This window comes from Panthera onca, chromosome X (assembly GCF_046562875.1).
Source record: "Panthera onca isolate mPanOnc1 chromosome X, mPanOnc1 haplotype 2, whole genome shotgun sequence".
Classification (NCBI taxonomy): Eukaryota; Metazoa; Chordata; class Mammalia; order Carnivora; family Felidae; genus Panthera; species Panthera onca.
Window position 1 is genome coordinate 69618015 of NC_138357.1, and position 144179 is coordinate 69762193.

Genomic DNA, 144179 nt, shown 5'->3' on the forward strand with positions numbered 1-144179 from the left:
GATCTTTATTAATTCTCTCCTTCTGCTGGGTTTGGGGTGTCTTTGCTGTTCTGCTTCTGTTTCCTTTAGGTGTGCTGTTAGATTTTGTATTTGGGATTTTTCTTGTTTCTTGAGATAGACCTGGATTGCAATACATTTTCCTCTCAGGACTGCCTTTGCTGCATCCCAAAGCATTTGGATTGTTGTATTTTCATTTTCATTTGTTTCCATATATTTCTTAATTTCTTCTCTAATTGCTGGGTTGACCCATTCATTCTTTAGTAGGGTGTTCTTTAACCTCCATGTTTTTGGAGGCTTTCCAGACTTTTTCCTGCGGTTGATTTCAAGCTTCATAGCATTGTGGTCTGAAAGTGCGCATGGTATGATCTCAACTCTCGTATACTTATGAAGGGCTGTCTTGTGACCCAGTATGTGATCTATCTTGGAGAATGTTCCATGTGCACTCGAGAAGAAAGCATATTCTGTTGCTGGGATGCAGAGTTCTAAATATATCTGTCAATTCCATCTGATCCAATGTATCATTCAGGTCCCTTGTTTCTTTATTGATCCTGTGTCTAGATGATCTATCCACTGTTGTAAGTGGAGTATTAAAGTCCCCTGCAATTACCACATTCTTACCAATAAGGTTGCTTCTGTTTGTGATTAATTATTTTATATATTTGAGGGTTCCCGTATTTGGCACATAGACATTTATAATTGTTAGCTCTTCCTGATGTATAGACCGTGTAATTATTATATAATGCCCTTCTTCATCTATTGTTACAACCTTTCATTCAACGTCTAGTTTGTCTGATATAAGCATGGCTACTCCAGCTTTCTTTTGACTTCCAGTAGCATGATAAATAGTTCTCCATCCCCTCACTTTCAATCTGAAGGTGTCCTCAGGTCTAAAATGAGTCTCTTGTAGACAGCAAATAGATGGGTCTTGTTTTTTTGGTCCATTCTGATAGCCTATGTCTTTTGGTTGGAGCATTTAGTCCATTTACATTCAGTGTTATTATAGAAGGATATGGGCTTAGAGTCCTTGTGATGTCTGTAGGTTTCATGCTCTAGTGTTGTCTCTGGTACTGTGTCTCACAGGATCCCCCTTGGATCTCTTGTAGGCTGGTTTAGTGGTGATGAATTCCTTCAATTTTTGTTTGTTTGGGAAGACCTTTATCTCTCCTTCTATTCTAAATGACAGACTTGCTGGGTAAAGGATTCTCAGCTGCATATTTCTTCTGTTCATCACATTGAAGATTTCCTGCCATTCCTTTCTGGCCTGGCAAATTTCGGTAGATAGATCCGTCACGAGTCTTATTGGTCTCCCTGTATATGTTAGAGCATGTTTATCCCTAGCTGCTTTCAGAGTTTTCTCTTTATCCTTGTATTTTGCCAGTTTGACTATGATATGTCGTGCAGAAGATCGATTCAAGTTACGTCTGAAGGGAGTTCTCTGTGCCTCTTGGATCTCAATGCCTTTTTCCTTTCCCAGATCAGGGAAGTTCTCAGGTATGATTTCTTCAAGTACACCTTCAGCACCTTTCCCTCTCTCTTCCTCCTCTGGAATCCCAATTATGCATATATTACTGCGTTTAATTGTGTCACTTAGTTCTCTAATTCTCCTCTCATACTCCTGGATTTTTTTATCTCTCTTTTTCTCAGCTTCCTCTTTTTCTGTAATTTTATCTTCTAATTCACCTATTCTCTCCTCTGTCTCTTCAATCCGAGCTGTGGTTGTCTCCATTTTATCTTGCAGCTCATTTATAGCATTTTTTAGCTCCTCCTGACTGTTTCTTAGTCCCTTGATCTCTGTAGTAATAGATTCTCTGCTGTCCTGTATACTTTTTTCAAGCCCAGCGATTGATTTTGACTATTATTTTAAATTCATTTTCTGTTACATTGCTTAAATCGTTTTTGATCAGCTCATTAGCTGTCGCTACTCCTGGAGTTTCTTTTGAGGAGAATTCTTCCATTTCATCATTTTGTATAGTCCCTGGAGTGGTGCGGAACTGCAGGGCTCTTCCTCTGTGCTGTCTGGAGTAACTTGCAGTGGTGGGCGGGGCCGCAGTCAGACCTTATGTCTGCCCCCAGCCCACCCCTGGGGCCACAGTCAGCCTGGTCTGCACCTTATCTTCCCCTCTCCCAGGGGCAGGACTCACTGTGGAGTGGTGTGGCCCCTGTTTGGGCTACTTGCACACTGCCAGGCTTGTGGTGTTGCTTCGATGGGATCTGGGGTGTTACCCAGGGTGGATCTGCAAGGTGCACTAGGGCGGGAGGGGCAGTCTCAGCTTGCTTTTCCTTTGGTGGTCTGCTTCGGGAGGGGACCTGTGGCACCGGGAGGGAGGCAGACCCATCAGAGGATGGATCCACAGAGGCACAGCGTTGGGTGTTTGCGCAGTGCAAGTAAGTTCTGTGACGGGAACTGGTTCCCTTTGGTATTTTTGCGGGGGGATGGGCGAGGGAGATGGCGCTGGCTAGTGCCTTTGTTCCACGCCAAGCTGAGATCTGTCCTCTGGGGCTCAACAACTGTCCCTCCCATTGTCCTCTAGCCCTCCCGCTCTCGGAGCAGAGCTTTTGACTTATAACATTCTAGATGTTAAGTCCCGCTGCTTGTTAGAACACACTCCGTCCGACCCCTCCACTTTGCAAGCCAGACCCAGGGGCTCTGCCTTGCTGGGCAGGCTGCCCCTCCATTGCCCCACCTCCCTCCCGCCAGTCCATGTAGTGGGCACCGCCTCTCCACCCTTCCTACCCTCTTCCGTGGGCCTCTCATTTATGCTTGGCTCTGGAGAATCTGTTCTCCTAGGCTTCTGGAGGTTTTCTGGGTTCTTTAGGGAGATGTGGGTGGAATCTAAGTGGTCAGCAGGATGCGGTGAGCCCAGTGTCCTCCTACGCTGACATCTTCCCAGGTCCTAATTCTGTTATCTGAAGAGACTCCATTTTAGAAAGACTCTAGTTATACTCATTCTCTGCTAAGTCCCATTTACTCATGTTGTATATTTTTCATTCAAGTAAACCAAGAATCTATGTTCCCACTGCAAGAAGAGACAAGAAAATTAATCATTCTCCAATTTTGTCCTAGTGCTTCAAACACCTGATAATATCTAAAAGAACCAGATCCCAAACATGTTTCAGGACATTAGCTTTGAACAAACCATAGTCAAAACTGCATCAGTACTCACTACTTTTGGTGATTCATGGAATAACACACTTATCATTTACCAAACACTCACCTTTGATCAGATTCTCCCCTCTATTCCTGAAGGAACATGTACCCTGGACCTCTTTTCAATATAACCCCTAACCCCAAGTTATGAGGAGACTCACTTTTCCTTTCCCAAACTCCAAGCCTCTCCATCTCCTATACTCAATCACCTATGCTAGTCAATAAACTCTTCTTTCACTTCCTCCTAGCTTGTGTTTGACTTCTATCCTGTATGAAGCCAAAGATCTTCTTGGTTGGGCCTGTGAGAACCCCTCTGGGTCCTCAGACCTTGCCTACCTATGTCAATGCAGGTAAAATCAAGGTGTTAATTTCACCCTCTTCAATGCATCCCATCTATGTTTTTCTTTTTTTCTCCAACAATGTGCTAGAACTTCTCTGCTGGATTCCTGGTCTTCCACAAAGGCTCTCTCATGTGTAGATGATTATATAACTCTGTTCTCCAGAGGTTCACATACCATGGCCTGGAACACCTGAGCTGGTTCACGGTGCATTTCAGGGTCCACAGCTGGGACTGAAGTCTGTATGCTTATTACCTGACATAAAGTTGGGCAAGACTCCTCTTGAGCCCCTTGACATCTGGTGCTGGATCCCACAGGTCCTACAAAGGCATTTTTCTTCATGAACAGACACCAAATTGCTGTGTTGAGGGAGATATACAAGTGAGAGACATCTTATTTAGCCATCTTCCTGATGTCACTCCAAGATCCTTCCCTTTAAATTACCTTGATGGACTTTCTTTTTTTTTTTTATACCTTTTTTTCTTTTTTAACGTTTTATTTATTTTTGAGACAGAGAGAGACAGAGCATGAACAGGGGAGGGTCAGAGAGAGGGAGACACAGAATCTGAAACAGGCTCCAGGCTCTGAGCTGTCAGCACAGAGCCCGACGCGGGGCTCGAACTCACGGACCGCGAGATCATGACCTGAGCCGAAGTCGGCTGCCCAACCGACTGAGCCACCCAGGCGCCCCTTGATGGACTTTCTTTAATCCTATGTGATTTCTTTGTGTTTCTCTTTATTTTTAATGTTTATTTATTTTGAGAGAGAGAAAGAGAGCACAAACAGAAGGAGCAGAGAGGGAGGAGAGGGAGAGAGAGAAACCCAAGCAGGCTCTGCTTTGTCAGTGCAGAGCCCAACACAGGGCAGACTTGATCTCATGAACTGTAGATCATGACCTGAGCCAAAATCAAGAGTCATATACTTGACTGACTGAGCTACCCAGGAGCCTCTGTGTCTCTCTTTAAAGTTTGGCTGCTCCAACTGCTTTGGTTCTTACTTGGCCAAAAGGTTCTTGGATGTTTTTCAACACTACTAGCCACAGTCATAAGGGAGAGGAATAAAAGCATTAGCTTATGTCATCTGTACTAGGCATCAAAGTAATTGAATGATCCATTGTAAGAATCAAAGATTTAGAACTAGTTAAGATCTTTGATACCATTTTATTTAATTTTCACTTTTGACTTATGAGAAAAATAAGGGAAAGTATTCTGCCTCAGGCCACAAAACCTGGGCTACTAATAGAACTCTGGTCTTCTGTCTCCCAACCCAGTTCTGTTTTCATTATATTGCTTATATTTATCAAATATACACATGAAAAGTATCTAGCTTCCATTTTGAAAAAGGAGAGCCTGATTTTGGCACTGTTCGAGGCTCTTACTGGGAGCTTACCCTATATTCTGGGGTTTCCCTTTCCTCCCATCATTCATTAATATGTCTTTACTCTGGGATCAGCTTTTTAGAGTTCTGTTTGCTGTTTTTCCAGGTGACAGATGTTTAGTTAACAGCACTCCAACCCTCTATCTCTGTATTTATAATTAGTCTTCTGGCAGAAGTGACCTAAACTAGAAGAATTGTTACTAGTATAAGCTTCAGGCACTGTGAAAGGTCAGCAAGAGGGATATTTAGGGATAATGCTACCTTGTAATGTTCTCAAGTCATACTGTGTGAGTGGTCTCTTAAGGTATTACATTCAGTTCCAGAACTATGAGGTAAAGGAAAAAGATCTTTACAGTTGATAGAGTCACATAATTCTCCAACTTTACCAGCCCTTCTCTCTTCAAATCTGGAGGTACATGAAGAATAAAGAATGATATAGACTCTTTATCATATTTTGGGACACCTCATGGGCTTAGAGTTATGTCACTTGATCTCATATACCTTGCTTCCTTTAGCATGGTCTAATGGAAAGACCACTAGACTAGATGTCAGGAAATCTCGAGTATGTTACTACTTCATTCATTAACTAATGTTATCACCTTGGGCTTGACACCTGACCCTCTCTGGGCCTGTTTTCTTACCTGAAAAAGGAGGAGATTGGACAAGATCAATGGTTATCAACCTTCTATAAATCAGAATCCCCTGACTTTATTTTTATCTATCATCTATGTATCTATGTATCTATGTATCTATGTATCTATGTATCTATGTATGTATCTATGTATCTATGTATCTATCTATTATCTATCTATATATCTATCTATCAATCATCTATTTTAGAGAGAAAGTGCATGAGCAGGGGTGGGAGAGGGGCAGAGGGATAAAAGAGGGAGAATCTTAAACAGGCTATACACTCAGTGTGAAGCCAACATGGGGCTCAATCTCATGACCCTGGGATCATGACCTGAGCCAAACTCAAGAGTTGGATGCTCAATCAACTGAGCCACCCAACCGTCTCCAGAATCACCTGACTTTAAAATACAAGTGAAAAAAATATAAATGCTAGATGACTACTTTCAAGAAATTCTGACTTTTGGGAGGTGGGCTAAAGCATTGGTGTTTATTATATTTCCCATGTAAATCTAAAAAGCTGTGGTTGAGAGCCACTGCACTAAATGTGTTTCTATGAATTGACTCTTCCAAAAAAAGTTATAAAGACAAACAAAATATGTTCAAAAGTGTTTCTGAAAGAAACACTAGGAACAGATTGTAGGGCAGAGAATAGAATGAAAATAACGTGTGTATTATATCAGTGGTTCTCCATTTTTCCTTCTTGTTATCCAGTGTGTGACATACCTCGTTCCTCCTTCAACTCGCCTTGAATGTAATACTTCATTTTCTAAACTCTGTAGCTCTACTTTCCATGTTTGTAAGATGCTAGATCTCTAAAACTTGAAAGTTATCAGCAGAGCAGACTCTAGAGATAAAGAGCGGACCAGACACTAGAGATAAAGTGGGGGATGGTTAGCTCACCTTTTAACAGTCTACAGAATATTGCCACTTATGGCTCAGCATTTCCAGTCTCAATCAGCCCTTCTGAAAATTCATTACAATCTCTCTCAGGTTCTAGATTCTATGCCAGACTGTGAAAGAGATCTGAGATATGTGTGTAATATAAAGTAATAGGAACTAATTGGCACATCATTTTATGAATATGTACACATTGTGAAAAGTGTGCAGAAATTTACCAGTTTCCTTTTTCTCCCCTTCAGGCTCTCTTGCTTCTGATATTTATTAGCCCAGGATAAACAATGGTATATCAACACTGACATGACCTTTACCCTTATCTGATCTGAATTTATGTTGTGTCAATTTTAGAGCCTGAGAAGGCTGAAACAAATCTGAGATTGCTTACAAAGATTTTAGGTGAATAGAGATGGGTAAGGAAGAGGAAAGCAGCTGACTGGCCAGTTCAAAGCCCTTTTGCAGGTTAAAGGTTGCCTAAATTTTTTACCCTGCGAATGTGGCTTCACCATCTTAATCTTTAGGTGTTTTTGCTTGTAGAATGAGACAGCAGGACTACAGAACCTCTAAATTTCCTCCTAGCTCTGATACTCTAATTCCCATTGTAAAGATAAACCAGGATATTTCTGCCTTATAAAAATCAGAGCTTCAAAATAGGGACGATAGAAAACACTGAGAATGGGCAATTCAGAACAAGTACACCAAAGTGAGGTCAACATTAGTAGGAAGATCATGATTGTGGTGTGTCACCTTGGGTGAATCACTTTTCCTTTCAGGGATGATTTCTTCATCTTGATTTTTATTTTTCGTAAGTTTTCGTTAAAATCCAGTTAGGTAAAATACAGTGTAATATTAGATTCAGATGTACAATATAACGATTCAATACTTCCATACAATGCTTAGTGTACATCACAAATGCACTCCTTAATCCCCATCACCTATTGAACCCATCCCCCCACCCACTTCCCTTCTGGTAACCAAGATTATATTCTCTATAGTTAAGAGTCTGTTTCTGTGTTTGCCTCTCTGTCTCCTTTTTTTCCCTTTACGCATTTCTTTTTTTTTCTATTAAATTTCACACATGGGTGAAATGACATGATATTTGTCTTTCCCCGACTGACTGCACTTAGCAAGCAAAACATTCTCTGGCCCCATCCATCTCATTGCAAATGGCAAGATTTCATTCTTTTTCATGACTGAGTAATATTCCATTATATATATAATATATATTAATATTCCATTATATATAATATATTACATTGCATATAATATATATTATGTATTAATATATATTATTTATATTATATTATATATAATATTTCATTGTGTGTGTGTATATATATATATATATATATAGTGTGTATATATAATATTCCTGTACACACACACGCACACACACACACACACACACACACACACACATACCGCATCTTCTTTATCCATTCATCAGTCAATGAACACATGGGCTGGGCTGTTGGCATGATTTGGTTATTGTAGAAATGCTGCTATAAACATTGGGGTGCATGTATCCCTTTAATTAGTATTTTTATATTCTTTGGATAAATAATTAGTAGCACAATTGCTAGATCCTAGGACAGTACTATTTTTAACTTTTATTTTTTTTAACTTAAAAATTTTTTTAAATTTATTTTTGAGAGAGAGAGAGAGAGAGAGAGAGACAGAGTGAGAGCAGGAGAGGGGCAAAGAAAGAAAGAGACACAGAATCCAAAGCAGGCTTCAGGCTCTGAGTTGTCAGCACAGAGCCCAGTGTGGGGCTTGAACTCATGAATGGTAAGATCATGACCTGAGCCAAAGTCGGAAGCCCAACTGACTGAGCCATCCAGCCATTCTTATTTTTAACTTTTTGAGGAGCCTGTATACTGTTTTTCAGAGTGGTCACACCAGTTTGCATTCTCACCAATAGTGCAGAGAGTTCCCCTTTCTCCACATCCTTGCAAACACCTGTTGTTTCATGTGTTGTTGATTTTAGCTATTCTGACAGGTATGAGGTGCTATCTCATTATAGTTTTGATTTGTATTTAACTGATGATGAGTGATGTTGAGCATCTTTTCCTGTGTCTGTTGGCCATGTTTATGTCTTCTTTGGTAATATGTCTCTTCATATCTTCTGCCCATTTTAATTGGATTATTTATTTTTTGGGTGTTGAGTTGTAGAAGTTCTTTATATATTTTGGATACTAATCCTTTATCAGACATGTTATTTGTTTTTTTTTTTAAATTTTTTAAAGTTTATTTATTTTTGAAGGAGAGAGAGACAGAGAGCATGAGTGGGGGAGAGGTAGAGAGAGAGGGAGACACAGAATCCAAAGCAGGCTCCAGACTCTGAGCTGCCAGCACAGAGCCTGACATGGGGCTTGAACTCAGGAGTTGTGAGACCGTGACCTGAGTTGAAGTCAGATGCCTAATTGACTGAGCCACCCAGGTGCCCCTCAGATATGTTATTTGTAGTTATTTTCTCCCATTCTGTAGGTTGCCCTTTAGTTTTGTTGATTATTTCCTTTACTGTGCAGAAGCGTTTTACCTTGATGAAGTCTCAATAGTTTATTTTTCCTTTTGTTTCCCTTGCTTAGGGTACATATCTAGAAAGAAGTGGGTATGGCTGACATCAAAGATGTTACTGCCTTTTTCTCCTCTTGGATTTTTATAGTTCCAGGTCTCCCATTTCATCAATTTTTAATTTATTTTTTGTGTATGGTGTAAGAAAGTGGTCCAGTTTCATTCTTCCGCATGTTGCTGTCCAGTTTTCCTGACACCGTTTGTTGAAGAGACCATCTTTTTCCACTGGATATCTTTTCTTTTTTTGTAAAAGATTAACTGACCATATCACTGTGAGTTCATTTCTGGGTTTTCATTCTATTCCATTGATCTATGTGTCTATTTTTGTGCCAGTACCATACTATTTTGATCACTACAGTTTTGTAATATAATTTGAAGTCCAGAATTGTGATTCTTCCAGTTTTGCTTTTCTTTTAAAAGGTTGATTTGGAGGGGTACCTGGGTAGCTCAGTCAGTTGACTGTCTGGCTTCAGCTCAGGTCATGATCTCGCGGTTCGTGAGTTCAAGCCCCACATTGGGATCACTGCTGTCAGCCTGGCAGCACAGAGCTTGTTTAGGATCCTCTGTCCCCCTCCCTTTGCCCCTCCCCCACTGTCACTCTCCACAAAATATAAATAAATAAATAAATAAATAAATAAATAAATAAATAAATAAAAATTTGCTTTGGATATTCGAGGTCTTTTGTGGTTCCATACCTATTTTAGGATTGTTTGTTCTAGCTCCATGGAAAATGCTGTTGGTGTTTTGATAGGGATTTCATTAAATGTGCAGATGGCTTTGGGTGGTATAGACATTTTAACAATATTTGCTCTTCCTTTTAAAAATTTTTTAATGTTTATTTATTTATGAGAGAGAGACAGAGTATGAGTTGGGGGCAGACAGAGAGAGAGAGAGGGAGACACAGAATCTGAAGCAGGCTCCAGGCTCTGAGCTGTCAGCACAGAGCCTGATGCAGGGCTTGAACTCATGAACTGTGAGATCATGACATGAACTGAAGTTAGACACTTAACTGACTGATATACCCAGGTGCTCCAGGTTTATTCCTATGTATGTTATTGTTTTTGGTCAAATAGTAAATAGCATTGATTCCTTAATTTCTCTTTCTGTCGCTTCATTATTAGTGTATAGAATGAAACTGATTTCTGTACATTCATTTTGTATTCTGTAACTTTACTGAATTTGTTTATCAGTTTTAGCAGGTCTTAGTCATTTATTTATATTTTTAATTTTTATTCAAATACAAGTTAGTTAACATATAGTGTAATAATGGTTTCAGGAGTAGAATTCAGTGAGTGATTCATCATTTACATATGATGCCCAGGGTTCATCCCAACAAGTGCCCTCCTTAATGGCCATCACCCATTTAGCCCATCCTCCCTCCCAACACCCCTCCAACATCCCTCAGTTCTCTGTTGTTAAGAGTCTCTTATGGCTTGCTTAATTCTAAGTTTTTATCTTATTTTTCCTTCTATTCCTCTATGTTTATCTGTTTTGTTTCTTAAATTACACATATAGGTGAAATCATATGATATTTATCTTTCTCTGACTGACTTATTTTGCTTAGCATAATACACTCTAGTTCCATCCACATTGTTGCAAATGGCAAGATTTCATTCTTTTTGATCACTGAGTAATATTCCATTGTATATATATACCACACCTTCTTTATCCATTCGTCATTTGATGGACGTTTGGGCTCTTTCCATAATTTGGCTATTATTTATAGTGCTACTATAAACATTGGGGTGCATGTTCCCCTTCAAATAAGCATTTTTGTATCCTTTGGATAAATACCTAGTAGTGCAATTGCTGGGTCATAGGGACACTCTATTTTTAATTTTTTGAAGAACCTCCATACTATATTCCAGAGTGGATGCACCAGTTTGCATTCCCACCAGCAGTGCAAAAGTGTTCCCCTTCTCCACATGCTTGCTAACATCTGTTGTTTCCTGAGTTGTTAATTTTAGCCATTCTGACAGATGTGAGCTGATATCTTATTGTGTTTTGATTTGTATTTCCCTGATGATAAGTGATGTTGAGCATCTTTTCATGCGTCTGTTAGCCATCTGGATGTCTTCTTTGGAAAAGTGTTCATTCTTGTCTTCTACCCATTTCTTCACTGGATTAGTTGATTTTTAGTTGTAGAGTTTGGTAACTTCTTTATAGATTTTGGATACTAATCATTTATCCATTATTTCATTTGAATACATCTTTCCCAATTCTGACAGTTGCCTTTTAGATTTGTTGATTGTTTCCTTTGCTGTGCAGAAGATTTTTATCTTCATGAGGTCCCAATAGTTCATTTTTTACTTTTGTTTCCCTTGCCTGGGGAGACATGTCTAGTAAGAAGTTTCTGTGGCCGAGGTCGAAGAGGTTGTTCTCTGTTTTCTCCTTCAGATTTTGTTGGTTTCCTGTCTTACATTTAGGTCTTTCACCTATTTTGAGTTTATTTTTGTGTATAGTGTAAAAAAATGGCCCAGGCTCATTCTTCTACATGTCACTGTCCAGTTTTCCCAACACCATTTGCTGAAGAGACTGTCTTTTTTCCATTGGATACTCTTTCCTGCTTTGTTGAAGATTAGTTGACCATATAATTGTGGATCCATCTAGGGATTTTCTATTTTGTTCCATTGATTTATGTGTCTGTTTTTGTGCCAGGTACATACTGTCTTGATAATTACAACTTTGGAATACAGCTTGGAGTCCAGAATTGTGATGCTTCCAGCTTTATTCTTCTTTTTCAAAATTACTTTGGTTATATGGAGTCTTTTTCTGGTTCCATACAAATTTTAGAATTGTTTGTTCTAGATCTGTGAAGAATTCTAGTAATGCTGGTATTGTTTTTGATAGGTATTGCATGGGATATGAGATTGTTTTGGGTAGTATCAACATTTTAAAAATATTTGTTCTTGTACTCCATGAGCATGGAATGTTTTTCCATTTTTTGTGTCATCTTCAATTTCTCTCATAAGTTTTCATTTCTTTAATTTTTTAAAAAATTTTATTTTTATTATTTTTTAAAAAATTTACATCCAAATTAGTTAACATATAGTGCAACAGTGATTTCAGGAGTAGATTCCTTATGCCCCTTACTCATTTAGCCCATCCCCCCTCCCACAACCCCTCCAACAACCCTCAGTTTTTTCTCCATATTTATGAGTCTCTTTTGTTTTGTCCCCCTCACTGTTTTCATATTATTTTTGTTTCCCTTCCCTTTTGTTCATCTGTTTTGTCTCTTAAATTCCTCATATGAGTGAAGTCATATGATTTTTGTCTTTCTCTGACTGACTAATTTCACTTAGCATAATACCCTCCAGTTCCACCCACGTAGTTGCAAATGGCAAGATTTCATTCTTTTTGATTGCCGAGTAATACTCCATTGTATATATATACCACATCTTTATCCATTCATCCACCGATGGACATTTGGGCTTTTTCCATACTTTGGCTACTGTTGATAGTGCGGTTATAAACATCAGGATTCATGTGTCCCTTCAAAACAGCATACCTGTATCCCTTGGATAAATAGCTAGTAGTGCAATTGCTCAGTAGTAGGGTAGTACTATTTTTAGTTTTTTGAGGAACCTCCATACTGTTTTCCACAGTGGCTGTGCCAGCTTGCATTTCCACCAACAATGCACAAGAGATCCTCTTTCTCCGCATCCTCACCAACATCTCTTGTTGCCTGAGTTGTTAATGTTAGCCATTCTGACAGGTGTAAGGTGGTATCTCATTTTGGGTTTGATTTGTGTTTCCCTGATGATGAGTGAAGTTGAGCATTTTTTCATGTATCGGTTGGCCATCTGGATATCTTCTTTGGAGAAGTGTTTATTCATGTCTTTTGCCCATTTCTTCAGTGGATTATTTGTTTTTTGGGTGTTGAGTTTGCTAAGTTCTTTATAGATTTTGGATACTAACCCTTTATCTGATATGTCATTTACAAATATCTTCTCCTATTCTATTGGTTGCCTTTTAGTTTTTCTGATTGTTTCTTTTGCTGTGCAGAAGCTTTTATCTTGATGAGGTCCCAGTAGTTCATTTTTGCTTTTGTTTCCCTTGCCTCCAGAAACGTGTTGAGTAAGAAGTTGCTGTGGCCAAGATCAAAGAGGTTTTTGCCTGCTTTCTCCTCTAGGATTTTGATGGCTTCTTGTCTTACATTTAGGTCTTTCATCCATTTTGAGTTTATTTTTGTGTATGGTGTAAGAAAGTGGGCCAGGTTCATTCTTCTGCATGTTGCTGTCCGGTTTTTCCAGCACCACTTGCTGAAGAGACTGTCTTTATTCTGTTGGATATTCTTTCCTGCTTTGTGAAAGATTAGTTGGCCATAGGTTTGTGGGCCCATTTCTGGGTTCTCTATTCTATTCCATTGATCTGAGTGTCTGTTCTTATGCCAGTACCATACTGTCTTGATGATTACAGCTTTGTAGTATAGCTTGAAGACAGGGTTGTGATGTCCTGCTTTGGTTTCCTTTTTTAAGATTGCTTTGGCTATTCGGGGTCTTTTCTGGTTCCATACAAATTTTAAGATTATTTGTTCTAGCTCTGTGAAGAAAGCAGATGCTATTTTGATAGAGATTGCATTGAATGTGTAGATTGTTTTGGGTAGTATTGACATTTTAACAATATTTGTTCTTCCTATCCCAGAGCATGGAATCTTTTTCCATTTTTTTGTGTCTTCTTCAATTTCATTCATGAGCTTTCTATAGTTTTCAGTGTATAGATTTTTCACCTCTTTGATTAAATTTATTCCTAGGTATTTTATGGTTTTTGGTGCAATTGTAAATGGTATCGATTCCTTGATTTCTCTGTCACTTCATTGTTGGTGTATAGGAATGGAACCATTTTTTGTGCATTTATTTTATATCCTGCAACTTTGCTGAATTCATGAATCAGTTCTAGCAGGTTTTTTTGGTGGAATCATTAGGGTTTTCCATATAGAGTATCATGTCATCTGTGAAGAGTGAAAGTTTGACCTCCTGCTGGCTGATTTTTTCTTTTGCCTTTTATTTCTTTGTGTTGTCTGATTGCAGGGGCTAAGACTTCCAATACTATTTTGAATAACAGTGGCAACAGTGAATATCCCTCTCTTGTTCCTGACCTTAGGGGGAAAGCTGTCAGTTTTTCCCCATTGAGGATGATATTAGCATGGGATCGTTCATATATGGCTTTAATGATCTTGAGGTATGCTCCTTCTATCCCTACTTTATTGAGGGTTTTTAACAAGAAAGGATGCTGTATTTTTTCAAATGCTTTCTGTGCATCTACTGAGAGGATCATATGGTTCTTGTCCTTTCTTTTATTGATGTAATGAATCACTTTAATTGTTTTGTGGATATTGAACCAGCCCTTCATCCCAGGTGTAATTCCCACTTGGTCATGGTAAATAATTTTTTAATGTATTGTTGGAGCTGGTTGGCTAACATCTTGTTGAGGATTTTTGCATCCATGTTCATCAGGGAAATTGGTCTGTAGTTCTCCTTTGTAGTGGGTCTCTGTCTGGTTTTGGAATCAAGGTAATGCTGGCTTCATAGAATGAGTTTGAAAGTTTTCCTTCAATTTCTATATTTTGGAACAGCTTCAAGAGAATAGGTGTTAACTCTTCCTTAAATGTTTCTTAGAATTCCCCTGGAAAGCCATCTGGCCCTGGACTCTTGTGTTTTGGGAGATTACTGATTACTAATTTGATTTCTTTACTGTTTATGGGTCTGTTCACATTTTCTATTTATTCCTGTTTCAGTTTTGGTAGTGTATATGTTTCTAGGAATTTGTCCATTTCTTCCAGATTGCCCATTTTATTGGCATATAATCGCTCATAATATTCTCTTATTATTTTTTTTTTTCTGCTGTGTTGGTTGTGATCTCTCCTCTTTCATTCTTGATTTTATTTATTTGGGTCCTTTCCTTTTTCTTTTTGATAATACTGGCTAATGGTTTATTAATTTTGTTAATTCTTTCAAAGAACCAGCTTGTGGTTTCATTGATCTGTTCTACTGTTTTTTTGGTTTCAATAGCATTAATTTCTACTCTAATCTTTATTATTTCCTGTATTCTGCTGTTTTTCAGTTTTATTTCCTGTTATTTTTCCAGCTCTTTAAGGCATAAGGTTAGGTTTTGTATCTAAGATCTTTCTTCCTTCTTTAGGAAGGCCTGGATTGCTATATGCTTTCCTCTGATGACTGCCTTTGCTGCGTCCCAGAGGTTTTGGGTTGTTGTGTTATCATTTTCATTGGCTTCCATATACTTTTTAATTTCCTCTTTAACTGTTTGGTTAGCTCATTCATTTTTTAGTAGGATGTTCTTCAGTCTCCAAGTATTTGTTACCTTTCCAAATTTTTTCTTGTGGTTGATTTCGAGTTTCATAGCATGGTGGTCTGAAAATATGCACAGTATGATCTCGATCTTTTTGTACTTGCTGAGGGCTGATTTGTGTCCCAATATGTGGTCTATTCTGGAGAACGTTCCATGTGCACTGGAGAAGAATGTATATTCTGCTTCTTTAGGATGAAATGTTCTGAATATATCTGTTAAGTCCATCTGATCCAGGGTGTCATTCAAAGCCCTTGTTTCCTTGTTGATTATTTGATTAGATGATCTGTCCATTGCTGTGAGTGGGATGTTGAAGTATCCTACTATTATGGTTTTACTATCAATGATTTTATGTTTGTGATTAATTGATATATATATATATATATATATGTATATATATATATATATATATTTGGGTGCTGCCACATTTGGCACATAAATGTTTACAATTGTTAGGTCTTCTTGGTGGATAGACCCCTTGATTATGATTTAATGCCCTTCTGCATCTCTTGATACAGTTTTTATTTTAAAGTCTAGATAGTCTAAGTATAGCTACTCTGGCTTTCTTTTGTTGACCATTAGCATGATAAATGGTTCTCCATCCCCTTACTTTCAATCTGAAGGTGTCTTTAGGTCTAAGGTGGGTCTCTTGTAAACAGCATATAGATGGATCTTGTTTTCTTATCCATTCTGTTATCCTATGTCTTTTGATTGGAGCATTGAGTCCATTGACGTTTAGAGTAAGTAGTGAAAGATATGAATTTATTGCCATTATGTTGCTTGTAGAGTTGGAGTTTCTAGTGGTGTTCTGTGGCCCTTTCTAATCTTTGTTGGTTTTGGTATTTATTTATTTATTTATTTATTTATTTAAATTTTCATATTTTCTCTCCTCAGAATGTCCCCCTTAAAATTTCTTGCAGGACTGGTTTAGTGGTCACAAACTATTTTATTTTTGTTTGGGAAAATTTTTATCTCTCCTTCTATTTTGAATGACAGATTTGCTGGATAAAGAATTTGTGGCTGCATATTTTTCTGATTCAGCACATTGAATATATCCTGCCAATCCTTTCTGGCCTGCCAAGTTTCTGTGGATAGGTCTTCTGCAAACCTGATCTGTCTTCCCTTGTAGGTTAAGAACTTTTTTTCCCTTGCTGCTTTCATGATTCTCTCCTTGCCTGAATAGTTTGTGAATTTGACTATGATATGCCTTGTTGATGGTTGGTTTTTGTTGAATGTAATGGGAGTCCTCTGTGCTTCCTGGATTTGGATGTCTTTGTCTTTCCCCAGGTTAAGAAAGTTTTCTGCTATGATTTGCTCACATAACTCTTCTACCCTTATCTCTCTCTCTTCCTTTTCTCGGACCCCTATGTTCTGATGTTGTTTCTTTTTAATGAGTCACTGATTTCTCTAATTCTTAAATCATGCTCTTTTGCCTTAATCTCCCTCTTTTCTGCTTCATTATTCTACATAAGTTTGTCCCCTATATCACTGATTCTCTGTTCTGCCTCATCCATCCTTGCTGTTGCAGCATCCATCTGTGATTGCAGCTCAGTTATAGAATTTTTAATTTCATTCTGACTAGTTTTTACTTCTTTTATCTCTGCAGAAAGGGATTCTAATTTTTTTTCGACTCCAGCTATTTTTATTATCGTGACTCTAAATTTTGGTTCAGACATCTTGCTTGTGTCTGTGTTGGTTAAATCCCTGGCTGTCGTTTCTTTGTGCTCTTTCTTTTGGGGTGAATTCCTTCATTTCATCATTTTGAATGGAGAAAAGGAATTAAAGCGGTAGAAAAAAATTAAAATTAAAAATATATTAAAATTAAAAATTAAAAACTCATGCACAAAAATTGAATAAATGATGCTAGATCCTAAGTGTGTTTTGGTTGGGTGTTGAAAGTGGTTTAGATTAGAGAAAAAAGGGGGAAAGAAAAAAAAGAAAATCATTTGAAAATTTGAAAAAAAAGGAATACACTGAAGTAGACTAAAATGCAATTATGGAAGTAAAATAGAATTTGAAAAAAATTACACAGAAGTAAAGAATATAGTAGAAAAAATTGAAGAAAAATATTTTTAATAAAAATTAAAAATGAAAATGGATTTTTCTCTTTTTGTATTCAAGATAAAGAAAAGAAATGAAAAAGAAAAAAAAGAAAAAAAAGGAAATTTTTTGAAAATTTGAAACAGTGAATACACTGAAGTAGACTAAAATAAAATGATGGAAGTAAAATAGAATGTAAAATTTACACAAAAGTAATAAATATAGAAAAAAATTAAAGAAAAATATTTTTAATAAAAATTGAAAATAAAAATGAATTTTTTCTCTTTCTGTAGTCAAGAAAAAGAAAAGAAGTGAAAAAGAGGGGAAAAGGAGGAGTGGTGAAAATGGCGTCCCCCAGCTACCCAGTGTCTAGTATCAGAACTCTGCTCTCACTGGTCAGCAATTGTACACCCATCCTCTGTCTTCAGCTTTTGTCCACTCCCTGGTTTTTTACTGTCCATGACCAAGCCCCAGGCAGTACCTCTCTCCCTAGTTTTGTCTCAGATGTGGCTGTTTTCCCTGGCCCCTTACTTCTGAGGGACTGCGACTTTGACCCGTTTTGCCCCTCTGTGGAGGGTCTCACTGAGTAATGGCCGAATGGTGGCTGCACCCAGGAAAGTTTGCGAGACCGTGCTGCTGCTGGTGCCCAGAGACTGTGGCCAGTTGCAGGCCTGCCCCAGAAAATGTTTGTGAGATAGTGTAGCAACAGCGTTTCAGGGATTATGGAAAAAAGCACAACACACATCTGGCACCAGGCTTCACCCTTAACCACCTTGTTCCAGCACCAGAGATCTCTGGGGTCTGCTGGGACCAGGTGGCCTCAACAGTCTCTAACAAATATCCTTCCAGCAGTGGAACTGTTTTCCCCATGTGGCCCAAGAACCTCCCGGACCCCACTCTGCTCCTGGGGATTCTCCCTTCCCACCAGAGCACTGCCAGTTATCAAGCTGCGGAGTTGCAGACTCTGTGGCTTCTCTCTCCCCAAGTTTACCTCTCCACACCACATACCTGTTGAATTCTGTGATTCAGGCTGTGCAGATTGTTGTGTTAATCCTCAGATCAGTTTTCTAGGTGTGCAGGATGGTTTAGTGTTGGTCTGGATGTATTTCATGGATACGAGACACACAAAAAACTTCCATGCTGTTCCACCATCCTCTTTCGTTAGTTTTCTATAGTTTTAAGCATACAAATCTTTTACCCCTTTGATTAGGCTTATTCCTAAGCATTTTATGGTATTCAGTACAATTGTAAATGGCATCAATTCCTTGATTTCTCTTTCTGCTGCTTCATGATAGAAATGCAACCAACTTCTATAGAGGTGTATAGAAATGCAACTGATTTCTGTATGTTGATTTTATCAGTTCTAGCGGGTTTTTTTTGGTGGAGTCTTTTAGGTTTTCCACATAGAGTATCATGTCATTTGCAAAGAGTGAAAGTTTGACTTCTTCTTTGCTGATTTGGATGCCTTTTATTTCTTTTTGTTGTCTGATTGCTGAGGCTAGGACTTCCAACACTATGTTGAACAACAGTGGTGAGAGTGGACATCCCTGTCATGTTCCAGATGTTAGGGGGAAAGCTTTCAGCTTTTCCTTATTGAGGATGATATTAGCTGTGGGTCTTTCATATATGGCCTTTATGATATTGAAGTATATTCCTTCTTTCCTCACTATTTTGAGGGTTTTGTTAAGAAGGATGGTGTATTTTTTCAAATGCTTTTTCTGCATCCATTAAGAGGATAGTGTGTTTCTTATCCTTTCTTTTATTAATGTGATGTATCACCTTGATTGATTTGTGGGTATTGAACCAGCCCTGCATCCCAGGTATAAATCCCACATGATCATGGTGAACTATTCTTTTAATGTGTTGTTGGATATGGTTTGATAGTATCTTGTTGAGGATTTTTGCATCCATGTTCATCAGGATTATTGGTCTTTAATTCTCCTTTTTAGTGGGGTCGTTGCCTGGTTTTGGAATCAAGGTAATGCTGGCCTCGTAGAATGAGTTTGGAAGTTTTCCTTCCATTTCTATTTTTTGGAACAGCTTCAAAAGAAGAGGTGTTAACTCTTCTTTAAATGTTTGTTAGAATTCCCCCAGAAAGTCATCTGGCCCTGCATTTTTGTTTTTTGGGAGATTTTTGATGACTGATGAGATTTCTTTACTGGCTATGGGTTTGTTCAAATTTTCTATTTCTTCCTATTTCAGTTTTGGTAGTTTATATGTTTCTTGGAATTTGTCCATTTCTTCCAGATTGCCCAATTTGTTGGCATGTAATTGCTCATAATATTCTCTTATTATTGTTTGTATTTCTGTGGTGTTGATTGTGATGTCTTGTCTTACATTTGTGACTGTATTTATTTGGGTCCTTTTTCATTTTGATCAAAATGGCCAGGGGTTTATCCATTTTGTTAATTTCTTTAAGGAACTAGCTCCTGGTTTCATTGATCTGTTTTACTGTGTTTTTTAAAATGTTTATTTTTGAGAGCAAGAGAGACAGAGTGTGAGTTGGAGGAGGGGAAGAGAGAGAGACACACACACAGAATCTGAAGTAGGCTCTAGGCTCTGAGATGTCGGCACAGAGCCAGACGTGGGGCTTGAACTCATGAACTGTGAGATCATGACCTGAGCCAAAGTCAGAGGTTTACCCACTGAGCCACCCAAGTGCCCCTGTTTTTTTTTTCTTAATCCATCATTGATTTCTGCTCTAATATTTATTATTTCCTTCTCCTGCTGGTTTTGGGCTTTATTTGCTGTTCTTTTACAGCTCCTTTAATGTCATGTTAGGTTGTGTATTTGATAACTTTCTTCCTTCTTAAGGAAGGCCTGGATTGCTATCCACTTCCCTCTTATGACCACCTTTGCTGCATCCCAGAGGTTTTGGGCTGTCATGTTTCTATTTTCCTTGACTTTCATGTACTTTAAAATTTTCTCTTTAATTTCTTGGTTAGCCCATTCATTCATTAGGAGGATGCTCTTTAATTTCCATGTATTTGAGGATTTCCAAACTTTTTCTTGTGATTGGCTTCAAGTTTCACAGTGTTGTGATATGAAGATATGTATGGTATGAACTTGATCTTTTTGTCCTTGTTGTGGGCTGTTTTGTGACCCACTATGTGATCTATTCTGGAGAATGTTCCATGTGCACTTGACTAAAATGAGTAGTCTGTTTTAGGGTGAAATGTCTAAATACATCTGTTAAGTTCTTCTGGTCCAGTATGCCATTCAAACCCCCTTTTCCTTGTTTATTTTCTCCTTACATGATCTGTTCATTGTTGTAAGTGGGTGTTGAAGTCCCTTACTATCACGGTATTATTATCATTGAGTTTCTTTATGTTTGTGATTAATTGATTTATATATTTGGGTGCTGTATGTTGGGAGTGTAAATATTTACAATTGTTAGATCTTCTTCGTGAATAGACCCCTTGATTATGATATCATGCCCTTCTTCCTCTCTTGCTACAGTCTTTATTTTAAAATCTAGTTTGTCCGATGTAAGTATGGCTACTCAAACTTTCTTTTGATGATCATTAGCATGATAGATAGTTCTCCATCCCCTTACTTTCAAACTGCAGGGATCTTTAGGTCTAAAATGAGTCTCTTACAAGCAGAATATAGATGGGTCTTGTTTTCTTATCAGTTCTGATACCCTATGTCTTTTTATTGGAGCATTTAGTCCATTAACATTTAGAGTGAGTACTGAAAGATATGAATTTACTGCCTTTGTGTTGACTATAGTATTGGTGGTTTTGGTGATGTTGTCTGGTCCTTTCTAGTCTTTGTTGGTTTTTTTTTTTTTTTTGTCTTTTCTCCACTCAAAAAGTCCCCCTTAAGATTTCTTACAGGGCTGGTTTAGTGGTTACAAACTCCTTTAGTTTTTGTTTGTCTGGGAAACTATCTCTCCTGTTTTGAATGACAGCTTTGATAAAGAATTCCTGGCTGCATATTTTTCTGATTCAGCATGTTGAATATATCCTGCCACTCCTTTTTGGTCTGCCAAGTTTATGTGGATAAGTCTGTTGTGAACCTGATCTGTCTTCCCTTGTAGGTTAAGGACTTTTATTCCCTTGTTGCTTTCATAATTCTTTCCTTGTCTGTGTATTTTGTGAATTTGACTATTATATGCCTTGGTGATGGTTGGTTTTTGTTGAATCTGATGGGAATTCTCTGGGTTTCTTGGATTTTGATGTCTGTGTCTTTCCCCAGATTAGGAATGTTTTCTGCTCTAATTTGCTCACATAAACCTTCTACCCCCTTTTCTCTCTCTTTATCTTCTGGGACTCCTATGGTTCAGATGTTATTCTTTTTTTATGTCACTGAGTTCTCTAAGTCTTGTATGCATTTGTTTGCCTTTATTTCCATCTTTTTTTTCCTGCTTCATCATTCTCCATAGTTTTATCTTCTTTATTGCTGATTTGCTGCTGTGCTTTGTCCATCCTTGCCATTGTGGCATCTATTCAAGATTGCATCTCATGTATAGAATTTTTAATTTTGGCCTGACTAGATTTTACTTCTTATCTCCACAGAAAGGGATTCTTTGGTGTCCTCTATGCTTTTTTCAACCTCAGCTAATATTCTTATTATTGTGGTTCTAAATTGTAGCTCAGACATCTTACTTGTATCTGTGTTAAGTCTCTGGCTGTCATGTCTACCTGTTTTTCCTTTTGGGGTCAGTTCCTTCATTTTTTCATTTTGGAAGAAGAAAAATAATAATAAAACAAAAATAAAAATTAAAAAATTAAAAACAACACAAAAAATCAAATAAAGTAAGCTAGATCCTAGGTGTGTTCCCATTTGTTTGTTGAAAGAAGCTTGATACAATGGAGAATAAAAGGGGAAGGAATAAAAAAAAAACAGTAAAAATTTTTAAAAACTTAAGTAAGTTATAACATAGAATAAAATGAAATAAATAAAATGAAATAGAATAACATTTTAAAAATAAAAATAATGTAAAAAAATAAAAATTTCTCTTTCTGTATTCAAAGAGAAAGAAAAAGAAAAAAGAAAACAATTTAAGCAAAAACAGAAGCAAAGAAAATGAACAGATAAATGAACCAGCAAACAGAATGAAACCCATATGCAGTTATATTCAGTTTACACCACAACTGAAACTATGAAGTACTCTATAGTCCCTACACTATGCAGGTGGACTGACTTGTGCTGGTCTTCTGGAATATGTGCTTGTAGGATGCAGTTGGGTGGGTCTGGGTATAAAGCCTCCATTCTCCATTAAGTGGCAGTGATTAGCTTATCGGGGTGGATCAGCATGTGTGCGCCTATGTGAGTGTGTGGGAGAGGTGTAAAAGGCTTCACCCATCTCCCTAGTCTCTGGCACAGGAACTTTGTGCTTTCACCAACCAGTGATCAAGCACCCCTACTTTGCCCCCCTCAGGCCTCTGTCCATTCCCAGCCTCTACCCTGTCTGTGTCCAAGCTGTCCACCTGCCAGGCGGCACCTCCCTCCAGAGGTTTATCTCATATGGGGCTCTGTTTCAAAATCCCACACTTCAGAGCCGCCTTGGCTTAGGCCTGTGCTGACTCTCTGGGGGAGGGTCTCACTGAGCAACGGCTGGATACCAGCTTGCTCCAGAGAACCTTCGTGTGATCATGCAGTGGTAGAGGTTCAGAGATTATGGCAAATTATAACACACAGCCAGCAACAAGTTTTACCACACTCTGGCATTTTTTCCCAATACCAGCAAACATGGCCACTCTCCAAGGTCCACTGGGACTTTTGTCTGTGGGAAGGCTGTATGGCTTCTGCCAAATGCCCTCCAAGCATGGGAACCACTTCTCCCTGTATGGCCCTTGGACCCCTAAGACCACACTGCCTGCTTCTGGGGATTTGCCCTATTTTCTCACCAGAACACTACCAGGCACTAAGCTCTGAACCTTCAGACTCTGCCCTCCACTGTTTATAGAATTCTGATAGTATTGAAACCCTGTCCTTTCTCCCCATCAATGATTTTTAGGAACAGATTTCTTGTCTAGTCCCCTGTGAGTGTTTTTACTCTTTCTCTCTCTCTTTCTTTCCAAGTACTTTTGGGGAGTGTGCTTTCTTGTGCAGTCCTGAAGTGTTGCACTCTCCCCCTTTCTCTTTCTCTCTCTGTCCTCTCTCTGCATAAATAGCTCCCTACCCTTCGTGGCTCCACAGCTTTTCTCTCCCCCAATTCACCTCTCCACACCACATACCTGCCAAGTCTGTGGCTCAAATTATGCAGGTTGTTGCATTAATCCTCAGATTGGTTTCCTAGGTGTTCAAAGTGGTTTGATGCCGATCTAGCTGCCTTTCAGGGATGAGACAAGCTCAGGGTCCCCATACTACTCCATCATCTTAACACCTTCCGAGCATGTCCTCTATCTTCTCATTTTCAATCTGCAGGTGTCTTTAGGTCTAACATCAGTCTATTGTAGACTGTATGAGTCTTGTTTCTTTATCCATTCTGACACCCTCTGTGGTTTGGTTGGACCGTTAGTGCATTTACTTTCAAAGTAATTACTGATAGCTATGTATTTAGTGCCATGTTATTACTTGCCATTGTTTCTGGATATTTTCACAATTGCTTTCCTTTCTTTGTCCCTTTTGGTCTCTTCTTTGCACTCAAAGGGTCCCTTTTCATATTTCTTGCAGGGCCGGTTTAGTAGTCACAATCTCCTTTAGTTTCTGTTTGTCTGGGAAACTATCTCTTTTCCTATTCTGAATGATAGCCTTGCTGTATAGAGTATTCTTGGTTGCAGACTTGTCTATTCAGCATATTGTATATATCACGCTAGTACCTTCTGGCTTGCCATGTTTCTGTTGAGAAATCCCTAGCTAGCCTTATGGGTCTTCTCTTGTATATTAAGAACTTCTTTTTTTCTTTCTGACCTTAAGACTTGTTCTTTACCAGTATAGTTTGCAAATTTGATTATGATATGTCTTGGTATCGGCCTGTTTTTGTTCTTTTTAAAATTGTTTTTAATGTTTATTTATTTTTGAGAGAGACAGAGTGTGAGCGGGGGTGGGGGGCAGAGAGAGAGGGAAACACAGAATCCGAAGCAGACTCCAGGCTCCGGGCTGTTAGCACAGAGCCCAACGTGAGGCTTGAACTCACAAGCTGTGAGATCATGACGTGAGCCGAAGTCAGACACTTAACAGAGTGGGCCACCCAGGTGCCCCTGTTTTTGTTCATTTTGATAGGAATTCTTTGTACTTCCTGGATCTGGATCTATTTTTTCCCCCAGATTAGGAAGTTTTCAGCTATGTTCCTCAAATATATTCTCTGCCCCGTTTTCTCTCTTCTTCTTCTGGGACTCCTATAATATGAATGTTATTACGTTTTTTGGACTCACTGAGTTTCCTAAATCTATTCTTATGTTGCATAATTATTCTTTTTCTCTTTTGTTCAACTTCATTGTTTTCCAGTATTTTGTCTTCTATGTCACTAATACATTCATTTACTTCTTCCAGACTGCTATTCATTGCATCAAGCCTGTTTCCAATCTCTTTTTTTTGCATTCTTTATCTCTGATTCTTTTTTAGCTCTTTTATCTCTGTAAGGGTCTCACTGATGTCTTCTATTCTTTTTTGATGTCTTCTATTTTTTTCTGAAGTCCAGTGAGTATCCTTATGATTGTTGCTTTAAATACTCCATCAGGCATGTTAGTTATATCTTTTTCCCTTAGATCTCTGGCCATGGCCTTATCTTGTTCTTTCATTTGGGATTAATTCCTCCATCTTGGCATTTTGTTCAAGTCTTTGATTTTTTTTCTGGATGTCAGAAATGCCAGTTATGTCTACTACTTCTGAAAATAATGGCGTTATGAAGAAGTGATTATGTAGTGCCCATTGCCTGGCACTTCAGGGAGTGTCTCCATTGTGTGCTGCATGTGCTCTGGTGTTGTGTTTTAGCTGCCCTATCCTTCATCCCACTTGTCTGCAGAGGCTCCTTTTGCCTGCAGTGAGCAGTGTTTGGTCCCTGGCCTGAATGTGACAAGTTGTAACTGGTTGTGTTCTGGTCTGCTTGTGAAATTAGACCTGACAGCACTTTCCTGCAGAACTCTGGTTGGTAAACATGGTGTCAGCTAGTGTGCTTGTCTCTTGGGGAAGGGGACTGCCATGGTGGGACTGAGGCAAACTTGATTGAGATGGGCAGGTTTGCCAGAGGGCAGAGGGGTGAGTCCTCGTGTAAGCATGTTAGGCAGCCAGTTTCAGCAGTCTGCTGCTTCCTGCAGGTTCCTCTGTGCTTATGTTGAGGGGTAGAGGAGGAAAATGACACCAACCACCTTCTTTGTTCCCGGAGAAGTGTCTTTGGAAATACTGCCTCTCAAGGATACACTCTGAGAAGAGCAAATAATCTCTTCTCTGTGTGTCTGAGGCATTCTTCGGAAGGCTATTTCCATGTTGTCTGCCCCTAGGCTGTTTCCTCCCCTTCTGTCCAGGAACAGAGCAGTGTCCTCCAGGCTCTATCCCAGCTAAGTCTGCTGACCTTTAAAACTCCAGGCTTTAAGTTTTGTTGGTTGCAAGAAGTCACAAAAAACAGCCCCTATTTTCCAAGCCAATGGCTTTGTGGAAACCTTCTTGTGTCCTCCTTTCTCTTTTGCTCCTCTCTGCAACCAGGGATTCCTCCCTTCCACAGCACCTGTGATCTGTTTCTCCCTTGTACCACATCTTTTCACTTCTGCACTTCCTACCTTCCTCAATGTGGCCTCTTCTCTCCCTTTAGTTGTGGACTTTATTCTGTCAGTCTTCAGGTAGATTTCTGGGGTATTTAAGATTATTTAATATTATCTAGTTGTGTTCATGGAATGAGATGGGCCTAGGATCCTCCTACTCAGCTGCCATCCTCCCTCTCCTGATTTTCTTATCTTTAAACTGGAGACAATAATGTCTGATTGACTTATCTAGCATATTTTTTGTGTGAGAATTGACAGAAGTGAAAAATCTTTCAAAGTGTTAAAAGTCCTGTATATATGAAAGTGGTGGTTAGATATATAAAAACTGGTTAGATCAGTTTAGTGAAGGGAAAGGAATGAAAGGAAAAGGGATTACAAAGCATTTTTGCAGTGAATTATGTATGTACTGTTTACACACTATATACAAGTCATCTGTTGAGGAGCATTCTTGGATTCATGGAACTTTAGCATACTCCACATCTGGAAGTCTGCTTACTTGTAGGAATTGTATATGTTCAATTGGCTCATACTGACCCAACTCTTGATCAACCTCTCTTACTTAATGACTACTTTGTTTCTAATTCTGTACTAGGGACCTTCAGCAAGATAGAAGAATTTAAAATTCTGAAATGTATCTTCTTCCCTTGATGACACCATATCTTAACTTTTGGGGCAAGATACTCTATTCCTATGTTCCATATCAAAAATTTAGATTTATGGTGTAAGTACACATGTTCTTATGGAGATATTGGAACAACTTTTTAAAATCTGTACTGCACTAAAGGGATCAGGATGTTTGGTTATAATAGGAAATACACATACATGCAGAAATAACATATACTATATACAATTGCTAGTTAAGTGTTAAAGGAGTGACAGAGACAGTATGCCAAAAGGAAGATTTCTTTGATATGAGGTGGTCAAGAAAACCTTCACTGAAGAGGCAAGATGTATAAGCTTATGAAAAGGAGGGAAAAGGCATTCTAAACATGAACATGATGATTGTCAGAATAGCAAAACTTTTCATATTGGAGAGAATTCAGTACTGGGCAGCTGTTGTTATCACAACTAAAAAAAAAAATTTCTGGTGTGACCTAAGTAACAAACCAAAGTCCACTTAACTCAAAGTTGTAATCTGACTCCATTTTACCCTGAGCAGCAAATTACCCTTTGGGTCTTCATCAGAGGTAGGTATCAAATGGAATGAAAGCAAACCTCCAACTAATGAAGGGGATATGGAAATGCCAGAAATATCTCAACTTGTATGGAAATACATTAACTTAACAATATCTACAAAGTGTATAGATGAATCAAAATGCCAGATCCTGACAGATAGTAGCTTACTAAGGTCAGATAAACTTCATTTCTCAGTTTTGTTCCTGATTGTTTCTCCAAGGAATTCTCTGTGTTTACAGAGATCAGTTTTTTTTTCTATGCAACTGACAACTGCACAATAAGTGGTTCAAGATGCTAAGTTCAATCAAGAGAAAGCCAAGAGATTTTTCTATCTCATAGAATAGTGAATTTATTTGATAAATAACAAATGAAAGTTTCACATAAAGAACTTACAAAGATGTATGGGGTGGTCCTACAATGTATGCATGATAAAACAATATTGGGATAAGATTTTAGAACTGGAATAACCATGATAGATCCTTGAAGTCTCTTATTTGACAGCAGAGACATTGAAGCCCAGATTGCCTAAGATCTCATAGTTAGTGAATGGCAAAGGCAAGACTAGAATCTTGGCTTTAAAAAAACAAAACAAAACAAAAAAAAGTGGTCCAGTGTTCTCTCCATCATACTATGTTGTCACCCACAAATCATATAAGAATGTCTTACATTTATTGAATTTTTGCTTTATGCCAGACTCTGGGTTAAGTACTTTATATGCACTGTCTTACTGAATCTGCACAAGAACACTAAGAATCTGGTACTATTAATATGGTGATATTAATGAGGAAACTGAGGCTTTGAGAGGTTAATTTGTTCTAAGTCAAAGAGCTACAAGGTAGTTTGAGTTCTTTCTAGCACTGAAGCTCATTGTCTTTATAATTATGCTCCTCTGTATAAAAATAGTAAGCCATACTTTGAAGAATACTCAGCCTCACTAGAAATAGGTGCAAACTGAATTATTAGATACATTTTACTCCCCTTAAGTTAATAATAATAATAAAGGATCTCAATGATAAAGAGGCTGCATTTACACATTGCTGATAGTGATATACTTTGTCAGTTTAAATCTTTATAGCGAGCAATCTGGCATTATGCATCAAAAGTTGCAAAGTTAGCCTGCCCTTTAAACTAGCAATTCCACTTCTGGGATGTATCCTAGGGAAATACTTAAGAATAAGTTAAAAGAAATTTGTGTAATACCATTGATATTTCTATTAGTGGAAAATTGAGGAATTGTTCAAAAGTCCCCAGTGGGGAAATGTTTAAATTTCATAATCGTAGAATGCTAAAACTAGAATATTTGAGGTCATTTTATTCAAATGCCATTTCTTTGTCACCCCACCTTAATTTTCATATAAAGCAATTGAACTCAAGTAAACTCTGGTATCAACTGGAATGATATTTTACCACCATCAAGCATGATAAAGACCATAAAATATAGGAAAATATATAAATAAAATATTGTAGTCATAGCTTCGCATGAAAATGTAACGAATAGTTTAAGAAAAAAGCCAGTGAAAAGTCAAATTTTTAGACCCAATCCTTGACAGCCATCTGATATCTCTAAATTATTGAAGTTTGCATCATGCTGCTTGCATCATGCATTTGCCTAATTCAGAGATCATTTATCTAGAGATGGGAGGAGAGAAAGCAAGTGCTCCTGTTGTTAGCAATGTAAAGAGAATCCAAAGAAAACAGAATAAATAATACTGCAAAGGGAATCAAGCAACCTTAGCTTCAGTTCCAGCACTGTCACTAAAAACAATTCTCTGTCCCCAATTTAAAACTTTGATTTCTCATTTTTATTGGAGTAGATCCCCTCAGAGATCTTTTTCACATCTAACACTTTATCATTCTGTGTTTCCTGGAAGCTTAAAATTTAAATGCAAATCTGGGTTGAAAACATCATGCTCTTGAGGCTAAGCCAATAAATTTAGATCCCCTTGTTCTATTGTCACAGATTACCTCCTCAACCCTAGCCAGTAGTCTCACAAATATGTGCTACTGATTATGGAGAGGCCTGAACAAGAGTATGTGTGCTACATTCTCAAAACTAGTATAAAAAGTACTAAGGTAATGTTAACCTGAACTTGGAGAAAACAGTGCATGATCTGCTTAAAACCATTATGTTAGTGTGTTGGAAGTCAGTTGAAAAGATAAAAAGAAAGCAAAGCATCTTTAAGAGACTATGTTTGAAGAGAAAAGCAAATAGATTAGTAATCTTTAGTACTATATGCCACTAAGTTTTCACACAAACTTTGAATATCTGAAGGGAATACAGCTGACAGCTGTAGGAGTTCACTGGCCACATCTCCCCTAAGGGGGAGTTCCTTTCTTTTTCATCTGTGCTCTGGTAGCCAGTATGTGTGGAGATGTCCTGGACAACAGCAATTCTCTCCTTCACTTGCAGTTTAGAAAGCTCTTCCACATCCATGATCTCTTTTGATCCTCACAATAGCCCTATGAGGCAAGGATTGTTATATTCTCCCCATTTCATAAGTATACCAAAGACTTTAAGTGATCTCAAAGCTAGAAAAAAGGAGAGCCAGCATTTGAATCCAAATAATCTGATTCCAAGTTCAGTGCTCTTTCCACAAAATCGCTTTTCCTCTACTTCAGGTGTGAGGCCTCACAGCAGTCTCCAAAAGCCACCTAATCTTTCTTTTTCTACCCATTGGTCCATGGTCTCTTTTAATCTTTGTCTTTAGTTTTGCTTTCCATTCTGTTGTGGCTCAACAGACTAGAAAGTGGAAAAGACCCATTGCATACCTAGAAAACAGAAATTTTAAAGTAGACTGTGAGTGTGTTATAGACTTAGTTGCTCACATGTCTTGAGGAACTATTCATTTTCACAAGTTATAAATCATTTTTTTCCAAGAGAGAACATCTCAAAACCTCTTTACAAGCCATGTCCCATTACCTATCTTTTCTTTTAAACATCTTGACAATATAAGCATAAATTGTCTCTGTCAGCTGATTATTACTGAGTTGAGGAGAAAGTGGAACATAGTCTTTGGATGACAGTGTCAGACTTATTTGGATCCAACAGCACACATCCCTCCCATTGCTCTGTTCTTTATGGTAGGTCTTGACCCCATTTCTCTCTTCATTCAACTTCTGGAGCCAGTATAGTCCTGTTCTGAGTGATCAAACCATTTTTCTTAATCTTATGGTATGGCATTCTGGTATCTTTTAACCAGGTACTCATTCTTCCCAACTGAGACTTAACTCTGACTTGGTGCCTGAAATATGCCTAGAGGCCAAGCCAACACTAACATGACTCAGATGAACTCAGTGGGGTGGCCAGTAGAGTTCCCATTGTCATTTTCAAGCACAGATTTATTTGTTGACTGCTTCCATCACTTTGAACAAACAAAAGTTTGAGACAGAGATGAATAAAAGCCAAGGCTGAGATAGAGATAAAAGCCAAACAGAAAGACAAATAAAATTAAGGATTGTATAACACAATACTATAATTGATTACTCATTAAGCTCTTATAGAGTAGAAGACTGACATTACAGATATCATGGAAAACAGGGTTCAGAGGGCAGATGTGTTTCCCTTCAATATGGATGTTAAGAGCATCCAGTTGAAAAGTTTGTTTATTTGAATTTTCCCCTTCTTTAGTCACCTGAAATAATCAGATGGAGGAAAAAGTGTCCCAGAATTTTTCTTCAACATCCAAAAGTATCAAGTCCTTGTTTGTGATTCATCATGCTTGCTCTTTGGCCCCTTTATGTATATCCTATCTGAGCTCATTGAAAAATCACTAATCATGGGAAATTTCTCTCTTGAAAGCATTTGGAGGTCTCCTTTGATCTTCCTCTACCTTTCATTCTGATCATCTATGCCAGTCTGAATATCTGCATTGTTGCCTACTTTTCATCTGTGAAACCCCTCATCAAACTCTAAGTACAGTTGATCCTTGAACAACATGGGTTTGAACTGCATGGGTCTATTTATACATAGATTTTTAAAATATTTTTTAACGTTTATTTATTTTTGAGGAGATACAGAGCATGAACAGGGGAGGAGAGAGAAAGAGGGAGACACAGAATCTGAAACAGGCTCCAGGCTCTGTGCTGTCAGCACAGAACCCGACACGGAGCTCGATCTCATGGACCGTGAAATCATGACCTGAGCCAAAGTCGGACGCTTAACTGACTGAGCCACCCAGGTGTCCCTACATAGATTTTTTTAAGTACAGTACTATAAATGTATTTTCCTTATGATTTTTATAACATCTCTAGTTTACCTTATTGTAAGAATACGGAATATAATACATGTAACCTACAAAATAAGTGCAATAACTGACTATGCTATCAGTAGGGCTTTCAGTCAACAGTAGGTTACTAGTAAAGCTTTTAGGGAGTCAAATTTATACATGGATTTTTGACTGCATGGGGGATTGGTGCCCCTAACCCCTGTGTTGTTCAAGGGTCAACTGTATTCCAGAATGTTTTCTCAGATAAGAGAAATGAGAAGTGGCAGGGGCCACACACAATGGGTGTACAAAGATTGCCAAAAGAACTTGAGGCGTGACCCTAAGTAAAAAGAACTGAGAAAGGACCCACTATTTCTACCTTGGCAGAGTTTTGAATGATCAATATTTTTAACATAAGCAGTAGTAGACAATCCTGGTGAAAGAATGTGATTAATTTATTTCCCTCCCAGAAGGCATAGATTATGAAATTATTCTTCCCTAGAACAAAAATACTGTGATTTGATAGCTTCCCAGCCCTTTCACATTACCTTACTTAATCGTAACAATTCTGTTAGGTGTAATTATTTGTTTTACCAAAGAAACAAAGGCTAAAAGAGTTAAGCTACTTTCTCAAGATTGTCTACAGAAAAATAGAAGGCAGGAAAGTATAAAGCCAGGTTTACAATAAATGTAATATAAATCCAGTGCTTCTTTCCCTGAATTATGACTGCCTTTACAGAATTGGTAAATCAGGTAAGAGGCAGCCATTTTAGGAGAGTGAAAAATAACCATGTAGGAACACAGAATATGGCAAATAATATGTGAGGAAGGGTCTCTTTCATAAAGTCAAATTTAAAAAGCCATCAAGGGAAGTAGTAAATCTGATTGCTGAAATATAGGAAGATGGGTATAATTACAGACAGCCACAAATCGTATTTGCTGGTGTTTTTTTACTGAGCTATCAGAGCTCTATAAATTATAGAATATGAGAGCCAGGGGTTTTCAAGGGATCAGGCCTTTAGCACTGACTTGTAGGGACAGATCTGCAGGGCTGAGGATGGTGTCCCACATGCCGTTAAGTGGAAGAGCAAGGACCCTCTGTTCTACTCTTAGCTGCTGGGGATGCCAGTTTGATCCTTCCAATTTTCGCAGTACTGCACCTCAGCACCTCTAAGTATTGTGTCTATATTAATTCTTGCTCTTAATTTCCCCCATCTATTCAGAGGAAGACAGAAATACTGTTTATGGGTGTCACATCTCCCATGCTTCTCTTAAAGCAATTTTGCAATATACATCAAGAGCTATAAAGACTTCATATGCTTTCACCTAATTATTTATAGGAATCTTTCTGAAGGAAATTACCAGATTCAAGTGAAGATTTATGTATAAAAATGCTCATGAAGTCATTATTTATAATAGCAAAACACTGAAAACAAACTAAATACAAACAATGGGAAGTTATGGCATATGCAACCATCGTACGTTTATATAAACATGATTTAGTTTCAAAGATTATGTATTGATATGGGAAAATATGAAACTGTAAAAGCAGCACACAGCATACAATGTAATTAAAATTTTTCTTTTTAAAAATCCACTACACATACACATAAAAATGTTATGTAGTAATATTTAAAACATGTTAAAAAGTTGTGGATGATGGGGTTATGGGAAACTTTTATTCTCTTCTTCATGCTTCTTTTACTTTCTAGTGGAAGACAATATTTTTATAATAAAGAAAAAATATCTTAATGGCCATATTTTTCATCCATCAGACCATAATACAGGTCCCATTAAAGCAAAACCTGAGTTAGTTCTGGTTGCAGAATCTAAACATATTGAGTCTCTAACCTATTTTTCTAAAATGTTTTATTTTAGTATAGTTAGCACAAAATGTTACATTAGTTTCAGGTGTACAACATACCGATTCAACTTTTTTATATGTTATACTGTGCTTAGCATAAGTGTACCTACCATCTGTCATCATACAATACTATTACAATATTGACTATCTTCCCCATGTTGTGCCTTTTATTCTAGTAACTTGTTCATTCCATTACTGGAAGCCTATATCTCACATTCCCCTTCACCCATTTTTCCCAATTCCCTAAACCCCTTCCCTCTGGCAACCATCAGTTTGTTCTCTGTATTTATAGTTCTGATTCTTTTTGTTTATTCATTTGTTTTTAGATTCCACATAGGAGTGAAATAATATTAATCTATTTTTTGAGTATTTTTTTACAGAAGGGAAAAAACAATAGCCTAATTTTTAAATAAGTCTAAATTTTCTTTTAGATTAATATCATCTTGGTTCAACATAGCATAAAAAAGAGAAACAATCAGTAGTCCTATCTAAATAACAAAACATAGGATAGGTTTTATGGATTCCTACCTAGAGGTTTTATCATGGTAGTGTCACCTTGGGCAGTATCACCTTTGGGAAATAAGGTAGGCACTGCTTTGGGTGTTTGACCAAACCTTCATTGAAAAGCTTTTGAGCAAAAATTAGTTCTGAAATAATGTGTGTTGAGGGCACTTGTTGGGATGAGTACTGGGTGCTGTATGGAAACCAATCTGACAATCAATTATATTAAAAAAAAACTTATTCAAAAAAATAAAATAAAATAATGTGTGTGTCCTCCCTGCTTGTGGCTGTGTTTCACTAGGGGGTCTTTGATGCCCCTATTCCATTTGGAAGCCTGACTAGATTTATAACCACTATCCATTTATCATACACTGATCTTCAAAGGCATAATAATTTGAAATACATCATTGTTATAAAATCATCTCATGGAAACTTGCAATGTCAGAATTAAATGAGGCTTTAGAGATTGTCTAGCTCAGGAATCATGAAATCAGCCGGTCATTTGTAAGAAAACAACTCCCCTCCACCAAAAAAACACAAAACAAAACAAAACAAAAATAACCCTACTCTCCATCCCCTCCCTACCAATTTTTAGAAAGAATATATGTAGCTATCATGGTCAGTATTTTTTCCTCAATTTTGAAAGAGACATGGAATATTTTGCTTTCTTTTTAACTATACCATAAGAAGAACACAACCTGAGTTTCAGGGAGACAAGAGAAAACAGTAATGACCATGGTAAAACAAAAAGTAAATGCTCCTTCCAAAAAGGGCAGGTTGCTGCTACTCAGTGCTAGCTAATTGTTCACACATGAAATTTCTCAAAGAAGTCAGAAATCTGGATTTCTATGTGAAGTCTCTTAATTTTAAGTGCTGGCAACTAATTCAAAATGTGTGAAAAAATTCTGCAAGTCAAAAAAACATATCTGTCAGAGGACTGACTACATTTTAGTTTGCAACCTTGATCTAACAACCGACCTTGGGGATGATGGATAAAATCAAACTCACTGAGTGTCCTGATTTCTGCTAGAGGTCACTCAGATGACAGAAAAGGGATCACAACTCCGATTTATGGTAATTGCAACTGGAGAATTCTAGTATCCCCCAGAGAATTTCCTACATTTAGGTAGGTAAATATCCTACGTGTTAAATATTATTTAATGACATGTGTGGCTTCTGTCTTCAATAATAGAAAATGTAATGTGAAAGTATTTCCCATAGAGTGCATCCTACACCACACCCAAGAAGTTATGAATAAGTATAGATTTTTGCTCCATTCATAAAGTTTGAGAAAAGAATTTTAAGTATATTTATTTATTTAGAGAGTGAGCGAGTGAGCAGGGGAAGAGCACAGAGAGGGAAAGACAGAATCCCAAGCAGGCTCCACGTTGCCAGCATAAAGCCCGATGCGGGGCTCCAACCTGAGCCATCCAGGCGCCCCCCCCCCCCAAAAAAGAACTTTAAAACAAAACATGAAACTTCCCTGTAGGTTTAAGTGTGTCATCTCTACTTTAACATATTAAAATTTAAAGTCTTTTAAAAAATATTCAGTCTAATTATCAAAGATGATGGGAAACATTAAGTTTTTCTTGTTATGTTACATTTTGGTGCTTTGCTGAATTTGCAAAAGTTTGGGATAGTTTAAAAAAATCTAATGTTGCATGATAGCTTGAGTAGTAACTCAAGTAGAAGATGTTAACACTTGAATTTTGTATAACAATCTGATGACAAAAGGAGTCAAAATTTTTGCCAAGTACCGACACATGTCAACATTTCTTACACTAAAAATTATGCTAAGGTGGAATACCACTTCACTTTACTTTTAATTTTGTAGTTCACAGCTAGGCATGCAAAGTAGTTTAGAAATGAATTCCTACTTACCTAAATACCAAGCACTGGGCACAATAAAGGCCCCCAAAGCCAATAGATAGCATGAAGTACTTACAGGGTCAGACATAATACTAGCAAATGCAGGAAGAGGCAATATGCAAAATACAATTTTTAAAAGGAAGCCTTAAGTAAGGCTTTGAAAAAGAAGCCTTAGAATGGTGAAAACAGGGAAGAGTAGGAAGAAAGGAAGGATGCACCAAAGAACACACAATTCATTAACATAGATTTGCACTTTATTGTAATTTTGCATCCTGAGATAATAAAATTTTATATCTGACAAATGAACAACAGAAGCAGCAGTGAAAGTTTCAGAGAGGCAGGTGTCCTTCATTTTGGCACAGCTGTATGTATACAGGTTGAGTTCTTTCAGGGGAGTCACTCTCAAACTTGGAAGAAAAATAAATTCATTCCACAGGCTATGTAACAATACAAGATGCACAAATGTTCTTGGTTTGAATGGACATATCCACTTGTATTCTTTTCTGATAAAGCTGTCTCCATAGGAATCCTCTGCCAAAAAGAAATCTTAGGCTTTTCAAATAGATGTTTTGGATCGATGCCCACCTTCCAGCTATCAGAATTTCCTGTTTTTGTAGCTGAGATTCATATTTGTATGTGGTTAATCCAAGGAGGGTGAACTAGCTTGTAGATTATATAATTTCAAACATCTGTAATTTGTTCGAAGTTCAGGCATTAAAACAATTTTACACTATTTGCTTACTAGAAAAATGGAAAATTAAGAAAATTAAGCCAAGATAAAAGCAAACAAATAAGCAGGAATAAAAGGGACATTTGAGAAATTATTGCCTAGACTCATAATGTTGAGTTTATATACAGAACTACTTTGAGACTCAGAAGTTGATATTTACTCCAATGCTAGAACATATTATAACACTTTCCACATTTGCAATCCAAATAAATTAGCTCAGTTATCATCCTGAAACAGAAGAAAACAGAAGGCAGATTCTAACTTGAAATTATGTAGCTCAATCTAGCCAACACACACACACACACACACACACACACACACACACACACATGTCTAGCATTTCATTATTTAGGGACTGGGTAGTAACCTGGTGGAGAGGGCCAAATAATCTTAGTTCCTTTATAAAAGTGGCTTCCAATATTTTTACCATAGGGATCCCTTTATTATTCCTTCCCCATGCTTTCAAGTATTTTATTTACTAAACTGCATGTAATAATAGACTTTTTCATTCTTTTACTAATCAAAAGAATTGTCATTCACAACTTCTGATTAGTGTGGGATAACCAGTAGTATGTTAGGCAGGACTGAAAAAATATAAACAAAATGCATGGAAATTCAATGACTCAGTTGGCTTGTGCAGCAGAAATATTATGGATAAATGTATGATTCCTGGTATACTTTTTGAAATATAAAAAAGGTTCAAGGATGTCCTCACTGCTATCTTTATCTTTGCCAAGTTGGGAACCATTGGTTTACATCCACCTGCTTTTCCTCCCTAAGTCAAGTGTTAATTAACATAACACAATTACTCGTGTTAACATATAGGGGATTAATAACAAAATTTACTACTGATAAAATAGATTAACTGCAACACTCGTTCTGTAGGGTTTGACTGAGAAAGAAAACATAACAACATAGATTTAAAGGAATGTGTTTAGAAATTACAAAATTATGATATTCAGTATATCTTTCAGTCAACTTCAAAAGCACATTAATATATGAGAAAAATCCTCAATTCCCCTGTGAGGTAGGTCCAGATTATTGTCCCCACTTCCACAATGAGGACATGAGGTACAGAGGAATTAAGCAGCAGAGCTAAGAATTAAACCAGAAGTGATTTGGGTTTGAATTCCATACTACTTTTCTTTCCATCTAACATCAATTTGTTCCAATAAATCTTTTTGAGGATGTGGAAATTGGTTAAGACACTGAAGCAAATATTGGATATGATATGAAACTTTTCACATCATTGTCAAAATAGGTCCTCCCATATCTCCATTATTGTCACAGTTATAATTCTTGCCTGGATACCAAATGCATAATCAGATTCCACATATGCAAAGCTCACAGACCTTAGTCCTCGGTTCCTAGGGAAACTACACTTATTTTTATCACCATAGAGGGGCTGAGGTCTAGCAGGCATCAGTTCTTTGAGTCTGTGTGACATGAACACATATGAGCTGGGAGCCAGTTGGCAAATCAAACATTTATTGTGTGCAAGGCACTGTGAGAATTTCCACCAAGGGTAGTAGTTTTGAGAAAAATCATTCTGAGATTCTGTAGAATAAAATTTTCCTAAGGATTCCTAGAATCACAGAATGTTAGGTCATCTCTAATTTTCTGTCCAGCTCTAAGTTCAACCCCATGACTTTATAGATAAAGAGACTGACACGTAATTTAAGTGACTTGTCCAAAGCCCATAATAGATAATTTCCTCATATAGTATGAATCTGATGAAGTCCACATATAATGGAATATATTCTCATGTTGCCATCATCAAAATGAAAAGCCTGGCTCAGAATCACAAAAGAGAAATTTGGGGCAAGATAAGGATATACATATCCCTTTTTTCAGTCTCCATATTACATGAACAAGTATTATTAACAAAATATATTCCTTTTCTGTGGAAAATTTCCCAATAGTTCATCATTTAAAGGGGCCTGAACAATTTGACAATTGTTGCAAAATGAATTTTTTTAAAGCAGAATTTTATAGGCATAAGAGGACTTAGCTTCAATGAATTTGGGCATCTTATAATCCAATTAGCAAAAAGTATTTCCATATGTGAAACTACTCCAGTTAAATGAGTGTATATAATTTCTACATCCCCCTAGGTCAACATAGTTCATTTTAATGAAATATTGTTTGGGGCATTATGTTCAAGTAGTGAGGTTTGATTTTTTTAAGTGGTAGTTTATTTGTAAACAAAATTAAAATGCTAATAATTTTTAAAAGCTCTCATACACTTGGAAAAACCTTATTTGTTCTATGCCTTACAAATGTTATGTAATGTCAGTCAAATTATGAAAAAATAAGAATTTCATTAAAAATGACAGAGTGCCAAATGCTAACACAGATTAACTGATCAGACATTAGTGTTTATAGATCATAATATAAATAGCATGTATATTGAATACTTAAGGGGGTTTTTGTAGGGCTTCAAAGACCATTGTTTTTTCAGAACCATGTTGAATTACATATTTACTAACATTAGAATTATACCAGTTTTGTAAGTGATTGATAGTCCTGTAATATTTTAACACTAACATAATATGATTAGGGGAAAACAAAGAAACATGCTTTAAATAATAAATAGAAGAAATATAATATGCTAGTGAAATATTCTAATACTTGAAAAGGATGGTTTTAAATCTAATGATCTACCAATTCATTCATTCTGGTTCCTTCAACATAAAATGTTATCTTTGTTCAAAAAAGACAAGGCACTTCTCCATCTACTTCTAATGTTCAACTACAATGGTGTCTTTCCTAAATTAATAGAGTGGGTAGGAGGGAACAGAGAGTAGCTGAAGAAGGTTAGGGCTTAATTTCATTTTCTACATAATTTAGTTGTTTAAAGGGGCATTGGGATGGAGATGCATAACAGAAGTCAAAGAAGCAATGGTTTTAGCTTACAACTTCAAAGCTTTGCGAGATTTATATACTTTGGCAACTAGATGTTATTTTCTCTGGAAACTACCACAGCAGGTTTCATAAAAGAATATCATGTAACAAGGAAATTCCCAATTACTTTATTCAACCTAAAAAAAGCTTTCACAAAAATATTCTGCTAACTTGACAGAAATATCCAAGTATGCTCTATCCTGAGGATAAAAGAAAAAAAAAGGTCAATGGGGGAGTAATTAATGACCACATGTTGTGCTTTGCCATTTCATCATTCACTGCTGCCAATTTCATTGAAAAGAAAACACCCTCCACCAAAGCACTCCAAAATCCCCAACTGCTAATCAGCCTGCTTCATAGGAAAATAGTTTGAAAAAGCAGTCATATAAGAAAGAAGAAAGAAAATTGTGTATTTTCTGAGTAGTTCAAGAAAATAAGATGAGTCAACCAGCATAATGAACAATAAAATAATACATTTAAAAGCAACTAGAGGAGGTATTAAAAAAAAGTTTACAAATGCTGGGAAATGATTTTTTATGACAAATGTTACTGTAACTCAAGTTATATTCTGTCACCTCCAGATGCACTCAATTTCTGTCTCAATATTTGTTTCATGGAAACAGTTCACCACTTTGTGCTGTTCTTTGAGCAAAACCAAGTGTGATTTATACATGGCAGAAAAGTCACTATGACCATCACATGGCCAGATTCTAAGTATACAGAAAAAAATAAATTTTTAAGGATTGACACTTAAAATTATTCTATCATTGGTAATTAGAAATGTTGTATTCTGGAAATCAATTTGGTATTACACAATCACAGTTTGAAGCATAAACCTGATAATATTAGCTGGAGCATAAACCACAGATACAATTTTTCCCTGACCTTAGCTATAAAACAAGACATTTGGTATGCATTTTTAGAGGTTTCCACCTTGTCTATAAAAATACATATTTAATTTTGCAGCAGACAGACAAATGATATTTACAGGCACACATATTAAAAGTTAAAGATTCTGGATGGCTTGGTGGCATGGGGGTAATGGGGTTCTACAGAGGGAGGTGGAAAAGTGTGCAAACAATTACAGTCATAGATCAAACAGTGTTGCTTTTTCCCCTCTTCTTTTATTGGTCCAGGACCGTGGATTTCAAATTAGGCATAAATTTTAAAAATGGCTTTAAAGACTTGACCTTTTATGAAGAAATGACTGTTCTCTTCACTGGGATAAACGTTTGTCTAAAAAGTTTTACTAAAACTAGTAAGATGACAAATAGGATATTATTCAGTCTCAGATACTTTTAATTTCTTTTTAGCAATAGGAATTACAAATAATGCCTATATACAGGCATACATTTGCAGTTGAATTAACACAATATAAAGCTTTAATTGTGTTAAAAATTCAAATTAAGTGTGGTGTTCTCACTCATCTTACTTGGGAGGAGAAAGAGAAATATGTACATGTCAGTGAAAAGGCTACATGTGTGGTGAATTTATAAACTAAAATACTTTTTGTATAAGTACTTGTCTTTCCTCATTAATAATATCTAAATGTTTAAAAAAGATCATCAAAAATATAAAGAATATTTTATCAATTATGAATCAGCCACTATGTATTCTTTAGGTACAGCTTCTCAATTACCTCTCCCTCTTTCCCAAAGCAGAATATCAGAACTCCAAAAAGGGATTAGCAGTGGCTTTCATGAAGATCTAGACACCTCCCAAGATATCTGAAATCTTGAAATACTCCTTAAAGATAACTGTGTGTATTTTCAAAAGGGGGAAAGGATACATAACAGGAAATAAGTACAGTGAGGCTGTGAAATGTGTTGGATATCAAATGAATTTTTTGGGGGGTAGGAGTGGAGGACAAAATGGATATTATTAAATTAAATGGAAAAAGTAAGGTTCTTGGTTTCAGGTGCAATGCAGAATATCTCAGACAACAACTTCAATTTTAATCTACTCATTAGAAAGGGCAATCCTGCCCTACACCTGAAATTTTAACAAACTCATGGCTCTGCCATAAAACATGTTAACAGTCTATACATTCAAAAGGATGCTTGCAAACTTCATTCATATTAAAATCTATGCAGATTTGTTGGCAATACAGTAAGAGTAATATTACATTCTGTAAACCATGGCATATTACATTTTGTTATGCAAAGAGACAATATTTACAAGTCTTTTAAGAGTTTAAATATTTTATCCACTAACATAAGTGATAATTTAGCAAAGTGCAGGACAAAACCAGTGCTATTAATCGCATGTCCTTTAAAAGCAAGTAAGAGTAAAACCATTTCTAAAAGCTACCAAAAGCTTATTTACTTATGTCCAGTAAGGGATTACAGAGCATTAAATAGCCTAGAAAAATGATGCATATTTAAGAAACAGTGAGTATGAAAATTATAAGGCAGCATGCTCAGAACAAATTTTTGTTTTTTTGAAACACCGGCACTGATGTCTTTTATCTTTAGTGGCAACTATATATATACATATAAGTCTCTGTGTATTTATTTAAAAATTGAAAGTGCAAAACACAAGCCTCATTTAACAACAAAAAAAGATGTGCAAATTTTCTTCTAAAACCAACATAAATAAAAGAGTAAGGAGAATATTCTAAAGAATAAGAATAAGAAATAAAGAATAAGTTGAACAGAGCAAAGGAGACCATCTTCATTCCAAAATCATCTACAAGGCACTAAGGGTAGGAAATGACAAGTAACACAGAAGTGACTGAATAAAATTCCTCAGTCAGGTCGGAATATGGGATATTTTGGTAGGAATTCTATTAGTATAACCTGTAAAATAAAAACAAACAAGAATATATTGATAAAATAATTTGCATTTACTATAACATATATAACCCAGAAAGTCTATAATCATTTTTCACAGGACTGTGTTTTGGTCCTCTAGTATAAAGTAAGTTAAATATATAAAACAGTTATAAAAAGGATTTACTACAAGTTATCATTACAGTGGCAATTAAATTAAACTGGCAAACATAACTACTTATTGTAGCTAACAGTTTCTATGACTTAATTTACAATAATTATTTGTTTAACTGCAGAAAAGCAAACCCTCTTACATTATTATGTCCTTCTTCACCTCCTACCCTCTTTTTTTTTAACAAAGTAGAAGAGGTTAAAACTTATATAGATTGGAAAAAATACCTTTTCTATATATTACATGTACATATTTTCAATTAAAGCAACTGCTATTGGTTTTTACTATCTTTTATAAGTTGTTTATAAAAAATAATGAAATATCCAAATGGATTGATTAAAATATTTTAATTAAAGGTTGAAAACACAGTAATAAAAACCTAAGATATTTATAAACTTGTATAAATGTATATGTTAAATTTATATTTAATATTTTACTTATAAATTTAATGTATAAATTTGTAATATTTTATATAAGGTTTTTGCCTATAGTGGATTTGAGATTTGTGGTCAGTCATTTGCACATTTTTTTCCCTAAGCTATTCAAAGTGGAGAAAGATAATGTAATAATCGTTATTTATGAAACGGAAATGGAACGTTTATGTATTAAATACAGACTACATGTCAGCAACTTGAAGCTTAGATAAATTTCATATTCTTTTGAGTGTTAATGATGTTGTAGTTGTCACTTTGGCTATGTGTGAATTTGTGTTTTGTGATTAAGACTGCATAGCTTTCATTAAAAAAAATAGAACCTATAATTTCTTTGTTAAAAATTAAATGTCAGCTTAGAAAAAAAGCCAGGAACATGAATCCAGAATTCAGAAGTCAATTCCTATTTTATGCAAGTTTTGACAAGATAACATTTAGAAATATTTTGTTCAACAGCAGCTGTGTCCATCATCATGTAATGGTCTGCACTTATATTAAAAGAAGATTAAGGCTGTGCAATGTTTTCACTGGAGCATACAAACTGAAATTTTTCTAAGATCTAAGTAATTCCTAGGTTTCAAGATATTTTATGTTGCCTACAGATCTAAAGAAGATGGAAGGAAACCTCCATGTTTCAACTGACAAAAGTTCAGGCTGAGGAGAAAAAGGTAGAAAGAAGAACTGACAAATGATAAGCATAGTGAAATGTAACATTTAGAATGGAATCCAGGGGCGCCTGGGTGCCTCAGTTGGTTAAGCGTCTGACTTTGTTTGGCTCAGGTCATGATCTCAAGGTTCGTGAGCTCGAGCCTTGAATCCAGGTCTGTGCTGACAGCTCAGAGCCTGGAACCTACTTTGGATTCTGTCTCCCTCTCATTCTGCCCCTCCCTGGCTCATGCGCACACTCTATCTCTCAAAAATAAATAAAGACATTAAAAAAATTTAGAATGGAATCCAAAAGAAAGTAACTAAAAACAACTGCATACTTACATACTCCATCATATTGCTAGTTTCGCATTTCCTTTTAGTCAACTTCCAGTGCAAAGCAAGCTAAGAAAGTACAGTTTGTTAAGAATTTCTATATCAATTTATATTACCTATAACATTTGAATAAATCACTGAAAACCATCCAGGTATAAGCATAAGATGTATAACATAGCATTTAAAAATAACTTGTAAAGAATATATATTAAAATTGAATATCAATTCTCTAATTCATTCTTTTGTGGCCTGAAAAAAATCCCATTTTTTTCAACTTAATAATGCAAGTATATAAATGGGGCACTTATTTGTTTAAACTTTCTTACCTTGTGATATAATCTGTTATTTTCCCATTCTAATAACTTCTGAATTGATCTTCTGGTCTAAGAGAAAGAATGAAGACTTTGTTACAAGATGAACTGAAGAACTTTGTAAACTATGTGTATCTGTATTTTTCTGCTTGTTTGTAAAATCCCATTATTTTCTCCTTTTGTTTTTCTATTGGAATCAGAAAAAAAAACAAAGTAACAGAAACTTCCAAAAGAGGAGTAATATTTTGAGCAATTATTATACTGTTATTATGAGGTCTCTTTCTTTCCCCACCTCTTCACACACCCACATCCGTGTATATGGATTTTTAATATATGCTTTTCAAAATGAAATATGTACAAATTGTTCTGTGTGGTGAGTCCATTCACTGGACTATTGTGAAATCATTACCAATGTTGCTAGCAGTCCATTTATGGACCTAATCTTGACTTTCATATACCTTTTTATAGGGTTACTTTTTCAATATACATGTAATATACCAAGCTAATCTGAGTCTTTACAGAGTTTTCCTATCAGAGCTCCTAGCACAATGCCTGGGATACATTAGTCACTAGAGGTCTACAAGTTGAATAAAGCAAGTCAACATATATCAGAATTTCCATTGAAAAGAACATATTAAAAACAGCCAGTCAGGGGTTGCCTGGGTGGCTCAGTTGGTTAAGCATCTGACTCTTGGTTTCAGCTCAGGTCATGATCTCATGGTTCATGGGTTCAAGCCCTGTGTTAAGCTCCATGCTGATGGTGCAGAGCCTGCTTGGGATTCTCCCTCTCTCCCTCTTTCTCTGCCCCTCCCCTGCTCACGCTCTATCTCTCTCAAAATTAATTAATTAATTAATTAAAAAAATAAAACAACAAAGAGCCAGTCAGAAAACTTGTACTTAGAGGAAAAAATATGAATGAGAAGTAGCACTGTCCTAAACAAGGGGACAGAGGCTGAATTTCTCTATTTGGAGTTGTATGTATTTTGTAGAGAGGAAGAAAAGTTTATAAAACCTTCAAGATAATTAAAATAGAACAATATTACACATTTCAACTCTATTATTTTTATTATTTTTTTAACTTTTATTTATTATTGAGAGACAGAGAGAGACAGAGCATGAGCATGGGAGGGGCAGAGAGGGGGGAGACACAGAATCTGAAGCAGGCTCCAGATGTCTGAGCTGTCAGCACAGATCCTGACGCAGGGCTTGAACCCACAAACCATGAGATCATGAACCGAGCCAAAGTTGGACGCTTAACCAACTGAGCCACCGAGGCACCCCCACATTTTCAACTCTTAATTGGAAGACTTTTAGTAGGTTTCTGATAAAAGGCACTGTTAAAATTTAAAATTACTTCCTAAAATTAAATGATTTACAAACCAGTATCTGAAATGATTTCCAAAGCACCAACACATAAGAAACTTCTATTCATTCAACTATGTAGGTTAACAATCAATGGCAATTGTATTCAGCTAATTCACAGTGGGTCAGATCAGCAACAATGCCAGCTAGAGTATACCTTGGAACTACTATACTTGATAGAATCTCTGTAAACAAAATCAGATGGGTAACAAATAAAGAGATTGAATTAGTAATTATAAATCTTTCCACAAAGAAAAATCCAGGCCCAGATGGTTTTAATGATGAATTCTACCAAATAGTCATAGAGGAAATAATACCATGAACATAAACGCAAAATTCTCAACAAAATACTAGCAAACTGAATCTAACAACATATGAAAAAGATTATACATCATAACCAAGTGGAATTTATTTCAGGAACATAAAAATAAATTGGTGCAATACATTTATTAGTAGAATAAAGGACAAAAATGACATCATCATCTTCATAGATTTAGAAAAAGCATTGGACAAAATCCAATATTCATTCATAATAAAAATCCTAAAAAACCCTAGGAATTAATGTGAACTTCCTCAACCTGATAAAGAGCACCTACAAAAAACTACAGTTAATATACTTAATGGAGAGAGACTCTTTTTCTCTTAAGATCAGAAAAAGACAAGACTGTCTCCTCCCACTAGTTTTATTCAATGTTGTACTAGAAGGTATAGACAAAAATAAGAGGTGGTGGTGGAAAGATGGTGGCTTAGGATGACGCTGGGCTCACCGTGTCCTGCTGATCACTTAGATTCCACCCACACCTGTCTAAATAACCCAGAAAACCACCAGAAGACTAGCAGAACAGATTCTCCGGAGCCAAGTGTAGACAAGAGGCCCATGGAAGAGGGTAAGAAGGGCGGAGAGGAGGTGCGCGCTACACGGACTGGCGGGAGGGAGCCGGGGCAGAGGGGCAGCCTGCCAGCAAAGCAGAGCCCCTGAGTCTGGCTTGCAAAAGCGGAGGGGCCGGACGGAGTGTGTTCTGACAGCAAGTGGGACTTAACATCTGGAAGGTTATAAGTTAACAACTCTGCTCGGAGAACGGGAGGGCTGGAAGACAACGGGAGGGAGAGTTGTTGAGCCCCGGACAACAGAGCACAGCTTGGCGGGGAACAAAGGTGCTTGCAAGCGCCATCTCCCTCGCCCACCCCCCAGCCAAAATCCCGAAGGGAACCAGTTCCTGCCAGGGAACTTGCTTGCACCACGCAAACACCCAACGCTGTGCTTCTGCGGATCCATCCCTCCAGCAGCAGGTCTGACTCACTCCCGGTGCCACAGGGCCCCTCCTGAAGCAGATCACCAAAGGAAAAGTGAGCTGAGCCTGCCCCTCCCACCCCTGTGCACCTTGCTGATCCACCATAGCTAATACACCAGATCCCCAGCACCATAAGCCTGGCAGTGTGCAAGTAGCCCAGATGGGCCACACCACCCCACAGTGAATCCCGCCCCTAGGAGAGGGGAAGAGAAGGTACACACCAGTCTGATTGTGGCCCCAGTGGTGGGCTGGGGGCAGACATCAAGTCTGGCTGTGGCCCCGCCCACCAACGCAAGTTATTCAAGACAGCACAGGGGAAGTGCCCTGCAGTTCCTCACCACTCCAGGGACTACCCAAAAGGACGAAGCAGAAGAATTCTCCTCAAAAGAATCTCCAGGAAATAACGACAGCTAATGAGCTGATCAAAAAGGATTTAAACAATATAACAGAAAGTGAATTTAGAATAATAGTCATAAAATTAATCGCTGGGCTTGAACACACTATAAAGGACAGCAGAGAATCTATTGCTACAGAGATCAAGGGACTAAGGAACAGCCAGGAGGAGCTAAAAAATGCTATAAATCAGCTGCAAAATAAAATGGAGACAACCACAGCTCAGATTAAAGAGGCAGAGGAGAGAATAGGTGAACTGGAAGATAAAATTATGGAAAAAGAGGAAGCTGAGAAAAGAGAGATAAAAAAAATCCAGGAGTATGAGGGGAAAATTAGAGAACTAAGTGATGCACTAAAGAGAAATAATCTATGCATAATTGGTATTCCAGAGGAGGAAGAGAGAAGGAAAGGTGCTGAAGGTGTACTTGAAGAAATAATAGCTGAGAACTTCCTGATCTGGGGAAGGAAAAAGGCATTGAAATCCAAGAGGCACAGAGAATTCCCTTCAGATGTAACTTGAATTGATCTTCTGCACGACATATCAGTGAAACTGGCAAATTACAAGGATAAAGAGAAAATTCTGAAAGCAGCAAGGGATAAACGTGCCCTAACATATAAAGGGAGACCTATAAGACTCGTGACGGATCTCTCTTGAAACTTGCCAGGCCAGAAAGGATTGGCAGGAGATCTTCAATGTGATGAACAGAAAAAATATGCAGCCGAGAATCCTTTATCCAGCAAGTCTGTCATTTAGAATAGAAGGAGAGATAAAGGTCTTCCCAAACAAACAAAAACTGAAGGAATTCATCACCACTAAACCAGCCCTACAAGAGATCCTAAGGGGGATCCTGTGAGACAAAGTACCAGAGACATCGCTACAAGCATGAAACCTACAGACATCACAATGACTCTAAACTCATATCTTTCTATAATAACACTGAATGTAAATGGACTAAATGTGCCAACCAAAAGACATAGGGTATCAGAATGGATAAAAAAACAAGACCCATCTATTTGCTGTCTACAAGAGACTCATTTTAGACCTGAGGACACCTTCAGATTGAAAGTGAGGGGATGGAGAACTATTTATCATGCTACTGGAAGTCAAAAGAAAGCTGGAGCAGCCATACTTATGTCAGACAAACTTGACTTTAAATTAAAGGCTGTAACAAGAGATGAAGAAGGGCATTATATAATAATTACAGGGTCTATGCATCAGGAAGAGCTAACAATTATAAATGTCTATGCGCCGAATACTGGAGCCCCCAAATATATAAAACAATTACTCATAAACATAAGCAACCTTATTGATAAGAATGTGGTAATTGCAGGGGACTTTAACACCCCACTTACAGAAATGGATAGATCGTCTAGACACACGGTCAATAAAGAAACAAGGGCCCTGAATGATACATTGGATCAGATGGACTTGACAGATATATTTAGAACTCTGCATCCCAAAGCAACAGAATATACTTTCTTCTCGAGTGCACATGGAACATTCTCCAAGATAGATCACATATTGGGTCACAAAACAGCCCTTCATAAGTATACAAGAATAGACAAAAATAAGAAAAGGTATCCAGATTGGAATAGAAAAAGTGAAACCATCTTCATTTGCAGACATGATCTTGTATAGAGAAAACCCTAAGGAATCTGAAAACGTGCCCCACAGAGTTAATGAAGTCAAAACTGCCACCAGCAAGACCCTCACTGACTCCACTCTTCTTCACAAGAATGTTAACCTTATCTTTTAGAGGCAAACAACAAAAGAGCTCGGGTAGGCTTAGACCAGTTTGAGCTTGACCAAAGCTCACATCTGCGCAGATAGACCATGGAGTGTCTGACAGTAACTTCTACCTCATTATAATCTCTGCCAAGGAGGAGTACAAACCTCATTAACAACATATGATGCATGTATAGGCAAGTTTCCTAAATATATGCAGGTGATGTTATACCTCTACATGTAATGACAAAACCTCCCTTTCTGAATATTCACTCTAACACTAAATAAAAGAAACCCATTTACCCCCACTTAGGAGTCATGGCTTTGGAAGTTATTCCCCTTGGTGATCTCATTTGCTGAAGTAAAGTTTTCTTTGTGTGACAGCTCCACCTGGTGTAGTCTCTATCTGTAACTCACCAAGGGGAGAATTCATGTTAGTTAGTTGTTAGATTACAAATCTATTAAAACATTACTAGAATAAGTAAGTGCAGCAAGTTTGCAGGAAATGAGATTTTGGTAGGTAGAATTCTGGCCTCCAAGATCTTTACCTCCTGGAGTTACACTGGTGACCATGTTACATTACATTGCAAAAGGGATGATGCAGATATAATTAAAGTTACTAATTATGTGGCTTTAAAATAGGGAGATCACCCTGGGTTATTTTGGTGGACCCAATGTAATCTCAAGGGCCCTTAAAAGTAGAGGACATTTTCTGGCAGATGGAAGGACATCCGGAGGGGTTTGAAGCACAAGAACTCAAACAATCATTGCTAGCTTTCAGACAGAAAGGAACACAGAGAAAGTCTAAGAAGGAAACAATTTCTGCCAAAATCTGAATGAGTTTGGAAGAAAATTCTTTCCCAGAATCTCTAGAAAGGAATGTAGTTCTGCCAGCACCTTGATTTTGGCCTTGTTAGACCCTAATAGGAGAACCCAATTGAGCTACATACGCTCGGACTTTTCACTGAGATAATAAAAGGTGTTGTTTTAATCCATTAATTTTGTGGAAATTTGTTACACTAGACAGAAAAGTAGTATGAGGATCTACATATAAAAATCAATTGTATTTACTAGCGATGAACAATCTGAAAATGAGAGTAACAGACCATTTACAGTAGAATTAAGAACAAAATATGTAGAAATAAATTCAACAAAAGAAATATAAGACTTGTAAATTGAAAACTAAAAACACTGTTAAATTAAAGAAGAGGTAAATAAATGGAGAGATATTCTATGTTCATGAATCAGAAGACTCATGTGATAGCATTTACAACAATGGGGCTGGGACAATTGGATATCCAAGAGAAAAAAATATGAACTCAAACACCTGTCTCACACCATGCACAAAAATTAATTCAAAATAGATCAAAGTTCTGACCATAAAAGGTGGAACTTTAAAACAACTATAAGAAAACATAGAGATAAATCTTTGTGATCTTGAGTTAGGCCAAGTCCTCTTATATATGATGCAAAAAGTACAAGCAAGAAAAATTTAAATGTGATAAATATGACCTAATCAAAATTAAAAAAAATTTGTGCATCAAAGATACCATCATGAAAGTGAGAGTGGCCAAGTAAGGACCTTATGGAAATCTTTTCCTTGTAGAGAGAGAACTATTAACCTGATCAGTATTAGCAAGGATAATCAGTCAAATGTTCCAGAGATTGAACAAAGGATTACAACAGATTGAGAAGTATTTATTCAACAGCACTTATGGACAATAGGTAAGAACACTGGGAAGCCTTGGTAATGAAGCTAGGCAGTATTAGTCATATCTCCACTGCTCTGCTTTGTGGAGGAACTATTTTAGCAAGCTTGGGAGCTGAGTGACAGGCAGTTCTCCATATCTCTCAGCTCCCTGTGTTACGGACCCAGGCTGGAACGCTGGTGGAAAAACCAAACGACACTTGGAGATCTTGGTGGATCGGAGATTTATTTAACACTGGTGGGCTCAGAGGAGACCATTTCTCCAAAGATCTGAGTGCCAAATGCAAGTGGGGAGGGTAATTTATAGTCGTCAGCTTCCATATCTGTGGGGGTTTTCACGTGCGCAGCAAACAAAGGAAGAAGAACCCAGAGGAGGGGTCGCTAAGCTGGAGACTAGAGTCTGTTTTAGCCCCATCGGCCATCTTTGGCATATTTTATTCACTTCTCCAACATTCCCCCTTTTGACGCCTTTTAAAAAAACTTTTAGTAGGCATCACATTTCAGTTTTACAGGCTGGTACTATAGGAAGGCTAAGACACGTGCCGTAATTTGGTGAGTAACAGTGTTTTCAATAAAACATACCATGGCATTCAGTATACTGGGGCCAATGGATACAAGTAAAATTATGAAGAGGAGGGGCCCCACCAGGGCAGGAAGCCAGGATGCCCAATCTGTGAGCAGATGGGTTCCTTAACCTTAGTTGTAACTATTCCTGACTGGTTTACGAAATAGCAACATTGCTCCCCCAGAAAGATGCATGTCCCTCCTTTTTTTGAAGTGAGGAGGTGAAGGGCTTGCCAATTTTGGAGGGTCACTGCCACCAGAGAGTTTATTTGGTTTTGTAAGGTTACCAGAGAATCTTCCACCCGTTCCAAGTCTTCATTTATCTCTTGAGATAGTCTATGGTATAGTCCTATGGATGAACCTATGCCCCCTATTCCAGTTCCTATTCCTGTCGCAATTCCTGCTCCTATCAGAACAGGTAGCAGGACTGCTTGTTTAGCCCGGGACTTGGGGCTAAATGCTGTTAGGAGCTGATCTTCAGGGTATTCGGATATCTCTGGGGTTAGGAAGATGGAATAACATATCTGATATCTGAGTCCAGTTGGCCTCTAAGCATCAGTAGGCCAAATTAGAACACAGATAGAACACCCCAGGGGTTGAACATAGGGTTGTATTCCTCTTTAAGGTTATATTTCTTCTGCATAGAGAGGTACCATTCATACCTTCAGGGACTGTACACATTAGATTGTTGGCATTTGTGAGATGGACCCCAGTGGCCAGGGGTCCAATTAAGACAGGTGTTGGTTTTCAGATTTTCAGGAGCCTCCCAGGTCAAAGGGATGGGAGTGGCTAAGTAAGCCCTCCAGCTGAGGGGCAAGCACATCCAGCAGGTTTGGGTGTGATTAACTATTTTATGGAGGACTTGTAGAGTAGTGTTGGCCCAACACTGGAGTGGGAAATTGGTAAGCATCTGATTGAGGGCTCAAAGGTTCAAACCTTGGTAGGCTGCCGGGGTAGTGGTCACCTTTATGGCTTGTATTACCCTATCTTGGGTATCCTTTATAACTTTTTGAAGGGCCCTGTCTTGCACCCCTCCCCTGTCCGAGATCCCCCATTGAGGAAGTTAAGTGTAGCAAACTCACTCCCCACTCTGGAGGCCCTTGTTGTGACATGGGTTCCTGACATTTTGGGTTATCTCTACAGTCCAATACTGTAACAATACCCGGTCCTTGGGGCACCGGGTGACTGACAGAGAGTGGGTGTTTTTACCTTGTAGCAATCTTTGTGGAGGGAGGTGAAGGCGCTGAATGCCCTTGACCCTCTTATTGTCATATAACAATCCTGGGGGCAAAGTGGGTAGTGGCAGTTGAGAGGGTGAGAGAGGTTATCATAATATACAGGCAATACATAATAATCCTCCCATCCAGAGGAGGTATATGAGGCCCAGCATGCATCTTTTGTCCCATCTCCAGCTTGTTGGTGCAGTCTCTATCAGCCCAACAGTATGGGCTGGCAGATACCAGTAAGGGGCAAGGGCTGGCAGAGTTGCATCCAAACCTCTGGGCTATGTTCACGCGTTGATTCCTTAAGCTTTTGCCGTGGACAGGCCAGCCAGCTTCTGGGGTGTGGCTGGAGCAGGGCTGGAGGTCTCAGGGGCCAGTTTCCCTTTTGAGGGTCAGTTTAAGCAGGTTGACTGGATCTGGATCACTTTGCCAGGTTGTGGGCTCTTCTGAGTTGGCCTTCTTAACTCTGGAGTGATGGACCCATGGGGTGATAACCTGAAACTTTAAGGGCTGTAGGAGTTGTTAGAATAGCAGTATGAGGCCCAGTCCACCGTGGTCTAAGAGGTTCCCTCTTCCAATCTTTGACTCACACAGAGTCTCCTGGCTGAAAGGGGTGAACGGGGGTCCCTAAGGAAATTGGGGCCCTCTCTATGGTGTATCTCTATAACTTATTAGGACTTCAGCCCCCAAGGTCTGGAGCTGTTCTCTTATTCCCTTGTCTCCAATCTGGTGTAGGTTTCCTGGGAGTTTTCCTAAACATGGGGGTGGGGGTTGCCCATATAATAACTCAAAAGGGGAGAATCCTAGTGCCCCAGGCATGCATTGGGCATGCAGGAGGGCCAGCGGTAGTAAATCTGGCCATGGGAGATTAGTCTCTTGGTGGAACTTAGCCAGGGTTTCCTTGAGGGTGAAATTCATCTGCTCTACTTTCCCTAAGCTCTGTGGTCGGTAAGCAGAGTGCAGTTTCCAGGTAATGTTGAGGGACTTTGTCAGGGTTTGTATAATGTCTGCCACAAATGTAGGTCCATTATCACTGTGTATGGTTAAGGGTAGACCAAACCGAGGCACAATCTCCCGTAGAAGAGCTTTGGCCACCTTGCAACTTCTTTCCGTTCTGGTCGGGAATGCTTCGACCCATCCCGAATATGTGCAGATTATTACAAGAAGGTACCTAAACCCTTTATTTGGTTGTATGTTGGTAAAGTCCACCTCTAAGTCTTCAAAAGGTGCAGCCCCATCCTATGTGTGCTGGCTGGGGGCCGTGAGGCAGACCAAGCATTGTTTTTTACACGTTACACATTGTTCACTGACAGCTCGGCATAATGTGGGCAACTGGCTGACACAGTAGTTCTTTTTGAAGAGGGCCTCTAGTGCAGTTTTTTCTAGGTGCATGAGTTGGTGATATTCCTTCACTAGATGTTTTCTCATAGACGATGTGACAAAGATGTGTTCATTTGGCATGACCCACCATACCTCTTTGCTTAGTGTGCCCCCTTCTGTCGAGGCCCAACTTCTTTCTTCCTTTGTGTACAGGGGCAGCAGGGAGGCTTCCCTCTGGGGTGCAAGAGTCATAGTGTAGGTAGGAACTTCACCTAGCTCACCACAGGTGGCCGCTCTGGCTGTTTTGTTGGCCAGGCAATTTCCTTGAGTTATGGGGTCATCTCCTTTCTGATGTCCCTTACAGTGTAGCATAGCTACCTTGTCTGGCAGCCATACGGCCTCAAGAAGCTTTAGTATTTCTTCCTTGGTTTTGATAGTTTTCCCTACAGCAGTAAGGAGACCTCTTTCTTTATAAATGGCCCCGTGTATATACACAGTAGCGAAGGCATACCAGGAATCAGTGTAGATGTTAACTCGTTTACCTTTGCTAAGGATGAGGGCTCATTGTGCCGACCATCCTTCTGGCAAGGCCTTGGCTTCCAGAACTTTGGTGGTTGTGGTTACCACATATCCTGCTCTTCAGTTGCCCTCTTATAAATAGCTGCTCCCATCGCTGAACAGGGTGATCTCCAGGCTTAATAGCCTGGTTTTAGAGGTCTGGGCGGCTGGCATAGACTTCATCCACTACTTCGGAATGGTCATGGTCAGGTTCTCCCTCCTCCATGGGAAGGAAGGTGGCCGGGTTTAGTGTTTTTACTGTTTCGAGAATGACCACTGGATTTTCACAGAGAAGGCCTTGGTATTGTGTCAGCAGAGAATTGGAGAGGAAACAATATCCTTGGGTGCTCATGAGGGACATGACCGCGTGTGGGACCTTAACATTTAAGTGTTTGTCCCAATGTGAGTTTGTCTGCCTCCTTGATGAGCAGACTGTGGCTGCCAGCGTTCTGAGGCACAGTGGCCATCCTGTAGCCACAGGATCAAGTTTTTTTGACAGGTGGGACACTGGCTATTGCCAAGGCCCCATACTCTGAGTGAGCACTCCAAGGGCTATTTTGTCCTTTTCATGTACAAAGAGGTTAAAGGGCCTTTCTATGTCTGGCAAACCCAGGGCTGGGGCTCATCCCAGAGCCAGATTTATTTCTGTGAAAGTGGCCCCTGCCTCCTCAGTCTATGCAAGGGGTTCCCGGTCTGGCCCTCCCAACAGGTCATAGAGGGCCTCGCTATGGCTGAAAATCCGGGAATCCAAATGGGACAGAACCCTGCAGCCCCTAAAAATTCACGGAAGCCTTGTTTTGTTTGGGGCTGTGGCAGTGTGGTGATAACTTTCTTCCTTTCCAGTCCTAGTTCTCTTTTTCCTTTTGTGAGGAGGAAGCCTAAGTATCGGACCTGCTGCTGACAAATCTGTGGCTTTTTCCAAGAGGCCCTGTACCCCGAGTAGGATAGGAGCTGCAGGAGGGCCTTGGTACCTTTCATATAGTCTTCTTGGGTGTCACTGGCAAGGATGAGGTCATCTACATATTGGAGGGCACACCCTGTGGTTTCCCTCGTAATGTCAGCGAGGTCTGCAGCTAGTGTTTCCCCAAAAAGAGTGGGTGAGTTCTTGAAACCTTGGGGAAGTCGTGTCCAGGTCAGCTGCATCTAGTGCCCTGTAACAGGCTCAGTCCATTCAAAGGCAAACAATGGTTGACTTTGAGGAGCCAGGTGGAGGCAGAAGAAAGCGTCCTTTAGGTCAAGGCATGTAAACCATCTGGCTGACCCTGGAATTTGGCTGAGGAGAGTATACAGGTTTGGAACCACTAGGTGTAAGGAAACAGTCACTTTGTTAATGGCCCTCAAATCCTGTACTGGTTGGTATCCTCCTCCTGGCTTCTTGACTGGCAAGAGTGGGGTATTCCAAGCCGATTGGTACTCAATTAGAATACCTGCTTCTCTGAGCTTGGTCAGGTGCTCTTGTATACCCATTCTAGCCTCAAGTGGAAGGGGGTACTGCCTTTGTCTCTGAGGTTGGGCTCCAGGGATCAGGTCAACAACGATGGGGGCCCAACTCCAAGCTAGTCCAGGTGGGTTATCTTCAGCCCACACGGAGGGGAATGTAAGCCTGGATTCTGAGGGGCTATAGGGTAAGGCCTGGGCACAGAATAGTCTCCATTCTTCCTCCCTTGGCAGGGTAATCACCAAGACCAGGGTTTCCTTCTGCCTTGGGTTTAATTGGAGGCTAGTGTGTCCAGTGGGTTCAAAAGTTATCTGGGCCCCAAGTTTGGAGAGCAGATCCCGGCCCAGGAGAGGAATTGGCCAGTCAGGTAAGTAGAGGAACTCATGGCAGTCCTTGTGACCCCCAAGTTCACATTGTTGAGCTGGACAGAAGGGCTGCTGCACCGCCCATGTCCCAGTAGCCCCAAGTATGGTTGCTGTCTTCTGGCTTAAGGGCGCCACTGGGGAAGTAACAACGGAGTATTCAGCCCCAGTGTCAACCATGAAAGTTATTGTTCAGCTCCCTACCTTCATTTCGACTGTGGGCTCATGGGGGCCAAGAGAGAAAGGGCCTGGTCCCCCTCAGTCCGATTGTACCCCGGCCAGACCAACGAGGTTCTCGCCTGGAGGTTCCTCCCGATATCGGCTGGGTTTTGAGGGCCCCTTCCAATTCGGACATTCATTTTTCCAGTGTTCCTACTCTTTGCAGTATAGACATTGGTCCCTTGCTAAGGGGGCTCTGGGCTTCCCCCGTTTTGGTGGTTGGAGTCTTCCCGTCTTCTCGGCGTCTGTTTCTTTTAGTGCTGCTGTGAGAAGGGTGGTCTTCTTTCTCAGTCTTCTCTCTGCCTCTCTTTTGGCTGCGACTTCTCTGTTCATGAAAACTTTATTGGCGACCTCTATCAGCTGAGTGATATTCATCCCGGCAAAGCCCTCCAACTTCTGGAGTTTTCTTCTGATATCTAGCCTGTGCCACAAAAGAGGTGTTTACCATCTGTTGACTTTCTGGTGCCTCGGGGTCAAACTGGGTGTATACTCGGTATGCTTCACATAATTTTTCATAGTAGTCTCCGGGAGACTCCCCAGGGTGCGGAGTGACTGACAGTATTTTAGTCACGTCCATGGGCTTTTTGGCTCCAGCTCAGACACCCTGAAGGAGGGCTTCCTGGTATCATTGGATGTGGGCCTGTCTTTCTTCTGTGGTGAAATCCCATGTTGGGAATTCTACAGGTGCAGCAGCTTGAGCCCAGACAGCAGGGCCATTGATCCCTGGAGGTGTGTGATCTTCTAGGTACTGTCATGTTTCTCTCATTCCTCTTCTTTCTTCTGTATTAAACAGAGTAGGGAGTAACTGTTGACAATCTTCCCAAGTGGATCGGTGGGTCTGGAAGAGGGACTCCATCAAGTCGACCATTGCTTGTGGCTTTTCAGAGTATGATGGAGTGTTGTGTTTTCAATTGAGGAGGTTGGTTGTAGAGAAAGGTTGATAATACATCATGGAATGGCTGGGCTGGACTGTTCCATCCTCATTCTGCCTTTCAGGCTCCTTCGTCTCCCTTACAGACATTTGTAGAGCATTAGGTCTGGGTCTGGGGCGCAGTCTGGTGGCTGGCCCCTGTTGGGGAGGGTTCTCTGGGCCGAGAGGGGCGGGGATATGGGCAGCGCCCAGCGGCAGTGGCAGTGGCGACTGTGGCTGCCGCGGCCGCCAGAGGAGAGACAGATGGGGGAGGAGTTTCAAGCTCAGGGGGAGCGGGGAGGAGGTTGGCGAGTCATAAGAAGGCAGAAAGACAAAATCTTCTCCGTGTCTCCTGTCAATATTAGAGGAGCTGTGGGTCGCTTCTTTGGCTCCCTGGGTGAGCCTCCGGATAAAGTGACTAAAACCTTTGCCTGGCTCTGTTTGGTAACGATGAATCACACCCAAGGCAGGGTATTTCGGGCAATTTCAAGCCAGGAGTAGATGTATGGAAATTGATCAGGGTGACCTGGATTCCCAGTGACTATGAGCCAAACCCACTGCACTATTTGAGCATCTAATGTCCCTTCTGGGGGCCATCTTACATTGAATATGGGCCATTCTAGTTCACAAGAGGTCCTTAACTTCCTGGGCATCATTTTCACCCCGCAATCACCTGAAAATCCCTTTTTAAAATTTTTGAGCATGACCTCTAAAATCATAGGCTTACTCTGTTTTGATCCCACTATTCATTTCTTTCTCGTGTTCAGTATCGCAAAGACAGACAAAGAGAGGGTATCACCTTGGATGAGAGGACAATCAGATATTCCTCTGGTCACGTTCCCAAGGGAAACTTTAGGTGAGGTTTGGCCGTAGCAGACTCAGCTTTGTGACTTGTGATCGGAATCTGATCTGATACTACTCTAGACCTTACACTCTCACCATGACACAGGAGAGCCCAGACTTCATAGACTTTTGGGGACCTTAAGGATGCCCGTCTGTGGAGCCACAAACTCCAACTCAACTGGCAAGCCTGGCCGAGCCACACATTCACACACACAAACACACACACACACACACACACACACACACACACACACACACACCAGAGTCTATTACATTCCCTCCCGGAAGATTTTCTACCTGTGAGACCTATTAAGGCCTCCGGGGATTGATCAGGTCCTCCTTCCACCCTTTTGGGTGGGCCTAACTTCTTTGGGGCCCTGGCCTTACAGGTTCCGACGTCGGGTCCAGGTCCTCACCTACCAGGTCTCTTTGAGTCTAGCGGGAACAACGGAGCGGGGCCGGCCCGAGGCAACCGAGAAGGAGACTGCCGAAATTTAGGCAGGGCGCATGCCTTCTCCCTTGCGATCTCTTGCTCCGTCACCGCCTCGCCGTTCTGCCAAAACGGTGGCAACAATGGGCCAGCGTGGTTGGGTTTCCTGGTCAGGGAACCAGGTATGTTACAGATCCAGGCTGGAAGGCTGGTGGAAAAACCAAGCAGCACTCAGAGATCTTGGTGGATCGGAGACTTATTTAACATCGGCGGGCTCAGAGGAGACCGTTTCTCCAAAGATCTGAGCGCCGAATGCAAGTGGGGAGGGTAATTTATAGTTGTCAGCTTCCATATCTGTGGGGGTTTTTCGCGCACGCAGCAAAGGAAGAAGAACCCGGAGGAGGGGTCTCTAAGCTAGAGACCCGAGTCTGTTTTTAGCCCCATCATCCATCTTTGGTGTACTTTATTTACTTCTCCAACACCTGGAGTGGAACTGTTTTCCTGGGTAGGTTTGGCATGGTGAAAATAGGCAAATCCCATTTTTCCACAACTCTGTGTTACAGAAAGTCTGCATCATGTGGGTTGTGGTAGCAGGGCACCACCCACTTCTCTACCCCCAACTTCTGCAAAATAGGCAAAACAACTGGTAAAAAGTTCAATTCCCCTTTCTGGCACATATCTGAATTGTGGGAAAGCTGATATACTTGGCTTGACAACTGAGTAGCAGTTCCCATCTTCCCAGCTTCCTAGGGCAGAAATATTCTGGGTAGATTTGATAGATGGTGAATATTACCAGACGTCACCTTTCCTGGCTCTGGGAAAAAAAAAAAAAATCCACAGCTAACATCATACCAAATAATACGAAATCATAAATCATAAAATTATACCAAAGACTGAAAGCTTTTCCTCTAAGACAGGAAAAAGACAACGATGCCTACATTTGCCATGTCTATTCAGTATACTACTAGAAATTCTAGACAGGTCAATTATACAAGAAAAACAGTAAAAGGCATCTAAATTGGAAAGGAAGAAGTAAAATTATCTCTGTTTGCAGGTGATATTATCTTATATGTAAAAAACCCAAAAGAATGTATACAAAATCTGTTAGAGCTAACAAATTCAGCAACATTTCAGGATTCAAAATTCAGTTGCATTCTATACAATAGTAAATAATTCAAAAAAGAAATTAAGAAAATAATTATGTTTACAATAGCACCAAAAAGAGTAAAATACTTAATAAACAATAGACTTAAGCAAAGAAGTGAAAGACTTGTACACAGAAAACTACAAAACATTGTTAAAAGAATTTAAAGACCTAAGTAAATGTAAAGACATTCTGTGTCCATGGATTACGAAACTTAGTATTGCCAAGATGACAATATTATCCAAGATGATCTACAGATTCAATGTAATCCTTATCAGAATCCCAGTGACTTTTTTGTAGATATAGAAAAACCCATCCTAAAATTCATATGGAATCAAGAGACCATTATTAGGCAACAATTAAAAATGAAGAACAAATATGAAGGACTCACATTTCCTGATTTCATAATTTATTACAAAGTAATGGCAACCAAAAAAAAAATATGGTACTGAAATAAAGACAGATATAGAGACCAATGGAGCCCAGAAATAAATCTCCAAACATATATGGTCAACTATTTTTTTACAAGAGTGCTAACTATTCAATGGGGAAAAAGAATAGTCTTCAATAAATGCTACAAGGAAAACTATATATCCACATGCAAAAGTATTAAGTTTGACTCTAAACTTACACAATATATAAAAATTAACTCAAAATGAATCAAAGAACCAAACATAAGAGTGAAAACTATAAAAGTCTGTGAAGAAAACATAGGAGACCATTTTCATGACATTGGATTTTGCAGTATTTTCTTGGATATGACACTGAAAGGACAGGCAAAAAGGGGGAAATAGTTTAACTGGACTTCATCAAAATTTTCATCTTTTATGCATCAAATGACACTATCAAGAGAGTGAAAAGATAATGTACAGAATGGGAGAACATATTTCCAAATCACACATCTGATAAGGGATTAATAAGCAGAATATATAAAAATTCCCACAACTCAACAATAAACAACTTAAGTTGCAAAATGAGCAAAGTACCTAATATTAGAAATGGCCAATAGCAAATGTAAAAATGCTCAAAACTAGCCATTATAGAAATACAAATCAAAACCACAGTAAGACACTACTTCATGCATATTAGAGTGGCTATTAGCAATAAAATAGAAAGTAGCAAATGTTGGTGAGGACCTGCAGAAATTGGAATCCTTGTGCATTACTGATGGGAATGTAAAATGGTGTAGCTCCAATGGAAAATTTTGGCAGTTTCTCAAAAAGCTAAACAATTATCAGCAATTCTACTCCTAGGTATACTTCCAAAAGAATTGAAAGCATGGACTTGAACAGATATTTGTATGGCAATGTCGAAAATGCAGTACTATTTACAATAGACAAAGGTGAAAAGAATTCAGGCATCCATCAAATGATGAGTGGAGTAACAATGTGGAATATATATAATAATATACTGTTATTCATCCATAAAAAGGAATGAAGTTCTTTTTTAAAAAAAGTTTATTTTGAAAGAGCTCACATGCAAGTGGCAGAAGGGCAGAGAGTGAGGGAGAGAGTCAGTCCCAAGCAGGCTCCATGTTGTCTGACACAGGGCTCCATCTCATGAACCATGAGATCATAACCTGCATGGGATCAAGAGTCAGACACTCAACCGACTCAGCCACCCAGGTGCCCCAAAGGAATGAAGTTCTTAAACATTCTATGACATGGGTGAACCTTGAAGACATTATGCTAAGTGAAATAAACTAAGTAAAATAATACCAGAACAAATATGGAATCATTTTATTTATATGGGGTATCTAGGCTAGGCAAATGTGTAGACACAGAAAATAGATTAGAGGTTACCAGGGTCTACAGGGAAGGCGAATGAGGAATTATTATCTAATGGTTACAGAGTTTCTGAAAGAGTAATGAAAAAAATTTGAATATAGGTAATGGTAATGATTATATAACACTCTGAATGTAATTAATGTTACTGAATGGTTAAAAACACTTAAAATGGAGGCACCTGGGTGGCTCAGTCGGTTAAGCATCTGACTCTTGATTTTGGTTCAGGTTATGAACTCACAGTCGTGAGATTGAGCCTTGCATTGGGATCTGTGTTGGGTGTGAAGCCTACTTAAGATTCTCTATCTCCATCTCCCCCTCCCCCCTACTCCCTCCCCAAATGCTTAAAATGGTAAATTTTATGTTATATGTATTTTACTACTATAAAAATTTTTCAGAAAAATCCAGCGAACACATTAGAAACCAAGAAAGGATGTCATTAGCTGACCAAAATATAAGGAATTTCTTTATGATAGATGACCCTACCCTCAAATGAAAAAACAGAACTTTAAAAAATTATAGACTGCAGACATCTTGTTAAGAAGGTGTAGGAGCCTGAAAAAGAAGCAGAGATGAATTTGAAGTAACTTACTTTATTTATTTATTTATTTATTTATTTATTTATTTATTTATTTTTAAATGTTTATTAGTTATTTTTGAGAGTGAGACAGAGTGCAAACAGGAGAGGGGTAGAGAGAGAGGGAGACACAGAATCCAAAGCAGGTGCCAGGCTCTGAGCTGTCAGCAAAGCCCGATGTGGGGCTCGAACTCACAAGCTGTGAGATCATGACCTGAGCTGAAGTTGGAGGCTTAACTGACTGAGTTACTCAGATGACCCAAAGTAACTTTATTTTTTAAATGTTTTCATTTATTTTTTTTGAGAGAGAGAAAGAGAGAGAGAGAGCGTGCACATATAGGAGAGGGGCATAGAGAGAGGGAGAGACAGAATCCCAAACAGTCTCCATGCTGTCAGTGCAGAGCCTGATGTAGGGCTCGATCTCACAAATGGTAAGATCATGACTTGAGCCAACATTAAGAGTTGGATTCTTAATGAACTGAGCCACCCAGGTGACCCTGAAGTAACTTTATATGTGTGCAGCAAGGAGGATATATGGACCAAAAATGGAATAAAGATTCTCACATAAAGGAATAAAATATGCCATGCTATGACCATAAATTAAAAAACTGAAATTATGTCAATGGCTCATTAAGTGAAGACTACAAGGAGATATAAATTATTAAAAAGAATCAAATGGAATGCTGGAGTTGGGGAGTACAAAACTGAAATGAACAATTCAGTAAAAGAACACAAAGTAGATGTGAGCTAGAATAATCAGTGAACCCGAAGAAAGATCAAAAGGTAATATGCAATCTCAAAAGCAAAAAAAAACAAAACAAAAAACAAAAAAAAAACCAGAATAAAGGAAAATGAAAACAGCCTCAGAGAAATGTTAGACATCATTAAGGGCACCAACATACATACACTGGGAGTACCAGAAAAAGACAAGAGCAAAACAGAAGAAATAAATGAAATAATGGTGAAAACCTCTAAATTCAATGAAAAATGTTTATCTACACACCTAGGAAGCTCAAGAAGTCCAACCAGGAAAAAAACCACAAGGAGATCCATAGCAGATACATAACAGTATAATGTTGAAAGCCACAGAAAAATAGACAATCATGAAAGCAGTGAGACTGATTGATTGCTCTCACTGAGAGTACTTATTGACTGATTACTTCAAGGAAACTACAATAAGATAAATAGCTGACTTCTGATTAGAAACAATGTAGGGTAGAAGTCAGTAGGATAACAAATCAAAAGTGATGAAAGAAAAAAAAGACTGTCAACCAAGAATCTCATATGCATCAAAATTAACTTAAAAAAAATGAAGGTAATCCATTTAGGCATGTAAAGAGCTTGGAAGTTGTCTCTCCTGCCCACATATGAAGAAGAAAAAAAGACCCAGAACAATCTGAAAACCAACTCCTTACAGATTCATCATAGAAGTGAGGTCATAAGACATATTAGTGCCTCCAAGACTGGGCAGAGATACAAATGAATACATATAAGCACAATTTACCGGAGTAGAAACCCAGGAGGGGAAAACTCTGGGAACCAGGACTAGGGTAGCAGGACCTGAACTTGACGAATTTCTGGAAGCTCAGTGGGGACAAGTTTGAGAGTTAAAAATTCCAAAGGGCTCCAGTCCCAGGGAAGACTCACACTTTTGAGTTTTATTACAAGGAGCCCTATCAGGTTCTCACAGTGATTGGAGAAAACTCCTCTCATCCTTCTAGGAAGGAAAGGGAAAAAACAGATACTTTTAAATATGCCCAGAACATTCTGTTCTTAAAGCCTGCTCTTAAGAGAAACTATTGTGCTAGAGCCTAACCAATCTCGGGGAAGGGAAATATACAACACCAGCACCCTCTAGCCTTCCTGTCCCACCTAAAAGGAAAAACAAAACAAAACAAAACAAATTGAGAAGCACTTGTGAAGGACACAGCTCAGGGCACAGGGTTGCTAAAGAACTCAGGCCAAATCATAGTACTACAGAACACTTCCCATCCTCCAACACCTTACCACTACATCAATAAGGCTTCTTACAATATGGGAATACAACTGAAAGAATTGCATGTCAGACAATATCCAAAATAAATAAATCATGTGGATAAAAGTACACCATAGGGAATATAGTTAATAATATTGTAATAATTGTGTATGATGACAGATGGTAATTATACTTTTATACTTACTGTGGTAAGCACTGTGCAATGTAGAGAACTGTTGAATCACTATGCTGTACACTTGAAATTAATATAATACTGTACACCAACTATACTTCAAAAAATAAAGAATAAAAACAAGCAAAAAAATGAAGATAATTTACTTATGGTCCCCTACACCAGGCAATTTGTTAAATAAATTATGTTAGATTAAAAAAAAAAAAAAGAAATCTCTAGGGAAATCTAAAAACAGGCCAGACAAAAACAAGGACACTGGGGAAAGTTTAGCCTCCAACACTGACAGCTATAGCAAATAGTAAGTAAAGCCAAATGCCTAGCCTGACAACATAAAATCTTATTTAAAGGCCTATTTACCTCAGTTTCTTTCATCTATGTGTAGCTTTCAAACAAAAAGTAGAAATCATACTACAAGAAATAGCAAACATCAGAACCAGACTCAGAAATGGCAGAGATGTTGAAATTATCAGACTGGGACTATTAATCAAATAAAACTAATATGGATATCCTCATGAACATAGATGCAAAAATCCTGAATAGGACATAACAAATACAACAATGTATATACCACAATAAGTGGGATTTATACAAAACTAGTCCAACATTTGAGAATCAATTAACGTAATTCATCACATCAACAGGCTAAAAAAAGAAAAATCACATGGTCATATCAATAGATGCAGAAAAAGCATTTGACAAAATCCAACACCCATTCATTTCCTGTAAACTAGGAACAGAGGAACTTCCTGAAGAACATCTTACTAAAAAACTACAGCTAATATCATCCTTAATGGTAAGAAACTCAAAGCTTTCCTGTTAAGATCAGAAGAGCAAGGCAAGGATATTTCTTTCTTCTCACCATTGCTTTTTGACATCATGAGGTCCTACCTAATGTACTAAGACAAGAAAAGGAAATAAAAGGTATATCCACTGAGAAAGAAGAAATAAAACTGTCTTACTTCATAGATGACATGATTGAATAAGTAGAAAATCCCAAAGAATAAACAACAAAACCCCTGAAACTAATAAGAGATTATGGCAAGGTTGCAGGATACGATGTTAATATGCCAAAGTAATTTGCTTTCTTATATGAGCAAAGAACAAATGGAATTTGAGATGAAAAATATAACACCATTTAGTGTCCAGAAAGCTGAAATACCCAGGCATAAATCTAGTAAGATTGTCAAAATCTATATGAAGAAAACTACAAAACTCTGATAAAAGAAATCAAAGAATACCTAAATGATTGAGATAATCCATGAATTTGGGTACAAAGACTCAATGTTGTCAAGGTGTCATTGTTTACAAACTTGATCTACAGATACAAAACAATTCCATTCAAAGTTCCAGCAAGTTATTTTGTGGATACTGACAAATTCTAAAATATTTATGGATATGCATAAGACCCAGAATAGCCAAAACAATACTGAAGGTGAACAAAGTCAGAGGACTGACACCACCCAATCTTAAGACTTACTGTAAAGATGCAATATTCTAGACAGTTTTGAATTGGCCAAAGAATATAAAACAGAATAGGGAGCACAGAAATAGACCCACACAAATAAAGTCATCTGATCTTTGACATACGATCAAAGCAATTTAATGTGAAAAGAGTAGTCTTTTTAACAAATCATGCTACGTGTACCCCAATGTTTATAGCAGCGCTTTCAACAATAGCCAAATTATGGAAAGAGCCTAAATGTCCATCAACTGATGAATTGACAAAGAAGATGTGGTTTATATATAAAATGGAATACTACTTGGCAATGAGAAGAATGAAATCATGCCATTTGCAGCAATGTGGATGGAACTGGAAGGTATGCTGAGTGAAATAAATCAGTCAGAGAAGGACAGATATCATATGCTTTCACTCATATATGGATCTTGAGAAACTTAATGGAAGACCATGGGGGAAGGGAAGGGGGAAAAATAGTTACAGAGAGGGAGGGAGGCAAACCACAAGAGACTCTTAAATACAGAGAACAAACAGAGGGTGGATGGGGGGTGGGGGAGAAGGAAAATGAGTGACGGGCATTGAGGAGGACATTTGTTGGGATGAGCGCTGGGTGTTGTATGTAAGCCAATTCGACAATAAATTATATTCATAAAAAAGGAAAAAATAAATTATGCTAGAACTAGACACCTATATGCAAAAATATGAATCTAGAGACAGACTTAGGCTTTTCACAAAAATTACTCAATGTGGATCACAGACCTAAATGTAAAATCCAAAATTATAAAACTCCTAGAAGATAATATGAGAAAAATCTAAGTGACCTTGGCTTTGGTAATGGATTCTTAGATACAACCCAAAGCACAAGGAATAAAAGAAAAAACCTGATAAGCTGGACTCCATTAAAATTAAAAACTTCTACTCTGCAAAAGATGTTATTAAGAAAATGAAAAGCTAAGACACACACTGGAAGAAAATATTTTTTTATTAAAAAAAATTGTTTTTAATGTTTATTTATTTCTGAGGCAGAGAGAGACAGAGCATGAGTGGGGGAGGGGCAGAGAGAGAGAGGGAGACATAGAATCAAAAGCAGGCTCCAGGCTCTGAGCTGTCAGCACAGAGCCCGACACGGGGCTCGAACTCACAAACCATGAGATCATGACCTGAGCTGATGTTGGTCGCTCAGCCAACTGAGCCACCCAGGCGCCCCTAGAAGAAAATATTTTCAAAACAAATATCCGATAAAGGACTGGTACCCAAAATATATAAATAGTGCTTAAAACTCCACAATAATAATACAAAAACCCAATTAAGAAATGGGACTATGTATGAACAGAAAAATCTCCAGAGAAGATGTATAGATGACAAATCAATACATAGAAAGATGCTCAGTATCATATAACCTTAGAGAATTGCAAATTAAAAAAAAACAGTGATACCACTACACACTTCTTAGAATGGTCAAAATTCAAAATATTGACAACACCAGCTGTTGACAGGAACATGGAGCAACACAAAGTCTTATTCACTGATGGTGGGGAATATAAAATAGTATAGCCACTTTAGAAGAGAATTTGGCAGTTTCTTATAAAATTAAACATAATCTTACTATATGATCCAGAAATTATACTCCTTGTTGTTTTTTTTTTTACCTAAATTACTTGAAGTTTCCTGACACGAAACCTGTACATGGAATGTTTGTAGCAGCCTAATTTATAATTGCCAAACCTTGAATACAATGAAGACATCCTTCAATAGGTGAAGGGGTAAACTGTAGTGCAACAAAACAACAGAATATTATTTAGCACAAAAAGGGCCTATCAAGCCACAAAAAGACATGGAGAAACCTTAAATGCATATGCTAAGTGAATGAAGCCAATCTGAAAAGACTACATCTTGTAGGATTTAAACTATATGACATTCTGGAAAAGGCAAAATTATGGAAACAGGTTAAAGTTCAGGGATTCCTTGGGATTTTGGGGTGGGAGAGAGAAATGAATAGGTACCTTTTTCAAGCAGTGAAATTATTATTCTGTGATACTGTAACAATGGATACAGGTCATTATAAATTTGTCAAAATTCATAGAATGTACAACACAGAGTGAACTCTAATATAAACCATGAATTTTAGTTAATAACAATGTGTCAATATTGGCCTCATCAGTTTTAACAATTGTACCTCAATAGTGCAAGATGTTACTAATAGGGTAAGTTGGGGGTTGGGTGAGGAGGGTATATGGGAACTCTGTACCTTTGTCTTAAATTTTTTCTGTAAACCTAAAATTGCTCAAAAATAGTAAGTTAATTAAAATATTATATATTAAAAAGTGAAGATGAAATAGATATTTGTAGATAAATACAGACAACATTTGTTCCCTGCAGACCCAGTGTACAAGAAATATTATGGGAAATTATTCAGGCTGAAATCAAGGGACACCAGATATTAATTTGAGTCTATAACACACATAAAAAAGGAAAATTCCAAGAAGCTCAAAGAATTCCGAGCAGAATAAACTCAAAGAGATCCATTCTGAAAGAAATTATAATCAAACTCGAAGGCCAAAAACAAGGAGGGAAATCTTAAAAGCAGCAAGAGAGAAGTGACTTGCTATATTCAAGGGATCCCCACTAAGATTAACTGCTGTTTTCACATCAGAAACCATGAGGTCGCAAAGCAGTGGGATGGTGTATTTAAAGTGCTAGAAGAAAATCTGTAATCCAAGAATTCTAGATTTGGCAAAACTATCCTTCAAAAAAAAAAAAGGGAGAAATTAAGACATTCCCAGATAAATAAGCCCTAAGGGAGTTCATTCCTACTAGAATTGTCTGTAAGAAATGCTAAGGAGAGTCCTTCAGGTTGAAATAAAAGAACTTTAGACAATAACTCATGTCATATGAGGACATAACACCAGTAAAAGTAACTGCATAAATAAATGTAAAAGACAATATTTTTGTGTTTTTGTTTTGGAACTCCTCTTTTATTCCTATGTGATTTAAAAAATGCATAAAATAATAATTATAAATCTATGTTAATGGACACACAAATATATAAGATATAATTTGTGATAATAACATATGGGGAGGAGGGCCTGGGTGGCTCAGCTGGTTAAGTGCCCGACTGTTTTGGCTCAGGTCATGATCTCATGGTTTGTGAGTTTGAGCCCCGTATCTGGCTCCATGCAGAGCCTGGTTGGCATTCTTTCTCTCTCCCTCTCCTTCTGCCCCTCCCCTGCTTGTGCGCACGCTCTCTCTCTCTCTCTCTCTCTCTCAGAATAAATAAATAAACTTAAAAAATAACATATGTGGAGGTATGGATATGCATAGAAGCAGAATTTGTGTATTACCAAAGCTAAGGTAACAGTAATTCAAACCAGTATAAGTTTATGATGTTAATTATAATCTGCAAGGTAACAACTAAGAAAATAACTAATATATATATATATATATATATATATATATATATATATATATATATAAAGAAAATGAGAAGGTACATGGTACATTACAAACATTAATTAAATATAAAATAAGGAAATAATGGAGTGAGTAAAAATATGTATGATATATGGAAAACAAATAGCAAAATGGCAGAAGTCCTTCCTTATCTGTTATGGACTGAACTACTTTCCCCCAATTCATACATTGAAGTCACAACTGCCAGTACCTCAGAATGGGAGTATATTTGGATACAGGGTTTTTGAAGAGGTAATTAAGTTGAAATGAGATAATCAGGGTGAGCTGTAATCCACTATGACTGATCACTTCTGATAAGGACACAGACATGTTAAGAGGGAAGACCAGATGAAGACTCAGAAAATGGCCATCTACAAACGAAGGAGAGATACTTTAGAAAAAAAAAACAAACAAAAAACAAAAACAACCTCTCCCAACACGCTGATCTCAGACTTACGGCCTCTAGAACTGTGAGAAAATAAATTTGTTGTCTAAGGCACCTAGTCTGTGGTACTTTAAGGTAGTCCTAGCAAACTAATATTACCATTAATCACTTTAAATGTAAATAGACTGAACTCTCAATTAAAAGGCAGAGATTTGCAGAATGAATTTAAAAACATAATCCATCTATATCCTGTCTACATAAGAATCCATTTATATTCAAAGACCAAAATAGTTTGAAAGTGAGAGGATAGAAAAAGCTACTCCATGTAAACAGTAACAAAAACAACAACAATAAAAAGAGCTGAGGTGGCTATAATATCAGACAAAACAGATTTTAAGTAAAAAAAAGTGTTACAAGAGAAAAAAGATGGACAGTATATGTTTAACTATGCTCAGGCTGCTATAACAAAATACCATAGACTCAATGGCTTAAACAGCAGAAATCTATTTCTCACAATTCTAATGGATGGGAAATCTTAGATCAGAGGGCTAGCACAGTTTGTTGAGTTCAGGGGAGAGCCTTCTTCCTTGGTTTCCTTGGCCACTGGCTTGCAGACAGCTGCCTTACTGCTGTGACCTTTCACTGTGGAGAAAGTGCAAGCAATGGTTTTTTCTTTCTTTTTTTTAATATTTATTTTTGCAGGGGAGAGAGAGAGAGAGAGAGCATGAGTGGGGGACAGGCAGAGAGAGGGAGACACAGAATCTGAAACGGGCTCAAGGCTCTGAGCTGTCAGCACAAAGCCCGACATGGGGCTTGAACTCAATAACCGTGAGATCACGACCTGAGCCGAAGTCAGACACTAAACCGACTGAGCCACGCAGGCGCTGCAAGCTCTGGTTTTTTCTTATAAGGGCACTAATTCCACCATGAGAATCACACCCTCACGACTCCATCTAAACCTAATTACCTCTCAAAGACCAATATACCATCCACCTCCAAATATCATCAGGTTAGGCGGGAGAGCTTCAACATATAAATTTCAAAAGAAATACAAGGCTTGTACAACACTATCAACCAACTATACCTAACAGATATATATGGAACACTCTGTTCCACAACAATATAATATAAATTCTTCTCAGGTGTACATGGAGTATTCTCCAGAATGGGCCATATATTATGCCACTAAACAAGTCACAATAAATTTAAAAAGAGTAAAGTCATACAAAGTATGAAATTGTAAGAGAAGGAAAACAACATCATATTCATGTTGCAAGACTGAGAGAACAGTCCCTTTCATCTGAACAACCCTTTAAACTTAGCAAATATTATAGCAAAAAAAGGTAACATTTAAAAAGTAATTTCAAATTTAAACATGGTGGCATGAATAGGCCTATTGATTATAATATCACAGTTGTTTCAGTGCTAAATGTAAGAATGGGTAAATGAAAACCTTCAGTTCATATACCATTCAGTCATAGTATCCTATCAGAGCCAAAAGTGACTAGGAAGAACTCAGGACACCCTAATGTGTATTTCTTTTCTTTCATCTAATTTACTAGAAAATATATCCATGAAGTATACTGGCTGAAAAAAAAATGTTCATTAAGGTAGACAGTTTACAAAGTTCTTTTCTTGGAAACATTTTTTAAGTTTATTTATTTATTTTGAGAGAGACAAAGAGTGCGAACAGGGGAGGGACAGAAAGAGAGGAAGAATCCCAAATAGACTCTGCACAATTAGCACAGGGCCCGATGTGGGGCTCAAACTCACAAAACTGTAAGATCATGACCTGAGTTGAAATCAAGAGTTGGATGCTTAACTGACTGGGCCATCCAGGTGGCCTTTTTCTTGGGAACATTTTACAATCAGTTTACAAAGCAACCTTGTGACATAGGGCAGTGTAACTACATTATTTCCATTTTATTTTGTGGATAAACACAGACATGACTTTCATAAAGCTAGATACCCCATTAGAGTTGGCTAGAGCAGGATGGCAAACTAGCCCACAAAATCTGGCCTGCTGCAAGTTTTTGTAAATAAAGTTTTACTGGAATACAGCAATGCTCACTCATTTACATATTGCTTATAGCTGCTTTCATATGAAAACTGGAGAGCTGGGTAATTGCAACAGAGACTTCTGGCCCACAAAGCCTAAAATATTTACTATTTGGTCCTTTAAGAAAATGTTTGCCAACCCCTGCTAAAGAATTAAAACTCAGTGGGCTATTTATTATACCACTTATCCTAATGTTTCTTGTCCCAGCAATAGGAAATATGACCTAGGAAACATGATGTAGTCAAGAAAATACAGTGTTACAAGAGACAGAAACCAAACAGAAAAAAATATTTTTCTGGGTGTGCCATTTACTATGTGACACTGAGAAAGTCACTACATCTCTCTGGATCTGCTTCCATACCTGTAAAATAAGGGATTTGGCAAATGAATGCTAATCATCTTTACAATTAAACTATTAGAGTCTATACAACTTAGTTTACAGATCAGGAATCAGTAGTGAAAGCATAAAAGTTCTTAAATTATTGTATTTTATTTTTAAAAATTTCTCCCTGTGGACACAAAAGCAGTGGGCACCTTAAATTTCTTTATCATCACACTATCTTAAAATTAAGTAATATTATCCCAATTTTGCACGTAAGGAAACTGAGGCTCTAGAAAGGGCAGTATCTTGCACAAGGTTACCAACACATGTGTAGTGTTTTTTCTAGTGTGTTAACAACACAGCATGTACAAAATCAAAGGCTGTAACTATAAACTGTAGAGAGCAAGGCAGATAATATAAATGCTAGGTGGTTCTGTGGTGAATTGGAGACCTCATGCCCTATTTAAAGGCAGAAACCAACACTCAGCTAGGGCCAACTGCTGAAATATAGGCATGTGGGTCCAATTGGTCAGATCTTTAGATCTTAAAAAAAGAGGCTGGCTATCTCAAATTTTATTTTAATTTTTTTAATGTTTATTTTTTTATTTTTGAAAGAGAGAGAGAGGGTAAGAGAGAGAGAGAGAAAGAGAGAGAGAGACAGTGCACCACCGGGGGAGGGGCAGAGAGAGACAGAGACACATCCGAAGCAGGCTCCAGGCTCTGAGCTGACAGCAGAGAGCCTGACGGGGGGCTTAAACTCATGAGCCGTGAGATCATGACCTGAGCCAAAGTCAGATGCTTAACCAACTGAGCCACCCAGGTTCCCCTAAATATTCCAATTAAAAACATTTTTTTAATGTTTATTTATTTTTGAGAGAGACAGAGACAGAATGCAAGTGTGTTAGGGGCAGAGAGAGGGGGAGACACAGAATCCAAAGCAGGCTCCAGGCTCTAACTGTCTGCACAGAGCCCGATGCAGGGCTTGAAACCATGAGCTGTGAGGTCATGACCTGAGCTGAAGTTGGATGCTCAACTGACTGAGCCACCCAGGTGACCCTAAATATTCCAATTTTTAAATGTTGGCAACTGATTCAAATGTTTAAAAAACAGAATGGTCCAGATTTGGCCCACAGGATGACAGTTTGAAAATCTGTACTAAATAAATGTTTTTAAACTGACAGATTAGTGGTCTAAGAATACAGATGGTCCCTGACCAACAATGGTTATACGTACTATGTTTCAACTTCCTGAAGGTGTGAAAACTGTAAACATTCAGTAGAAACCATACTTCAAATTTTGAATTTTGATCTTTTCCTGGGCTAGTAATATGCAATGTTATACTCTCTTGTAATGCTGGACAGTGGAAACAAACCACAGCTCCCAGTCAGCCATGTCATCACAATGATAAACAACTGATACCCTTACCACCATTCTGTACCCATGCAACTATTCTGTTTTCACTTTCAGTACAGTATTCAATAAATTATATAAGCTATTTAACACTTCATTATAAAATATGTTTTGTATTAGATGATTTTGCCCAACTACAGGCTAATGTAAGTGCTGTGAACACATTTAAGTAGGCTAGGTTAATCTAGCCTAGATTGTTGGTTGGTAGGTTATGTGTATTAAATGTGTATTATGCGTATTAAATGCATTTTCCACTTATGATATTTTCTTCTGATGAATTTATCTGGATGTAACCCCACTGTAAGTTGAAGAAGATCTGTGCACTGACACCTCAACTTCAATATGAATAATTAATTAACCAAAGTAATGGGGGCTAGGGTGAAATCACAGCATCAGTATTAATCTCACTTTCCATTGAATATCTCACTTTCCATTGAACTATCAAAAGTTCTCAAAGTAAAGCCACATGACTGAAAAAAATGCTTCTATTTCAGGACCTGTGGCGAAAGTATCAATAAACAGGCCAAGAGTAAGGTCATCAGTAAAAAAGACAGATCCTGGATAATATTAAAACCAAAAAAATCTGTTCTTAAGTAATTAAAATTAGCTGTATTTGTGTGATAGAAAATCTAAATCATAATTAATTCACACTGAGGCTTTAAAATAATGGGAATGGACAGGAATCACTATTTTGTAATTGTCAAAAGATATGACAGGGAAAGAAATTTATGTTGTCAATTTTTTTAACTTCTAGAAAGCCATTTGAAAATACAGTACATGCTTTGACAAACAATAAACTAAGCCTTACTTAAAGTTAAGCTCTGACCTACTGGTACTTAAGAATCAATAAAATGTTTAACTTTTCCATTCAAAAAGTCATAGGGATGGCAGTGTTTCATTATTTTCCTTTTTGAAATACACATTAAGAAGGGCAGGAGAAAGAATGGAGAAAAAAAAATAACTGGTAACATTTTTGGCCTTTATGAAACAACTGTATCATTCATTAATTATAGCTGTACAAGGTGCTGTAATTTTGAAGATGGTTCAGTAGGTTAATTATTATTTAAAAGTTTAAATGAAGTCATCAATGTGGTACAGGGTGGCTTCCTTCTTTCCACTGAAAATAAAAACATTCTGAAGACAAAAATAAAGTTCTAAAGAAGATGAAATAAGATATTAGTCTTAAATCCATGATGTAACTAGTAATGTCTTGTTATAATGTTATTTCAACATGTTCAAAACTAAGCAGGATCTCCTCCCAGCTCTGTACAGTGACTCTCACTTTTGTTTTTTCTTAGATCTGAAGACACGATCTCCTATTTGTAGCTTAGAAATACTTCAAATCACAGCTTTGGGTTTTGTAAAAGGAGAAAGTAGCCTAGTTACATTTGTATTTACTCCTGTACTCCATTTATATTTCACTTACTTAAAATAGTGGGAACTCATATTAACTAACAAAGTGTTAATAAAGGCTGGGCAAATGACTTTAGCTCTGTCCCCAAGTCTGCCTCTTGAATCAGGATAGCACTGTTATGAGAATTTAAAAAATCATATAAAGTACTTAGCATATACAAGTGTTCAATAAATGTTAGCTCCTATGGTTACACAATAAAATGGTTACTTACTCTTTTGTTGAGACAAATAACAGGCCACAGGCTGCAACCCAGTGTGCAACAGCAGCAGAGACAACCACAGAGCAGCCACTTCACATTGACTGGGAGAGCCTTTTTCAAACATGCATTCACTCGGCCAATGCTGGTCTTAAATTCTTCTGGGGCCACCTACAACAAGGGCACAGTCTTTATTTAACAGTTTGTGGGAAGCTTTCCACTATTTATCTTTAAACTTAAAGGAAATGTCTGTATTATGACAAAGGCTTTAAGGAATTACATGTCTAAAAATATTTCCTCTGTATACATATTACATACTCTGGATGACATTAGAAAGCAAAACAATATAATTTCGTGTTTATAGAATTTATTCTGATATTCAAAAATAATCTTCTGAAATTACCAACAATAAAATGACAACAAAATTGATGGTAAGAATACCTGTCAAGCAGTTTTCCTACCAAATATTCTCATTATTCAGGCAATATTACGGTCTCTAATCATTCTGACTAGTAAGACTAGAAGCATAATATAACAATAAAATTCTAAATACTACAAGAGGAAATGGAATTAAAATGAGACTTTGGCAATATTCCTGGATTACTTTTAAAAAGGCAACTCTTGAAACTTTTTCTCCCTGGCAAATTTGCAATGTAACAATTTTAACACTTGCCATTGTTTGTAGGGAAAAGCTACAGTAACAAGACAGTGAGGAGTGATTATATTAAAAAAAAAGGCCTTAATATTCAGCATAAAATGGACTCAAAACTGCTGTAAATTTTCAGATTTGAAAGGTCTTTATTTTTTTTTTTTTAATATATGAAATTTACTGTCAAATTGGTTTCCATACAACACCCAGTGCTCATCCCAAAAGGTGCCCTCCTCAATACCCATCACCCACCCTGCCCTCCCTCCCACCCCCCATCAACCCTCAGTTTGTTCTCAGTTTTTAACAGTCTCTAATGCTTTGGCTCTCTCCCACTCTAACCTCTTTTTTTTTTTTTTTTTTTTTTTCTTTTCCTTCCCCTCCCCCCATGGGTTTCTGTTATGTTTCTCAGGATCCACATAAGAGTGAAACCATATGGTATCTGTCTTTCTCTGTATGGCTTATTTCACTTAGCATCACACTCTCCAGTTCCATCCATGTTGCTACAAAAGGCCATATTTCATTTTTTCTCATTGCCACGTAGTATTCCATTGTGTATATAAACCACAATTTCTTTATCCATTCATCAGTTGATGGACATTTAGGCTCTTTCCATAATTTGGCTATTGTTGAGAGTGCCGCTATAAACATTGGGGTACAGGTGCCCCTATGCATCAGTACTCCTGTATCCCTTGGATAAATTCCTAGCAGTGCTATTGCTGGGTCATAGGGTAGGTCTATTTTTAATTTTCTGAGGAACCTCCACACTGCTTTCCAGAGCGGCTGCACCAATTTGCATTCCCACCAACAGTGCAAGAGGGTTCCTGTTTCTCCACATCCTCTCCAGCATCTATAGTCTCCTGATTTCTTCATTTTGGCCACTCTGACTGGCGTGAGGTGGTATCTGAGTGTGGTTTTGATTTGTATTTCCCTGATAAGGAGCGACGTTGAACATCTTTTCATGTGCCTGTTGGCCATCCGGATGTCTTCTTTAGAGAAGTGTCTATTCATGTTTTCTGCCCATTTCTTCACTGGGTTATTTGTTTTTCGGGTGTGGAGTTTGATGAGCTCTTTATAGATTTTGGATACTAGCCCTTTGTCCGATGTGTCATTTGCAAATATCTTTTCCCATTCCGTTGGTTGCCTTTTAGTTTTGTTGGTTGTTTCCTTTGCTGTGCAGAAGCTTTTTATCTTCATAAGGTCCCAGTAATTCACTTTTGCTTTTAATTCCCTTGCCTTTGGGGATGTGCCGAGTAAGAGATTGCTACGGCTGAGGTCAGAGAGGTCTTTTCCTGCTTTCTCCTCTAAGGTTTTGATGGTTTCCTGTCTCACATTCAGGTCCTTTATCCATTTTGAGTTTATTTTTGTGAATGGTGTGAGAAAGTGGTCTAGTTTCATTCTTCTGCATGTTGCTGTCCAGTTCTCCCAGCACCATTTGTTAAAGAGACTGTCTTTTTTCCATTGGATGTTCTTTCCTGCTTTGTCAAAGATGAGTTGGCCATACGTTTGTGGGTCTAGTTCTGGGGTTTCTATTCTATTGCATTGGTCTATGTGTCTGTTTTTATGCCAATACCATGCTGTCTTGATGATGACAGCTTTGGAGTAGAGGCTAAAGTCTGGGATTGTGATGCCTCCTGCTTTGGTCTTCTTCTTCAAAATTACTTTGGCTATTCGGGGCCTTTTGTGGTTCCATATGAATTTTAGGATTGCTTGTTCTAGTTTCGAGAAGAATGCTGGTGCAATTTTGATTGGGATTGCATTGAATGTGTAGATAGCTTTGGGTAGTATTGACATTTTGACAATATTTATTCTTCCAATCCATGAGCAGGGAATGTCTTTCCATTTCTTTATATCTTCTTCAATTACCTGCATAAGCTTTCTATAGTTTTCAGCATACAGATCTTTTACATCTTTGGTTAGATTTATTCCTAGGTATTTTATGCTTCTTGGTGCAATTGTGAATGGGATCAGTTTCTTCATTTGTCTTTCTGTTGCTTCATTGTTAGTGTATAAGAATGCAACTGATTTCTGCACGTTGATTTTGTATCCTGCAACTTTGCTGAATTCATGTATCAGTTCTAGCAGACTTTTGGTGGAGTCTATCGGATTTTCCATGTATAATATCATGTCATCTGCAAAAAGCGAAAGCTTGACTTCATCTTTGCCAATTTTGATGCCTTTGATTTCCTTTTGTTGTCTGATTGCTGATGCTAGAACTTCCAGCACTATATTAAACAGCAGCGGTGACAGTGGGCATCCCTGTCGTGTTCCTGATCTCAGGGAAAAAGCTCTCAGTTTTTCCCCGTTGAGGATGATGTTAGCTGTGGGCTTTTCATAAATGGCCTTTATGATCTTTAAGTATGTTCCTTCTATCCCGACTTTCTCAAGGGTTTTTATTAAGAAAGGGTGCTGGATTTTGTCAAAGGCCTTTTCTGCATCAATTGACAGGATCATATGGTTCTTCTCTTTTTTTTTCTTAATGTGATGTATCACGTTGATCGATTTGCGAATGTTGAACCAGCCCTGCATCCCAGGAATGAATCCCACTTGATCATGGTGAATAATTCTTTTTATATGCTGTTGAATTCGATTTGCTAGTATCTTATTAAGAATTTTTGCATCCATATTCATCAGGGATATTGGCCTGTAGTTCTCTTTTTTTACTGGGTCTCTGTCTGGTTTAGGAATCAAAGGAATACTGGCTTCATAGAATGAGTCTGGAAGTTTTCCTTCCCTTTCTATTTCTTGGAATAGCTTGAGAAGGATAGGTATTATCTCTGCTTTAAATGTCTGGTAGAACTCCCCTGGGAAGCCATCTGGTCCTGGACTCTTATTTGTTGGGAGATTTTTGATAACCGATTCAATTTCTTCGCTGGTTATGGGTCTGTTCAAGCTTTCTATTTCCTCCTGATTGAGTTTTGGAAGAGTGTGGGTGTTTAGAAATTTGTCCATTTCTTCCAGGTTGTCCAATTTGCTGGCATATAATTTTTCATAGTATTCCCTGATAATTGTTTGTATCTCTGAGGGATTGGTTGTAATCATTCCATTTTCATTCATGATTTTATCTATTTGGGTCATCTCCCTTTTCTTTTTGAGAAGCCTGGCTAGAGGTTTGTCAATTTTGTTTATTTTTTCAAAAAACCAACTCTTGGTTTCGTTGATCTGCTCTACAGTTTTTTTAGATTCTATATTGTTTATTTCTGCTCTGATCTTTATTATTTCTCTTCTTCTGCTGGGTTTAGGCTGCCTTTGCTGTTCTGCTTCTATTTCCTTTAGGTGTGCTGTTAGATTTTGTATTTGGGATTTTTCTTGTTTCTGGAGATAGGCCTGGATTGCAATGTATTTTCCTCTCAGGACTGCCTTCGCTGCATCCCAGAGCGTTTGGATTGTTGTATTTTCATTTTCGTTTGTTTCCATATATGTTTTAATTTCTTCTCTAATTGCCTGGTTGACCCACTCATTCGTTAGTAGGGTGTTCTTTAACCTCCATGCTTTTGGAGGTTTTCCAGACTTTTTCCTGTGGCTGATTTCAAGCTTCATAGCATTGTGGTCTGAAAGTATGCATGGTATAATTTCAATTCTTGTAAACTTATGAAGGGCTGTTTTGTGACCCAGTATATGATCTATCTTGGAGAATGTTCCATGTGCACTCGAGAAGAAAGTATATTCTGTTGCTTTGGGATGCAGAGTTCTAAATATATCTGTCAAGTCCATCTGATCCAATGTATCATTCAGGGCCCTTGTTTCTTTATTGACTGTGTGTCTAGATGATCTATCCATTTCTGTAAGTGGGGTGTTAAAGTCCCCTGCAATGACCACATTCTTATCAATGAGGTTGCTTATGTTTATGAGTAATTGTTTTATATATCTGGGGGCTCGGGTATTTGGCGCATAGACATTTATAATAGTTAGCTCTTCCTGGTGGATAGACCCTGTGATTATTATATAATGCCCTTCTTCATCTCTTGTTACAGCCTTTAATTTAAAGTCTAGTTTGTCTGATATAAGTATGGCTACTCCAGCTTTCTTTTGGCTTCCAGGAGCATGATACATAGTTCTCCATCCCCTCACTCTCAATCTAAAGGTGTCCTCAGATCTAAAATGAGTCTCTTGTAGACAGCAAATAGATGGGTCTTGTTTTTTTATCCATTCTGATACCCTATGTCTTTTAGTTGGCGCATTTAATCCATTTACATTCAGTGTTATTATAGAAAGATATGGGTTTAGAGTCATTGTGATGTCTGTATGTTTTATGCTTGTAGTGATGTCTCTGGTACTTTGTCTCACAGGATCCCCCTTAGGATCTCTTGTAGGGCTGGTTTCGTGGTGACAAATTCCTTCAGTTTTTGTTTGTTTGGGAAGACCTTTATCTCTCCTTCTATTCTAAATGACAGACTTGCTGGATAAAGGATTCTCGGCTGCATATTTTTTCTGTTTAGCACACTGTAGATATCGTGCCAAGCCTTTCTGGCCTGCCAAGTTTCAAAGGAGAGATCAGTCACGAGTCTTATAGGTCTCCCTTTATATGTGAGGGCACGTTTATCCCTTGCTGCTTTCAGAATTTTCTCTTTATCCTTGTATTTTGCCAGTTTCACTATGATATGTCGTGCAGAAGATCGATTCAAGTTACGTCTGAAGGGAGTTCTCTGTGCCTCTTGGATTTCAATGCCTTTTTCCTTCCCCAGCTCAGGGAAGTTCTCAGCTATAATTTGTTCAAGTACCCCTTCAGCACCCTTCCCTCTCTCTTCCTCCTCTGGGATACCAATTATGCGTATATTATTTTTTTTTAGTGTATCACTTAGTTCTCTAAGTTTCCCCTCATACTCCTGGATTTTTTTATCTCTCTTTCTTTCAGCTTCCTCTTTCTCCATAACTTTATCTTCTAGTTCACCTATTCTCTCCTCTGCCTCTTCAAGCCGAGCCATCGTGGATTCCATTTTGTTTTGCAATTCGTTTAAAGCGTTTTTCAACTCCTCGTGACTGTTCCTTAGTCCCTCGATCTTTGTGGCAAGAGATTCTCTGCTGTCCTGTATACTGTTTTCAAGCCCAGCGATTAATTTTATGACTATTATTCTAAATTCACTTTCTGTTATATTATTTAAATCCTTTTTGATCAGTTCATTAGCTGTTGTTATTTCCTGGAGATTCTTCTGAGGGGAATTCTTCCGTTTGGTCATTGTGGAGAGTCCCTGGCGTGGTGAGGACCTGCAGTGCACTTCCCCTGTGCTGTGGTGTATAACTGGAGTTAGTGGGCGGGGCCGCAGTCCGACCCGATGTCTGCCCCCAGCCCACTGCTGGGGCCACAGTCAGACTGGTGTGTGCCTTCTCTTCCCCTCTCCTAGGGGCGGGATTCACTGTGGGGTGGCGTGTCCCGTCTGGGCTACTTGCACACTGCCAGGCTTGTGTTGCTGGGGATCTGGCGTATTAGCTGGGGTGGGTAGGCAAGGTGCACGGGGGCTGGAGGGGCAGGCTTAGCTCGCTTCTCCTTAGGTGATCCACTTCAGGAGGAGCCCTGTGGCAGCGGGAGGGAGTCAGATCCGCTGCTGGAGGTTTGGCTCCGCAGAAGCACAGAGTTGGGTGTTTGCGCGGAGCGAGCAAGTTCCCTGGCAGGAACTGGTTCCCTTTGGGAATTTTGGCTGGGGGATGGGCGGGGGAGATGGCGCTGGCGCCTTTGTTCCCCGCCAATCTGAGCTCTGCCGTCCGGGGGCTCAGCAGCTCTCCCTCCCTTTGTCCTCCAGCCTTCCCGCTTTCCGAGCAGAGCTGTTAACTTATGACCTCCCAGACGCTAAGTCGCGCTTGCTGTGGGAACACAGTCTGTCCGGCCCCTCCGCTTTTGCCAGCCAGACTCGGGGGCTCTGCTTGGCCGGCGAGCCGCCCCTCCGCCCCGGCTCCCTCCCGCCAATCCGTGGAGCGCGCACCGCCTCGCCGCCCTTCCTACCCTCTTCCGTGGGCCTCTAGTCTGCGCTTGACTCCGGAGACTCCCTTCTGCTAATCCTCTGGCGGTTTTCTGGGTTCTTTAGGCAGGTGTAGGTGGAATCTAAGTGATCGGCAGGACGCGCTGTGAGCCCCGCATCCTCCTACGCCGCCATCTTCCGGCACTCCCTCCCCTTTATTATTATATAGTATCCTGCTTTGTCTCTTGTTACAGTCTTTTTTTAAAAATTTATTTTACTTTAAAAAAAGTCTATTTTAAGAGAGACAAAGACAGTGTAAGTGGGGAAGGGGCAGAGAGAGAGGGTGAGAGAGAATCCCAAGCAGGCTCCACATTGCCAGTGCAGAGCCCGATGTGGGGCTCACACCCAAACCAAGAGTTGGACACTTAACTGACTGAGCCACCTAGGTGCCCCCAGTCTTTGTTCTAAAGTCTATTTTATCTGATAAAAATGTTGCTCTCTGGCTTTCTTTTGACATCCATTTGCATGATAAATGTTTCTCCCTCATCTCACTTTCAACCTGCAGGTATCCTCAGGTCTAAAATGAGTCTCTTGCACATAGCAAGCAAATAAACACGTCTTTTTTTTTTTTTTTAATCCATTCTGTCACCTTATGTTTTTTGATTGCAGCATTTAGTCATTTACATTCAACATAATTATTGATAGATATTTATTGCCACTTTATTACTTGTTTTGTGGTTGTTACTGAAGATTTTCTCTGATCCTTTTTTGTCTTTCTCTATTTCATGGTTTGCTGGACTTCCTTAATGATATATTTGGATATCTTTCTCTTTATTATTTGCATATTTATTAGTGGTTTTTGACATATGGTTACCATTAGGTTTGGATATAACCTCTTCTGGATATAGCCATCTATATTAAGTTGATGGTTATTTAAGTTTGGGCACATTCTTTTCTCCTCTCCTCCCCACATTTTAGGTATATGTTATTGTATTTTATATCCTTTTTTTTGAGAGTTCCTTTACTTTTCACAGAAAAAATTTTGTTTACTGTTTTTGTGTTTCCTACCTTTACTCTACACTGTCACTTTTGGTCTCTCCACTCAAAGAGTCCTTTTTAATATTTCTTGTAGAGATGGTTTAGTGGTCATGAACTCCTCTAGTTTTGCTTGTCTGGGAAACTCTTTATTTCTCCTTGTATTTTGAATGAGCCTTGCTGGATATTATTATTATTATTATTATTATTATTATTATTATATTTTTTTGGTGAAAAAAAGGTGATTTTATTAAAGCATGGGAACAGGACCTGTGGGCAGAAAGAGCTGCCCTGGGTAGAATATTCTTGGCTGCAGACCTTTCTTATTCAGCATTTTGAATATATCATGCTAATCCCTTCTGGTTTACAAGTTTCTGTTGAAAAATCTCCTGTTAGCCTTATGGGTTTTCCCTTGTAATTTAATGACTACTTTTGTCTTGCTTTTTAAAGTATTTTTTTCTTTATCACTATATTTTGCAAATTTAATTACAATATGTCTATGTGTCATCTGCTTTTGCTGAGTCCGCTGGGGGCTCTCTGTGCCTTCTGGATCTGGAAATCTCTTTCCTTCCCCGGATTAGGGAAGTTTCCAGCTATTATTTCTTCAAACAAATTTTCTTCCCTCTTTCTCTTTCTTCTTTTTCTGGGACTCCTATAATATGAATGCTATTTATTTTATGTAGTGGCTGAATTCCCTAAGTCTATTCTTGTTTTTGCATAATTCTTTTCTCCCTCTTTTGTTCAGCTTGATTACTTTCCATTACTCTGTCTACTAGGTTACTAATTCATTTCTTTGCTTCTTCCATCCTCTGTTCATTACATCAAGCATGTTTCTCATTTCATTTATATTGTGCTCTTTATCTCTGCTATGTTATTCCTCATCTCTGTGTTAAGGGTCTCACTCACGTTTTCCACTTTTTTTCTCAAGTCCAGTGAGTATCCTTATGATCATGGCTTATATTCTCCATCAGGCATGTTACTTACATCTGTTTTGCTTAGATCTCTGGCTATGGCCTTGTCCTGTTCTTCCATTTGTCTCCTCATTTTGCCTGCCTCCCTGTGTCTCTTTCTGTTTGTTAAGAAAGTCAGTTTTTTCTTCTGTTCTTGAAAGTAGTGATTTTATGAAGAAGTCCTGGAGTCCATGTAGTGGTGTCCCCTGTTCACCAGAACCTGGTACTCTAGGAGAGTATCCTATGGTGTTGTTATGCCCTGCTGTTTTGTCTGATTCAATTTTCCTTTCAGTGCAGATATTTGCACTGAGTCTTGGCGTGTTGTGGGCTGTGCTTGCTTTCTGTGGTGCTAGTGGGACTTAGCAGGCCAGCTCTGGTCGGGGGGCATCACTGGGGAAGCAGTGATAGGAGCAGAAGGGCGGTGTTACCAAAATTTGGTCTGGGCCACTAGTCCTGTGCTGGATCCCCTGAAGCACTGCAACAGCTGGGGGCTGTTTGCAGGGGTGGCCAAGGGCACAACGCTGGGCATGGTGTGCAACAGTGGCTGAGGGTGCATGGTTGGGCACAGCATGCAAGGGCTGCCAGGGGAACATGACTAAGTGTGGTGCACAAAGACACCTGTGGGCACTTAGGGGCAATGGAAGGTATCCAGAGAGGTCCATGGGTAGGTATGGCACTCGATGGTCAATTAGCTATATTTTGAATGCAAATTCAATGCTCTTTAGTTCTTCAATTCTTTAGAGGAAGAAAAAGAGATGTCCTTTTAAAGTACAAGGTGCCAAGTTGCTATCTTAATATTTAACTCTCAGGGGCACCTGGGTGGCTCAGTCAGTTAAGCATCCAACTTCGGCTCAGGTCACGATCTCACTGTTTCTGGGTTCAAGCCCCGCGTCGGGTTCTGTGCTGACAGCTCAGAGCCTGGAGCCTGCTTTGGATTCTGTGTCTCACTCTCTCTGCCCCTCCCCTACTCACATGTGTGCTCTCTGTCTCCCTCTCTCTCAAAAATAAATAAACATTAAAAATTAAAAAAAAAAAGATTTAGCTCTCAAACAGTGAGACTCAACTTTTTTCCTAGTGAATTACTGAGCAACCAAACAGAAATTAAAATAAGGAAAATATATTTATATACTTAGCTCTAGTCTAATATAACATTACTATCAATTTTCTTTAAATTGTATATCCAGAAACACATTTTTGAAATATGGTAAATTTTGATATAAGCTCATGTAAATCACAAAATTATTAAATCTGTCTAGTCACAAATTTTTTAAATCCTTATTTAAAAAATTTTTATTTTTTTAATGTTTTATTTTAGAGATAGAGAGAGAAAGAGCATGTGGAACCCACTTCGGGTCCTCTGTCTCTTTCTCTCTGCCCTCCTCTGCTCATGCTCTCTCTCTCTCAAAATAAATAAATAAACATTAAAAAATAAATTTAAAAAATGAAGTAAAATTTTTACTTAAGATATTTATTTAGAAGTGTATAAGCACAGATAAAAAAATAAAAGTAAAGCATGAAGCCTAAGCCAGAAATGAATCAGTCCAAAATGTAAAACTTGCTTTTTGTTTAAAATATTGTGAATAAATTATATGCCAAGGTATATAACATTTGTTATATAAGTTTTCTTTTACTACATGCTTCTGTAAACGAATTAACCAAAACTTTTTAAAAAATGCAGTAATTTTCTTTCTTTCCTGCCAATAGTTTCCACCTTTAACACATAATAGTATCCATTAGTGCTCTGTTACCATGGGCAAACTAAAAACTACAATATTGAAGTCACTACAAATGAGAATTCAGAGTTTTTGAGGTCAAAAGATAAATATATTCAAAAGAAAACTTTTACCAGAATTTCAAACAATAAAATAAAATCTGCATTTTGACTTTAAAAGAATGCTAGGATTCTCTCTGAAAAAAAAAATCTGTATTCAAAATCTTGAATAACAGTAAAAGTCATAAAACAAATGATAAAGGCATAGGAAATGAGAATTGGTTAACTCAATTTTAAACATTGTGAAAAAAAGGTTTAGTTAACTGTGTGGAATCAGAGTTTTACTCATTTACTTCTACATAATTGAGAACCTTTAGTAATGAAGGTTAGATGGGAGCCATTTACTTTCTAGCTGAATGGCAGGTTGTAAAGAAATATTTGATTCCTTTTGACTTTCTTGGAAAGAAAAAAGAAAACCACATCATAAAGTTGGGGGAAAGGGTCATAATATTTTATAACAGGATGCAAGAGACTCTGCAAACAGAAGACAATATAAGCAAAACCCAGCAAGACTGTTTTGCCTCCTTCAACCATGGGGAACACAACTCTATCATTCACTTGTCATATTGGATCACAATGGCAATGGTCAATTTTATGGCTTAGGTTTCCCCCAACACACACACTAATCTCCCCATAATACCATTTAATTGTTTCAAGCTGAGGGCTGGAAGCTTTATTTCTTTTCTAAAGTTCTGTGGTTCTTTCATTTTCTGGTCACCATAATCTTGTGTGTATGTACCTGTTTGGTATGTCCTATCATGACAGGAAGACTTATCTTAAATGAAACAGGGGAAACAATCTTTTCTGAACTTAAAATATAAGGTTACCTTTTTATTTGTATTAGAAGCATTAACACATAAGTACAAAATTAATACTGAATCACAAAGCTTGTCAAAATGACTCTTTAGGTTTTCAGAATTAACTGCAATTTTGCTTAGTTTAGGCATAAAAGCTACTTAGAATCCCACTCACCCCAAAAGACTGATTTTGTAAAAGGTAGATTTATTTTTCTATTTTAGATACCGCAATTTATTCATTTTTAAATATTTTACACAAAGACTACTAAGTTTCAAATTCAGATAATCCTTTTAGTTTTTTTTTTTCTGGTTCATATAATTCTTCTTGCCTCTTCCTCCAGTTATCAGAAAAGCATTTTGATAATTCATAATAACCTATACAAATACAATAGTGCCTATGGGACAAAAATGGTCTCATTAAAGGGAAAATGAATACAGCTAATGTTATCACCCTGTGACTTTTAAAAATCAGACTTTCAGAATTTCTTTTACTGTTTTCATCACCAAAAACTAAACCAAGAAAAAAACATCACAGTATCACTTATACCTCGTCTAATATATGAGAAATCTTGGATGTTTTAAATAATGCACACTAGAATAAATATCGAATCATTGATATGTGCTACAAAAACGGTCACCTGAAAAGAGAGGATATCTTTAAGAACAGCTCATGTCCAGATCATTTAGGTTTTGTAAATGAATACTAAAAGCAGCTTAACATTCTTACTCTAGTTGTAAAGAAGAAAAACTAGACTATCTTTTGCGATGGCGGAGTTTGTAGTTTTAGAAGGCTTGGAAAAAAATGAAGTGTGAAGAAATATTCAGAAGATTGCTTGAGCACATAAAACTGGCCAGTTTCAAAGATGGATTAATTTTGTGCCTGGGAACTCCATTCTCTGACATATTTTTGATTATTCATCTTCTATAATTCCTTTGACTTGTAATTCAAGCTTTTAAAAACCAAACCAGTAATAAAACTGGATGTAACTGCCCAGACAACACATGCAGCAACACCAGAGAAATATAAAGAACAAGTTTTCCATTGGAGATGTTTTAATTCACAGTTTTTTAATATTGAATTTGTCATCTTTCCACAAATATATTATTATTCAAGAGATTTTTCCACAGCTATTTTTTAGAGAAAACATTTATGATTAATTCATATAAAACAAATCTAAGTTTGAACTGCTGCTTCAATTGGCAAATTATTCTAAATGATCAGGATAGGAAGGTAGAACATTCTATAGAGTGAGGCCAAAACCTCAAACCAAAGGGCTCTTTTATCCTAAAAAGGTAAAAGGACACATAATTTCTGTTAACTTGGCTAGGGACTATTTCTACCCGCTTAATTTTGATACCTCAGGAGAAATAGAAAGAGTCAACAGTTAAAAGGTCAGATTATTAGTGGGACCAGTGAATAAACTATTATTCAAATAAAGAATGTAAAAGTAGCAAAAGCAGTTAAAAATTGACAGTTGGTAAGAAAAAAAATGGAGAAATAAATAATCAGGTTTGAAATTGGGATACACTGCTAAAAACTGGTCAACAACAACCACAAACTTACACTGGGAAGCTAATAAGTACCTGACATACTAGAAGTTTTATATATGCTCTTTCAATTACTCCTTACGGCAAGAACTGAGGTACTATTATCATCATCTCTATTTTTCACATTAAGAACTAAAGCTCAGAGAAGTGGCTTGCCCAAGGCAACAAAGTGACAGACTTGTATTCCAACCCAGATCTGATGTCAAAGTATAACCAGTCTATACCATCTCTCACTAGCTCCCATTTTTCAGCAGGTAAAGGAAGAAAATAAAGTATAAAATACCTTTCAGGGTTAAATCAAATAGAATTTCTTATAATTTTAGTGATAACCCTTGAAGAAAGAAGTAGGTCTGCTGTCTTTCTCTCCCCGTCCACCTTCTAATAAGGCTGGGGAGAAGACTGGGATTCAGCCAAAAGTGAAAAGTAAGCAGCTGGAAAACGTATCATGATTAAAAGCAGCCAATATTAGATGTATTGTATCCTGTTCTCAGAGAGTTTAGAATGAGAGGACAAATTAAAGTAAGTTAGGGTTTGAATAGGTAATATAGTAACATAGTTCAAAAATCAAAACAACACTAAAAGATACTCGAAAAATAGTCTGATCCTTACCCTTGCCTCCATCCATCTCATTCCCTTTCTCTCATCAAAGTAACCACTTTTTTTTTCAAAGTAACCACTTTTATTTAGTTCCTTGTGTACCCTTCTAGAATTTCGTTATACAATTATCAATGTGCTTATTTCTCTCCTTTATTACACACACTGTAGACACTGATTTGCACCTTGCTCTTCTCGTTAACAATATGAGAAAAATTAACAATAAAAATACAAATTAACAATAAAAGCCCTTTAGGGAATTGAATGATTTTAAATCTGACCCAAATCTACACTGACAAACAGCATTGTTCTAGTACTAAAACTGAACAGAACAGTATTAAATCACAGGCTTCAAAATACAAAAAAGTTAGTTTATTTTTAACCCCAAATCATCATTTTAGCTATCAAGCATTCAGCTATTAACCATTTGGAAATTATTGAGTATTTTGTAATATAATTGCCTTTCTCTTTCATCTACATTCCCTCCAGTAACAAATGTGAAAATAACTTTTTGCCTTAGAGCCTTTTCCTTTGGACCTACAAGTTAGCATTACTATTGTAAGAGGATTTTCTAAACATAGTTTTAAATCCTAGGAAGTCTTTGAATACTGAGCCTCAAGCTTGAACATACTACTGAATGTAGAAAAGCCAGGGAACCGAAAGGTAGTAATTTATTGCAGTGAGTCCAATTTTAGAAACTCAAACTATCTAAAAGGCAGAAAAATGTCTAACGAAACATCTGATTCTTTTGATAGTAACAAATCATACTGCAGGACACTTTAAAAATAATAGACTGATACAAAGTTAAACAATGATAACTTAGTTAACTCTAAAAACATTGGGATTACTGACATAAATGAGAAGAATTATAGCTACTAGTGCTGAGAATAAAGGCAAAACTGGGAAAAATTAATAAATAAATAATGGCTGGCATTAATGGACAATGAACAAGATAGACTAGTAGTCATGGTGACAGCTTTCAGTCACTAATGACACAGTCTCCAGGTACTCTGGCCTCGTTATTAGACTTCATTACCTGTGAGCCAAAGCATTTATCATAACACTGAATAAGCTATAAAACAATGCTTTTAGAATCGAAAAGTTCAAAGCAAACTCCCACTTACCTTCCCTGTTAGAATGGAGGGAAATTCAGTATCAAACTTGTTGCTCAAGCCAAACCTTAAAAACAAAGAAAAAAATATATTCTACCCAGCATATTTAACTTTTTACCCCCTCCCTTTTTAAGTTACAAAGCCATGCACTTCTATTTTGATGCTGTGATTTAAAAATGTGTCCTAAAAATAACTTTGTGATACTTACAGAATATAAATGTTTAACTATTAATCTGAATTAATAGTAAAAGAAACTTAAGGTGCAAATCTTAAAGTAGGATTCTAACTAGATCCATGCACATTATGGGATTAAATAATAACACAAACTGGAACCAAAATTTTTTTAATGTTTATTTGTTTTTGAGAGAGACAGAGACAGAATAAAAGTGGGTTAGGGGCAGAGAGAGAGGGAGACACAGAATCTGAAGCAGGCTCTAGGCTCTAAGCTGTCAGCACAGAGCCCAATGCGGGGCTTGAACTCATGAGCTGTGAGATCATGACCTGAGCCGAAGTCGGAAGCTCAACCAACTGAGCCACCCAGGCACCCCATGGAACCAAAATTTTTGATTAAAATGTTTCTGTTAAACCCCATTTCAGTCGATAACTATTAGAACTGGCTGATTGGTAGTATGTAGGAATGGATTGTACTATTCTTTCTACTTTTATGTATATATGAGAATTTTCCTAACAAAAGTGAATAACCTTTGGAACTATAGTTTGAAAACTTATGATCAGTTAGTATTCAGATACTCAAAGTTTGATCTTTATGAATGGTTTTCATGTAAACAAATGCTCAATTAATTTTCAAAAAAACAGGTCTCAGTCTTGAAAGCTCTCTCTTCAAGTAAGCCCACTGAAGTCTGTTTTAAGAAGTCAAGATGAATTTCATGAGCCATCATTCACCTACTGATTGATTTCAGTAGGGATAACAAAGGTCACTTTCTGCATCTTAGATGATATATCATGGTGACTACAATTTTTAGTATACTATAGTATAGTATAGTAGAGTAGAGTATAGTGTATGGAATGGAATGAAACAGAATATTAGTGGATGATGGGTTGTAAGCAAAAATGAAAAAAACAGGAATATTTATTGGGAACTCCTGGTGAGGTAGCTAATAATGGTAACAGTTACCATTAACTATCCACTTACCATGGGCTAGATAGACACTGTGCTACATAAATACATTACTTCTAAAGTTTACAACCCTGCAAGAATGGTATTGTCATCCCCCTCTTATAAACAAAGAAGCTGACACTCAGAACTTTTTTTTCCAAAAACTAATTAAATGACTTTGCCCCAAGTCATGTATCTAATAAGATGGGGAAGACCAAAATTCAAATTCTGATCCCTAAGTTCTTTCTGTATTGTATTAAGCTCTTTGAAAACAGAAACTATGGCTTATTTATTTTGTTATCTTCCATTTTGCTTATTAGTAGCATAATGTAATCTAGTAGGTATTTAATGAAAGTTTGGTGAATAATAAGCTGTTACACTGTTTCAACTGGTTTATGGCACTTTGGTCTTATGGTCACATTAAAGACATGTCAGGAATCCAATGTCCTATTAAAACTCTATGTGGGAATACCATGTAATCCTTGTATCATTTATGCTAATAGCTCCTTTTCTGGGACACAAGCCCATCTTAAACACAAAGATTCTCTATGCTTGGCAGCTAGTAGCAAGGTATACATCTGCACATATACTTTGTGTATTTAAAATGTATTTTAAAACAAATTCTATTGTTAAAATAGTTGAGAAAATTAATTAGCAACTGTAAAAAGGCCTTAATTTTATTAAAAATACTTACTTACTTTTCCAGGTATCAGTACATAATGTAATGAGAACATAATATTCTTATAATAACATTTTCTTTAAATCTATACATAGACATAGAATATAGCCAAACTTGAAAATAAGATGCTATACCCCTGTACATGAATTTTTATGGCAAATTTCATGTGCTGTTTGAGAAACTGAGTCTAGTATTAAATATATATTTGCAACTATCTACTAACTCACCAATCAATAACATGACAAATATATAATAGACCAAGGAACATACTTCATTTAAGTTACATTTAGCTAAATAGTAACCTCATCACTAGTCAAAAAGATGTAATTTAATTCATTATTCCACAGAGTAAATTCTTACTGTTTAACACAAAAATAGACACATTTCATTTTAAAAGGAGATATTATACATTTTAAACTAGAGCTCTATTTCCATATCTTCTCTGAACACTTTTAGATGTAATGCAATGTCAATAATATGTTCCTGATTTAGAGTCTGGGAGGATGGCGGAGTAGGAGGATCCTAAGCCCTCCTCATCGCACAGATACACCTAGATAACAGCCATATCAGTGCAACGAACACAGAAAACAACCAGAAGATTGGCACAACAAACTTTCCACAGTTAACTGTAGAGAAGAGGTCACACTTGGAAAGGGTAGGAAGGGCAGACACATGGTCAGGAACCAAACTCCCAGTGAAACTAACCACAAATGGAAGGGACACCACAAGCACAGAGAAGGGAGAGGAGCAGAATGCATACTAAACACCTCAGACACAGGGAACTACACTGGTAAGACAAAAAGCCCCCATAATATTTGGCTTTGAAACACAGTGGGGCTTAATTCTGGGTACTTTAAAAATCAGCAGGCTTAGCTCTGAGGGAACCAGAAGGCAATAGGAAACTGACTTCCTGCCCTTAAAGAGACAAGCATAGCATAACAAAAAACCCTGTTGAGATAAGGCATTGAAACAGAAGTTTGAAAAGCACCTGCGATATACAGGAAGGAGATTTATTTACTAATCTGGGGCAGGGATCTTTAGGAGACTTCTCCAAGAACAAAAAAGCTGGTGGGTGCCATCCCCACCCCCACCCTATCCCCAGCCTAGATAGCAGGACACCTGTGGGAACCAGTGAGAACGTCCTCCACCTACCTTACTAACACCACGCACCCTGCCCCTGTGTTCTCCTGTGGATCTACCCCCATCCAACCTGCCCCACTAGGTGGGCTACTCTCCAAAGCAGCTCCTGCCACATTTTATCCTGTAAGCAGCCCTGGAAGGGACCACCTGCACTCCAAAATGACTCCTGCTTGAGGAGAGGGAAAGATAACCACACACCAGTTCAAATGTAGCCCCAGCAGCCAAACCTTGTAACTGGCAGGAAAGAAAGAGTGCTCTGTTGATCAGTGCCTCTGCAGCCCCAGCAGATGAACCAGGAATAGGCATCTGATCTGACTGCTGGCCCTGCTCACCAACAGAAACCTGTCAGGGGGCAGCACAGAGAGAGAGTCCTGTAGTTTGTGGTCACTGCAGCCCCAACACATGGACTGGAGCAGGCATTTGGTTTGAATGCAGGCTCCTCCTACCAACAAAAGCCTCTCCAGGGATAACACAGGGAGAGTATCCTGAAGTTTGGTGCGATCACAATACCAGCAAACAAGCTGAGGGCAGATTTCTGGTTTTACTGGTGACACCAACCAACTATAAGCCCAGGGTAGCTCCAGACTGGTCCTTTAACAGCATAGGGACCAAACCTTGCCCTCTGTGTGCCCACAACAGGCAAAGCGGGCCACTGTGGCCAAGTGGACTGAAGGCAAATGCTGCTCATCCAGCCACAAACAACAGTAGGTTGCACACAGTCCACATAGGAGAGATCCCTGAAGTACCTGGTTCTGGTAAACAGGGGACATTGCTACAAAGCACAACAGGACCTCTTCTTCATAAGGTCACTACTTTCAAGATCAGGAGACATAACTAATTTTCCTAATGCACAGAAATAAATACAGAGAGACAAAATGAGGAGACAGAGGAATATGTCCCAAATGAAAGAACAGGACAAAAGAGCTAAATGAAAGGAGATAAGCAATAAGCCTGACAAACAGTTCAAAGTAATGGTCATAAAAATATCTACTGGACTTGAGAAAAGAGTGGAGGATTTCAGTGAGACCTTCAACAAAGAGATAGAACCAATCAGAAATGAACCAATCAGAACCAAAAGAAGAACTAATCAGAAATGAAAAATTCAATAACTGAAATAAAAATACACTAGAGGGAATCAATAGCAGATTAGAGACAGAAGAATTTATCAGCAACCTGGAAGACAGAATAATGGAAAGCAACCAAGGTGCCCAGCAAAAAGAAAAAAAAATTAACAATGAGAATAGGTTAAGAGAACTCAGTGACATCATCAAGTATAATAACATTTACATTATAGGGACTCCAGAAGGCGAAAAGAGAGACAAGGGGGCAGAAAACTTCTTTGAAGAAATAATAGCTAAAATCTTCCTTAATCTAGGGAAGGAAACAGATATCCAGATCCAGGAGACATAGAGAGTCCCGAACAAAATCAACCAAAGGAGGTGCACACCAAGACACATAATAATTAAAATGATAAAAACTAGTGACAAAGAGAGAATTTTAAAAGAAAGAGAAAAGAGCTATATACAAGAGGAACCCCATAAAGCTATCAGCTGATTTTTCAGCCGAAACTTTGCAGGCCAGAAGGGAGTGGCATGATATATTCAAAGTGCTGAAAGGAAAAAATCTGCAACCAAGAATACTTTACCCAGCAAGGATATCATGTAGAATAGAAGGAGACAGTTTCCTAGACAAACAAAACTCAAAGATGTTCATTCATTACAAAGAAATCAGCCTGACAAGAAACATTAAAGGGAATTCTTTGAATGGAAAGAAAAGGCCATTATCAGGAGTAAGAAAATTGTGAATGGAAAAAATTTCACAGGTAAATACAAACATAAAAAAAGTATTAAAAAAGTATTTTAACCACTATGGAGGTTGAAGGACAAAAACAGTAAAATCAATATTATCAATAAAAATCAGTCAAAGGATTCACAAAATCAAAAGATGTAAAATATGACATCATATACATAAAACATGGGGGGAGGAGTACAAATTTACTGCTATTAAAATGGCTTCAAAAGATGCTCAACATTGCTCCTCATCAGGGAAATACAAATCAAAACCACACTCAGATATCACCTCACGCCAGTCAGAGTGGCTAAAATGAAGAAATCAGGAGACTATAGATGCTGGAGAGGATGTGGAGAAACGGGAACCCTCTTGCACTGTTGGTGGGAATGCAAATTGGTGCAGCCGCTCTGGAAAACAGTGTGGAGGTTCCTCAAAAAATTAAAAATAGACCTACCCTATGACCCAGCAATAGCACTGCTAGGAATTTACCCAAGGGATACAGGAGTACTGATGCATAGGGGCACTTGTACCCCAATGTTTATAGCAGCACTCTCAACAATAGCCAAATTATGGAAAGAGCCTAAATGTCCATCAACTGATGAATGGATAAAGAAATTGTGGTTTATATACACAATGGAGTACTACAGGGCAATGAGAAAGAATGAAATATGGCCCTTTGTAGCAACATGGATGGAACTGTAGAATGTTATGCTAAGTGAAATAAGCCATACAGAGAAAGACAGATACCATATAGTTCCACTCTTATGTGGATCCTGAGAAACTTAACAGAAACCCATGGGGGAGAAGAAGGAAAAAAAAAAAAAGAGGTTAGAGTGGAAGAGAGCCAAAGCATAAGAGACTCTTAAAAACTGAGAACAAACTGAGGGCTGATGGGGGGTGGGAGGGAGGGCAGGGTGGGTGATGGGTATTGAGGAGGGCACCTTTTGGGATGAGCACTGGGTTTCCATTGTATGGAAACCAATTTGACAATAAACTTCATATATTGAAAAAAAATAAATAAAATGGCTTCAAACTTAAGCAAACATTAACTTAATACAGATTGCTATGTGTATGTTATATATGAACCTAACAGTAACCACAAATCAAACATCTATAATAGATACACACAAAACAAAAAGAAAAGAATCCAAGCATATCACTAAAGATAGCCACCAAACCACAAAGGAAGAAAGGAAGAAAAGAAACAGAGAACTACAAAAACTACAATAAAACAAGTAATAAAATGGCAGTAAGTACACATTTATCAATAATTACTTTGGATATAAATAGTACATAGTTATCAATAATTACTTTGGATATAAATAGACTAACTGCTCCAATCAAAAGACACAGGGTCTCTGAATGGATAAAAAATCAAGACCCATCTATATGCTGCCTACAAGAAACTCGCTTTAGACGTAGAGACACATGAATATTGGATGTGGAGGAATGGAAAAACATTTACCATGCAAATGGAAATGAAAAGAAAGGTGGAGTAGTAATACTTACATTGAACAAAATAGATGTTAAAACAGACTGTAACAAGAGACAAAAAAGGAAACTACATAATGATTAAGGGAATGCCACAAGATAATATAACAATTGTAAATATTTGTGCACCCAATGTGGAGGAACCTAAATTCATGAAGCAAAAATCAACAGACACAAAGGAAGACACTGACAGTAATACAATAGTGGGGGACTATAACACCCCCTTCCTTACATTAATGGATAGATCATCCAGACAGAAAATCAATAAGGAAACAGTAGCTTTGAATGACACATCAGACCAGATGGACCTATCAGATATTCAAAACATTCTATCCCAAAACAGTAGAAAACACATTCTTTTCAAGTGCACATGGAACGTTCTCCAGAATAGATTACATGGCAGGCTACAAAGTAGTCTCAGTAAATTAAAAAAGATTAAAATCATATCATGCAACTTTTCTAATCACAGGTTATGAAACTAGAAATCAATCACAAGAAAAAAATCTGGAAATAATACAAATACATGGAGGCTAAATAACATGCTACTAAACACTGAATGGTTCAACCAAGAAATCAAAGAGGAAATAAAAACATACACTGAGGAAATGAAAATGAAAATGTAATAGTCCAAAATCTTTGGGATGCAGCAAAGGCTGTTCTAAGAGGGAAGTTTATAGCTCTTATAGGCCTGCTTCAAGAAATAAGGAAAATCTCAAATAAACAACATAATCTTACACCTAAACATTCTGGAAAAACAAGAACAAAGTCCAAAGTCAGTAGAAGGAAGGAAATAATAAAGAGTAGAGAAGTGAAAAAAAAATAGAGTCTAAAAAAATAATGGAAGTGATCATTGAAATCAAGCGTTGGTTCTTTGAAAATATCGAGAAAATTGATAAACCTTTAGCCACATTCATTGAAAAAGGAAGAGAGAGAGTATAATTAAATAAAGGCAGAAATGAAGAGAAGAAATAACAACTGAAACCACAGAAATACAAAGAATTATAAGAGAATATTATGAAAAATTATTTGCCAACAAATTGGACAACCTAGAAGAAATGGAAAAATTCCTAGAAACACATAGCTCTACAAAACTTAAGCAGGAAGGAATCGAAAATTTGGCAGACCAATTATGGGCAATGAAACTGAATCAGTAATCAAAAAAAAAAACAAAACAAAACAAAAAACCTCTAATACACTACAGTCTAGGACCAGATGGATTCACAGGTGAATTCTACCAAAAATTTAAAGAAGAGCTAATACTATTCTTCTCAAAGTATTACAAAAGATAGAAGAGGAAGGAAAGTTTCCAAATTTATCCTACAAGGCAAATATTACCCTGATACCAAAACAGATAATGACACTACAAAAAACAAAACAAATCAAAACAAAAAGAAACCAGTATCTTTGATGAAAATTTATGCAAAAAATCCTCAAAAAATTATTAGCAAACTGAATCTAACAATACCTTAAAAAAATCATCACCACAATCAATTGGGATTTATTCCAGGGATGTAAGTGTGGTTCAATATTTGCAAATCACTCAAGGTGATCCATCACATCAGCAAGATAAAAGATAAAAACTATATGATTATCTCAATAAATGCAGAAAAAGCATTTGATAAAGGAGAACATGCCTCATGATAAAAATTCTCAACAAAGTAGGTTTAGAGGAAATATACCTCAACATAATAAAGGCCATATATGAAAGGTCTACAGCTAATATCATCCTCAATGGTGAAAAGCTAAGAGCTTTTCCTCTAAGATCAGGAACAAGAAAGACAAGAAGGTCCATTCTCATCACTTTTATTCAACATAGTACTAGAAGTTCTACACACAGCTATCAGATATGAAATAAAAGGCATCCAAATTGGTAAGGAAGACTTAAAACTTTCCCTATTTGCAGATGATACGTTACTATATATACTGAAACCCTAAAGTCTTCACCAAAAACTACTAGAACTGCTCAATGAATTCAATAATGTCACTGGGTACAAAATTAATAAGCAGAAATCTGTTGCATGTGTACACTAGTAATGAAAGTAACAGAAGGAGAAATTAAGAAAATAATGCCATTTATAATTACACCAAAAAGGATAAAATAGCTAGGAATAAATGTAACCCAGGAGGTGAATGACCTATACTCAGAAAACTGATACACTGATGAAAGAAATCTGAAGATGACATAAACAAATGGTAAGATATTTCATGCTCAGCTTTGAAGAACCAATATGGCTAAAATGTCCATAGTATCCAAAGCAATCTACAGATTTAATGCAATCTCTATGAAAATACCAATAACATTTTTCACAGAAGTAGAACAAATAATTTTAAAATTTGTATGGAACCACAAAAGACCCTGAGTAGCCAAAGCAATCTTGAACAAGAACAAAACTGGAGTCATCACAAACCCAGATTTCAAGATATGCTACAAAGCTGTAGTAATCAAAACAGTATGGTACTGGCACAAAAACAGACACATAGATCAATGGAAAAGAACCAGAGTCCAGAAATAAACCCATGCTTGCATGGTCAATTAATCTCCAACAAAGGAGGCAAGAATATAAAATGGGAAAAAGACTCTTTGAGAAATGGTGCTGGGAAAACTAGACAGCTATATGCAAAAGAATGAAACTAGACCACTTACTTCTACCATACATAAAAATAAACTCGAAATGGATTAAAGAACTAAATGTGAGAGCTTAAAATTCCTAGAAGAAAACATTGGCAGTAATTTCTTTGACATTGGTCATAGAAACAGTTTTTTAGATATGTCTCTTCTGGTAAGGGAAACAAAAGAAAAATTAAACTTTTGGGACTATACCAAAATAACAAGTTTTTACACAGTGAAGGAAATTGTCAACAAAACTAAAAATCAACCTACTGAATGGGAGAAGATATTTGCAAATGATATATCCAATGAGGGGTTAATATCCAAAATATGTAAAGAACTTCTACAACTCAACACCAGGAAAACAAATCATCAGATTAAAAATAGGCAGAGGACCTGAATAGACATTAGATGGTCAACAGACACATGAAAAGATGGTTAACATCACCAATCTTCAGGGAAATACAAATTAAAACCACAATGAAATATTACTTTACACTTGTCAGAGTGGCTAAAATCAAAGTGAGAAGAAATAACAAGTGTTGGCAAGGATATGGAGAAAAAGGAACCCTTATGCACTGTTGGTGGGAATGTACACTGGTGCACCCATTGTGGAATACAGTGTGGAGGTTCCTCACAAGATTAAAAATAGAATTACCATATGATCTAGTAATTCCACTAGCAGGTATTTGACCAAAGAAAATAAAACCACCACTAATTTGAAAAGATATATGCACCCTATGTTTATAGTAGCATTATTTACAAGAGCCAAGATATGGAAGCACCCATTTCCAGCAATAGATGAATGGCTAAGGAAGCACTCTCTCTCTCTCTCATTCACACTCACACTCTCTCTCTCTCAGGAATATTACTCAGCCATAAAAAGAATGAAATCTTGCCATTTGCAACAACATGGAAAGACCTAGAGGATATAATGTTAAGTGAAATAAGTCATAGAATACCGTATGATTTCACTCATATGTGGAATTTAAGAAATGTAACAAGTGAACATGGAAAAAAAGAGACAAACCAAAACAGACTGTTAAACACAGAAAAAAACCTGGTGGATATCAGAGGGGAGGTGGGCGGGGAATGGGTAAAATGAATAAAGGGGATTAAGAGTACACTTACCTTGATGAGTACTGAGAATGTACAGAACTGAATCATTGTATTGTATGCCTGAAACTAATATAACAATGTATGGTAATTATATGTCAATTAAAAAAAAACCACATTCCTACCTCATTAGAGATTGCTGCCATTATAGCTTTTCCAAGCTGCCATTCTTGGCAAATAAGTAGAGGATATAGACAGATGTATCCTTTGAAATATATGGAATATTTTTATTATTTTAAAACTTCTGAGTTTTGCTATTCTTGTTGCATTTGTCACCAGGCAAGTGGATTTTCCTTTCCTGTTTTTATTTCTTTAATATTCCCTTTCTTAACCGTTCAGAATTTGCCTTATGATGCTGTCACTTTACTGAAAATAATCTCTGAGTAAATTTATTCAGAAAGACAAGTTCATCAAGTATTATTTATTGCCAATTTTATGTCCTCTTCTTAGAAAATTTTCCCTTGACTTTGCAGCTTTATACTCTCCCATCCTTTCACTCTCTAACATTCTTGCCTTTTCTTAAAATTTACCTTTTAGTCAACTGCTTGTCTTTCTAAGGGAGCTTTAACAATTTTTCTATATTTAATAGCTTTGACATCACTTCTATGCTGATGACCATCAAATCTATATCTCTAGTTCTATATTTTCCAACATTCTTTGGTCCCTCATTTCTAATTTCATACTGAAAGTTTCCACCTGGATATCTTACTAAAATAATACCACCTCAAGTAAACCATGCCTAAAATTAAATGTTATCTTTTCATTGGAAACTAGACCCCTTTTCAAATTTCTCGTCTCTATCAGTGGCACATTGATTCCCTTTAACCTAGACCTTGGTATTGGTTTTGCACCTTCCTTCTCCTATTTTTTGCACCTTGCTTGCTCTGAGGTGGCTCCAAGTCCTGTTATTTGTTCCTTTGAAATCATTCTCATAATGATTCCTTCCTTTCCATTGCAACTGCCATATTGGCTCTTGTCTTTGCTCAGGTGGTTTCCCTTGCTTCCCCTCCCTAGTTTAAATCCTAGTCAACCTTCAGGGCTCAAGTCAAGTCCCAATCCCTGCTGTAATGCCTTGAATGTTTAAACTGTCATGGATTCCCCCTTTCTCTGAATACTCTCAGCCACTTCAAATCCATACTATACAATTCAACAGCTAATAAAATATTTTCCATTATTCTTTGCTGCTCTATATCAGTATCTTAAAAGCAATTTTCCTATTAGTTTTGTAAAGCATGGCTTGTACTTTATTTTTTTATTTTCGGTGTTTTTTTTGTGGTACTTAGGCCAGTGCTCAAGTTCTCAATATATACTTGCTATATTCTCATTACTAATTTTCTTCTTTAATATATAAAGGGATTGTCTTTTCTAAAATATAAAAAGTATATTAAAAATGGTAAGGAAATATAATTTTACTTTTTAAAATACTCCTTTATGGCACATATATATATATATAAATGTGTAAAGACAGGCAAACCAGGCCTGATATACTCTCATAATTTTGGGTAAAAGGCAGTAGCAATCCTATTCCTGTCTACCAGGAATTTCTTTTATCTTTCTTCATTAAGAGACTCAGCACTTAAAAAGAATACTTAACTCAAATAATCTTAGGCACAACATTTCACTTGATAGCTACTAGGAAATGTTGAAATGGCTGCTGCTGAATAAACACCTCAGCTCTATTTCATAAACAAACTATTAAGAACTGTGAATCCACAAGATCATCTACCCATTACTGATTACTGATAGGCATTAGTCAAGATGTGGGGTTTTCAGCATTAGACAAATAGGCACTTGGGAACTTCCCACACTTTCCATTTTATCAGCCTCATTAAATATAGAACCTATTATGTGTTTGAAGCTGTCCTAGTTGATGGTTTCTAATGATCATATTTTATTTGTCAAGCATCTTCAATGCTTCAAAATTTTAATTTCTTGGATGATTCTTTGGAGTAAAGGAAACTGAGGCAAAGAAGGATGGGCCCTCTTAGTTGCTCTTCCCTCTTCTCTCCCTCTCTAGAACCCTCACTGTTTTTAATCCTTTTGGAAATGGCTACATACCAACCTTTGAAAACCCTATACAAATTAAAGTTTATGTGTTCAGATTATTTAAGGAAACAGATCAAGCTAGTAAAATTCTGCCAACAAGAAACATGATTTCACTAGAAAACTTTGCATGTATAGTAACAATTCTGAAGTGTGTGCATTGAACTTTATTTACTATACCATGAAAAAGAAAAGTCTATGCCATAAAATTCAAAGATATTTTCAAAAACATTATAGTTAAATCTCTTTAATCTTTTATATGAAAAGAATCATGTCTTGCCACACTGTAAAATGGCAAGTTACCATATTTCTGTATTCTGAAAGCCTAAAATCTTATAAAATATTTACCTTATACAAATACGTATTAACAATGCATCACTGTAATTCCTCAAAGACAGCTGTTTATGAAAAAGCATTCCATTAACTGATTTGAGAAGTATCAATAATTGTAGTGCTGTTTAACTTTTTTCAGAAATGCACTGTTTGGCAAATGTGGCCATCTTTTTTCAATTCTATATGCAACAACTCTAGCTTTAATAAATTAACTTTTATGAGACAATTTTATAAGTCCCTGAGAATTGGTAACTCTCTACTAAATTCTATACAGATATATTATCAAAGGTAAATATCTCTATGTTTTAAGTAATATAAACAGTGTGATAATGCCTAAAAATAAAATATCTCATGGGATAGAATTTTCCTTATTATTTCAAAATACTGGACCCAAACACTTATCCTAGAATATCAAGAAGTAAATTGGTAGATACTAAGTTATATTCCTCAGATGTATATTATTTCTAAAACGCTTAATATTTCTAAGAGATATTTCATTATGTCAGTTTCTATAAACTCAAATCTGTGCAGTTAATTTTGTTATATAATTTTTTAGTTGGGAAAAAAATCCCCAAATATCCATTCATCATCATCATCCTCTGAGAATTGGAATTACAATTAGTGTGGTTAGCTCATTCTATTTCTTAAGAAATTATACTTAATTCCATGTTAAAAAATTAGTATCTTGTTAAAGTAATAAGAAAGCCAATACGTTAAGATGATACAAATAGACAGGGGTATTCTGACATCTTAACAAAGATTTCAGAGGTAAGGCCATGCCATAACACCCATCACTGGGACTGGTGACATTACTGTAGCCATATGTATCTTTGCTCAGAATCACAAGTACTCTCTACAGTGTGAGTCAAGTAACCAGTATTTGTTGAGGACCTATAATACAGTATGCATTATGATAGGCATATTGAGTGTTACTAAAGCAAACCAATATTCCTTCAACTCACTTTTACTGATTGCCTACTGCAGGGCAAGCATTGTGCTAGGCAATGAAGATTCAGAGAGAACTAAAACTTGTTCCTGCTATTGCAGCTTACAATTTAGTGGGGGCAGGGAAGACTTGCAGGAGGTGGTGACATATGGAGAGCTGAGGTAAGGGTGGTGGGTACTGGAATTCTAGATGGAGGTCCTAGATTGAGTAGAGGCAACGAGATAAGAAACAGCATGCTACAGGGGCGCCTGGATGGCTCAGTCAGTCGGTTAAGAGTCCGATTCTTGATTTCAGCTCGGGTTGTGATCTCGCAGTTGGTGAGATTGAGCCATGCGGTGAGCTCTGTGTGGACAGTGTGGAGCCTGCTTAGGATTCTCTCTCTCCCTTTCTTTCTGCCCCTCCCTTGCTCTCTCTCTATCTCTCTCAAAATAAAAAAACAGCACGTTAAAAAGAGGAAAATACAAGCCACAGAGAAAATACCAGAAGATTAGGCTGACAGGCAAGGTCCAGTTCTATATGCCATGTTATGGAACTTGGATTCTATCCAGCAGGTAAGGGGAAAACCACAGGACAGTTTTAAGCAGTAAAGTGGTATCTTAATCTAGCAGCAGGCTGCGGAATGGATGTGAAGTGATGACAATGAAGGCAAGTTGATTAGTTAGGGTGGTGAAAGGGGCCCGAATCAGGGAAGTGTCAGTAGGGAGGAAAAGAAAAAAAATTTAGGTCAAATATTATTTTACTTGCTGATAAGTGTATGTGAGGAAGAGGAACCAAGGATAAATAACGGGATAGGTGGAGGTACATTTAACTGAGATGGAAAAAACAGATATAGAAGGGATTTTTTTAAAGGGTTGGGATGGAGGTATAAGGAGGCGTTGGTGGGGGGGGATGAGTTCTGTTATGAATATGTTGAACTTAGGATGATGATGGGCTGTCAGGTGAGAAAGCCCAGGTGAAAGTCTGAGCAAAGTCTGGCACAGAGATACATATTTGGGAGATGTCAGATAATTGAAACCATGAGAATCAAGATGAGATCATCTAAGCACAGTAAGGAATGAGAAGAATAGTAAGGTGAAAACAAAACCTCAGAGACCACTGGTATTCAAGGGTCAACAGAATAAGAGAAGCCCGTGAATGAGAGAGTTAAAGAATAGCAAGAAAAATACAGGGAGCCCAGGAGAATCAAGTGGCCAAGGAATTCCTAGGTTTGTTTGGCAAAATGTTTTTACAAAATCAGAATTTGAATACCTTTAGGCAAAACACATACCATCTTCCAGTTCAACTAAAGCCCCATTATTACTCATGCTGCACCATTTTCTGTGGCCTGTCTTACCTCTGAAGGCTTGTGTTTTTGTGGCCCCTGGAATAGAAGCCTCCAAAAAAGAGGGAGTCATTTTAAGTGTCATATATATAGCAGAGAGGACCAGAAAGACAGGGAATGAGAAAAGCCCACTAATGTAGCAACAGAGGGTCATGGTGGTGATCTTAACAAGGATAGTTACCCCCATCTGTGGTCATGATGGCAAAATCCAGGTTAGAGAGGGGTGAAAAGTAAATAGATACAGTGAATGTGGCTATTCCTAAGAAATTTGGAGAGGGAAGGAAGAAAGACAAGACAGTAGCTAAAAGGGAACATAGGTCTAGGAAGGCTTTGTTTTATTTTGTTTTTAAAGAATGAGAGAGACTCTGAATATGTCTATAGGCTGATGCAGAGAGAGGTAGTATTAGAGAGATGGGGCTACCTGATGGAGCAAGATTTGGGAGGAGGCTGGAAGAGAAGGGTATAGAAGGTACAAGTGGAGTGGTGAGCTTTGGACAAGTGAAGGAACTCCTTGACCTCTGAGGCTGGAAGAAGACAGAATAAGAATTCAGACCTAATTAAGACCTAGTGCAGGTTTTTCAGCAGGAAAGTGACATGATCAAACTGTGTTTTAAGAAAATTAGTTTGGCACAAGCATGCAGGATGAATTGAAGAGAGGTGGAAGACTGTGGAGATGATGGCAACCTAAACTAGAGTGGTACCGGTAGAAATGGAGAAAATGAAAAATCTAATAGACATTTTAAAAGATATGACATAATTCTGGGACAGAGTAGCACTGGAAAAGTCAAGGACAAGGAAGAGTTAAAATGACTCCAGGATTTGAAAACCTACCCCAAAAGATTAGAGTGGTGGTAAAGGGGCAAGTGGAATGCACAGCCAATGTGGGGAGGGAAAATTATGGCTTAAGATATATTGAGTTTGAAGCAATGGTTCTCAAATTTGAACCTTGAAAAAGAAACAAAGTCCTCTAGAGATTAGACGACTGCACAGAAAATAGGGAAAAAAGGGGGTGGGATAGTGTCATTCAGACAGGACAACTCTCTCATGCCAGAAAAAATTTAACAGAAGCTGATTATTTTAGACATTTCAGAATTAGATTAACTATTTCATAAGGATCTTAATTTACCTGATATAAGGAAAGGTTTACTACTATACAAAGGCCAGTTCTTCAGATTCAGCAAAACTTTCTCCTAAACATTTAATTTTTTTCGAATCCCAGACATTTAACATTAAGTGTGCTTTTTAGTTGAGAGAATTTATAGAATACAACTGAACAATTTTTTCAAACTATATACATGGGTTAGTGATTCAAGTACTGGTTTGCTGCTTTTCAGGTTTTGGCTTCCATTAATACCAATAGTTACTACCAGCACCACTACTTCACACTCCCAATTCCAGAATTTTTAAGCTGGGAGGGACATTACACCATCACAAGGGCTTGGATATGGCAAGTGTCAGTGCTTTGCTTTTAATTGAAAGTTGGTTGATAAGTGCTTCACCATGATTGTGTGAAGAGTAGAATGGAACCACAAATAAGTTTCTGGTAACTTAAATTCTGTTTTCTTGCCCCTCCTCTGTTTTCTGAATGTTAGAAAATAAAGAGGGGGTGGAATGTTGAAATATAAAATTATAGACTGGAATAAAAACCCTTTTTCTGTTCAGTCATGTGAAATAATCTGCATGAAAATAATGTTTGGTGCCAGAATTATAATTAGTTTGAGTAATGAATTGTCTCCCTAGTAATGAAAGGAATAAAAGTAAAACAGTGCAGTAAGCTGGCATCTGATCATTGTAGGCTATCTGCAAAATTCTTGGACCAAGAAAAACTGTGTTAAAATAATTCCCTACCAAAAAGCAGGTCTGAAAATCTCCCCTTCCACAATTTCAAAATATTTCTTAACATATTTTATGCAAATATCACAAAAGTATATTATAATCAAAACAAGTGACATGTTAAAATTAAAAGCTAACATGATGGGGGGAGGTGTTGCATATTATATGATTTCTGATGATACGAACTCAATTGAAAGACAAAGGGACCAGGTGAACCATTATCAAAATTAGAGGCAATGATAGGAAAATGCAGTAAAAGACAGCATAATTAAGAGGATGAACATGACACACACTCAAACTTCCAAGTATTTACAGCCCAAGCACATAAAAAAGAAAAAGCACTCTCCAAAGCCCAGAGAGCCATTAAAATTTTCTTTTGCTTTGCAACCACAATGCTATGAGATTGCTCCTCCTTTTATTTTCTTAAATATGATCCAAGATTTCAATTTTTTAAAAAAGTCACTCTGCATAAGTTTTCAAAAAATCAACTTCAGCTCCTGGGGGACTCATTTCCATAAGTATTTAATGTCTGCATATTTAATATTTGGGCATACAAAATCTCCTGTAGGTATCTTAAATTATCTCAGAGCTGAAAGGCTTCGGAAGCCACCTACCCCGACCCTTCATTTTACAGATGGAGAAATTAAGGCCCAGAAATAGGAAGTAATCTGAGCAAGGTCACAGGGCCAGTAAGAGGCAAAGCTGGGACTAACATCCAAGAGTCCCTACTCTCAATCCATTGCTCTTTTACTTTTCACAACTGCCTCTTAATATGAACCTCTGTGATATTTACAGAACGTCAGAATGAGGAATTATCAAGACATCGAAAGGATAATGGTATTCATTCATATACGGATTAGATAGGAAGAATGGATGAATGAATGTATGGGTAGGTGGATATTCTATAATATTATTCACAAAACATATCACGTTTCTGTTTTGAAGAAAGCCTAGGTCTTGTCACTTGTCACAGCAGTCACTGTGTTGCACTACACACCAATCTTAGCAGTAAAGAATCCTCTGGTACATCCTGCAGTTTAAAGACTATTTACTTGCCAGCAAACACAGAAAGAAGTAGACTCACCTTTACTCCTATCCCTCTGGCTCTCAAACCTCTAACTTCCCCGTCCTATATATACTCTTTACCTGATGTCAGTGCATCACATTTGCATGCTCCTCACTCCCTTTGCACCTACCACCCTCGGTTTCTCCATTTAGACGAAGTGTCCTTTTCTAACTGTATGCCTCAGTCGGCCCTCCCCCACTCCACAGGCCCCTCGATCACCTTCTCATTACTCTGTCGACAAATCTCAGCGTTTTCAAACCCTATGGTCCCCTCTTGCTTACACAGTGATGTGGCCGGCTCCCCGCACCAATACAGGATCGGGGGAATATCTCCGCAGATGTTCCTCACTCACTACCCGCGGTGGGGGCGGCGTCTCCTCCTCTTCCTCCTCCTCTTCTTCCTCCCCCTCCTCTTCTTCCTCCCCCTCCTCATCTTCCTCGTCGTCGTCAGGTCCCGATACCGACGACGACGACGACGGCGACGACGACGACGTTGCCGCTTCTTCTTCCTCCTCCTCTAGTTCCGAGATGGTGTCGAACTCCGCCATGTTGGGCAGCAGGATGCTCATCACGTGACCTCTCGATCGCCGCCACCCTCACGGAGAAGAGTTTGAACCTACCGAGGTGGTGGAAGAGGAGGGGGAACGAAATGAAGAGAAAGCGGACGGGGGAAGGGACAGGATTTGAAGAGATGCGCCTGCGTGTTGAGGCAGACGATGAGGGTTGGAGGCGGGGGCATGAGGGGGAAAGGAACAAAATCTGTGTACGCTTGCGCGGCTCCAAAGGAAGGGGGGCGTTAGAGGTGAACTCCAGGGAATTATTGAGGCCCGGTTTGCGGGTGCAGTGGTTAATACTGCTCTTTGGGCTTCTGTTGCTTGTGCCCTGGGACGTATTTTCTGGTTTTATTTCCCATTAATTAGTAGTAGCTATCATTTCCCTCCCCACACCCCGTACAGGGAATGCATATTCCATAACGTGAGGTTAGAACTTTGCCTCAAATATCGCAAGGTATATACCAATCCCTTACTTTTGTTCAGCATTAGAGTTTAAAAGACTTTTGCATCAGAATTTTGCAACCCTGGGAGGCATTTTTATAAACACTTCGCTGAAGTGGAAATTTTTCTATTACTACTTCTATGCCTACTATGTAATACTTTAAATAGAGGATTTACTAAGTGTCTGGGACTGTGCTAAGCACTCTTTGGGCATATCTCATTTAATACTTCACAACTGCATGAGGTTACATACCAGGATGATCTCGCCTGACAGGTGGGAGACTTAGCAGCAGGGAGGATAAGTAACGTGCCCAAGGTCACGGAGTTACTAAATATTTGGCAGACCTGGTTTTAAACTTGGGAATCTCTTCTGATTTTAAAAGCTCAGTGCTCTTAAACAAAGGGCTACCCTGCCTGAAGTCGTTTGCAAAGGCTTTGTAGTGTGGTGCATTTGGGGATGTTTCTTGAAAGATGTTTGAAGTTCGGAGGGTGTTTGTTTGTTTTACAGGTGAGAGGGGCATGGAGGAGGTGCAGGGAAAATTCCAACCTAAAGAAACATTAATTAATATAATCCATCTTCCAGACACTGAGCTAGACTCTCTCACGTGACGATATCTCAGTTAACCCTTAAACACTCCTACGAGGTAAGCATTACCATATCCATTTTATAGATGGCAAAACTGAGTCTCAGGAAGTTTAAGTAATTTGTTAAGGTCTGTGGTAACATTTTGTCCAAAAGTTTCCATTCAAATATTTTTCCTATCTTCTCCACAACTGCTAAAACGTTGCAGAGATCACATATTTGAGTTTGCAATCCATGTCCCAAACTACTTAATACTTAGCAGCAGCACAGAAATCCATGTCATAATTCAGGGATCATTAAGACAGCAAAGTCACATAGCTGCTAATTAATAAAACAAATCCTGACTGCTATGCCACAGCTCCATCCCCATCAGATGGTGAGACCGAGGAAACAGACATAACTGCACTTTAAGGTAAGCATTACATTAGCAGTATAGCAATATAAACAAAGCATTTAGGATGTATGAAGGACAAAGAAATGAGTTTGGAAGAGGCGCCGATCAAACCATGATCATTATCAACAAGTTTATGTTACTAAAGTGAAGAAAATGTTTTGTATTCCATACCTTGTTTATTTAGAAACCTTAAAAATAAGCTGAAACACTATCAATAAGCAATAAAATCTAGTTTTCATAGTATAGAGAACTTAATCTGCTAGCCTAAAAATTTTTATAATAATTTTGCCTTCTGATAAGACAGATAAAATATATCTGTTTTCTTGGATATTAATAAAAACATGTCATATGTCATTTATGGAAATGAAATACCTTAGACTTGAGATCAAATCAGTATTTCACACCAGTTCTTCCCTTTCAAAAAGCAAAAAAAGCCAGGGTGCCTGGGTAGCTCAGTTGGCTAAGTGTCCAACTTTAGCTCAAGTCATGATCTCATAGTTAGTGGGTTCAAACCTTGTGTCAGGCTCTGCACTGACAGCTTGGAGCCTGGAGTCTGCTTCAGACTCTGTGTGTGTCTCTCTCTGCCCCTCCCCTGCTTGTGTGTGTGCTCTCTTTTTCTCTCTTTCTCAAAAATTAATAAGTAAACATTGAAACAACAGCAAAAAAAGCCATAGGAAATACTAAAAATTTTCCAAACATACTATATTATCCATAAAGTTCCACTAAATTACTTTCTAGAAAGAAGTATTTTGCTGATTACTACTTAAATGGTATTTTCTCTTTTTCACCAGTCAGGATTAGGCTAGGAAGGGATATTTGAAAGGGAGAAAGGGAAAGGAATATAAGGAGTGGACTTTGTGATAAGTGCGAGATATTGGAACTATGGTAAAAATGAAGAAATGATGGGTGTGGGGGATGGAGAGAAGGATAGGGAGGGGGAAATTACACTGTCAAAATGGAAACAGGTCTCTGACATTTAGTCAGATGTCAAAAGAACAAAGGAGTGCTATGCTTCAAGAAACTCACAAGTTTAGTCAAATCTGCTTGTCTGCTTTCTTGCATATACAGTGTGCTGAAAATGCATATATAATTCCAGAAGTATTTTTTTTTCTAAACGGAGAATTTGGAATCGGGGAAGCCAAGAAAAACACGTTTTATCAGTAAACACAAGGAACAACATGCTTTTTAAATAATACTTTAGCAAGCATCAAGAATACTAAAGCTAGCAGTGGGTGGAGAAGAAAGCAGGCCATATAACCTTCCATCTGATGAAGTAAGCAGGGCATGGGTGTAATTACCCTGTCTGAATGGGGATCTGAAGCCAGAGGTCACAGGTTTAGCCATCTGAGGGGGTTACAATCTAGAACAGCTGAAAGGGACTGTAGCTTAAAAGACACCTTTCTTCCTTTTCTAAGTGTGCAATTCAGTGATTTTCGTAAATCTACAGTTGTTCAACTATCACCACAAACTAATTTTAGAACATTTCTGTCACACCCAAAAGAAATCACTGTCCCATTTTCAGTCATTCCCCATTCTGACCCCTAGCCCCAGGCAATAATTAATCTACTTTCTGTCTCTATAGATTTCTTTTCTGGACATTTCAAATAAAGTGGATCATACAATATGGAGTCTTTTGTTTAATTTCTTTTGCTTAGCATAATATTTTTGAGGTTTATCCATGTTGTGTCTTGTATGAGTACTTCATTACTTTTAATTGATAAATAGTATGCCATTGTAAGGATATATCACATTTTGTTTACCCATTTACCAATTGATGATATTTGGGCTGCTTCCACAGTTTGGATATTATGAAAATGCTTCTATGAAAATTCACATACATGTCCTTGTGTGAACATATGTTTTAATTTCTCAAGGGTAGATATCTATGAGTGGAATTACTGGGTCATATGGTAAGACTGTTGATTTTAAGATAACTGCCAAACTTTTTCAAGGTGGATCAATCGGTTTACATTCCCACCAGCAATGTATGAGAGTTCCATTTTCTCCACATTCTTTCCAACGTTTGTTATTTTCATTTTTATTATAGCTATTCTTCTGGGTATGAAATATCTCACATTGTAGGTTTATTTTGCATTTCCCTAATGACCAATGATGTGGAGCATCTTTTCATGTGCTTGTTTCACTTATATACCTTCTTTGATGAAATGTCTATTCAAATCTTTTGTCTTATTTATTAACTTAAGCTTTTTTTCAAGATAATTATACATAGATTCAAGATTCATATATAATTATAGAAAATAACACAGGGATGTCCTATTTACTCTTTATTCAGTGTTCCTCAATGGTAAAATCTTGCATAACTCTAGTACATTATGACAACCACAAAACTGACATGATAGAATCTACCCAACTTACTCAGAGTTCTGTAGTCATACATGTATTCATTTGTGTGTGTGTGAATTTAGTGCTATGCAAATTTAGCACAGGTGTAGGTTTATATGTCTACCACTATAGACAAGATAAAGAACGGTTACATCACCACAAGGATTGCTCCTGTTGTCTTTTTAAAAAAATATTTATTTATTCTGAGGGGGGGGGGGGGAACCATTGGGGGAGGGGCAGAAAGAGAGAGAGGGAGAGAGAGAATCCCAAGTGAAGCAGGGCTCAGTTGTGAAATCATGATGTGAGCCAAAATCAAGAGTTGGAGGCTTAACCAGGTGAGCCACCCAGGCGCCCCTCCTGTTATCTTTTTATAACAATTTCTCCCTCCATCCCTGACAACCATTAAACTGTTTATGGTCTATAATTTTTGCACTTTCACGAATAGTATGTAAATTGTGTTATATGGTATGTAACCTTTGAGAGTTGGCCTTTTTCACCCAGCATACTTCTGAGAATCATCTACATTACTGGGTGTATCCATGGTTCATTCCTTTTTATTGCCATATAGTATTCATAGTACAGATGTACAACAGTTTATTTAGCAATTCACCCACTGACAGGCATCTGGGTTTTTTCCTAATTTTTGGCTTTTATAAATAAAATGGCCATGAACATTTGTGTACAGCTTTTTTACTTAAAAAAAAAAAAACTGGATTGTCTACTTATTGAGTTACAAGGTGCTTTTTACATGTTCTAGATAGAAGTCTTTTATCAGATATATGGTGTACACACATTTTCTCCCAGTCTGTGGCTTGCCTTTTTATGTTGTTCATGGTGTCTTTTGAACTGAAAAAGTTTTCAATTTTGATGAAATCCAATTCATCAAATTTTATTGCTTGTGCCTTTTGTTTGAATGTTTATGTATTTTTGAGAGATAGAGCATGAGCAAGCAGGGGAGGGGCAGAGAGAGAGAGGGAGACACAGAATCCGAAGCAGGCTCCAGGCTCTGAGCTGTCAGCACAGAGCCTGACATGGGGCCGAACCCATGGACCACAAGACCTGAACTGAAGTTGAACACTTAACTGGTTGAGGCACCCAGGCACCCCTTCTTGTGCCCTTAATGATGTATCTAAGAAATTTTTGCCTAACACAATATCAAAAAGATTTGCTCTTATGCTTACTTCTAAAAATTTGTTAGGTCTGTGATCCATTTTGAGTTCGTTTTTGTTTATGGTATGTATAAGGGCCTAAATTCACATTTTTGCATGTGGCTGTTGAATTGTCCCAGCACCATTTGTTGAAGACTGTCCTTTTTCTGAATTGAATTGCCTTGATACCTCTGTTGAAAATCAATTAACCAGAATTATGGGTTTGTTCCTGGACTCTTAATTCTATTTAATTGATCTCTAGGTCTATCTTCATGTCAGTACCACACCATCAGGAATACTATAGCTTTGTAGTAAGTTTTTAAATTGGAATATGTAAATCCACCAAATTTGCTCCTTTTGACTACTATTTTGACCTCCCTGAATCTTTCACATTATTACATAAATTTTAGGATCATATCATCAATTTCTCTTAGAAAAACCAGCTGGAATTTTGATAGGAATCACATTGAATCTGTAGATAAATTTGGCAATATTGCTAACTTAACAATGTTAAGTCTTCTGATCCTGAACATGGGATATTTCGCCATTTATTTAAAGCTTTAAAAATTTCCTTCAATAATGTTTTATACTTTTCAGTGCACAAATCTTGCAATTCTTTTGTTAAATTTATCTCTGTCTTTCTTATTTTTAATACTATTGTTAATGGAATTATTTAATTAATTTCATTATTGGATTGCACATTGTTACTTTATGGGAACACAATTTGTTTTTGTATATTGATGTGTAGCCTCTTACTTGCTGAGCACATTTACTAGTTCCAATGTATGTGTTTTTTTGTGTCTGTATGTATCTGTGCCTGTGTCTGTAAAATTCTTAGGATTTTCTACAAATAAATTTACATAATCTGTGAATGAATACTGCTTTCACTACATCCTCTAAGCTTTTGTATCATGTCTTTTATTTTGATTCTCTCAAAATATTTTAAAAGGTTTTCTTGTGTTGTCTTTTTGTGCCCGTTATTTCAGTGTTATTTAATTTCCATATATTAGAAAATTTTTCACGTTTTTTTTTTTTGCTATCGATTCTATTATCATTCCTTTGTGACCAGAAAAATACTTTTCATGATTGCAGTCCTTTTAAATTTGTTAATACTGTTTTGTGCACTTAGAAGACATCTATTCGGGAAATGTCCCAAGTGCACATGAGAAGAATGTGTGTCCTGCTGTTGTTTCATGGAGTGTTATATATATGCCAGGTCTAGTAGATTTACTGTGCACTTCAAGCCTTCTATCTCCTTACTTACACAATGTCTGATTATTCTATGCATTCTGAATGTGGTGTATTAAAGACTCCAACTATTATACTTAGGGCTGTCTATTTTTTCTTTCAATTATGTCAATGTTTGCATTATATATTTTGAGCCTCGATAGTTGCTATATATATGTTTTTAATTATTATAACATCTAAGCGAATTGACTACTGGCAATATATAATTTCCTTTTTGTCTTTTGCAACCATGTTTGACTTACAGCTTCTTTTGTTTGTTATTGGTATAGCCACCTTCACCCTCTTTTGGTTACAGTTTGCATGCTATATATGTTTTTAAAATTTTTAGTCAAGTATAATTAACAGGAGTGTTATATTAATTTTAGGTATACAATATAATGATTCAACAATTTATACATTTCTCAGTGCTCAGTAAGATTAGTGTACTCTTTTTTGTAATATGAAATTTATTGTCAAATTAGTTTCCATACAACACCCAGTGCTCATCCCAACAGGTGCCCTCCTCAATGCCCATCACCCACTTTCCCCTGCCTCCCATGCCCCATCAACCCTCAGTTTATTCTCAGTCTTTAAGAGTCTTTTATGGTTTGCCTCCCTCCCTCTCTAACTTTTTTTTTCCACTTCTTCTCCCCCATGGTCTTCTGTCAAGTTTCTCAGGATCCACATAACAGTAAAAACATATGGTATCTATCTTTCTCTGCATGGTTTATTTCACTTAGCATCACACTCTCCAATTCCATCCAGGTTGCTACAAAGTGCCATATTTCATTCTTTCTCATTGCCACGTAGTACTCCATTGTGTATATAAACCACAATTTCTTTCTCTATTCATCCGTTGATGGACATTTAGGCTCTTTCCATAATTTGGCTATTGTTGAGAGTGCTGCTATAAACATTGGGGAACAAGTGCCCCCATGCATCAGTACTCCTGTATCCCTTGGGTAAATTCCTAGCAGTGCTATTGCTGGGTCATAGGGTAGGTCTATTTTTAATTTTTTGAGGAACCTCCACACTGTTTTCCAGAGTGGCTGCACCAGTTTGCATTCCCACAAAAGTGCAAGAGGGTTCCCGTTTCTCCACATCCTCTCCAGCATCTATAGTCTCCTGATTTGTTCATTTTGGCCACTCTGACTGGCGTGAGGTGATATCTGAGTGTGGTTTTGATTTGCATTTCCCTGATAAGGAGCGACGTTGAACATCTTTTCAAGTGCCTGTTGGCCATCCGGATGTCTTCTTTAGAGAAGTGTCTATTCATGTTTTCTGCCCATTTCTTCACTGGGTTATTTGTTTTTTGGGTGTGGAGTTCGGTGAGCTCTTTATAGATTTTGGATACTAGCCCTTTGTCCCATATGTCATTTGCAAATATCGTTTCCCATTCCGTTGATTGCCTTTTAGTTTTGGTGATTGTTTCCTTTGCTGTGCAGAAGCTTTTTATCTTCATGAGGTCCCAATAGTTCATTTTTGCTTTTAATTCCCTTGCCTTTGGGGATGTATCAAGTAAGAAATTGCTGCGGCTGAGGTCAGAGAGGTTGTTTCCTGCTTTCTCCTCTAGTGTTTTGATGGTTTCCTGTCTCACATTCAGGTCCTTTATCCATTTTGAGTTTATTTTTGTGAATGGTGTAAGAAAGTGGTCTAGTTTCATTGTTCTACATGTTGCTGTCCAGTTATCCCGGCACCATTTGTTGAAGAGACTATCTTTTTTCCATTGGATATTCTTTCCTGCTTTGTCAAAGATTAGTTGGCTATACGTTTGTAGGTCTAGTTCTGGGGTTTCTATTCTATTCCATTGGTCTATGTGTCTGTTTTTGTGCCAATACCATGCTGTCTTGATGATGACAGCTTTGTAGTAGAGGCTAAAGTTTGGGTTTGTGATGCCTCCTGCTTTGGTCTTCTTCAAAATTACTTTGGCTATTCGGGCCTTTTGTGGTTCCATATGAATTTTAGGATTGCTTGTTTTAGCTTTGAGAAGAATGCTGGTGCAATTCTGATTGGGATTGCCCTGAATGTGTAGATAACTTTGGGTAGTATTGACATTTTGACAATATTTATTCTTCGAACCCATGAGCACAGAATGTTTTTCCATTTCTTTATAGCTTCTTCAATTTCCTTCATAAGCTTTCTATAGTTTTCAGCATACAGATCTTGTACATCTTTGGTTAGGTTTATTCCTAGGTATTTTAGGCTTCTTGGTGCAATTGTGAATGGGATCAGTTTCTTTATTTGTCTTTCTATTGCTTCATTATTAGTGTATAAGAATGCAACTGATTTCTGGACATTAATTTTGTATCCTGCAACTTTGCTGAATTCATGTATCAGTTTTAGCAGACTTTTGGTGGAGTCCGTCGGGTTTTCCATGTATAATATCATGTCATCTGCAAAAAGTGAAAGCTTGACTTCATCTTTGCCAATTTTGATGCCTTTGATTTCCTTTTGTTGTCTGATTGCTGATGCTAGCACTTCCAACACTATGTGAAACAACAGTGGTGAGAGTCGACATCCCTGTCGTGTTCCTGATCTCAGGGAAAAAGCTCTCAGCTTTTCCCCATTGAGGGTGACATTAGCTGCAGGCTTTTCATAAATGGCTTTTATGATGTTTAAGTATGTTCCTTCTATCCCGACTTTGTCGAGGGTTTTTATTAAGAAAGGATGCTGAATTATGTCAAATGCTTTTTCTGCATCGATTGACAGGTTCATATGGTTCTTTCTTTTCTTTTATTAATGTGATGTATCACGTTGATTGATTTGTGAATGTTGAACCAGCCCTGCAGCATGGGAATGATTCCCACTTGATCATGGTGAATAATTCTTTTTATATGCTGTTGAATTCGATTTGCTAGTATCTTATTGAGAACTTTTGCATCCATATTCATCAGGGATATTGGCCTGTAGTTCTCTTTTTTTACTGGGTCTCTGTCTGGTTTAGGAATCAAAGTAATGCTGGCTTCATAGAATGAGTCTGGAAGTTTTCCTTCCCTTTCTATTTTTTTGAATAGCTTGAGAAGGATTGGTATTATCTCTGCTTTAAATGTCTGGTAGAATTCCCCAGGGAAGCCATCTGGTCCTGGACTCTTATTTGTTAGGAGATTTTTGATCACTGATTCAATTTCTTCTCTGGTTATGGGTCTGTTCAAACTTTCTATTTCCTCCTGATTGAGTTTTGGAAGAGTGTGGGTGTTTAGGAATTTGTCCATTTCTTCCAGGTTGTCCAGTTTGTTGGCATGTAATTTTTCATAGTATTCCCTGATAATTGCTTGTATTTCTGAGGGATTGGTTGTAATCATTCCATTTTCATTCATGATTTTACCTATTTGGGTCATCTCCCTTTTCTTTTTGAGAAGCCTGGCTAGAGGTTTATCAATTTTGTTTATTTTTTCAAGAAAGCAACTCTTGGTTTCACTGATCTGCTCTACAGTTTGTTTTAGATTCTATATTGTTTATTTCTGCTCTGATCTTTATTATTTCTCTTCTTCTGCTGGGTTTAGGCTGTCTTTGCTGTTCTGCTTCTATTCCTTTTAGGTGTGCTGTTAGATTTTGTATTTGGGATTTTTCTTGTTTCTTGAGATAGGCCTGGATTGCAATGTATTTTCCTCTCAGGACTGCCTTCGCTGCGTCCCAAAGCGTTTGGATTGTTGTATTTTCATTTTCGTTTGTTTCCGTATATTTTTTAAATTTCTTCTCTAATTGCCTGGTTGACCCATTCATTCTTTCGTATGGTGTTCTTTAACCTCCATGTTTTTGGAGGTTTTCCAGACTTTTTCCTGTGGTTGATTTCAAGCTTCACAGCATTGTGGTCTGAAAGTGCACATGGTATGATCTCAATTCTTGTATACTTATGAAGGGCTGTTTTGTGACCCAGTATGCGATCTATCTTGGAGAATGTTCCATGTGCACTGGAGAAGAAAGTATATTCTGTTGCTTTGGGATGCAGAGTTCTAAATATATCTGTCAAGTCCATCTGATCCAATGTATCATTCAGGGCCCTTGTTTCTTTATTGACCATGTGTCTAGATGATCTATCCATTGTTGTAAGTGGGGTATTAAAGTACCCTGCAATTACCACATTCTTGTCAATAAGGTTGCTTATGTTTGTGAGTAATTGTTTTATATATTTGTGGGCTCCCTTATTTGGCACATAGACATTTATATTTGTTAGTTCTTCTTGATGGATAGACCCTGTAATTATTATATAATGCCCTTCTTTATCTCTTGTTCCAGCCTTTAATTTAAAGTCTAGTTTGTCTGATATAAGTATGGCTACTCCAGCTTTCTTTTGACTTCCAGTAGCATGATAAATACTTCTCCATCCGCTCACTTTCAATCTGAAGGTGTCCTCAAGTCTAAAATGAGTCTCTTGTAGACAGCAAATAGATGGGTGTTGTTTTTTTACCCATTCTGAAACCTTGTGTCTTTTGGTTGGCTCATTTAGTCCATTTACATTCAGTGTTATTATAGAAAGATATGGGTTTAGGGTCCTTGTGATGTCTGTAGGTTTCATGCTTGTAGTGATGTCTCTGGTACTTTGTGGTCCTTGCAACATTTCACTCAAGGAATCCCCCTTAGGATCTCTTGTAGGGCTGGTTTAGTGGTGATGAATTCCTTCAGTTTTTGTTTCTTTGGGAAAACTAATCTCTCCTTCTATTCTGAATGACAGGCTTGCTGTATAGAGGATTCTTGTCTGCATATTTTTTCTGTTCCTCACTTTGAGGATTTCCTGCCATTCCTTTCTGGCCTGCCAAGTTTCAGTAGGTAGGTCTGCTACTATTCTTATGGGTCTCCCTGTGTAAGTTGGAGCCTGTTTATCTCTAGCTGCTTTCAGAATTTTCTCCTTATCCTTGTATTTTGCCAGTTTCACTATATGTTGTGCAGAAGATCGATTCAAGTTATGTCTGAAGGGAGTTCTCTGTGCCTCTTGGATTTCAATGCCTTTTTCCTTCCCCAAATCAGGGAAGTTCTCAGCTATGATTTTTCAAGTACACCTTCAGCCCCTTTCTCTCCCTCTCTTCTTCTTCTGGAATTCCTATGATACGGGTACTGTTCCGTTTGATTGCATCACTTAGTTCTTTAATTCTCCCCTCATACTCCTGGATTTTTTTTATCTCTCTTTTTCTCAGCTTCCTCTTTTTCCATAATTTTATCTTCTAGTTCACCTATTCTCTCCTCTGCCTCTTCAATCCGTGCTATGGCCACCTCCATTTTATTTTGCACCTCATTTATAGCTTTTTTTTTTTTTTAGCTCCTCATGAGTATTTCTTAGTCCCGTGATCTCTGTAGCAATAGATTCTCTGCTGTCCTCTATGCTTTTTTCAAGCCAGCGATTAATTTTATGACTATTATTCTAAATTCTTGTTCCATTATATTGCTTAAATTGGTTTTGATCAATTCACTAGCTGTTGCTACGTCCTGGAGTTTCTTTTGGGGAGAATTCTTCCATTTTGTCATTTTGGGTAGTCCCTGTAGTAGATCCAAACTGTAGGGCAATTCCCCTGTGCTGGCCGGAGTAACTTGTGTTGGTGGACAGGGCCACAGTCAGACCCGATGTCTTCCCCCAGCCCACTGCTGGGGCCACAGTCAGTGTGGTGTGTACCTTATCTTCCCCTCTCCCAGGGGTAGGACTCACTGTGGAGTGGTGTGGCCCCTGTCTGGGCTGCTTGCACACTGCCAGGTTTGTGGTGCTGCTTTGATGGGATCTGTCCAAGGGCATATTAGCCGGGGTGGATCTGTAAGGTGCACAGGGGCAGGAGGGGCAGGCTTAGCTTGCTTTCCTGATGGTGGTCCCCTGGGGGAGGGGCCCTGTAGCACCAGGAAGGAGGCAGGACCTTCAGAGGGATGAATCCACAGAAGCACAGTGTTGGGCATTTGCAGGGTGCAAGAAAGTTCAGTGGTGGGAACAGGTTCCCTTTGGAATTTTGGCTGGGGGATGGGAGAGGGAAATGGTGCTTGCCAGCATCTTTGTTCCCCTGCTGAGCTGAGCTCTGTCTTCTGGGGGTCAACAACTCTCCATCCCGGTGTCCTCTCACCGCCCCCCCCACCCCCGCTCTCCAAGAGCACAGTAACATTCCAGATGTTAAGTCCCGCTGGCTGTCAGAACTCACAGAGTCCAGCCCCTCTGCTTTTGCAAGCCAGACTTTGGGGGCTCTGCCTTGCCTGGCGGGCTGTCCCTCTACCGCCCCAGCTCCCTCCCACCAGTCTGTGTAGCATGCACCGCCTCTCGCCCTTCCTACCCTCTTCTATGGGCCTCTTGTCTGCACTTGGCTCTGGAGTGGCCATTCTGCTAGTCTTCTGGCATTTTTCTGGGTTATTTAGGCAGATGTGGGTGGAATCTAAGTGATCAGCAGGACAAGGTGATCCCAGCGTCCTCCTACGCTGCCATCTTCTCCAAGATAAGTGTACTCTTAATCCCCTTTATCTATTTTACCCATCCTTCCCAAGTTTTTAAACCTATTATTGAAGTATTATTAACATACAATGTCATATGAGTTTCCAGTCTATAACATATTGATTTGACAATTCTATATATTACTCATCATTATAAATGTAGTCACCATCTCTCATCATACAACGTTATTACAATATTATTGATGATATTCCCTATGCTATCCTTTTCAGTTCCATGACTTATTTATTTTATAGCTGGAAGTTTGTAACCCTTAATCCCCTTCATCTATTTTGCCCATCACCCAACCACTTCCCCTCTGGCAACCACCAATTTATTCTCTGTATTTAAGGCTTTGTTTGTTTGTTGATTTGTTTTGTTTTTGAGATTCCTCCCACATAAGTGAAACCATACGGTGCAGTATTTTCTTTCCCTATCTGACTCATTTCACCTGGCATAATGCATTCTAGGTCCATCCATGTTATTGCAAATGGCAAGATTTCATTATTGTTTATGGCTTAGTAATACTCCATATATTGCTACATGTAATAAATATATATGTAATATATGTTATATATGTATCCCTATTTGGTGTGTATGTATGTGTGTGTGTGTGTGTGTGTGTGTGTGTGTGTGTGTGTATATATATATATATATATATATATATTCCAAATCTTTTTTATCCATTCATCTTTTGATGGTTACTTGGGTTGCTTCCATATCTCATTTATTATAAATAATGCTTCAGTGAACATATGAATATATCTCTTTAGATTGGTGTTTTTGTTTTCTTTGGAAAAATACCCAGAATTGGAATTTCTCAATCATATGATATTTCTATTTTTAATTTTCTGGGAATCTCTTTACTGGTTTCCACAGTGGTTGCATTCACATTCCCACCAACAGTGCATGAAAGTTCCCTTTTCTCCACGTCCTCGCCAACTTATCACTTGTCATTTTGATTATAGCCATTCTAAAAGGTGTGAAGTCATTCTGGTTTTGATTTGCATTTCCCTGGTGATTAGTGATGTTGAGCATCTTTTAATATGTCTGTTGGTCATCTGTATGTCTTTTTTTAAAAAATGTCTATCAGGGCCTTTGCACATTCTTTAAATTTATTTTTAATTTAATCCAAGTTAGTTAACATACAGTGTAATAATGATTTCAGGAATAGAATTTAGTGATTCATCACTTACATGTAGCACCCAGTACTCATCACAACAAGTGTTCTTCCTAGTACCCATAACCCATTTAGCCCATCCCCCACCTACCTCCCCTCCAGCAAACCTCAGTTGGTTCTCTGTATTTAAGATTCTCTTATAGTTTGCCTCCCTCTCTGTTTTTATATTATTTTTGCTTCCCTTCCCTTATATTCATCTGTTTTCTTTCTTAAATTCTACATATGAGTGAAATCATATGATATTTGTCTTTCTCTGACTGACTTATTTGGCTTAGCATAATACACTTTAGTTCCATCCACATTGTTGCAAATGGCAAGATTTCATTCTTTTTGATCGCCAAGTAATATTTCAATATTTCATTTATATTATTTTTGCTTCCCTTCCCTTATGTTCATCTGTTTTGTTTCTTAAATTCTACATATGAGTGAAATCATATGATATTTGTCTTTCTCTGACTGACTTATTTCGCTTAGCATAATACACTTTAGTTCCATCCACATTGTTGCAAATGGCAAGATTTCATTCTTTTTGATCGCCAAACAATATTTCTTTATCCATTCATTAGTCAATGGACATTTGGGCTCTTTCCATACTTTGGCTATTGTCAATAGTGCTGCTGTAAACATTGGGGTGCATGTGCCCCTTTGAATCAGCATTTTTGTATGCTTTGGATAAAATCCTAGTGGTGAAATTGCTGTGTCATAGGGTAGTTCTATTTTTAAGTTTTTGAGGACCCTCCATACTGTTTTCCAGAGTGGTTGCACCAGTTTGCATTCCCACCAGCACTGCAAAAGTGTTCCTCTTTCTCAGTATCCTCACCAACATCTGTTGTTGCCTGAGTTGCTACTTTTAGCCATTCTGACAGGTGTGAGGTGAGAATTTTTTCATGTGTCTGTTAACCATCTGGATGTCTTCTTTGGAAAGACTTTGCACAGTTTTAAATCAAATTGGCTGTGTTTTTTTTTTTTTTTATTTTGAGTAGTATAAGTTTTGTATACATTTTGGATATTAACCCCTTATAGGATATATAATTTGCAAGTATCATCTCCCTTTTTGTTTTGTGGATAATTTTGGTTGCTGTGTGAAGGCTTTTTGTTTTGGTGTAGTCCCAATAGTTTAATTTTACTTTTGTTTCCCTTGCCTGCGGAGACAAATCCATTAATATGTTGCTAAGGCTGATGTCCAAGAGATTACTGCCTATGTTTGAGATTACTGCCTATGTTTTCTTTTGGGAGTTTTATGCTTAGGTCTCACACTTAGGGCTTTAATCCATTTTAAGTTTATTTTTGTATATGGTGTAGGAAAGTGGCTTAGTTTCATTTTTTTTGCAGGTAGCTGTCCAGTTTTCCTGACACCATTTGTTGAAGAGACTGTCTTTTCCTTATTGTATATTCATGCTTCCTCTGTCATATATTAATTGACCATATAGGTGTGAGTTTATTTCTGGGCTCTCTATTCTATTCCTTTGGTCTATATGTACATTTTTGTATCAGTACCATACTATTTTGAGTACTATAGATTTGTAGTGTATCTTGAAATTTTCTTCCCCCTTTTCTCTCTGTTCTTATGGGATGCCTATAATGCGAATGTTATTTCACTTGATGGAGTCACTGCATTCCCTAAGACTATTCCCTAAGATAATTTGCATATTTCCCCCCTCATTTGCTCTGTTTGTTACTCTCCATTACTCTGTGTTCCAGGCCACTAATTTGTTCCTCTGCTTTATGTAGCCTGCTATTTATTCTATAAAGTGCATTTTTAATTTCGTTTATTGTGTTCTTCATCTCTGAATGGTTCTTTGTTTTTTATCTCTTTGCCAAGGGTCTCCACTCTTTTCTCAAGTCCAGTGAGTGCCTTTATGATCTTTATATTAAATTCTCTATCAGGCATATTAGTCACATTCGTTTTGCTTAGGTCTCTTGCTGTGGTTTGGTCCTATCCTGTCATTTGGGACACATTTCTCTGTCTCTTCATTTTGTCTAAGTCTCCGTGTCTGTTTCTCTGTGTTAGGAAAATCAGATATGTCTATGGCTTTTGAAGGTAATGGCCTTATGAAGAAGATGTCTTGTAGTGCCCTGCAGTGCAGTGTCTCCTGTTCTCCAGGACCTAGGCCCGCATGGAGTATCTCGTGTGTGTGTGTGTGTGTGTGTGCCCTGCTGTTGAGTCATGGCCTCTTTATCCTTCTGTTCTATTGTCTGCAGAGGCTGTCTTTGCTTGTTTTTGCCAGTGTTTGCTCTGCAGATTGGTTGGTCACATTTTAACAAGGTGTGTGCTGGTCTGCTTGTACAAATGAGACCATCCCCACCCTCTCCTGCCAGTAGAGCTTCTTCAACAAAACACATGGGTTGGAGATGAAATGCTGATGGTGTTTGTATGAGTCTTCTGGGGGAGGGGGCCCACAACACTGAGTTTGAGGCAAACATGACTGGGAAGCACAAGGGTGGGGTGAAGCTCAATATAAGCATGTTATATAGTGAGTGTTGGCACTGTGCTGGTCCCCACATATGGTCTTGTGTTCATGCTGGGAGCTGGGGAGGGAAATATTGCCTACCAGATCCCCTGTTCCTGGAGGCATCTCCCTGTGATCCCTGCCTCTCTAGGCCATGGTCTGAGATGAGTTAATCACTCTCCTTCCTGTATGCCCCCCATGTTTTCAAACTGTTGATTCTATACACTATCTGCATGGTCTGTTTGTTGTGTTGTCTCTTTAAGGGTGTGAATTCCCCTTCCTATCACTCTCTGGGATCTCCCAGAGCTCTGCCCACTGATTTTTAAAGTACCAATCTTTAAGTCCCACAGATTGTAAGAAGTCATGAGATTCAACCCATCTTGCTTCAAAAGCCAAGGATTAATTTCCTCATGCAGCCTCCCTGGTGTGAAGCTCTGCTTTCCACCCTTCTCCATGCCACTGGCTCCCTCCCCACTATGGACAGTCATAGTCCATTTAGCTCTGAAACCACCTCTTTGCCCTTTCTACCTTCTTCAATGTGGCATCTTCTCTACCTTTAGTTGTGGAGTTCTGCTAGTCTTCAGGCAGATTTCTGGAGGTATTTGATTGTTATCTAGTTGTGTTTGTGGGACTAAGTGAGACCAGGGTCTTCCTACTCCACCACCATTTTACCCCTTCTCCTCATGGTAATTTTATAAGTTGTACACTATTATATGATTATTTTAAAGCAAGGAAATGGAGGCTCAGAGATATAGTTTGGAGTTTGTTCTGTCAGTTTTTGGATCATTTTCTGGATTATTCATGCTGATATGAGTGTTATCTAGTTGTATCCATGGGATGAGGTGAGGTTAGGGTCTTCCTACTCTGTCATCTTCCCATCTCCTCACTAGTTCTAACAGTTTTTTGATGGAGTTGTCTGGGTTTTCTATATATAAGATCATATCATCAGAAAACAAAAAAATTTTCTTCTTCCTTTCTGACTTGGATGTCTTTTTTCCCCCTGACTGATAATTCTATATAGGATTTTCAACACTATGTTGAATAGAAGTGGCAAAAGCAGGCACTTTTGTCTTGTTCTTGATCTAAAGAAAAGGCTCTGAGTATTTCACTGTTGATTACAATGTTAGCTGTGGGTTTGTAGATTATGGCCTTTATTATATTGAGCTACTTTTCTTCTATAAGTAATTTGTTGACAATATTTTTTTTTATTATGAATGGATTTTGAATTTTGGAAAATTCTATTTCTGCATCTGTTAAGAAGGTCATAAACTTTTAATCCTTCATACTGTTGATGTGGTATCACAATTATTAATATTGCAGTTGATCCATCTGTACACTTAAGGGATAAACCCAAGTTGGTTGTGTTGGGAAATCCTCTTAATCTGCTGGTAATTTTTGATTGCTAGTTTTTTGTTTTTTGGGGTTTTTTTTTGAGGATTACTGCATCTATGTTCATTCAGGGACGTTGTCCTACAATTTTCTTGTAGTGTCCATGCCTGGCTTTGGTATCACCATAAGAATGGGTTTAGAAGGGTTCCCTCCACTTCAATTTTTGAGAGTTTGAGGAGTTTTGTGTTAATTCCTTAAAAAATTGGTAGCATTGACCAGTGAAGTCATCTGGTCCTGGGCTTTTTGTTGTTGGGAGGCTTGTGTTAATTGCTTCAATCTCCCTATTCATGATTTGTCTCTTCAGATCTTGTTTTTTTTTTATCCGTTCAGACACCCTATATGTTTTAATTGCAGCATTTAGTACACTTATATTCAGAGAGATTATTGATAGATATGAATTTAGTGCCATTGTATTACCCATAAAGTCAGTGTTTCTGGAGATTTTCTCTGTTCTAGTCTTTGTTGCTTTTGGTCTTTCTTTACCACTCAAAGAATTCACTTTAATATTTCTTGTGGGGCTGATTTAGTCATCATGAATTCTTTTAGTTTTTGTCTGGGAAACTCTTTATTTCTCCTATTCTGAATGACATCCTTGCTGGATAAAGTATTTTGACTGCATATTTTTCCCATTCAGCACATTGAATATATAATGCCACTCCCTTCTGACCTGCCAAGTTTCTGTGGAGAGATCTACTGAGAACCTGATTTTTCTTCCCTTGTAGATTAAGGGCTTCCCACCACCCCCTGCTGCTTTCAGGATACTTTCCTTATCTGTGTATATTGTAAATTTTACTGTGATATGTTTTGGTGTTGGTCGGCTCTTATTGGTTTTGATGGGAGTTCTCTATGCTTCCTGAATTTGGATGTCTATTTCTTTCCCCAGGTTATGGAAATTTTCAACTATAATGTGCTCAAATAAACCTCCTTTTCCCATTCTTCTTCTTCTGGGACTCCTATGATATGAATGTTATTACACTTTATGGGGTCGCTGAGTTCTCTAACTCTACATTTGTGATCCAATACTTTCCTTTTCCGTTTCTTTTCAGATTCATTATTTTCAGTAATTTTATCTTCTATATCACTGATTTGTTCCTCTCCTTCTTCAATCTTTGTTGTCAATACCACTGGTCAGTTTTGCATCTTGGTTATATCATTTTTTTTACTTTGGACTGACTAGTTTAATTCTTTTTATGTCTGCAGAAAAGGACCCCCTAGTATCTTCTATGCTTTCCTCAAACCTAGTTAGTGTCCTTATGATTGTTGTTTTAAATTCTGGTTTAGAGAAGTGTCTATTCATGTTTTCTGCCCATTTCTTCACTGGGTTATTTGTTTTTCGGGTGTGGAGTTTGGTGAGCTCTTTATAGATTTTGGATACTAGCCCTTTGTCCGATATGTCATTTGCAAATATCTTTTCCCATTCCGTTGGTTGCCTTTTAGTTTTGTTGGTTGTTTCCTTTGCTGTGCAGAAGCTTTTTATCTTCATAAGGTCCCAGTAATTCATTTTTGGTTTTAATTCCCTTGCCTTTGGGTATGGGTATTGAAGAGGGCACCTTTTGGGATGAGCACTGGGTGTTGTATGGAAACCAATTTGACAATAAATTTCATATATTGAAAAAAAAAAGATAAAAAAAATAAATTCTGGTTTAGGCACATTACTTATACCTCTTTTGATTAGATCCCTGGCTAGGACTTCTTGTTCATTCTTTTGGAATGAATTCCTCTGTCTTGGCATTTTGCCTAGATCTCTGTCTTTCATGTGTTAGGAAAGCCTGTTATGTTTCCTGCTCCTGAGACTAATGGTTATATTAAAAGAAGTCTTGTACTGTCCAAGGCCTGATGCTTCAGGTAGCATATTGGTGTATGCTGTGTGCATTCTGCTATTGTGTTTTGGCTGCTCTTTCCCTCAGATCAATCCTCTGCTGTGATTCTCCTTGCCTGCAATGGGGAGTGTTTGGACCTTGTCCAGTGTGTGGTGAGTTTTAACTACATATGTTTTGGTCAGCTTGTTAGAAAAGGCTAGATCCTATTTCCCCTAGAGCTGAAGCTTTGCAGTACTCTATGATCAGTAGAGTTGGTGTATGTAGGGGCATTTGTGCTGGTCCTCTTGGGGAGGGCCCTGCTGCACTGGTGCTCAGGTCAACTTGCCCTGGTGTAAGAATCTCCAGCCTCCACTGTGGGTGCTGTGTACCTCACTGAAGTCTGGACTTGCTGATGGGCAGGGGGAAATCATGTCACCCTGCTCTCTTTTCCCTGGAAAGTTGAGTTTGCACCTTCCACTGTTCAGGAAGCCCTCACAAAAGAGTGAACATTCTCCCCTCTTGTGTCTCAGGCTTCTGTCAGAACCCTGCTTTCACCCTATCTTTGTTCAAGCTGTCTGCCTGGCTGGCAGCATAGTGATGTTGTGTTTTATCTCTAGTGCATGGCTGGGTTTCAAAACTCCAAATTTTAGAGTTGTGTCTGGTACTGTGTCTGGTACTGGTTTCTCCCAGAAAAGCAGTCACACGACCATGCAGGGGCTCCGAGTTTATGGTAAAGTGCAGCCAAAAGCTCGCTTCCAGGTTAGCTGCCTTCAGCAGGTGCCTCTGCTGCTATGGTAATTAATGGTGCAGCTCAATGGCACCCTCTGTCTCTTTTGTCCCCTGCTGAGGCAGTGCCACCTCTCCCAAACATGTTCCAAGAATGGGAACTGTCTTTCCCAGTGAAACCCAGGTGATCCTCAGACCATGTTGTCCACTCTCAGGTCTCTGCCCTCCTTCCCCATAGGACCACTGTTGAGCCCACCGGGCTTGACTCTTGTGATGGCACGGACTTCTAAAACTTTAGACTTTGAGCTCTACTGCTTGTAAAAATTGTGATAATCAGTCCCTCCCTTTTCCGAGTCAATGATTTTGGGAAAGTGTTTTTCTTGTGCAATCCCCTGTGCACGGCACTCTCTCTCTCCCTCTGTGATCAGGGCTCCCTACCCTCCACAGCACCCGCAGTTCTTTTCTCCCCCAATTCAACTCTCCACAATTCCTATCTTCCATTATGTGGCCATTTTTCTCCCTCTAGATGTGCAGTCTAATCTGTCCTCAGATCAATTTCTTTGACATTCAGAATGATTTGATATTTTTTTTATAATTTTTTTAACGTTTATTTATTTTTGAGACAGAGACAGAGCATGAACGGGGGAGGGTCAGAGAGAGAGGGAGACACAGAATCTGAAACAGGCTCCAGGCTCTGAGCTGTCAGCACAGAGCCCGACGCGGGGCTCAAACTCACGGACCGTGAGATCATGACCTAAGCTGAAGTCGGTCGTTTAACCAACTGAGCCACCGAGGTGCTCCATGAAAGATTTGATATTTATCTAGCTTGTGTTCAAGGGACAAGGCAAGCATAGGTCCCCCTATTATTCTGCCATCTTAACTCTTCTCTTGGAGTCAATTTTATTGACATTTTTCAGAGTGAGCTCTTTGTTTTATTTGCTTTGCTGTTTCAGTTTAATTGATTTCTGTTGTTATTATTATTTAATTTTTTCTGTATGCTTTAGGTTTACATTGCTCTTCTTTTTCTTGATTCTTGAAGTAGAAGCTTAGATTATTGATTGCTATTTTTCTCTCATATATCCATTTAGTGCTATAAATTTCCCCCTCATCAGTGCTTTAACTTTGTGTCATGAATTTTAATATAGAATATTTTATTTTCTGCATAGTTCATTATATTTTTAGTTCTCTAGAGACTTCCTTTTTGAACCATTGATTATTTAGTAGTGTATTTTTCAGTTTCCAAGTATTTGGAGTTTTTTTCTGTTAAGTTTTTGGTATTAATTTCTAGTTTTCTTCCATTTTAGTTAGAGAACACACTCTGTAGGATTTCTTTAAATTTGTCAAGGTTTGATTTATGATCCTGGATATAGCCTGTTTTGATAAATTATGTAGGAAGTTGAAAAGAATATTCATTTTGCTATTGATTGTAGTGTTCTGTAAACTTTGATTAGATATTGTTGTTGAATTCTATAACCTTGTTGATTTTCTTCCTAGTTATTCTATCAGTTTTTGAAAGAGAGCTATTGAAATCTTCAACTGTTGGTTTGTAGACTGGTCCCTATACCTAGAGGGCAAGGAGAGATCAAAGAAAGAGGCAGACCACTCCAGATCAGTAGGTGACATTTTTGATAATAAGGGAACTTACATATAAGTCTTGTCTTGGGTGGCCGCAAATGAGTAGATTGCTGCATCCACCTGCTAGAATCTTAGTTTATATAGAGGCCTTAACAGGGTTTGGCATATATGCTGTCCAGATGGTCTCAATTACACATTGCTCTCTCAAGGCTATGTCCTTTTTAATGACTCCTACCATGGGAACGGTGAGCCAAATGTACATTCCAACATTGAGAATGCGTTATAAGATGTGATGTGGGAGACAATGAAGACTGCCTCAGGCTCTTGTAGGCAAACCCGATGTCTTTTCCACATATACATCCCCACAAGGGATTATTCATGATTACTCACTCCTCAACTTCCCTTATCCAAGAAATTGGTTTAATTCTTTTAGATCAGCCCAATTGTCAGTCAGGGTTAGTGGCCAAGGTTCATGAGCAATCACCAGCCAAACTGCTCTGAGTTCAGCCCCACTGGTTGCTGTGGTCTTTTCCTGTTTCCATTCAGATGGTGTCAGTATTGGGGCTGAATAGTGATTGCAGTCCATGTGGATAGATGCCCTGACTAGATCTATCTGTATACCAGGCATCAGCAGGAATTTCCCCCACTCCCTTCTACAGGATTCCCACCACAGGAATATGTGAGGGCATTTGGAAAACTTATGTACTCCACAGGGCCTAGTAGCTCCTGAATTTCTAGAGACAGTGTGCTGGTGAACATGGTGCTTCTTTTGCTGTCAATAGGCATGCTACTTAGTCAAAGTGGGAGTTTGAGCCATGACAGAGGTGGGTTGATGGCACATATTCTCAACCCACTCCATGATAGGAAGTGAGTTCTTACTATGACAAACTCTTCCTTCGTGAGAGGCTCTACCTGAGGAAGTTCTAAGTACGCTGTGGAAAAGCTGTTTGCTCTGTGGGGGTATATTGAATTTCTGCCCCCTTTCAGAGATGTGACCAAAATCCTAGGGGCATTGTTTTCTGTTGTCTCTGCCACAGTTCCCAACTCATACCTTCTGGAGTCATGGATACATCTAACTCAAATGATAGCCCTCCTTGGGAGATGCCCAGAGCTTTAATCAGCTTCACTAGTATTTTTGTGTTCTCAAAATACAAAATTTTTGCTCTGATCCCCAGACCTACATGTGACCTTTCTTCACCAGTTGTAATAAGGGATGGAGGCACTGTACCAGGTGGGGAATAAAAGTCCTTCCCAGCCTCAAAATCCCGACCAAAGCTATACCTCTTTCACATTCTTAAGGGATGTATAGACTTGCATCTTGTCAATTACAGCTTAACGACAATGCATATCTTAGCCAACCATACTCCTCCCCAAAACTTTATGGAGGTGCATAAGCCTTGCATTTTCTGTAGGTTTATTGTTCATTCTCTCCTTTGCAGATGTTCCAGCAAAGTTTGCAGAGTGTCCTGCAGCAGAGTCAAGTCCTCACATATTAACATTATATCATCAATGTAATGGGTCCATTTTACTGATGTAGGGAAGGAGAATGGGGACAAATCTTGAGCTACCATCACATAACACATTGTAAGGATATACAGTAGCCTTGGGGAAGCAGTTGAAAGATTTATGGTTGCTCCTTTTACATGAAGGCAAATTGATCTTGTGGCCAAGGGTATACTGAAAAAAAAAACCCTTTCCAAGTCCAGGACAACATGGTATACTCCTAGGACCATGGCCAAATTATCTAAGATGTAGTTAGAGAACATACTCTGGAGGATGCAGTGTTGGGCATAGCCACATGGATGTGGGGCACTCCCTTGTTCAGTTCTTGGTAGTCCATGGTTATCTGCCATGAGTCATTTACCTTTAACTGGCCATACCAGGCTGTTGAAAGCACTATGGACATGTATTAGAGTATACTTGGCTCAAATGTCACCTTTTGTTTATTTCTGGGGGACCAGTGAATGGTGAACTTAACATGAAGTCTCCCATCACCTTCAATGGTCCTCACCTGGAGGCAGTCTTGACCTGTATCCTTTATCTGGGGCATGTGAGGCACTCACCTAGAATAGGACTGTATCCCTGAGGCCTCTCCTAGAGAAGGTAGGGCATCAGGAATGGTAAGGGCAGGTGGAACAGGTCTAAACTGTTGTTCAGGTTTTAAGGCTTTCCAGAGACTAACCAACACAGCGTTGGGTTGCTGGTCTATCTTTTCTTTTCTTTTTTTTTATTATTATGAAATTTATTGTCAAATTGGTTTCCATACAACACCTGGTGCTCATCCCAACAGGTGCTGGTCTATCTTTTCAGGTAGGGTTTTAGTAGCAAGGTAAATCACATTTACTTCTGTGTTACTTTTAATGGATACTTTACAGCTGATTGGAATAACCTTTTCACTTTCCAAGCTCCCTTTCTGTTTCAGGTCTTTCCCACAGCCCATATTCATTCCTGGAATTTGTCAGTTTCCCTCATAACAGTAGTTGATTACCCAATATCATAAATTTCTTGCATCATTACTGGGCTAAGCATGGATATCAGCATCCTATACCAGGTGCTAGGATTAAACTGGAATATCTTGGCTTTCATTTCTTTTTGTTGTTGTTGTTGTTTGTTCTGTTGTGTTTTGGCTTTTAATTTCTGCAGTGAATGTGGCCCAATTAGGGCCTTCAAAGATGGGGGCTTAGATTGCTTGTTTCATTTTCAACTCCCTAAAAATTTGTTCTAACTCATCTATAGATTGTACTCATGGAGATTCCCCTTTATTGGGCCAAGATTCCCTGCAGGCTAGAATAATCCAATCTATAAGGAAGTAAGTACCTTGAACTTCCTAAGCACCATGCTAGTGGTATGCAGGATATGTGGTGATGTTGGTCATTTTCTCTGTTTCCTGCCCTGTCAGAGAAATGCCTTTGCATTTCTGATTCCCTGACCTCTGGATCCAATAGCTGCACTAACCATGCCTGGATACTTTCCCTGGCCTTTCGCTGGAGTATGGTAACTATATCAATAAGCTCAGTAGGAGTATATTCTCTCATCATGAACATTTCCTAAATTGGGAGCTGCACTGCTAGTTGGGGTTGTTGCTTTGATTTTTCTTTCCTTTGTATTGGGGCTTGAACAGCAGGGGAATTTTGTGTATTTCATTCTCAATTCCCACAATGTACTTCTGTCTCCCTCCCTTTCCCAGAGATTCCACCTCTTAGTATCCCTTATCAGGTTTGTGCCCTTCTAGGTTTTCAAAATGGCACACCAAGATCTCTAACTTATTGTTCTTCTTTCCCACCTTGTCTGCCAGCCCTGAAGCTAGGAGAGCAGTGGGTAAACACATATCCTTCTCTAGCCTCAACTCTTTTTCCAACTTTCTAACTCAAGTTTCTGCCTCTAGTTGGGCATCGGTGGCCAACTGAACTGCCCACAGTAGAGGACAACACACCGTGGCAGCCATTTGCTTTCCTGTTTGGCCACAGTGTGCTCTATGCAGTCCTCAAACAAGCACATCAAATCTGCTGATGTTTTCAAGGAATCTCTGGACTACAAGCATCTAACATATGTGCCATCCTTTCCCACACAGAGGTTGATGGCCAACTCAAGATTTCCCTCAATGATAGCCCTTCCCAAGATTCATTTTTCTGATCTCCTGCCTGGCTTGCCAATTGTGGGTTTGCAAACTGGTACCTGCATATGGAAGGCAAAAAAAGACTGAAGAAAGAGGCAGACTACTCCAGGCTTTGGTGGCAGTTTTAATAAAAAAAGGAACTTACATACAAGGCTTGTCTTGAGTGACTGCAAGATTAAAAATCTCTGCACCCCCCTGCCAGAATCTTAAAAGTTTATATAGAGGTCTTAGCTGTGTTCAGTTCCACATACCATTGATGGTCTCAACAACACATTCTCTCTCAATACTATGTGCTTGAAAATGGCTCCCACTGTGAAAATTGTGGGCAGAATATATATTCCAAGGACAGGGGAGGGGGTCTGGAGCCTCCAATTGTGTAGGTCCAGCTTCCATGTCAACTGGCAGTCAGGTTCTCTAGATTGCTTCCTCCAGCACCAACTATAATTGTGGATTTATCAAAAACAAAAAAAAAAGAGAGGTTAGAGTGGGAGGGAGCCAAAGCATAAGAGACTCTTAAAAACTGAGAACGAACTGAAGGTTGATGGGGGGTGGGAGGGAGGGGAGGGTGAGTGATGGGCATTGAGGAGGGCATCTTTTGGGATGAGCACTGGGTGTTGTATGGAAACCAATTTGACAATAAATTTCATATATTAAAGAAAATAAATAAATAAATAAAAACCACACTAGAAAAAAAAAATTGTGGATTTACCTATTTCTCCTTTCAAAACGGTCAGTTTTTCCTTCACATGATTTGCAGCTCTGCTGTTTGGTGCACAGGCATTTAGGATTGTTATATCTTTTTGGTGGATTAGCCTCTCTATTATTGTAAAATTTCCCTTTATCTAATAGACTCCTTTGTTTTGAAATCAACTTTACCTGATGTTAATATAGCTACTCCTGCTTTCTTTTTATTAATGTTTACAGGATATGTCTTTCTCCATTCTTTTACTTTCAACCTGCTGATATCATTATATTTGAAGTCAGTGTCTTGTAAACAGCATATAGTTGGAATACACACACACACACACACACACACACACACACACACACATATATATATATATATATATATATACACACATACATACATATATAATATTTATACTCAACATGGGACTTGAACTCATAACCCCAAGATCAAGAGTTGCATGCTCTACTGACTGAGCCAGCCTGGTGGCCCTGGATAATATATTTTAATCCACTCTGTCAATCTCAGTCTTTTAATTGGTATAATTTGATAATTTATATTTCTTATAATATTTGATATGTTTCAGCTTAAATCAGCCATTTTATTTTTTTGTTTTCTGTATGTTCTCTGCTTTTTGTTTTTAATTTTTTTAACATTTTTACTTATTTTTGAGAGAGAGAGAGAGAGAGAGAACTAGTGAGGGATGGGCAGAGAGAGAGGGAGACACAGAATCAGAAGCAGGCTCCAGGCTCTGAGTTGTCAGCACAGAACCTGATGCAGAGCTCAAACCCACAAATTGTGAGATCATGACCTGAGCCGAAGTAGGACACTTAACCAACTGAGCCACCCAGGTGCCCCGTGTTCTCTGCTTTTTGTTTCTGTCTTTCTTGTTTGGGTTACTTGAACATATTTGTAGAGTTTTGTTTTGTTATTTATAGTGTTCTGAAGTGTTTCTCTTAGTATAGCTTTTTTAGTGGTTGCTATTGGTATTGTATTATACACACATAACTGTCAAAGTGTATTTTCTTTGAAATTTTACAGTTTCAGTGAGGTAGAGAAACCTTACCTCACTTTACCTCTCTTTACCCACAAAATATATACCTCCCACATAAAATATAATTGTTTAAATATTTTCTCCACATACATTTAGAACCACATCAGATAGTGTTGGACTTTTTATTTCCACCATTAAACATAATTTAAAAGAGTCCAGAGAGAGGGAAAGTATATTGGATTTACCCATATTTTTGCCTATGATGCTTTTTTCTTTTTTCCTGATATTTTTAGGTTCCTGCTTTTATCATGTCCTTTTTGTTTAAAGGAGGTCCCTTAGCCATTCTTTTAGAGTTGGTCTGCTGATGAAAAGTTCTGCCTGATTTTCTTTCTCTGAAACTGTCTTGATCTCCTTCATTCCTGAAGAATATTTTTGCTGGATATAGGTTTTCTGCATTGACTTTTTTTAGCACTTGAAAATGTACCACTTCTTAAGTCTAGCCTCCATAGTTTCTAAAATGGTTCATGTGAATTGTTTTCCCTGTATAGGTAAGGAGAAATTTCTCACATTGATTTCAAGATTTTTATTATGATTTTATTTAATTTTATTTACCTTTCATCATTGAAAGTTTATAATGTGTCCTGTTGTGGACTTCAACAAAGTGTTAATCAGCTTCTTGAATTTGTAAGTTTGGATATTTTCCCCAATTTATGAATATTTGTAATTTGATTACTTGTTCAGCCCATGCTCTGTCTTCTCTCTTTCTAGAACTCTGGTAACCAAAATGTTGTAGTCTCACTGGTCCCTGAGAATCTAGTCTTTTTTTTTAAAGTCTATTTCCTCTTGTTGCTCACATTGGTAATTTCTATTGTTCTATCTTCCAGTTCACAGATGCTTTCCTCTGTCTCATTCACTATGCTCTTGAGTTTATACATTGTGTTTTAACTTTTAATTATTATATTTTTCAGTTCTAAAATTTCAGTTTGGTTGTTCTTTATATCTTGTACTTCTTTTTTTTTAATTTTTATTTAAATTCCAGTTAGCATACAGAGTTATATTCATTTTAGGTGTACAATATAGTGATTGAACACTTCCATGATTGAGCACTTCCTGGTGCTCATCACAAGTGCACTCCTTAATCCCCATCACCTATTTAATGCATCCCTCCACCCACCTCCCCTCTGATAACCATCAGTTTGTTCTCTATAGTTAAGAGTCTGTTTCTTGGTTTGCCTCCACCCTTTTTTCTTTGCTCAATTTTCTATTTATTTGCAGGTACTTTTGTTTCTTCACTTTTCTCAAGCATGTTCCTAACTGCTCATTAGGATATTTTGGTGTTGGGGGCACCTAAGTGGCTCAGTCATTTAAGCATCTGACTTTGGCTCAGGTTATGATCTCATGGTTCGTGAATTCAAGCCCCACATACGGCAGTCAGCGCAGACCCTGCCTCAGATCCTCTGTCTTCTCTCTCTGCCCCTCCCCTGCTCACACACACAATCTCTTTTTCCTTGTCTCTCACAAAAATAAACAATAAAACAATTTTTAAAAAAGAATAAAAGCATGTTCCTAATTGCTCATTATAATATTTTGGTGTTGTGGGCACCTGGGGGCTCATTTGGTTAAGTATCTGACCTTGGCTCTGGTCATGATCTCACAGTTTGTTAATTCAAGCCCCATATCTGGCTCTGTACTGACAGCTCAGAGCCTGGAACCTGCTTCAGATTCTGTCTCTGTCTCTGACCCCTCCCCTGCCCATGCACTGTCTCTCTCTCAAATATAAATAAACATTAAAAAATTAAAAAAAGAATACTTTGGTATTGTGTGTAAGTGATGAATTACTAAATTCTACACCTGAAACTAGTATTACACTGTATGTTAATTAACTGGAATTTAAATAAAAATGAAAACAACACAAAATTTTTAAAAAGAATATTTTAATAATAGCTGGTTTAAAATTATTAGATAGTTCGGGGCGCCTGGGTGGCTCAGTTGGTTAAGCGGCCGACTTTGGCTCAGGTCATGATCTCGCGATCATTGAGTTCAAGCCCCGCGTCGGGCTCTGTGCTGACAGCTCAGAGCCTGGAGCCTGTTTCAGATTCTGTGTCTCCCTCTCTCTGGCCCTCTCCCATTCATGCTCTGTCTCTCTCTGTCTCAAAAATAAATAAACGTTAAAAAAAATTTTAAAAAATAAAATAAAATAATTAGATAGTTCTAATATCACTGTCATCTTGGTGGTGCAATCGTTTTATTTTTTAAAATATATTTGAGATATATGAATTACAAAAAAAAAACTGTGCGACTTTAAGGTGCACAATGTGTTGCACTTATATATTGAAAAATGATTACAATCATAGTGGTAGCTAACACCATCATCCTGTCACATAATTGTCATTTCTGTTTTTGTGGTAAGATCATTTAAGATCTACTTTCTTAGCAACTTTAAAATACATAATATTGTTAGCTATAATCACCATGTTACAAATTAGATTTGGCATTATTTATCTTATAACTGGAATTTTGTAACTTTTGGCCAACATCTCCCCATGTTCCTCAGCCCCCAGCCTCTGGTAACTACCATTCTATTCCATGTGAGTTCAGCTTTTTTAGACTTTACATATAAATGATATAATACATTGTCTTTCTCGGTCTGACTTATATCACATAACATAATACCCTAAATGGTCTATCCATGTTGTTGCAAATGGGAGGGTTTCCTTCTTTTTTATGGCTGAATAATAATTCATTAAATATCATATCTTCTTTATCCACTCATCTGTTGACAGACACTTAGGATGTTTTCATATCTTAGCTCTTGTAAATAATGCTTCAATGAATGTGGGAGTGCATATATAATTTTGAGTCCTGTTTTCATTCCCTTTGGATTATACCCACAAATATTGGTATTTCTATTTTTAATTATTTGAGGAATCTTCATGCTGCTGTCCATAGTCACTGTACCAATTTAAATTCCCACAAACAGTGCACGAGGGTTCCTTTTCTTCCACATCCTCCCCAATATTTGTTATCTCTTGTCCTTTTTTATAATAGCTGTTTTAACAGGTGTGAGATAACATCTCATTGTGGTTTTGATTTGCATTTCCCTGATGATTAGTGATGTTGAGCATGTTTTCATGTACCTCTTCTCCAATTGTATGTCTTCATTGAAAAAATGTGTCTTCTGCTCATTTTAAAATGGCTTTGTTTGTTTTTTGCTATTGAGCTGTATGAGTTTTTAATATATTTTGGACACTAAACATGTATCAGGTACATAATTTGCAAATATTTTTTCCCATTACGTAGGTTGACTTTTCATTTTGTTGATTGTTTTTCTTTTGCTATGGAGAAGGTTTTTAGTTTGATGTAATCCTACTAATTACTTTTGCTTTTGATGTCATATCCAAAAAATTGTTGCCAATCAAGGAGAGTTTCTCTTTTCTTCTAGGAGTATTACAATTTCATTGTTTTATGTTTTTATGTCTTTAATCTACTTCAGATCAATATTTGTAAGTGATGTAATATAGGAGTTCAATTTAATTTTTCTGCATGTGGTGATCCAATTTTTATAACACAATTTATTTCAGAGACTATCTTTTTCTCATTGAATATTTTTGGTTCCCTTGTCAAATATTAGTTTATCGTATATGTAGGTGTTTATTCCTGAGTTCTGTTTTTTTGTTTTTTTTGTTTTTTTTGTTTTTTTTTTTTGAGAGAGAGAGAGTTGAGAGGGCGGGGGCAGGGGGGAGAGAGACTCTTAAGCAGGCTCCATGCCCAGCATAGGGCCTATCACAAGGCTTGATCTCACAACTGTGAGATCATGACCTGGGCCAAAATCAGGAGTCAGACACTTAACCGCCTGAGCCACCCAGGCGCCCCTATTCCTGGGTTCTTGATTCCATTGTTCTATTTTTATGCCACAATATTTTTATTACTATAGCTTTGTAGTATAGTTTGAAATCAGGAAGTCTGATGTCTCCTGTTTTGTTCTTTCTCAGGATTGCTTTGGCTATTCAAGGTCTTTTGTGGTTCAATATATATTGTAAGTTTTGTTTTCCATTTCTGTGAAAAAATACCATTTGAATTTTGATAAAGTTTGCATTGAATCCATAGATGGCTTTGGGTAGTATGGATATTTTAACAATATTAATTCCTCTCACTTATGAACACAGTATATCTTTTCATTTGTTTTGTCTTCTTCAATTTCTTTTATCAAAATCTCATTGTTTCTATGTACAGATCTTTCACTTTCTTGGTTAATTTATTTCTGAGTATTTTATTATTTTTAATGCTATTGTGAAGCATCTTTATTTCTTGTTAAGATATTTCCTTATTAGTGGGTAGAAACACAACTGATTTCTTTGTTTTGATTTTGTATTCTGTAAATTCACTGAATTTGTTGGTTACTTCCAGTGGTTTGTTTGGTTGAGTCTTTAGGATTTTCTCTATAGAAGATTATGTCATTCGCAAAAATATAATTTCACTTTTCCTTTTCAATTTGGATGCCTTTTATTTATTCATCTTGATACACTTGTCAAACTAGGACTTCCAGTACCATATTGAATAAGAGTGGTGAGAGTGGGCACCCTTGTCTTCTTGATCTTAGAGGAAACATTATAAACCTTTCACCTTTGAGTATGTTAATTGTGGGTTTGTTGACATGGTCTTTATTATGTTGAGGTATATTCCTTCTATACCAAATTTGTTGAAGGTTTTTTTTTTTTATCATGAAAGGATGTTACATACATTTTAATTTTTAAAAGTTTTATTGGAATTTAATTGATGCATAACATTGTACAATTTTAAGGTATACAAATATAGTGCTTTGATATATGTATATATTGAAAAATGATTACAACAATAAAATTAGCTAACATTCATCACCTCACATAGTTACAATTTTTCCCTTCAGTTGAGAACTTTAAGATCTACTCTCTTAACAACATTCAAATATAAAATACAGTATTGTTAACTATAGTCATCATGTTGTACATTACACTCCCAGTACTTACTTATATTATAAGTGGAAGTTTGTACTTTTTGACCATCTTCACCTAATTTCCCCACCCATGACTCCTGTTTTGGTGACCAAGAATCTGTTCTCTATATCTATGGCTTTTAACTTTTTATTTTTGTTTTTTAGATTTCACATATAAGGGAGATTATACAGTATTTGTCTTTCTCTGTCTGATTTATTTCACTTAAGCATAATGCCTTTAGGGGCCATCCATGTTGTCACAAATGGCAATATTTCCTTCTTTTTGTGGCTGAATGGTATTCTGCTGTGTACACATACCACAACATTTTATTTATTCATCCATCAGTGGATACTTAGCCTGTTTCCATATCTAGGCTACTGTAAATAATGTTGCAATAAACATGTAGGTATAGATATCTCTTCAGGACACTGATTTCATTCCCTTTGAATATATATCCAGAAGTGGGATTGCTGGATCATATGGTAGATCTATTTTTAATTTTTTGAGGAACCTCCATACTGTTTTCCATGGTGGCTGCACCAATTTACATTCCCAGCAACAATGTACAAGGGTTCCCTTTTCTTCATACTCTTGCCAGCATTTGTTATCTCTTGTCTTTTTGGTGGTAGCCATTCTAACAACTGTGAGGTGATGCCTCATTTTAGTTTTTATTTGCATTTCCCAGATGATTTGTAATGTTTAGCATGTTTTCATGTACCCATTAGTCATTTGCATATCTCCTTTGTAAAAATGTTTATTAAGTTATTTGTACATTTTTTAATCGGATAATTTTTGTTGTTACTGAGTTTATGAGCTCCTTATATTCGGATATTAATCCCTTATCAAATATATGGTTTGCAATATTTTGTCCCATTCCATAGTTTGCTTTTTCATTTCATTGATTGCTTCTTTTGCTGTGCAGAAACTTCTTAGTTTGATATATTCCCATTTGTTTGTTTGTTTATTTATTTATTTATTTATTTATTTATTTAGTTCTGTGTGCTTTAGGTATCATAGCCAAGAAACTATTGTGAAAATCCATGTCAAGTATATTTTCCCTTTTTTCTTCTAGGAGTTTTATGGTTTCCGGTCATACATTTTTTTAATTAAAAATTTTTAAAATATTTATTTATTATTTTGAGAGAGAGGGGCAGGCAGAGAGATGGAGACACAGAATCTGAAGCAGGGTCCAGGCCCTGAGCTGTCAGCACACAGCCTGACATGGAGCTTGAACTCATGGACTGCAAGATCATGGCCTGAGCAGAAGTTGAATGCTTAACCAACTGAGCCATCCAGGCGCCCCTCAGGTCATACATTTAAGCCTTCAATTCGTTTTAAGTAAACTGTTGTGAATTTCATTCTTTTGTATGTGAATATCCAATTTTCCTAAATATCCATTTATTGAAGAAACCTTTTTTTCTCTATCAAGTATTCTTGCCCTCCTTGTCAGATAAGTTGACCATACACGGATGGGTTTACTTCTGGGCTCTTAATTTTGTTCCATTGCTCTACATGTCTGTTTTTATGGCAGTAACACACTGTTTTAATTACTTTAGCGTTGGAATATAGTTTGAAACCATGAAGTATAATGCCTCCAGCTTTGTTCTTTTAAAAATTGTTTTGGCTACTTGGGGTTTGTGATTTCACATGAATTTTAGTATTGTTTCTTCTATTTCTGTAAAAAATGCCACTAGAATCTTGATAGGGATTATATTGGATCTACATGCAGCTTTGGGTAGTATATACATTTTAACAATATTAATTATTTCAACCTATTAATATGGGATATCCTTCCATTTATTTGTGTCTTCTTCAATTTCTTTTATGAATATATTTTAGTAGTGAGTGTAAAGGTCTTTTACCTCCTCGGTTAAATTTATTCCTAACTATATAATTTTTTGATGTTATTGTAAATAAGATTTTCTATTTTTTTCAAATAGTTTATTGTTAATGTAGAGAAACACTACTGATTTTGTATGTTGATTTTGTATCCTGTAACTTTATTGAATTTATTAGTTTTAACATTTTTATAATGGAGTCTGTGGGATTGTCATCTACAAATGTCATCTATGAGTAGAGAGTTTCCTTTTCAATTTGCAGGACTCTAATTTTTCTTGCCTAATTGCTCTGGCTAGGACTTCCAATACTATGTTGAATAAAAGTGATGATTGTGGGCATCTTTGTCTTTAAATTGTTCCTTAACACCTCTCTAAATGCATTTCACAATGGTTGTCACATCCATTCACTGCAATAACATTGATTTCAATGCAGGAAGCAGGTAGCGCTCTTAACAAACATCTTTTTTACATGTGTCACACACTTGTCTATATGCAATACAGAACCATTAATACATCCATTTACTGATATAACACTGGTTTCAAGATTGCAGTAAGTAGTAATCTTAAAACAATATTTATTGCAACTCATTAAACACCTCTCTACACACATCACAGAATGGCTGTATCATACATAACCTGATATAGCACTGTCTGAATGCATCAAATAAGTAACACTCTTCCAAAAACTCCTTTACATGTGTTCTTAAACACTTCTCCAAGCATTACAGAATGGGCATCATATTAATTCACTGTAATAACACTGTTCTCAATGTAGCAATCAAGTAGTGTTCTTAGAAACATCTTTATTACAACAGTTTTTAAGCACTTTTTTACATACATTACAGATTGGCTTCCACTTCAATTCTTTGATATAACACTATTTTCAAGGTAGCAAGCCACATTCTTTGAAACATTTTTTTTTCCAAATTTTTATTTAAATTCTAGTTACTTAACATATAGTGTAATATTGGTTTAAGGAGCAGAATTTAGTGATTCATCACTTACATATAACACCCAGTGCTCATCACAAGTGCCTTCTTTATACCCATCACCTATTTAACCCAATCCCCCCATTCACCTCCCCTCCAGTAACCCTCAGTTTGTTCTCTGTCCCTAAGAGCTTCTTATGGTTTGCTTCTCTCTTTTTTCCCATCCCCTATGTTCATCTGTTTTCCTTCTCAAATTCCACATATGAGTGAAATCATATGGTGTATGTCTATCTTTGATTTATTTCGCTGAACACAATACACTTTAGCACCATCCACATCATTGCAAATGGTAAGATTTCATTCTTTCTGATGGGTGAGTAATATTACATTGTGTATACATACTGCATCTTTATCTATTCATCAGTCAGTGGGCATTTGGGCTCTTTCCATAGTTAGTCTATTGTTGATAATGCTTCTATAAACATTGGGGGCATGTGCCCCATCAAATCTATATTTTTGTATCCTTTGGGAAATAACTTAGCAGTGCAATTGCTGGGTCATGGGGTAGTTATATTTTTAACTTTTTGAGAAACCTCCATACTGTTTTCCAGAGTGGCAAACTAGTTTACATTCCAACCAACAGATTAAGAGGGTTCTCCTTTCTCCACATCCTCAAATATATCTGTTATTTCCTGTGTTGTTAATTCTAGCCTGATAGGTGTGAGGTGGCATCTCACTGTAGTTCTGATTTTTATTTCCCTGATGATGAGTGATGCTGAGCATCTTTTCATGTGTCTATTACCCATATGCATGTCTTCTCTAGAAAAAATGTCTATTCATGTCTTCTGTCCATTTCTTAACTGGATTATTTATCTTTTGGGCATTGAGTTTGTAAGTTCTTTATAGATTTTGGACACTAAACCTTCATCTGATCTGTCATTTGCAAATATCTTCTCCCATTCCATAAGTTGTCTTTTTTTTTTAATTTGTATCCAAGTTAGTTAGCATATAGTGCTATAATGATTTCAGGAGTAGATTCCAGTGATTCATCCCCTATGTATAACACTCAGTTCTCATCCCAACAAGCGTCCACCCTAATGCCCCTTACCCAAATGGGTAAGCTCACCCACCCACCCACAATCCCTCCAGAAACCCTCAGTTTGTTCTCTGTATTTAAGAGTCTATTATGTTTTGTCCCCCTCCTTGTTTTTATATTATTTTTGCTTCCCTTCTCTTATGTTCATCTGTTTTGTATCTTAAATTCCTTAATGAGTGAAGTCATATGATATTCGTTTTTCTCTGGCTCATTTCGCTTAGCATAATACCCTCTAGTTCCATCCATGTAGTTGCAAATGGCAAGATTTATTCTTTTTTAAAATTTTTTAAAAAGCTTTATTTATTTTTGACAGAAAGAGAGAGAGACAGAGCATGAGCGGGGGAGGGGCAGAGAGAGAGGGAGACAGAATCTGAAGCAGGCTCCAGGCTCTGAGCTGTCAGCACAGAGCCCGACGTGGGGCTCGAACCCACAGACCACGAGATCATGACCTGAGCTGAAGTCGGATGCTCAACCAACTGAGCCACCCAGGTGCCCCAAGATTTCATTCTTTTTGATTGCCAGGTAATACTCCTTTGTGTATACATACCACAACTTCTTTATTCATTCATCCATCGATGGACATTTGGGCTCTTTCCATTCTTTGGCTATTGTTGATAGTGTTGCTATAAACATTGGGGTGCATGTGCCCCTTTGAAACAGCACACCTCTGTCCCTTGGATAAATACCTAGTAGTTCAATTGCTGGATCATAGGGTAGTTCCAGTTTTAATGTTTTGAGGAACCTCCATACTGTTTTCCAGAGTGGCTGCACCAGTTTGCATTCCCATCAGCAGTGCAAAAGAGATCCTTTTTCTCTGCATCCTCACCAACATCTGTTGTTGCCTGAGTTGTTTATTTTAGCCATTCTGACAGGTGTGAGGTGGTATCTCATTGTGGTTTTAATTTGTATTTCCCTGATGTTGAGTGATGTTGAGCATTTTTTCATGTGTCTGTTAGCCATCTGAATGTCTTCTTTGGAAAAGTGTCTATTCATGTCTTTTGCCCATTTCTTCACTGGATTATTTGTTCTTTGGGTTTTGAGTTTGATAAGTTCATGATAGATTTTGGATACTAACCCTTTATCTGATATGTCATTTGCATATATCTTCTCCCATTCCATCGGTTGTATTTTAGTTTTGATGATTGTTTCCTTTGCTGTGCAGAAGATTTTTATCTTGATGAGGTCCCAATAGTTCATTTTTGCTTTTGTTCCCCTTGCCTCTGGAGACATGTTGAGTAAGAAGTTGCTGTGGCCCAGGTCAAAGAGGGCTTTGCCTGCTTTGTCCTAGAGGATTTTGATGGCATCCTGTCTTATGTTTAGGTTTTTCATCCATTTTGTTTATTTTTGTATATGATGTAAGAAAGTGGTCCAGGTTCATGTTCCTGCGAGTTGCTGTCCAGTTTTCCTAGCACCATTTGCTGAAGAG

The 144179-nt window shown here is 37.8% G+C and overlaps 1 protein-coding gene across 2 annotated transcripts; it reads right to left on the minus strand.

The window, feature by feature from the left end:
- Window positions 1-35805: 35805 nt before the first annotated feature.
- CHIC1 (cysteine rich hydrophobic domain 1) lies at window positions 35806-107136 on the minus strand. Of its 2 annotated transcripts, XM_081793736.1 has the most exons (6): window positions 106699-107136; window positions 88946-89000; window positions 74602-74757; window positions 43889-43945; window positions 43572-43631; window positions 35806-42005 (listed from the first exon to the last, which is right to left on the minus strand). In XM_081793736.1, exons 1-6 carry the CDS (start codon window positions 106983-106985, stop codon window positions 41955-41957), a joined length of 666 nt encoding a protein of 221 aa, XP_081649862.1. In that variant the 5' UTR covers window positions 106986-107136; the 3' UTR covers window positions 35806-41954. The 2 variants fall into 2 exon arrangements, with proteins under 2 accessions (XP_081649862.1, XP_081649863.1); XM_081793737.1 differs by lacking the exons at window positions 35806-42005; window positions 43572-43631; window positions 43889-43945 and adding an exon at window positions 71094-71605.
- Window positions 107137-144179: the final 37043 nt, after the last annotated feature.

Excerpts from the sequence above, each read along its gene's own strand:
- CHIC1 (XM_081793736.1), bottom strand. The coding sequence starts at position 106,985 with ATGAGCATCCTGCTGCCCAACATGGCGGAGTTCGACACCATCTCGGAA. Across the intron at positions 43,632-43,888 it reads ATAACAGATTATATCACAAG|CTTGCTTTGCACTGGAAGTT; the intron begins GTAAGAAAGTTT and ends GTACTTTCTTAG. Across the intron at positions 42,006-43,571 it reads CTAGCAATATGATGGAGTAT|GTTATACTAATAGAATTCCT; the intron begins GTAAGTATGCAG and ends TTTATTTTACAG.